The sequence below is a fragment of the Hippopotamus amphibius genome, chromosome X, assembly GCF_030028045.1.
Source record: "Hippopotamus amphibius kiboko isolate mHipAmp2 chromosome X, mHipAmp2.hap2, whole genome shotgun sequence".
Lineage (NCBI taxonomy): Eukaryota > Metazoa > Chordata > Mammalia > Artiodactyla > Hippopotamidae > Hippopotamus > Hippopotamus amphibius.
The window spans coordinates 14,727,308-14,871,486 of NC_080203.1; the positions used below are offsets into that span (position 1 = coordinate 14,727,308).

Sequence of the window (144,179 nt, forward strand, 5' to 3'; positions counted from 1 at the left end):
TTGTGAAATAATAGCCAAAATCAAGCTAATTAACATATTGTATAGTTACTTCTTTCTCCCTCCCTCCCTCCCTTCCTTCTTTTCTTCCATCCTTCTATCCTTTCTCCCTTCCATATTTATTCATCTTGCATAACTGAAACTTTGAACTCGTGACCAACATCTCCCCATTCCTCACACATGCACGAACACATACACACTCTTGGCAACTCTCATTTTACTCTCTGCTTCCATCAATTTGACTAATTTAGATTCCACATATAAGTGAGACCATGCAATATTTGTTTTTATGTATCTGGCTTCTTTCACTTAGCATAATATCCTCCAGGTTCATCCATGTTGTTGTAAATGGTAGGTTTTCCTTCTTTTTTTAGGCTACATGATATTATATGGTATATGCATTCCACATTTTCTTTTCTTTTCTTTTTTTTAAATTGGGGTATAGTTGTTTTACAATGTTGTGTTTCTACTGTACAGCAAGGTGAAGTAGAGTTCCCTGTGCTATACAGCAGGTTCTCATTCATTATCTATTTTATACATATTAGTGTATGTATGTCAATCCCAATCTCCCAGTTCATCCCACCACCCCCCCATACCCCCTTGGTATCCATACCTTTGTTCTCTACGTCTGTGTCTCTATTTCTGCCTTGCAGATAGGTTCATCTGTACCATTTTTCTAGATTCCACATATATGCGTTAATATACAATATTTGTTTTTCTCTTTCTGACTTACTTCACTCTGTAGGACATTCTCTAGGTCCATCCACTGCCGAGACCAGCTCGGCGACTCGAGGTGAGTGACGGGTGCCGCAAGCTTGAAGAAGACACAGACACAGACTGAAGAGAAAAGTGGGACCGGGGGGCTCAAGACCTCTCGGATCAAGAGCCCTGCTGACTCATCCCAGGTTGCTTTTATTGAGTTTGTGGGCTAACATTCTCAGGTTACACTCATAAACAATCAAAGGCCTCACATGACTGAGGCAATTATCTTTGTTTACTTCCTGGGTCTGAGTTGAGCAGGTGTGGATTTGAGCTGGGGGTGGAGAGCAAAACAGCCCTGGGGGTAGGAGACCTCTCTCAGATATTGGGGGTCTGTGCCCCACCCGTGTTGGCCCCTCTGCGACTGTGCCTGTCTTAGGTTGTTCCTCCCTTGAGGAATCTTACCCGTCTCTGGCTAACCAGCCATCCTCCAGGGCCAAACACGGTGATATAAGGAAGGTTCTATGCACCACCCCTGTTGGCCCCTCTGCAGCTGTGCCTGTCTTAGGTTGTTCCTCCTCTGAGGAATCTTACCCATCTTTGGCTAACCAGCCATCCCTCAGGACCAAACAGGGTGATATTAGTCTCCACACCCCGCACCCTCAGTTCCTCCACTGCTCAAGCAGGACATTCTGAATGCCATCGCTCGGCCCACATACTTCAACATTTTCAAGGTTTCAGAAAGGTTCCCGAATGTCTTCCCACAATCCACGTCTCTACAAATGACCCAATTTTGTTCCGTTTTATGGCTAAGTAATATTCCATTGTGTATGTGTACCACATCTTTTTTATCCATTCCTCTGTTGATGGACATTTAGGTTGCTTCCATGACTTGGCTATTGTAAATAGTGCTGCTATGAATATTGGGGTGCATGTGTCTTTTTGGATTATGGTTTTCTCCAGATATATGCCCAGGAGTGGAATTGCTGGATCATATGGTAATTCTATTTGTACTTTTTTAAAGAACCTCCATACTGTTCTCCATAGTGGCTGTATCAATTTACATTCCCACCAACAGTGCAGGAGGTTCCCTTTTCTCCACACCCTCTCCAGCATTTATTGTAGGTTTTTTTGATGATGGCCATTCTGACCAGTGTGAGGTGGTACCTCACTGTAATTTTGATTTGCATTTCTCTAATAATTAGTGATGTTGAGCATCTTTTCACGTGCGTCTTGGCCATCTGTATGTCTTCTTTGGAGAAATGTCTATTTAGGTCTTCCGCTCATTTTTTGATTGGGTTGTTTGGTTTTTTAAAATATTAAATTGTATGAGCTGTTTGTATATTTTGGAAATTAATCCCTTGTTGGTTGCATCATTTGTAAATGTTTTCTCCCAGACTGCAGGTTGTATTTTTGTCTTATTTATGGTTTCCTTTGCTGTGCAAAAGCTTTTAAGTTTCATTAGGTCCCATTTGTTTATTTTTGTTTTTATTTCCATTACTCTAGAAGGTGGGTCAAGAAAGATCTTGCTGTGATTTATGTCAAAGAGTGTTCTTCCTATGTTTTCCTCTAAGAGTTTTATCATGTCTGGTCTTACATTTAGGTCTTTAATCCATTTTGAGTTTATTTTTGTGTATGGTGTTAGAGAGTGTTCTAGTTTCATTCGTTTACATGTAGCTGTCCAGTTTTCCCAGCACCACTTATTGAAGAGGCTGTCTTTTTTCCATTGTATATTCTTGCCTCTGTCATAGATTAGTTGACCATAGGTGCCTGGGTTTATCTCTGGGTTTTCTATCCTGTTCCATTGATCTATATTTCTGTTTTTGTGCCAGTACCATGCATGCCATATTTTTATTCTCCATTCATCTGTGAGTGAATAGTTCGGTTGTTTCCATATCTTGGCTGTTGTGGATAATGCTACAATGAACAAGAAATTCAGATATCTCTTTGATATATAGATTTTATTTTCATTTATTTTTTATTGAAATATAGTTGTTTTAGAGATAAAGAGTTTAATTCCTTTGGTTATTTACCCAAAGTGGGATTACTGGATCATGTGGTGCTTTTATTTTTAATTTCTTGAGGAACCTCCATTCTAGTTTCATAAAGGTATACCAGTTTACATTCTCACAGGCAGTGTGCAAGGGTTTCCTTTTCTCCACATCCTCACCAACACTTGTTGTCTTTTGTCTTAATAGCCACTGTAACACGTGTGAGGTGATTTGTCATTGTGGTTTTGATTTGCATTTCCCTGAGGATTAGTGATGTTGAACACCTTTTCATGTACCTGTTGGCCATTTCAGTGTCTTCTTTTGAAAAATGTCTGTTCAAGGTCCCTTGCCCATTTTTTAATGAGGTTATTTGTCTTTTTGCTCTTGAGTTTTATGAGTTACTTACATATTTTGGATACTAGTGCATTTTTTGCTTGATAATGGTTTTCAAACATTTTCTCTCAATATGTAGGTTGTCTCTTCACTCCGTTGAATGTTTCCTTTGCTGTGGTAAAGCTTCTTAGTTTGATGTAATCCTACTTTTCTATTCATACTTTTGTTGCCTGAACTTTGAGGTGATAGCCAAAAAAGTCATTGCCTAGTTCAATGTGAGGAAGCTTTTCCCTTATGTTTTCTTCTTGTAGTTTTACAGTTTCAGGTCTTATGTTTAAGTCGTTAATTATTTATGAATTGACTTTTGTATATGCTGTGAGATATGGGTGCAGTTTTACTCTTCTGAAGGTGAATTTTCAGTTTTCCCAAAATCATTTATTGAAGAGACTCTTTTCCCACTGTGTGTTCTTGACACCTTTGTTGAAGATCAGTTGAGTGTAAATGTATGGATTTATTTCTGGGCTCTCTATTCTGTTCCATTGGTCTATATGTCTCTTTACTATGCCAGTATCATACTATTTTGATTACTTTTGCTTTGTAATATATTTTGAAATCAGGAATTGTGATGCCTCCAGCTTTGTTCTTCTTACTCAAGGTTGCCTTGGATATTTGGAGTCTTTTGCAGTTTCATATGAATCTTAGAATATTTTTTCTCTGAAAAGTGCCATTGGAATTTTCTGATAGGATTTGTACTGAATTCATAGATCTCTTTGGGTAGTATGGACAGAGGCTGTCTTTCCATTTATCTGTGCCTCCTTTAATTTTCTTCATTGATGTTTTATAATTTTGTGTACAAGTCTTTCAACTCTTTAAGTTTATATCTAAGTACTTTATTCTTTTTGTTGCTGTTGTGAATGAGAGTGTGTTCTTAAATTTCTTTTTGAATAGTTCATCGTTTGTATGTAAAAATGCCACTTTTTTTTGTATGTTGATTTTGTATCCTATAACTTTTTTACTGAATTCATTTTAGTTCTAGTAGATTTTTTGTTGAGTGTTTAGGGTTTTCTTCAAACAGAGATAATTTTACTTCTCTGTTATCTCCAGACAGAGATAATTTTACTTCTCTTTTCCTATTTGGATGCCTTTATCTTATCTTTGTCTGATTGCTCTGGCTAGGACTTCCAGTACTATTTTCAGTAGAACTGATAAGTGTGGGCACCCTTGCCTTTTACTGGATCTTAGAGGGAAATCTTTCACATTTTCTCAATTGATTATGATGTTAGCTGTGGGCTTTTCATATATGGCCTTCACTGTGTTGAGGTGTAAAATAGCCAGGTCTTGAAAACAAAGGTCAAAGTTAGTAAACTTATATATATGAATTCAAGTATTACTATAAAGTTTCAGTAATTAAGACAGCATGGTACTAGCATACAGATAGAAAAATAGATCGGAGGACTTCCCTGGTGGTCCAGTGGGTAAGACACCATGCTCCCACATGCAGGGAGCCCAGGTTTGATCCCTGGTTGGGGAACTAGATCCCACGTGCATGCCACAATAAGAGTCCATGTGCCACAACTAAAGATCCCGTGTGCTGAACTAAGACCTGGTGCAACCAAAATAAATTTTAAAAAAAATAGATCAATGCAACAGATTAGGGATCTTAGAATTAAACTTAAATGTCTAAATTCAATTGATTTTTGACAGTCTCCCAAAGTAGTTAACTTGCAAAAATGAAGTCTTTTCAATGAACGGTACTGGAACAACTGAATAGCCATATTAAAAAAATACTCTTAACCCCTAACTCATACCATACACAAAATATAATTCAAGATGGCTCATAGATACAAATATAATGCTTACATTGCAAAGCTTCTAGAAGGAAACATAAGTGAATATCTTTGCAATCGGGGGTCACCTCTGTTTTTTGTGGACCGGACGCAGAAAGAGATAAATATGTAAGCAGATATCTTGGTCAACTAGACTTATTGAGAATAAAGGACTTCTGTTTATCAAAAGATACCATTAAGAAAGTGAATAGGCAAGCCAAATGCTTGGAGAAAATAGTCACAAACCATATTAAGCATAATAAAAGGTGGAAAGGACTATGTTTTCCCCCAAATCCGTTATTCTCTATGATAGCTCCCCAGTTTTTCTGTTTTTCTATTTATTGTAATATCTAATTATCCATTTGCTTCTTTGTTTGGTGTCTCACCCACAAAAATGTAATCCCTCTGAGAGAAGGGTCTTCTACCAGTTTCTATCTCAGTGTACATAGTAGGTGCTCAAGAAATAGTTGACTAAATAAATAAAATAAATAAGTAGTATTTATCCTTTGATCTGGGAGGGGCTGGAACTCTATGCTTATTCACTGGATGAGGGTTAGCATCATCCAAAGAGCCAACTTGGCTGTGTGGGGGAGACTCTAAATGTTCACAGCTCAGGCCGGATCTGTTTTGGTATTTCCAGTTGTTGGCAACTTGAGATATCTTTATTCCATGCCTCTGCCTTAGAAAGTAAAATTTGATGTTTATTAGTCATCAGGAAACTGAACCAATCTTTTAGGCTTGCATGTTCCTTCAACTATGCTTAGCTAGCAACTTAGTTGGAATGGTCCTAAATTTCATGGTAAATCTTTTGGATTGGAGTATGGCAAAGCCCAGCACTTTATCATGGGTTTAAAGTTGCTTTCACATATTGATGAGGATATCAAAGTATTTCAAGCTCCAGATGGGAGCACTTAAGTGAACTACACATCATCTTGGGGCAGGAAGCATTGACTTTGGTGCTCATTACAGGTAGGACTTATCAACCTCATTGTATATCCTAAAATGCTAGCAAAGATGGTGAACATTGAGAACAGTTTGGCTATTGATTGTTTATATACCAGCCAGTGTAAAAATTTGCTTTCAAATTCTCAAAGTCTATTTCTGTTTATTTGCACACAACTAAAGAGAGCAGGGTTTTGAACTCAAATTGGCACCTAAATAAATGCCCCCGGTAAATGCTTGCATTTGGCCAGCATTTCTAACCACCATCTGGGAGGGGCAAAGTGGGTAATTTGCAAAGCTGTGTTTACTCTGAATAAATTTGAGAAATTCTATTTTAGTCCATTATATACTTAATAATAAAACATTGGATGAGACAAACTGAAGATTACCGTTAGAGACAGTTGTTTCAGATTAGCCAGCCTCAACCATGGTTTCAACAGTCAACGTTAGAAAGGATAATAAATAGCATGCTGTGGGATGTTGAGAGAAAGCCACTAGTTGCCTTTGAGGAGAAGATTCGTCTGGGCTCTTAAGTGACTGCTCAACAGCCCAGTTACCCATCACTGGAGAGCTCCCTAACTCACATTTCATCACAACTATACATTTTTTGAGCACTTTCTATATGTCAGGTACTAGGCTAGCTACTCAATTGTTACATTTCCCAAACCGTTTTAAATACATTTCCTCATGGAGTGCCATAGCTGCCCATCAAGGCAAGCACCATTAGCCCTTATTTAACAGATGAGGAAATGGAGGTCCACAGGGGATCCAATGATGCCACATTGCCAGTGGGTGGAAGAGTTGGATTCTAATTCCTCTTTGTGTCACTTGTTTTTTTTTTCTTCCCAATATGGATACAAAAACATTAACTAAAAGATGTGACAGGGTGGGATGAAGATAGTTAGAGACTAAGGCAACAAGAGGGGTGCGAGGGACATGCAGGCTGGCTCTTCTGAGGGCCAAGGCTCAGACAGGTACATTTTAGGAACCATTATTGAAGGTATGGACTTTCTCTGAGAATTGCCTCAGAACCTGCTGATTTCTCAGGGAGCCATACACGGTGATCCCAAGTTCTCCTTCCACCCACTCCTAAGGCAAAAGGAATAAAAGCAAAAATAAACAAATGGGACCGATTAAACTTAAAATCTTTTGCACAGCGAAGGAAACCATCGACAAAATGAAAATACAGTCTGCTGAATGGGAGAAACTACTTGCAAATGATATGACCAATAAGTGGTTAATATCCAAAATATATAAACAGTAACTTGTCTTTTTATCTTTTAATATAGTATTTCACATAGCAATAGTTATTTTTATTTTTATGAGGTCAAAAATATCAATTTTTTCCTTTTGTGGACCAGAATTTTTGGTGTCGAGTTTAAAAATTCTTCACTTAGCTCTAGGTCCTAATGACTTTCTTCTATTTTCTCTTTAAGTTTCTATAGTACTATGTTTTACATTTCCGAGCGTCTGGCTCCCAGCCTGGGGAGGAGAGGCTTCACGGATGAAAGGACGGCCAGCCTGTGCTTCTCCGAGTGGACTCTGTCTGTCCTCTGCTGGGCTTCAGGGCATCTGGGTTGTCTATGACTCTGGATTCTCTGGCTGGAGGAAGGGAGCCTGGTGAAGGCAGGTCCCATCCTCAGGAGCTCAGTTGACGCTTGTCCTGAAGAGTCAGTGGAGATGGTTTAGGACGCAAGTCCCTCCCCAGTACGTGTCCAGGAACCAAATGGTGAGAGCTTGGCCCCGGGCTCAGGAGATTCCTGACTAAGCGCAGAGGCTGGCTGCTTCTGAGGGTCCTGCCTGATTCCATGCCGCCCAAGGACTTGGCTGAAGGCTGTGCCTCTCTGGCTTCAGACGGGACAATAGCCCAACACATACATATCAGAGACTGACTGGAGTTCTAATATGTGGGCCAGGATTCTGACTCTGGAAATGGTTCTGGAGCTCAGGATTCACTGAAGCCTGTCCCTAGAGCACCGATAAAGAACCAGAGGTACAGATCTGGGAACCAGGCGCCCAGTGGTGTTATCAGCAGGGGGCTTTGATGTGAAGGGAGGCGATACTCTCTGGCAAAAAGGGCTGAGGCTTGAGGAGCCAGACAGTCCTGGGTAAATAAAGCTCAGTTCTGCCACCATTTAGCTGTTTGACCTTGGGGAGAGTACCTAACCTCTCTGATCCTCAGTCTCCTCATATGTAAAATGAGGATAATACATAATGACATCTATTTCAAGGGACTATTGTGAGGATAAGGGCATGCAGAGCCCTTAAGCCACGGCCTGAGACATAGTAAGTATTCAACAAATGGTGGGCTGTGATATTATTGTTGTGACAGATTAAACTATTCTTTCCGGAAGTCCTTCCTAGTTCTAGTTCTACTCTTCTAGAGTTTCGATCTTGCTCTCTGGCTCTGGATGGAGTACCACCTTCTGGGTTTACTTCTGTCAGAGCACTGCCATGATCACCAGTTACCTTGCCTGTACCCTCCACGTGCATGAGCTCCGTGAGGACAAGAACTGAATCTCAGTCACCATGTGTCTGGAGCCTGGCATGTAGTTAGCGCCTGACGAATGTTTCATTATTTAAATTGAAATATCAATCGATAGATGACCATGAGTCCCTTAGGGCCACCTGACAGTCCCATTCCCAGCACCTACTTGCTGACACCTGCTCCTCCCTCTCAGACAGCCCTGGAAGCCCTAGTTAGGGATGTATGCTTCAGACAAGAGAATGTGAGATGTACTCCAATTCATTCAGTCAGTACATATTCATTAAGCATCATTGAGAAAAAGCAGTCTTGTGTGTGCATGCAGTCTTTTGACCCTCACAATTTGGCCACATAAGAATGGGTCTTGGGCGTGGAGCCCTTCCTTACCACAGATACAGTCCTCACACCTTGTGTGGGGAGCTTTCCCCGTTTCAGATGAAACACGTGCTCCTTTGCTCTGCTTAGCGTGTGAGTCATATGGTGCCTGTCAATTCCACTGCTCTGTCTGTTCCCGGTGGGGCAGGGACAGGGTCCTTCACCTGCAGCAGGAGAGTGGTGGGTGTACACCGTCTCCCTGTGGGCCAGGGCCTGCTGGCCAGGAGGGACTGGCGCCCATCATCGAAGTTCATCTTGCTCTGTCTCTTCTCCATGGAAATGAAGTGTTGCTCTATCCAGTGCCTGGGCGAGTCATATCTTGGCAACCTCACACCGTGGTTGATCTCCTGGGACTGTGGTTCCTGGTGGCAGGCATCGTTATGCAGTTTGCTGTCCTCCATACAGTGGGACGCCTGCCCTGGTGGTGGTAACAGGTGTCACTTGCTGGCCAGTTCAACAAACCCCTCGTGCTTTCCAGGCCTCCTGTAAGTGAGGTTCTGGGGAGGTGGAAGAGTAATGAAAACCTAGTCTCTTTACGCCAAGAGGCTCATGATTTATTAGGGATACAAGGGCACAAAAATTATAGTTATCATTTGCTAAATACCTGCTATACGCAAAGGCTTCATCCGAACCAAAGCTCCTTCTCATTCCATTAAGCATAGACTGACTTTTGTGTTGGTTTTGTTGGGACAGTCCTGGCTGATTCTTGTTCTTCCAGTGAAATGATTAATGGCACCCTTTTCACTCTCAAAAGTGTCTTGATTTGAACAATAAATTATATGGTCAGCCTCACTAAGCCACACGGGCCCTCACATATGCTGACTTAGAAGTCTCACCAGAGTACCGTGGGACTCCTGAATAAGGAGCAATTAGATCTCCCTTGGGTGGGATGCGGGAAGAGGGTCATGGAGAGGGTGGAATTTGAGGAAGGCTAAATAGAATTTTTGATAGCAGAGGTGACGATTTTTGATATATTTCTCCTTTTCCTTGGTTATGCGTTTATCTCTGTACTTGAATGCTCAAAGCCAGGATCATCGCGTTCTGGCACAAAACACAGGGATCTCCATCTAAGCACAGAAAAGCATATGAGGAAAAAATAGGACATAACATTTATCGGTCACTTATTAGGCACCAGACACTGTGCTGAGTCAGTCACGTGCAGCATCTCACTGAATCCTTACAAACCCACGAGGTGGTGCTTGTGAACACGCATGCCCTTTCTAAGGAGAGGAAGTGAAAGCTACGAGGGGTTAAATGACTTGTTCAGGATCACACAGTTAGGAAGTTGTGGAATCAAAACTCAGACAGAGGTCTTTCTGACTCCAGAGCTCGCATTATTATTTTTTTAAATTGAGATATAATTGACATGTAACACTGTCTAAGTTTACGGTGTACAGTGTGTTGATCTGATACGTGTATGTATTGCAATATGATTACCACCATAGAATGAGCTAACACCTCTATCAGGTCACATTATCATCATTTCTTTTCTGTGGTGAGAACAATTATGATCTAGTCTCTTAGCAGCTTTGAACTATATAATGTAGTGTTGTCGACCACGATCACAGTGCTGTGCATTAAATCTCCAGAACTTCGTCAGCTTCTAACTGCAAGTTTGTACCCTTTGACCAACATCTCCCCAATTCCCCTACCCTCCAGCCCCTGGTAACTACTATTCTACCCTCTGTTTCTATGATTTTGGCTTTTTTAAGATTCCACATATAAATCATACCATATGACACTGCTGAGTTTATGGCAGAATTATTTGCAATAGCCAAGTTATGGAAACAACCTAAGTGTCCATGAGCAGATGAATGGATAAAGAAGATGCAGTGTGTTTGTGTGTGTGTGTGTGTGTGTGTGTGTGTGTGTCGCCATCTATCTATCTATCTATCTATCTATCTATCTATCTATCTACCATATTTTCAGATATTACTTAGCCATGAGACAGTATGAAATCCTGCCATTTGGGACAGTAGGGATGGACCTTGAGGGCATAGTGCCAAATGAGATAAGGCAGACAGAGCTCACATTTTTAAAACCTTTACTATCCTGCTTCCAGATATTTCCATAATCTGAAATCAGGATTCCACTGTTGCCCATGCGGCTGTCAGTTTCAGTGGATCGTGAGGACAGTGCTAGGGACCACCACGTATTGAGCATCTATGGTGTGCCAAGCACCACGCATAATTTATTTTGAATCCTTATAACCACCCTGCTAAATAGATACTTGTCATTTATGGATGAGGAATACTTCTCGTCCTTCACGATGGAGAAGTATGCTAAGCATAAGAATGCTTTTGGGTAGCACAAAGGCCGGATTTCATCAGACACCTCCTGAGCTGGTAAGAAAGGCAAAATCTCCTGTTCCTTTTAATCAGTGGACCTCTGAGAAAGAACACAGAATGTTACCTCTTTGCTTCCTCAGAGTCACTAGCCTTGTCACTCTGGGCAACTGCATTCCTCTCTAGGAGCTGGTTTCTTCATCTGTACGGTGGCGATAACTCCTACATCACAATCTTGCCAGCAAGATTAAATGAGAAGGTGCGTGCAGACTAGCTAGCCCAGTATCTACCTGTTCATTACCCTTCCCTTTCCAATAATTATTGAGCTTGCCTTTCTGTGGACAGTTGACGGGTATCTGTTTCACCTTTACAGTAGTCATGGCTGAAATTTAGCTCAACTATTTTTCACATTAGGATTCTGTGATTTTTCTACATTAGAATTTGGGTACATTGGGGGAATTAAGCTGGAACAATTTTGTATCTGACTCTTACCCACCCATAAAAAATCCAAGCATTTTGTTCTCTGGGTGTTTACATGGAAATACTAACCTCCCAAAGAATGTACATGACAGAGGATTCCAAAACTTGACCTTGTTTCTTAATATATTTGTAATAATACATGCACTTGGGGGAAAAAGCAAAAGGTTATACACTGAAGGATAAATTGTCCTTTCCCACCATCCCAATCCCCTAGTCACCCTTCTTAGAAGTAACCGCTGCACTTATTTTGTGTGTCTTTCAAGGGAGATACTGTTCATGTACAGGCATATCTGTATATTTTTATCTCCCTGCTTTTTTTCACAAACATGATAGCATATTCTACACACTGTTTGAACCTTGTTTTTGTTGTTTAACAATGTATCTTGGCAATCTTTCCATTTCAGTATGAATAGATCTTCCTCATTATTTTTAATGGCTGTGTGGTATTTAAACATATGGATATCCTATAATTTATGTAAACAGTCCCGAAGTTGTTTACAGTCTTTCACTATTACAAATAATTTTAAAGGCGTCATGTTCATGCACACATCATTGCGCACATGCATGTAGACTCATAAGATAAATGGCTGTTACTGGAATCACTGGATCAAAGTGTATGTACATTTATAATGTTGATAAATATCACCAAATTGTCCTTCAAAGAGGGTGTCCCAGTTTAATTACCATTAACAATGAACGAGGGTGTTTTCTTCACATCCTGGAATACAGTATAGCTTATCCTTTTCAGTTCTAGTTGGAAGATGATCATTTGTTTTAGTTTAACTTTGTATCTCTGTTGCTGTGAGTGAATTGATCATCTTTTTATATATTTGAGTCATTTCTTTTTCTATATACATGTTCCTTCCCCATTTTCTTATGGATTATTAAATTTACTGGTATAGAAAACCTCTTTAAAGTTTTAGATTCTTTACCAGATATGTTAAAAGTATTTTTCTGCCACTTATCTTTTGATTTTATTCATAGTTTCCATGGTATTTTGATACGTGGAATGTTTTAGATTTTAATGTCTTTGTCTCTTGTTTAATGGTTCTTGGTGCGTCATACTTACAAAACCTTTCTGAGAATGTAATAAATTTTCCTTGTTTTCTTTTGTTACTTTGGTGGTATCATTTTTTAAGAAAACATTTAACATTTTTATCCATCTGGTATTTATTTTAGTATAAGAAATGGGGCAGGTATCCAACCTAATTCTTTTTCCAAATGCATAGCCAGTTGGCCCAATACCATTTATTGAGTAATTCATTTCCCCTGTTGATGTTAAATGCCTCCTTAATAATAAAACAGATTTTTAAAAGGTATATTTTGGGCAGTTTCTGGATTCTCTCTTCTGTTCCATTGATTTGTCCATTCATTTAATGGCATCAAGCTGTGTTAATTACACAAGTTTTATGATATCTTAATAGGTATTATTTCTAGCGTCCTCGCACAACTATTATTTTTCAGAATTTTCCTTGGGTTTCTTACAAGTCATGGTTCCATTTGAACTTTAAGAATAAGTTGGGCTGCTTCAAAATAGAATCCTATTTGTATGTTATTTGGATTGGTGAAATTTATAAATATTCTTGAGAGAATTGTTTTAGTAAGAATCATTTCTGTTGCTACTTTAAATGGGTTATTTTCTTTGATTCTGTTTTCTAACTGGTTATTTGTTATACATAGGAAAGTTAATGTTCTTTTTATTAAAGAATCTCCACTGCAGCTATAAAAATTGTGATGGGGAAGTGTGTGTATTGAGTCTACATGATGAACACCCTGGTTCCAGTTTTGAAATATAGACAAATATAAAGACTCCTAGGAAATATATTAACAAGGTATGAGCCAAAACATAAACCTTGATTGTCTCTGAATGGATGATGCTTCTGAACGTCCCAGGGATTGAACCTGCGCCCTCGGCAGTGAAAGCATGGAGTCCTAACCACTGGACTGCCAGGGAATTTCCCTTTCTTGTCTTCTTTGTGTTGTTCAGTGTTTCCCGTATTTCTTACAGTAAGCATACATTACTAGTATATCAAGAAGAAAAACTATTTTAAAAAGAAAGTTGACAGTATACTTAAGAGATATGACCTTGGAGTATACTTGTGATGCTCATGTAGGGAGGAAGGGAACAACATGATTAACTAACTGCATAGTCAGGGTAGATTAACTGCTGTAATAAACAACCCCAAAGACTCAGTGGCTGGAAACAGTAAAAGTTTCTCTTTCTTAAAATCTAATGCAGGTCCACAGAAACTGGGGCAGGGAGAGGTGAGCTGCTGCATATAGCAGGTTTTAGGGTTACTTCCTCTCACATTCCATTGACCTGCACTCAGTCACATGACCATATCTAGCTGCAGGGGTGACTGGGCAATGTCACCCAGGTGTGTGCCCACGAAGAAGAGAGCATGGAGTCTGGTGAGCACTCTCAGACTCTAGTGAGTCTGGTGAGCATTTACAGTTGCACTAGTGTCTTTGCATCATTTCCCATGGCAATTATTTGGATTTGGGAGTGTTCTTCCCAGAAAGCTTTCTTGAAGTTGTTGAAAGTACCCAGATTGCCCCTCAATAACCAAACAAGCAGAGGTTTGCCTCCCTCCCATGCAGATCTCTTGGTATCTTATTATCTCTGTTCAACCTTCTTGTGCATTGAGATCTCCAATCTGAAGTTGAATCCTCAGACTCTGATTCCCCACCTTACATCTGCTCTCGCTTGGTATTGTCAGTCATTTCACTCATCTACTAACATCATCTACTTGGGCACTGCTTTCTCTATGTACAGTGCTTTGGTGAACTGTCTACATTTCTTTTCTGTGTCTGAACTCCATCCATCTCCTGCTTCCTGACCTGGCACTGGGTTGTGAGGTTGGCATCACTAAAGGACTCTGTATCATCTTACCTAGGGCTGATTACTTCCTGGAGAAGGAGGGAATCATTTTCCCTGCCCTGGTTTCTGGAGAATGATTGATGAACTTACAGTTCAGTGCATGCAGCTCCTTGCCCAGTGTGCTTTGGTACCCTGAGTTTGTGTAAGGAAGCTGATGGATGTATGTGTTATAGCCTGACATGGCTTATCTGGAAAGGATTACTGTTGGACACCTGGCACCATCACCTTCCCACAGAATATCAAAACATTCAGTGTGGTCATAAAGGACAACCCTCAATAAGTATCCCAGGAAGCCGGGGTCCAATTTTGCTAGCTCTGTGCTTGTCCTCTTTGTGTCTTTCTCATAGGGCCTTTGGAGTATAATTCGTTTTTCACCCAGGACAAGTTTTCTAAATTGTGTTTTATTTTTATTTATTTATTTATTTATTTATTTATTTATTTATTTTTTAATTTATTGGCTGTGTTGTACTTCGTTGCTGAGCACAGGCTTTCTGTAGTTGCAGAGAGTGGGGGCTACTCTTCATTGCAGTGTGTGGGCTTCTTATTTTGGTAGCTTCTCTAGTGGAGCATGGGCTCTAGGCACACGGGCTTCAGTAGTTGCAGCGTATGGACTCAGTAGTTGTGGCTCACAGGCTCTAGAGCACAGGCTCAGTAGTTGTGGTGCATGAGCTTAGTTGCTCCACGGCATGTGGAATCTTCCCAGACCAGGGCTCGAACCTGTGTCCCCTATATTGGCAGGCAGATTCTTAACCACTGCGCCACCAGGGAAGCCCCTGTATTGTGTTTTAAATGAGGCCTTTATTTAAGTAGTTTCTGTGTTCTGTTCATGTTTTGCTATCCAACAAGCTGCTAGGCAAACAAAATGCCTGGGGCCTATGACCGACCTTAGGTATTGATTGAAGTCCACAGCTATTTTTAAAATAACATTTTCTTTCTGATTTTAAAAGTAATACATAACAATGACTTATGCTTTTGATTACATTCTAAGAGCTCAGGACTGGGCTCAGTGTTTTGCATGCATTGACTAATCTTCCCAAGAACTTTCTGTGGTAAATATTATGATTTCCATTTAACTGAGAAGGTAACTGAGGTCCAAAGAAATCCAGTGTCTTATTCAGGTTCACAGAACTGGGAAGTTGTAATGCTAGAATTAAAACCTGGGTCTTAAAAACAAAAAAACAAAAAAAAACCCTGGGTCTTCTGACACTGCAACCTTCCCACTTTACTGCCACCAAATCCTGCCTCTATACTTACCTATTATGGCAAATTTAAAGAAGATAAAATGTAATGAAGAAAACAACAATAAGAATAAAAATTATCCATAATACCTTAACGTAGAGATACCTATTATATTTGGTACATTTTCTCCAAGTCTTTACCCTGGATGGGTAGATAGATAAACTATTTTAATGAACAGGTTGTATTCATGGTTTTGTACTCTGCTTTTAACATTTAACCTCTTATTGTGAGCATATCTTCAAGTCATTAAATTTTGTTGAAAGCATTTTCATTGTTGCTTACCATACAAATCTACCATAATTCATTTAACCGATCTTTTATTACTGGACATTTTTCTGCTTTCAGTTTTTGCTATTACAAAACCAATTATAAATAGTTCTACCATGAATCAGTTTGACTATATTGTGACTGATTATTTTCTTGTTACAAATTCCTAGTAGAATTACCATTTTAAATATGTGCATTTGTTTAAGGTCCTTGACATACATTGTCAATATAACGGATTATTGATGGTATCTCTATCACTCAGCCATAATTGACTTTAATATACTTCATAATTGATTCTAACCATTTCTAGAGGCATCTTTCTTATATGGCAATTGCATACAAGATAGATTTAGATAATTTCTAAGTGCCATGTCTTCTTCCTTATCTGAAGAGCTTTGTTTGGGGGATAAAGGAAGGATTGGGCTTCAACTCTACCAGCTCAGAAAGGGTTTGATGACCTCAGGAGACCAGAGGTGGGATTGGATGCTACCTCCAACAGTACGTGGCCACCACAAGGGAGGACCTGCAGAGCAGAGGCTGAGGGAATTCTGTCTACTATAAGGATTGTACATGGATACAGCATTTGCAGCTAGAATCCATTGGTGAGATTGGCATTCTTGAGTAAGGAAGAGAGGTAAAAATAACTTTGAGTACTTACAGTCTCTTCCAGCTTAGAGACTAAATTTAAAGTACTACACATTTGAAGCTGTCATGAGTTTCCCTATGTAATGCCCTTGCAGCAGCCCTATATGGCACACAGGTTAACCACTATCATCCTTACCTTGCAGAAGATAAAAACAGTAACAGTGGAAATTTAGCAAGCAAAGACTATGGGGCAGGCATTGTGCTAATATTTTGTATTATCATTCTCCTTAATGCTCAAAAGAACTCTATGAAATAGGTACTGTCTTTCATGGATAAGGACATTGACTCAATAATTTGAAATAATTTATTTAAAGTCACAAATTTAGCAAGTGGCAGAACTGAGATTCAAACCCACTTAGTCTGTCTCCAGAAAAATCTGAGAGGTTAAGTGCCTTGTTTAAAGTCTCCCAGAGTATCACCTCACACTTAACAGAATGGCCATCATCAAAAAGTCTACAGTTAATAAATGCTAGAGAGGGTGTGGAGAAAAGGAAACCCTCCTACACTGTTGGCAGGAATGTAAATTGGTGCAGCCGCTATGGAGAACAGTATGGAGGTTCCTTAAAAAACTAAAAATAGAGATGCCATATGATCCAGCAATCCCACTCCTGGGCACATATCCAGACAAAACGAATTAGAAAAGATAAATGTGCCCCTATGTTCATAATAGCACTATTTACAGTAGCCAAGACATGGAAACAACCTAAACGTCCATCAGCGGACAAATGGGTAAAGAAGATGTGATACACACACACACACACACACATATACATACAATGGAACACTACACAGCAATAAAAAAGAATAAAATAATGGCATTTGCAGCAACATGGATGCAACTAGAGATTATCATACTAAGTGAAGTAAGTCAAGCAGAGGAAGACAAATATCACATGCTATTGCTTATATGTAGAATCTAAAAAAATATTACACTGTACACCTAAAACTAACACAAATTGTAAATCAACTATACTCCAATAAAAATGTTTTTTAAATAGTACAAATGAATTTATTTACGAAACAGAAACAGACTCACAGACATAGAAAAGGAACTTATGGTTACCAAAGGGGAAAGGGGAGGGGGAGAGATAAATTAGGAGTGTGGGATTAACAGATACACATCACTATAAATAAAATAAACAATAAGGATTTACTGTATAGCACAGGGAACTATATTCAGTATCTTGTGGTAACCTGTAACGGAAAAGAATCTGAAGATGTACACCTGAAACTAATAAAATATTGTAAATCAACTAGGACTACCTTGGTGGCACAGAGGTTGAGAATCTGCCTGCCAAGGCAGGGGACAGGGGGTTCAATCCCTGGTCCGGGAAGATCCCACATGCCTCGGAGCAACTAAGCCCGTGTGCAACAATTAGTGAGCCTGTGCTCTAGAGCCCGTGAGCCACAACTACTGAAGCCCGTGTGCTCTAGGGCCCTCGTGCCACAACTGCTGAGCTCATGTGCTGCAACTACTGAAGCCTGTACACCTAGAGCCCGTGCTCTGCAACAAGAGAAGCCACCGCACTGAGAAGCCCATGAACCGCAGTGAAGAGCAGCCCCCACTCGCCACAACTAGAGAAAAGCCCACGCACAGCAACAAATACCCAACACAGCCAAATTAAATAAATAAATAAAGTAAATCAACTGTAGTTAAATTTTTTTAAAAGGGAGAACTCTTAAAAAAATAAAGTTCTGGGGAAAAAAAAGTCTACCAGAGACTAAGTAGTGGAGCTGGAGCCCACATCCGGGCCTCAGTGTTCAGTGATCTTTCCTCTACACCAAGGCTCCACTGTAGCCATTTTGATGCCGTTGGCAATGTCAGTCCTCATTTGAAATGCCCAACACTGTGAAGAGTCTCTCAAGCACAGACCAAGTTTGCTCACAAACACATAGTGATAAATAATTGGGTTTTTTTTCCTGACACTGGTATATGCCCCTTGCGTGTGTTTGTACCGGTGAGGACCTGACAGTTCCCATAGGTGCCATTTTACCAATGAGTCGGTAGAGGAACTGAGAGGTAAAATAATGTAGTGAAGGGCACATAGCTGGTAATGTAAGTAGAAATCACAATACCCATCTCCCAGAATTGTTGAGAGTGTTTTATGCATGTTGGAAAGTGCCTATCACAAGGTAGGCATTCAGTAGATAATAGTAAATATTAATAATGCTGTTGATAATTATCCTGTTAGTATGCTAGGGTAACGAGTCCTGCTTCATTAATCCTCGTGTCCTCAACTAAGGACCACTGTGGTCATTCATTGTCTTACTGTACCAAACACTGCCTGTGAGATTTGCAAATATTGGTTCCGTTTTGTATGAAGACATGCCTCCTTGGGAAGTTGCTGATTAACTAGAAGAAGCTGGCTAGCCCCAAGACCCTCAGGTTGGTACCATAGGTACGGAGGCTTCTAAGCAGAAGCATTATTTTCAGTGTGTCAACCTTTCACATATCTTTGATAAGCAGGGACACTTCTACTTTTACACACTATACTTGGATACAAGTCTGCTTCAACGTGATAGGAAGCAACACGCTACCCTCTGCCTGCTATTTTAAGCATTAAATAGCAAAATCTTGTGGCAGTCGAGGAAACTTACCTCTGCAGAATGTGCTGACACAGTAGAATGGAATTAAATAGGACCTCATACCTAGTGTATTTCACCACCAGTGTGTTTTATGCATCCTTGCCTGGCGGTTTGAATGGGCAACTTTCCTTCCAGATGAAGAGACCCTCTAGTAATAGAACTATAATTTTCCAAGGAGAATTACTGGGCCCCTGTTTTGAAGGAAGAGGTCATTTTGTCAGGGAGAAATTATTAGTTTCCTGGTGTGGTATTCCCTTTACCACTAAAATACTTGGTGTGGCGATTCCAGCAGGATTTTTCCTATGAACAGTGAATGCAAAGAGTGAGACTCTCTAGTTTTCCGTTATCAAAGCCATGCATTCTAGTAAGGCTAGACCCAGACACGGCTCTCTGTTGGAGTTCTCCCTATAGTTGTACTGGGGAACACATCACTGCTGTGTGCGTTAGTCTTCTCGCCGGGAAATGGGAGAGCAGAGCAAGCCATGCCCCTCCAAGAGGCCTAGCGAAGAAAGTAGGTTTGTGTCATTAGTCCCAGACCACTGAGTGCAGTGTATTGCCACTCCAGGGCCAGCCATCACCGTGAGAGCAGGAAGAGTATGGCAGATATGAAAAAACCATTCCCACTACCAAAATAAAATATAAAATAGAATAATTAATGGAAGATTTAATTTTTGCTGAGCATCAGTTATGTGAAAGAATCAAGCACCCCAGTTGTGCTGGAATATTATAGTGGATGCTTTACTAACAGTATCACCAAACCTGAAAACAATCATGTGGGCTAGATACTATTATTATCATACCCATTTTTAAGATAAGGAAACTGAGTCTCAGAGGAATAATTTTCCAAGGACAGACAGTAAGAAATAAAGCAGAGATGGAATCTAAGTTGTTTAATTCCAGAGCCTGTGCTCTTAACCACTAAGCCCAGTTACCAAAAAACAGGTGCATTACTGTGAACACCAGATCAATACAGAAATTTTACAATGTATTCATTAGAATACCTGTGTCTAGTTCTGTGTGGAGCACTTCATTAAAAAAAAAACCTCACAGCAGCCTTAAAAGTTAAGTACTATTATCATCTCCACCATATAGATAGGAAACTGAGGCATGCCATAACTTCCCCAAGGTCATCTACCTGTATGGTACAGAACTGAGACTCAAACTCCAGTTTTTCTGATTTTAAAACACCAGGCTACAAAGTGACTATAAAGAGGAATCAAACAAGGCTCTTCCTCGTTATGAATGTGTTTTCTACTAAGTGGGAAATGACCCTGGACGTGAATCACTGTAACGCGAAGTCCAATGTAGTAAGTTCCATATGGGTAATGCAAAAGCAGAAGGAGAAAAGAGGGTAGGGAAGGAGAAAGGAGGAAAGAAGAGAGAGGAAGGAGCAGGGGAAGGAGAAGTAATCCTGGGGAAGAGGGAGTTAGTTACCATTTCTGTTCCTGAAGGGCTCCATGGAAGAGGAGGCAGGCAGTGCCTCCTTGAGGGATGCATGAGACGTGAATAGACAGCACCTCCTGTTCTTTAGCGCCTGCTATGTGTATGCCAGGCCTTGCACTAGGGACTTTCATCCAGGAAGACAGGGTCTCACAAGAACAATGTCATGATTCCCAGTTTGTAGATGAGGAAACAGAGGCTAGCAAGAGATGATGTAGCCAGATGTGGGTGAATGGCATCAACAAGCGCCTGGCCCAGGGACCACAAAGAGACGTGGTTTTTACGGAGAATGCACAGTAATGTTGGAGAGGTCTGCTCTCCAACATTACAGAAATTCTGGGACTCTGTCGAATTGGCAGCAGAGAGTTAGTCAAATTTCCTGAGAAGGCAGAAAGGAAATAATGAGAGCTGTGTTTGAGGAAGATTCTCAGGCATTGGTCTGCAAGGATGAATTGAGTGGCAGAAATTAGAGTGAGTAAAGACACAATTTCTGTACTCCAAGCGTAGGGCAATAGGCACAGGCACCAAAGGCCTGAGCCTGAAGCTGAGCACTGTCGTTGATTAGCTGTGTGATCTTAGGCAAGGCATTCTCTCTCTCCTGACCCTCAGCTGTCTCAGCTGTAGATGAAGCTGATAATAGAATGTACGTGTCTCACAGGGATGCTGCAAGGAGTAAACAAGACAAAATATGTGAAATGCTCTGCCCAGTGCCTGACCCGTAGTAATCATGCCGTAAATGGGAACCCCTACTTTTTTTTTTTTTTTTTTTTAAAAAAAATTGAGACCAGCTTGGAGGCTGTTGTAATCCATGCATGAGGTGATAAGGGCCCAGCCTGAGATGGTGGCAAGAGAGATTCAGAAGGGGGAAAGTAATGCAGTTAAGTGTAAGGCAGTGACTAGGTTGTTGAGGGAAAAATAAAAAAATCTTTCCTTAGGCAGAATATTCTGTTGTCAAATGCAAAACAGAGGCGAAAATGAAAATTTTGTATCATGTGCAGTGTAGTATTTGCCAGGCTTTTGTTAGACTGCAAGACATTGACTCCAATTTTGTAATATCTCTATCTATCATTCTTTAAGCATTCAGCATGTTGATTTCATATCTCCCAAAGCCTTTCCATTTTGTAACTATTGAAATGAAAGGTTTTGAGATAAAGCAAGGGATCTGAGCATATATGAAAATGAGTCCTAAAATGGAAGATTGAGTTTCATATTTACAACCTTTTATTCTGTGTTTCCAAAAGACTTGCAGTTTCATCATTTCCATTATGTTTCCTGAACTGGCATGCATGTTATAGATATTAAGTCTAATATTTAATTAAAGGAAGGTTGTCTGTTCGTGTAATTGCTGTCTAGGGTAATTAGTCATTTGTCTTAGGTAGCTAGAACTGAATGTTTCCGCCACAAACCCAGGTCAGTTATTTGATACATAAATCAGGCCCTGGAGAGAATGAACTTAGGAATTCAAAATGTGGAACCTGCCTTTGATTTTAATATTCAGCCCACAATAAAAAATCCTAGAATGCCAACCTCCAACCCTTTCTCAAAATGAGTTTATTAGTTGATCATTAAACATATAGCACATGCCACATAATTAATTTTATAGTAAAGTTGGTTAGAGTCTGAGTAAATGGACAATTACCCTCTCCTCTGCAAGCAGGTCCATTATCATAATTGCTAATGAAACAAAATTCACATGCAGACATAAGACAAAAATAACCCCCCTCTCTCTTATGTATTTGACACAGAAGCAAAAAGCTCAAACTGTATTATCTAGTAGGGCTAATTCCTTCATTTTATTCTTTTCCTTTATCCTACAGTGGTAATCAAATTTTCTTATGAAGCTATCCTCATCTTGTTTGCATTCAATTCTCCAGCTTCCCTTATTTGAAATCTAAAGCTTGTGTTTAACACCAGAATATATTACTAGCTAGATTTTGAATACCTAGATAAAATAGAGAGTATATAAATTTCATTTGGAAGTTTGAAAAACATAGTTAATCTAATAGATCATTTATAATGTGTCTATACAGTCATAGGTGAAATACCTGTGAATGAAAAATAAGAGAGATGACACATACTTTGAGGTGGCACGTACTTTGGTAAGTCTTCTGCTGTCGACAGTAGTATTGATGGATAATATACAGAAAAGATAAGCAAAAAGACACAGCTGGTCTTGGATAGAAGACAAGCATCTCCATGGATCAGATAGAGAAAAGCAAAGCACAAGTGTGAGCAGGGCTGAATGTTGCTGGGCTCCTGCTCTAGTAATAGGTGATGATGGCCAAGTGGTTAGGTCCTTGGTGAGGCAGCTAACGTGCTCCACATATAAAGGGGGGGTCAGGACTAGCTCAGTGTTTGAAAGCAAGAACTGGGAGTCGGGGATAGAACACTTCACCTTGTCTTATGAAAGGAAGTTGTGAAATGTTACCTGAGACCACATCCCTTTCAAGATATAGGCCTTAGGAAATAGGAGAACACAGGTACAACTCGTGACCTGGGTATGAGCCAAGAGGCCCATTTGTTCAGTGAAAGGATGTGCGAAGTCCCCAATATGACCACTGGGCGAAAACTCCATACTGGCTCTGTAAGACGTGGTTCTGAAATAGGGATGCGTAGGGCTGGGTAGAGACGACTGTAAAACTGCTAGGTGGGAAGGGATGAGAATAGATGCAGAGACAGGATAAAAAGGCCCTAGACATGCTGCTTTTAAGAAGGCACTTGCACAATGCTGAGAGTAAGCGCCTCCTTAGATTTTGGGCCCCTGCTGCCTTACTCTCCTCACTAGGCCCTGCTATGAATTCACAAGTCCATGCAAATATCAATATAAATAAATGAACTTGTGAAGGCTCTTCCTTACAGATGTTAAAAAATGTAGGCGGAATCATAGAAAATCACCATTTGGCAATAATCATTAATATATGCTAAAACTAGTGAGTTACATTTTGATGAGAAATGGCATATTTACATATTTCAAAGAATTTCCTTTGTAAGACACTTATTAATAACAAAGAAGAAAATAGTAACTTTACAGTGGAGGAAACTGGAGACACCACTAACCAAGTGATCAAAATTTGTATCACCAGTAATGGGACATAGATATCATGTGTCTCCTGATAGGTAGCACTGAGAAGGACACATCATTTGTGTGACATCTCTGCAAAAATTATAGAAATAAGCTAAATTTAATCATGAGGAGAAATGAAACAAACCCAAATTGATAGTCATTCTCCAAATTAAATGGCCTGTACTCTTCAAAATTGTCAAGATCATGAAAGACAAAGAAATGCAGAGGAACTGTCTTAGATTAAAGGATACCAAAGAAACGTGACAACTAAATGCAATACATAATCCTAAATTGGATCCTTTTGCTATAAAGGACACTAGTGAGACAGCTGGTGATTTATAAATAAGATCTACAGATTATAATACTTTATCAATAAGAATTTCCTGATATTTGATTATTGTATTATAATTGTATAAAAGAATGACCTTGTTTTTAGAAAGTACGCTCTAAAATAATGAGGGAAAAAGACTTTACGGCAGCAATTTTCTTTCAAACAAAGCAGTTTAGAAAAATATACAATACATACAATTACGTGTGTGTGTATATATATATGATAACATTTGTGGAATTTGAGTTGTGGTACATAAGAATTCTTTTATTATTTTTACAGCTTTTCTGTCAGCCTTAAATTATTTAAAAATAAAAAATCTAGTGTTATTTTGCTGAAGCGATAATTAAAGGTAATTTTACAATCTTAACTACATTTAATTTAAAAATTAAGGCAAATTGAAAATAAATGAATTAAATGTTCAACTCAAGAAACCAGAAAAAAGAAAAATAAAGTATTTTTTAGGAAGAAGGAAATTGTAAAGTGCAGAAATTAATGAGTTCGGTAGAAAACAAATCAGAGAAAGGATCAACAAAATTTAAAAATTGGTTCTTTGGGGAAGAAAGGAATGAATACAGTGAGAAAATAACAACAATGGTCAAGAAAAGACAAATAATTTTAGGGACAAAAAAGGGAATATGATAGTCGTACTGGTAAATTAGAGATTTCAGTTATCATAAGACAAAACTATAATCAACTTTATGCCCATAAACTTGAAAGCTTAAAAGAAATGAATATTTACCTAGAAAATACATCAAAAAGTGACTCAAGAAGAAAACAGATACCTCCATAAACCAATAAACATAAGTGGAAGTGAGTTAATATTCAAAAATATTCTACCTTAAAAAATACTAGGCTCAGGCAGTTTTACAGGAAAAAACCTATCAAATCTTCCAGGATCAGATAACCCCTCTTTTGCAAACTGTTGCAGAGAATAGAAAAATACGGGAGAAATATCTATGAGATTTTGGAAGAACTAAGCAGAGTATCTTGCTCTACCTGATATCAAAACTTGCTATAAAGCCACGTGGGAATTTCTTGGAGGTCCAGTGGTTAGGACTTGGCGACTTCACTGCCAAGGCCCAGGTTCAATCCCTGGTAAGGGAACTAAGATCCCATAAGCCATGCGGCATGGCCAAAAACAAAGCAAAACAAAAAACAAAACAAAACTTCCTATAAAGCTACAGTAATTAAGACACTGTGCTTGATGCAGGGAGGGGCAAAAACACTGGAGCAGAATAGAGAGCCCAGAAATATACTCATTTGAGCATGGACCCTGGATATATATCAGGTGTGGGATATCAAATCAGCAGGGAGATGGAAGCATCATTTAGTATATGCTTCTCGTAGAATTGGGGATAATTTGGGGGAAAATAAAGTTAAACCTCTATTACACATAATGTAAAACCAAACCCAGGAGAAAATCTTCATGTGATCATAGGATGGGGAAAGTTTTCTTAAAACGAGACAAAACAAAACAAAACAGCACAAATCATACAGGGAACAACTGATAAATTTGATTCTGTAATAAAAAAAAAATCTGCACAGAGACACCGTTTAGTATCTTGAAAACATAATGTTGAGTGAAAAAACCAAGTTGCCTCATGATACGGTATGACTTCATTTGTTAAATGTTGAAAAATACACACACTGATATATACATTGTTTATGGATGTATATGTATGATGTAAAATTATTAAAAATGTGCATGGGAACTTTAATACTGTATTCCTAACTAACAAGAAGAAGAGAAAAATGGGGAATGGATTGGGAAGTGTACAATGAGGTTCTCAACGCTATCTGAAATGGGTTTTTTCCCTTAAAAATAAATGAGGTCTGAAACAAATATGGGCTAAAATTAAGATGTGATAACACAGAATGTGGCTGAATGGGTATTTTTTAATATCATGTATTCACATCTATATGCTTGAAATACCAATACCCTGTATGCAAGCAGTGTGCTTTGGTGGAGAAGCATCAGCCTAGATCATGGTTGAAATCCAAGCTACTACTTGTTAGCTGTGTGACCCCTGCTAGATTACTTAATTTCTTGGAACATCAGTTTCTTGGTTTGTAAATTGGGAATAGTTGTAGTACTTAAAGCATTGTTGTGAGAATTATATGAACTGATGCACATGAAGTGTTTTGCACAGTGCCTGATACATAATAAATACTCAACACTCTGGCCTTTGTGATCACTTTCAACAAATCTGCCAAATTTTTATTTTTGGTGGTCTTTTTTTTTAGTGAGGTGTAATTGACATGTAACATTATATTAGTTATAGATGTACAACATAATGATTTGATATGTGTATATATCAGAAGTGATCATCACATGGTCTAGTTAGCATGTCACCATACATAGTTACAAAAAATTTTTTTCTTGTGATGAGAAATTTTAAGATCTACTTTGTTATTAGCAGCTTTCAAATATGCAATACAGTATTATTATATAGTCACCCTACTGTACATTACATCCCCATGACTTATTTGATAAATAGAAATTTGTATCTTTTGACCCTCATTCAGCCATTTCACCCATGCCCCACCTCTCGCAACCACCAATCTGTTCTCTGGATCTATGAGCTTCTTTTTTTTTTTTTTTTTTTTTAAGAGCCCACATATAAGTGAGATCATATGGTATTTGTCTTTGACATTTCACTTAGCAGAATACCCTCAAGGTCTATGTATTTTGTCACAAATGGCAAGATTTCCTTTTTTTTCTTTTTTTGGCCATATCATGTGGCTTGTGTGGTTTTAGTTCCCCGACCAGGGATTGAACCCAGGCCCTCGGCAGTGAGAGCTCAGAATCCTAACCACTGGACAACCAGGGAATTCCCAAGATTTCATTTTTTTAAATGGCTGAATAATATTCCATTATATATATTCCAATATTTTATATATATATATATATCAATACACACACACACACACAAACACAAACACACACACCACGTTTTTCTTTATCCATTCATCCATTGGTGAACATGTAGGTTGTTTCCATGTCTTGACTATTGTAAATAGTGCTGCAGTGAACATGGGGGTGCATATAGCTTTTCAATGTAGTGGGGTTTTTTTTGTTGTTTTTTGTTTTGTTTGTTAGGTTTTTTGGGGGATAAATACCCAGGAGTAGAATTGCTGGATCATATGATTAGTTCTGCTTTTAGTGTTTTGAGGAACCTCCGTTCTGTTTTCCACCGTGGCTGCACTAATTTACATTCCTGTGAACAGTGCACCAGGGTTCCCTTTCCTTCACATCCTCATCAACACTTGTTTATTTCCTGTCCTTTTGATAATAGCCATTATGACAGGTGTGAGATGGTATCTCATTGTGGTTTTAATTTGCATTTCCCTGATGATTATTATGTTGAGCATCTTTACATTTGTCTATTAGCCATTTGTATGTATTTTTTGGAAAAAATGTCTATTCAGGTCCTCTGCCCATTTTTTAATTGGGTTGGTTGTTTGGATGTTGAGTTGTATGAGTTCTTTGTATATTTTGGATATTAACCCCTTGTCAGCTTTATGATTTGCAAATATTTCCTTTCAATCAGTAGCTTGCCTTTTCATTTTATTGATGTTTCCCTTTGCTGTACAGAAGGTTTTAGTTTCATGTGGTGGTCTCATTTATTTATCTTTATTTTATTGCCTTGGCTTTTGGTGTCAAATAAAAAAAAATCATTGCTACGACCTGTGTCAAGAGGCTTACTGCCTGTGTTTTCTTCTAGGAGTTTCATGGTTTCAGGTCTCACATTCAAGTCTTTATTTTCAGTTAATTTTTGTGTATGGTGTAAGATAGTGGTCCAGGTTCATTCTTTTGCATGTGACTGTGCAGTTTTCCCAGCACCATTTATTGAAGAGTCTGTCCTTTCCCCATTGTACATTCTTGCCTCCTTTGTCACAGATTAATCTACCATATAAGCATGGATTTATTTTTAGGCTCTCTATTCTGTTCCATGGATCTCTGTGTCTGTTTTTATGCCAGTACCATACTGTTTTGATTACTGTAGCTTTGCAAAATACTTTGAAATTAGGTAGCTTGATGCCTCCAGCTTTGTTCTTCTTTCTTAAGATTGCTTTGGCTATTTGGGGTCTTTTGTGGTTCCATACAAACTTTAGGATTGTTTTTTCTATTTCTGTGAAAAATGCCATCAGAATTTTAACAGGGATTGCCTTGCATCTGTATTGTGGGTTGTATGGACATTTTTTAAAATTAATTTTTATTGGAGTATAGTTGCTTTACAATGTTGTCTTAGTTTCTGCTGTACAGCAAAGTGAATCAGCTATACATATACATATATCCCCTCTGTTTTGGATTTCCTTCTCATTTAGGTCACCACAGAGCATCAAGTAGTGTTCCCTGTGCTATACAGTAGGTTCTCATTACTTACCTACTTTGTACATAGTATCAATAGTGTATATATGTCAATCTGAATCTCCCAATTCCTCCCATCCCCCCTTCCCCTTTGGTATCCATACATTTGTTCTCTACATCCATTGGCTTGTATGGACATTCTGACAGTATTAATTTTATCAATCCATGAGAACAGAATATCTTTACATTTATTTGTGTCTTCAGTTTCTTTCATTACTGTCTTATAGTTTTCAGTGTATGGGTCTTTCACTTCCTTGGTTAAATTTATTCCTAGGTATTTTATTCTTTTTGATGCAATTATAAATGGGATTGTTTTCTTAATTTCTCTTTCTGCTAATTTGTTATCAGTGTATAGATACACAACAGGTTTTGTATATAGATTTTTGTATCCTGCAAGTTTACTAAATTTGTTTATGCTAACAGGTTTTTTGTGTGGAGTCTTTAGGGTTTTCTTCATATATAATTGTCATCTACAAATAGTGATTGTTTTGGGCAGTCTTTTTTTTTTGGTAATTTTTCATTTTGAAATAATTTCACACTTACAGAAACAGTTACAAAGAACTCCCATTTACCCTTCACCTATATTTTACTATAATCATTCTATTATTTGGATCAAAAACACCTTTTTTTTTAAAGCTCTTTATTGGAATATAATTGCTTTACACTCTTGTACCAGCTTATGAGGTACACCAAAGTCAATCAGCTGTATTTATACACATATCCCCATATCCCCTCATCCCCTCCCTCCCGCGACTCCCCCCGCCCGCGCCCCCCCCCCCCCCCGGCCCTCTAAGGCATCACCCATCATAGAGTTGATCTCCCTTTGTTATACAGCAACTTCCCACTGGCTATCTGTTTTACACTTGGTAGTATATATATGTCTATGCTACTCTCTCACTTCATCCCAGCTTCCCCTTCACCCCCCGCCCCCCCAACTCGGTGTCCTCCAGTCCATTCTCTGCATCTGCATCCTTATTCTTGTCTTGTCACTGGGTTCATCAGTACCATTTTTTTTTTTCAAAAAAAACCTTCTTGATGAATGGGAAACCAAACCGTCATAAAGCCTATGCTGTGGTAAAACTGGACTATTTGGAAGGCAGTAAATAACCGTGGTTAAGAATGTAGGCATTATTTGTTACAATATGGATGGACCTTGAGGGTATTATGCTAAGTAAAATAAGTCAGAGAAAGACAAATACCATATGATTTTATTCAGATATGGAATGTAAATCCAACAAACAAAATTAATCAACAAACTAAGCCAAACAAAACCAAGCACATTAGCGTAGGTACCCAGCTAACACAATCGGCTATATGGAACTGTACTATAATAGGATTATAATATTTTTCACACAAATAATATATAAAAAACAAACACACACAAAAAATAAAGAAAACCTTTTTAATCTTACAGTACAGTACCTTGAAAAGTACAGTAGTCCAGTGCAACAGCTGGCCTATAGGAGATGGCATTGAGTGAACAGGCAAGAAATAAAGATACTGTACTACTGTACTCTATACAGTACTATAAAGTATTCAAAAGCACAACCACTTGTAGAGGATGCACGCACGTGACAGTGTATGGCAAACATGTGAACTAACTTATGTGATTGGACATGTGAACGCATGTTCACATCTTTGAAAGTTCTCAACTTGAAGGTTCGTATGTAGGGGACTTACTGTAGTGGCAACCAGAGGGGCAGGGGTAGTGAGGGGTGGGCAAAATTAATTAAAGGAATTCATTGTATGGTGACGGATAGAAACGAAATTTTTGGTGGTGAGCATACTATAGTGTACACAGAAATAGAAATACAGTGTTGTACACATGAAACATGTAATGTTATAAACCAACGTTATCTTAATTTTTTTTTAAAAAAGAGTGCAGGCATCATATTTCGACAGTCCTTAATGGAATCTCAGCTTTCCCACTGACCAACTTGTAACACTAAGTCACCCAACTTCTCTGAGTCTGTGAGAGAAAAAGTCAGCACAGTGTGCCGACACTGACCACTGATCCACCCTCTGAATCAGTAAGAGCCCCAACATTTCTGAGTTGGGATTATCTCTATAGCAGTTCCTGAGATGCTTAGAGAGGCCTACCTTCCCTAAGGGGCAGAGAGATCTGGAGTATGGCATTTTTTTCTGTGAACCAGAGTCACATGAATGAGACCCAGTTTCAGATGCCTGAGACCAAACTTCAAATTTCCTAGATTCTTCTTTCAGAATGTGTGTACACGCATGTGCACACATGATGTGCCACACATGTGCTTTTGATCTGTTTGATTTTTTCCAACTCATCAAACCCAGCTTCCTTTGCCACTTTATTCTCTGTCTTGTTCTCTGCTGAGGCTTTTAGACATAGGTGTTCTTTTCCTCCTGGGGAGGAAGAGGCCCAGTGGCATTCCCCTTGGTGAGATTCTGACTAGAGCAGCAGTAAGCAGGCCTGGCAGAAGAGATCACCCACTCAGGGTGACTTTAGGTGAGATGTAAGAAAGTTTTGGTGCCACAGAACATTGAATCCCAAAAGTGGATCTGAGAAACTTTGCCATTCTTTGACAATGTTTTGTTTTGTTTGGCTGCATGGCTTGAAGGATCTTAGTTCCCCGACCAGGGATCAAACCCGTGCCCCCTGCAGTGGAAGCATGGAGTCCTAACCACTGGACCACCAGGGAATTCCCAACAATGTTTCTTATATCTGTATCTAAATGATAAAAAAATAGACGAGGTAGTGAGTTTTTCATAAAGCCAAAAGGATTCAGCATAATGACCTGTTCTCTATTTTGAAATAATGTCCTTTCAACTTTTTTTGGCGATAAAATGTCTTTTCTTTTTTGAAGTTATTGTGGTAGCTTTTTAAAATGCCTTGAAAGTCATTTACAAAGTCAGACTTTGTAAATCCTATGTATGTCTCCAAAATGTTCATGGGAAGTGTTATTGGTCCATGAAATTGAAAAATCTGGGAACCATTGATTCGGACTGCCAAAGATGAAAAACATTCTTTGATATTAAGCTCCCTATTCCAATTTTACAGGTAAGTCAACTGAGGGACTTATAGTCATAGCAAGTTGGTAGCAGAACCAGGACTAGAATCGCATTACCTGATATCCAGCGTACTGAGCCTTCCTCTCCCCTGCCCTCTTGCTCCAAATGGGAAGAGGCATTGAAGAAAACCTCTGTCGACCTCACTGTGTAACAAGTTTTTACCATGCACTGTTTATTTCCTGTTTCATTTTGAATTCAGGAACGGAAAGAACAGCCAAAATCCCAATGGGAAACGATGACGACTAAGTTCCCTGCCTCATAATCGTTAACCCTGTTGGAGTGGAGGCGGGCAATAAAGTGGTCACAAAGTTTTTGCTGACTTGCTCGCTGTTGAGTCAGAAGAAGTGCCTACTCAGAGCATTAATTTCTGATTAGCTGTTAATCCAGCCAGGTTAGAAAATAAGATGGAGAACAATAAGCCTTCCCGTATCCTTTTCAGATCATTAACTAACAATGGCTTGAAGAAGTGGGTAAGTGCTGTTACAGAGGGCAAACTGGAGGTGTCTGCTCTCCCTAAAGCAAGAAGCAATCAGCTTCTGGCCTGGGAAAGCTGATGGGAGGGTGGGGGGCTGGAACCAGTTCAAAATTAGAGCACTTGGGTAGCTCACACGTAGAATTCTAACTGCAGTGCCAGGATTAGAGGGACCCTAGAAAGAGTCATAGAGAGGCACTGCCCTGGGAAAATGTCTCTATGCATCTAGGTTAAAGGGGGCCTGGCTTTAACTAGAAAGGCCTCCAAATATCATAACGTTTTATACTAGTGTATTCATGTTTTTTTATAAATTTATTTATTTTATTGGCTGTGTTGGGTCTTTTTGGCTGTGCGCGGGCTTTCTTTTAGTTGCGGTGAGTGGGGGCTACTCTTTGTTGTGGTGTACGGGCTCCTCATTGCCATGGCTTCTTGTGTTGCGGAGCACGGGCTCTAGGCACGTGGGCTTCAGTAGTTGCAGCACATGGGCTCAGTAGTTGTGGCTCACAGGCTCTAAAGCGCAGGCTCAATTGTTGTGGCACATGGGCTTAGTTGCTCCGCGGCATGTGGGATCTTCCTGGAGCAGGGATCGAACCTGTGTCCCCTGCATTGGCAGGTGGATTCTTAACCACTATGCCACCTAGGAAGCTCCTGGTGTATTCATTTATTATAGTTGCTGTAACAAATCACCACAAACTTAGTGGTTTAAAACAACCCAACCTTATTATCTTACAATTCTGGATGTCGAAAGTAAAATGAATCTCACTGGGTTAAAATCCAGGTGTCAGCAGGCTTCTGGAGGCTCTAGGGGAGTATCCATTCTTGCCTGTTCCAGCTTCTAGAGGCTGCCCACATTCCTTGTCCTGTGGTGGCATCACAAACTTCTGCTTCCATTGTCACATTGCCTTCTTTCTTTCTCACTCTGACCCTCCTGCTTCCTTCTTTTGGGGACCCTGTGATTACACTGGTCCTACCAGGATAATCCAGGGTTATTTGCTCATCTCAAGATCCTTAATTTAAAGCACATCTGCCAATCCCTTTGGTCCTAGAGGTAACATTTACAGCTTCCAGGGATTGAGATGTAGACATCGTGGTGGCGGGGGGCGGGTGATTTATTTAGCTTACCACAACTAATAAAATCATTTTTTCAAGTGAAATTGTGCGAGGAACCCCAGTACATAAATTACATCAAAGCAGAGCAGCTATAGTTAAAATCTTACCCATTTAGCCTCTACTACTTCCTAACTGTGACAGTCCCAGAAGCACGCAAGGGGAACCTTGTGGCTCTAGGACCAGTTTAAACACAACTGATTTATACCTGAAGGGAGGACACCATTTGGAAACACTTCAGCCACCACATCCTTGTTGTTCATTATATTCTTCGGTGAAACCAGATGCCTCTTAATGCTTGTCAGTGAGCTCCGTGGGACAAGAGACCTTGCTCATTTAGCTCAGCATCACCAGAATCTGAGGTGCTCAATGTTTGTTGAGTGAATGAGTGAATAATCAATTAATGGTGAATGAAAAATACTTAGGCAGCATCCGTTTCTTGTTTCCCTGCTCACAGTTATTCATGAGTCAGACCTGTACATCAGCATTATTGGAAAAAGATCAAAATGGAACGGTGCCACCTTGCTGTCCCAAAGCACTTGTGCACGCGGATACACACTGAATTTAAGTGCTTGTCATGAGTCTTAACAGAATGCATTGTTTCACATCTTGATCATGGACAGCTTAGTTATACATCATGGAAGTAAACAGTGGTAGTCTAATATCTTTCTCTTCCTGTCTCCCAGAACCTCATTCCTGAGGGCAAGAGTAGAAATGGAAAAAAGAATCTTAGAGATAAAGGTGCTTTGGTGCCTTAAAGGCTGTCTAGGGCAGACAAATTTACAGATGAGGAAACTTAGGCCTAAAGAAGACAAGGGATTTATCCAATGTCATTTTATTTATAAACACATTTTATAAGATCTAAACTAGAACCCAGGCCTTCTCCTGAATGCAGGGTTCCTTCCATTGTTCCACAGTTGTGCGAAGCTGATCAGTTCTATCTAGAAGTTAGCCATAGAGAGGATAAAACCTGAAGTTTCAAGGATGGTACAATTCTCTCTTATCTCTTTAAACCTAAGTGTGGCAAACTGGTGGATCCAAGACAAATCTAACCCACAGACTTGCTTAATTTGTCCCCTAGGTTTTTTTAAATTGAATTGGTATGTCTAAATAGAACAGGCACACTCCAGCTCCCCAGTGTCCCCAGCACTCCTGTTGTCTTACATTTAGCCCATTTCACTCATTTGTGTTACGTATGTTAGCACTGCAGACATTTGAGTTTCTTTTTCAATCTGCAAATTTGGATTTACATATTTATTTATTTATTGACATTTGAATTTTTAGCCCTGGACATAAACAATCAAGTTGTACAAGAACTGTTAATGTTTGGGTCAGAACTTCTATTCCTAAGTGTCTTTAACACCATAAGTGGCGTAAAAGTTTGACAGACCACGTGTCTTGAAGACTTGAAGACGGATGGTTTAGAAAATCATCATCACCATTAACCTGTATCTCAGTCAGTACGTGAGAAGGGAGGGATGATAAAGCCGACCGTGTCTCCTTCACTTCCTCCAAACCAATCATCCGTAACTTCTCAGCTGGCTCTCTCTCCACCCACCCCTTTGGAATCTTTAGGTCTGACTCTTATTGAGATTAGCTTTAGCTGACATGTGATTGTGACTTTGGCAGTCTAACCTGATAGCACGTGAAAGAGATGATTGTAAAACCCATTATCACGTGAACTCTTGAGCATGAGATAAATGTTCCTAGTGGGGGCAGAGCAGAGCTCCAGTACCAGAGAGGAGCTGGAATGGTAATTAGAAACTGTCGTTGAGCACATACAATGAGATTTGGCTTGGAGGTTATATTTGAGTTGGCATAGAGAGCCAAGGTGTCCCCTCAGATACACCAGAGAGCAGGTGCCAGTTAGCAGGTCTGAGACTTAACCTTACCCATGGTGGAGAATGGGCTTCTGGTATCCTACTTTGCGTAGATTTTATAGGCTTTTCATATGTAAAGCTGGGCAGAGCTCTGGCAAACAGGGGATGACAGTTATCACCCTTCTGGGTGCATCATTGGCACCCAGTCAAAGCATGCTGATTGAAAAGACTTATTGGAGGTAATGCCAATCTACCCAGTAGAAATAGAATTGGTTCCAAGTTGTGGTTCTGGACTTGCACACCTAAAAACATTGAAACAACCTCAAAACTTTCAGCACGGTGCACCACATAGAATATTTTTGGAAACGCTTCGGTTTTATTTGGAAAATTGTATCTGCTGTTTGGTCAGGTTTAAAATTTCCTGGGCTTTGAAGTAATGCTGAATCCTAAACAGTGAACCTTCAAAAGTTTGACTCTGCCACAGGGCATTGATGTGATCTATAAAATAAGAAGAGAAGAGAACAGTATTTGAAAAAGAAGAAAAATGCAAAGTTTTGACATTGTAATAGGTAGGATTCCTTCTGTATTTCAGCAACAGTCCTGTCCCTTAGGAACACAACTCCGAGCAAAGATATCTTAGGAAAAGGCATGAGCAGGAAAGCAGGTCGGAACATCTTCCTGGCTCTGCCACTTATGTCTTCTGGCTGCTCCATGGAGACAGCATGCTGCACAAGTGATGGTGAGAAAAATGCACTTCACACCAGAAATGTCCCCTGGGAGACTTAGACATATAAGCTCCGTGAAGATAAGAAGTCTGTTTATGACACTCACTATTCTATCCCTGTGCCTAGCACACAGTTGGTGCTTTTGGCGGGGGGCGGAGTGGGGGTGGGGGAGCAATTTCCATTTAGTTTGAGAAATATACAAAACAGTAAGTATGGACTTTAAAATATCACTTCATTGCTGATGGAGGCCAGCCTGGAAGACCGAGTTTAATGAACAAAGTGAAATGTGTCTGTTAAATGAATTGTAAAAATTAGACAGACTTACCCACTTCCATATAAGCAGTACAGAACCAGGGCAGGCTGCCCACCCGGAGGAGCAGAGAACACCTACTCCCAGGAGTACAATTGCTCCCAAGAGAAAGGAGGACTGCACTCAGTTGAGCTTGTCCCGTAATCTACCCAAATTTACCCATCAAATATGTTCATCACTTGTGGTGCTCATGACATACTTTATGAAGGCATACATGAATGATACCTGTGGAAGGTGGAATGTGAACTTGAACTGCAAAAGGTCAGAAACACCACCTGTGATAATTAGTGTAGCCCAAAGACTGATCTTCATGTTTGCCTGAAGAGCCCTGAGGTAGCCAGAATGGGGTCTTGGCGTAAAGAGTGCTTTGGAGCCCACAGTAAGCTTCTGTAGCTCTCGACTTCAGATCCTCTCACATGCAAATAAGGGGAGATAAAGGCTGCCTTGACTTCTGGAGAGGTGTCATAGGAAAACATCTTTCACTCTGAGATAAGGTGAATTCAACTGGGGGTCAGGGCAAAGGGTTACTGATACAGCTTGAATAACAGGGATCAGCTAATATTTTCTCCTGTACTAAACTGGATAAGGAAGAAGAGATTCATTAAGCCAAAGCAAGTTTCATGCTTTGTTTTGCTTTGGTTTGCTCTGTAGGACACCTGTTAATGTCACTCTCTATTTAGCCATGTTTCTCATTGAACTAATCCAAGGCAACAAAAAGAAGTGCCTAGGGGCCTCACGCTATCAGAAGGAGACCCTCAGAAGAGGGCTACCTTGTTCCTAAAGACCTCTATGATTAGGAGCCACAGGCGTGAAAGAAAAAACATGTGAATCTTCTCCCTTTTTTGAAAGGACTGAGTTCAGTCATTGAAAGTGATTGGGAAAGATTGTGATCATGGGTCCACACTTTTGAGGTAGTAAGACCAGCAGGCTCTGCGCTGACACTACTTTTCCTTTCAGGTCAGTTGTGTGCAGAGAACTCACACTATCACCATGTGCCCTGGTATATGACCCAAAGTGCCAGGCTTAACTGTGGCAAAGCAGAGGTGACAATCTTACCATCCAGTAATGGTCATCACTAACATTTAATTGAATTCTGTTTTTGCTCACAGACTTTGTTGAGACCGCCCTTGTTAACTCTGAATGAAATCTGAGAATCAAATCCTTCCTGGGTCTAGGATTTGCATCAAAAGCCTAATGACCTGTCTAGTTTTCTTTCTGTCACAAGCATCCGTATTCTCTTGACCCTGCTGAACCTTTAGAAAGAAGTAAAGGGACAGCCTTAGTTTCGATCTTTGTAAGTGGTCATTAATTCCACATTTATTGAGGGCGTACTCTGTGTCAGGCTCCATACTCTTTAAGCCCTTTACATACACTATCTCATTTAACACTTAAAACAGCCCTGCAAGGTTGATGGTATCCTCCCAATTTCCCAGATGAAGAATCATCTCGTTGAAGAGACGTAATCACTTGTTCAAGTTCCATGGAGAATAGATGGCGGAGGTGGGATTCACACCCAGATCTGCTGAGCTGCCACACCCCACAGGCTCGTTCTATACTAATATGCTCATCTGCTTCCTGCTGCCTTTCTAGCTCATCTCCACATCAGGAGGAACCAGTCCTGGTTTATCTGATGTTTACTTTGTTTCTTCCCCCAGTTGAAATAGAAGGGGAAGCTGCCCCATTACAATAGGATGGGCCCATTAATGGTAAAGGTTGCTCACTGATTTCCGTTTTGGGGAAGAACAGAACGGTCCTCTTTTTATGTTATCTGCTTCTTTCTCTGGAAACTAGCAAATGTGAAGAAATGGAACATCATTACACTACATTTCTTTTAATAAATTTATTTATTTATTTATTTTTATTGGCTGCGTTCAGTCTTCGTTGCTGCGCTGGCTTTTTCTAGTTGCGGCAAGCAGGGGCTACTCTTCGTTGCCGTGCGCATGCTTCTCATTGCGGTGGCTTCTCTTGTTGCAGAGCACGGGCTCTAGGCACGCAGGCTTCAGTAATTGTAGCACGTGGGCTAAGTAGTTGTGGCACACAGGCTTAATTGTTCCGTGGCATGTGAGATCTTCCCCGCCTAGGGATCGAACCTATGTCCTCTGCACTGGCAGGTGAATTCTTAACCACTGCACCACCAGGGAAGCCCCCATTATACTAGCTTTTAAAGCTTCCTTCCATAACTGCTGAAAGTAACAAACAGCCTTGTTTGTCAGAGCTTCCAGACACAAACTGAGGCTTTGGAGCTAAAGTCTTATCATCAGCAAAGTTTTTAAATGGAGACTTCAGGCCGTTTCATCCAGGCCTCAGATCCACAGGGATGTCCACAGATAGGCCTTCAGGTCAAGTCCAATAGCTCTGGGAGTCCTGACCACCCACCTCGCACATCCCAATTTCAGAGGTCAGAAGGCAGGGGAATGGCAGAGCGGGAGTGTTGTGATTCCTCGATATCTGAGTCGAAATGTCCCCAAAGATTGTTTTCTAAGGACACTCTTCCACACATGTGCATCCAGAAAACAGGAGAGTAGGGCTTCTGGGGAAAATGAGCTTAGAATTACTCAGTGGACTCCAGGGTCCTGGCGGAGTCAGCCAGCACATTCCTGAGCGTGGGCTTCATCCCAGCTGACCCGAGATAAATCATCTGTTACCCATTAGAGAGTTCCTGTAACTCTGGTACAAATTGATGTTTTTATTTTTGTAAACAGAAATCTTGTACAAATGCTCTCTCATTAAAGAAGCCTTGTGGTGAATCCTTTGGTAAACGGAAGAGACCTTAAGAGACCTTTTGTAATGCAAGTAAGGTCCCTGGAATCTATCCACATTGTTTCTGAGTTTTGTGTTTAGGATTTTCTTGATGAGGGTATATTAGTAATGCCCCAAATCACAAATATAGTGTTTATTTATAAGCTACTCGTGTTAGAACAGAGCCCACCTAAAAATTCATATCCCATTGTTTCTCTTTATTGTTCATGAGTGTTGCCAAATATTGACTATATTTTAGAGCCACTTCACCTTGTCAGATCAAGCTTCGGAGATTTTGCCGTAGATTTTCAAAACTAACAAGGACAAAAATCAAGAGGATCATGAAATAAAAGAGAAGGCAGACATCAAGTATCAGGATAATGACACTGAGATTTTTGGTTTTGCTTTTGTTTTTGTTTTTTCTTTGAAAAAGGAAGTAAGCGGTCTGCATTCCACATAGTGGCAGAAAGACTTCTCTTCCAGTTCTCAAACTGGAGTTAGGGCACTGAAATCTTTTAAAAAAGAAATCATTTGAAACCTGAAAGTTTTGCCTGTTTTGTTTTTTTTAAACTTCTAATCTCTGATGGGTGTTGAGTCCTCTTTATTTCTCAGTCGGCTCACTTGCCAACTGATTTATTATGTGATTCCTTCCAATAGCTGAGACAGAAACCAGAGGCTGGAGCAGCCAGCTGAGATTGAGCGCGAAGGCCTCTGAAAAAGAGAGGACCAATTTTGAAGTGAGGTTGGAAGGACAGTAAGTTTGGGCTATAGCATTGGTCACTCTAGCTGCGTAGAGATCTGTTTCATTGATTCTCAGCGACAGCAGAGTAAGAGGGACTTGATAAAAGCAAGAGATGTATCTTTTCCTGAGGAGACAGTACAAGTGGGCTGGTGATCCCTGTAGGGGTGGCCTCTTTCTTAAAGGAGAGGGCTTTCCACAAGTAACAAGGACACAAACCAGCAAACCTCAGGGGAACCAGGGAGACCAGCCTGTGAGAAGCAAGACTTCCAGAAGTAAATCCTTATCTGAGTTCAGAGACTGGGCCCCAGAAAAGGGAATGGAAACCAAGTAGATTGTTGTGAGGGCATGGTGTCAAATTATAATTGGTCTTTAAAGTTATTCATGAATTGAGCTAAAGAGTTGTTGGGAAGAAGTGCCCTGCTGAGAGGATATATTCCCCAAGTTCTGAAGTACGGCCTGGAGCCCAGAACATTGGGCACAGTTCCCTGAAGGAGCCTCTAGACTCCTCACGTTTGGTCTTATCTTCGTTACCTGTAACTATATGGTATTTTTGAGATGCCATACTGGGTAGGTAATATTCAGTTACGTTCCTAATAAATTCAAAAACAACTAGAGAGTAAGAGGGAACCATTTTGTCCAGATGTTAAGTAGTCACTAATGACATCTTTGAAACGAAACTTGATGAGAATCCTCAAAGGAGATGTTAATAGATGAATTTGTATAATATGAAATAAATCCACCCTCACTTATGCTCTGCTTTCCTGTATAAGAAAATAACAACTAATTTGGAAACAAATTAAATTGTGATCCTGCATTTGGATTACTTAATTATGAGTTTCTATGGTTTGAAGTAAATGCTCATTTCTCAGTGACATCTGCATCATCAACTTTCCTATCTAAGATGAACCTGAAAACTTGTGTCTGCCTGTATAGTAATCCAGCTTTATGCTTTTATTTTTGTGTGTCCATACATGGGTGATGGAGGTGATTGGGAGGTACCTAAAAAGTAGGGTATCTGGAGTACTAAAGAATAAGATGGGCTGCCTGGAGTCTAATCACATTTTGCTTTGGATAATTTGCTCATTCGTTTATTTATATGATTCTATGATTATAATGGCGTCAGAAGCACATTTGATAGTCTAGGATTGAAAACTGCTATCATTGCTGAGCCCTTCAAAAGTAATTGTAGGAGTAAATTGTAGCTAATGCCTAACTATTAGCCTTCAGTAAAAGGCAAACAACATGAAACCAGCATGAGGACCAAATTAGTGATAAGTGGTAGTTAGAAAAATGATTCCTGGAACAGCAAGCAGTTGGGAGTTGCCCAGAGACCTGAAGGACCGGATGAACTGTACTCAGGGGGGTCCTGCTCAGCCACTGGTGTTCTCAACACGTGGGTGGGCCTGGGAAAGGGGCAAAGGGACATGTGAAGAATTTGAGGTTGGATTCTGCAACTTGACAGTAGTCGCGTAAAGAATACCTCTGAGCTAAAGGGGGGAACAGGGCTGATTCTTCATCGTCCCAAATTACCTTTAGGTTGCTAAATCTAATGGGCATTTTCCCATCCTCATCTTCCTGGACATCTGTCCCACAGCTACTGTTGGTCACTCCATCCTTGAAGCCCTCGCCCTCCTAGCTACCATCGCGCCTGGCTCTTCTCAGCCTCCTGGGTCTGCCCTCTCCTTGACATTGACCTGCTGGAGCTGATCAGAGTTCTGTCTTCCGTCCTCCTCTGTGCTCACGTTCCACACCCCCCAGATGAACTCATCCACTCCTGAGCTTCAATTCCTGCCTCTCTACTGAGCTGATGGAATTCAGATTTCTCTCTCCTGTCCTCTGAGCTCCCGATGTATATTTGCAGCTGTGCACTGCCCTGCCTCCCAGGCATCTCGGTTCAATTCGTCTCAAAAGGAACTCCCCATCCTTCTAGCTGACTCCACACTGGCTCTTCCTCCCGGGTTTCCCATCCCCGTGAACCGCTCCCAGCATCCACCCAGGGCACAAGCCTGAGAAGGGGGTCACTCCTGACCCCTCCCACTCCCTCCCACTCCACGTCCAATTCATCAGCAAGGCTTTTCAGTTAGAACTCTGACAGGGAATTCCCTGCAGGTCCAGTGGTTAGGACTCCAAGCTTCCACTGCAGGGGGCACAGGTTCGTTCCCTGGTCAGGGAACTAAGATCCCACATGCCATGCGGTGAGGACAAAAAAAACCAAACCAAACAAAAACAAAAAAACACGAGGAAAAAAAAAAAAGAACTCTGATCAACCCGCCGTGCTCATTCCCTCTTCCTGCTCTCCACCTCCAAGTTCCAATCACCTCTTCCTGGACAATAGTATCCAAACAGGTCTCTATGCCCCCGCTCTGGTCTGCCTTCCCACAATCCATTCTCCCCACGGCAGCCAGATCTTTCAAAAACCTAAGTCAGGTCATGTCATCCTCTGGCTTCAAATGCATCGACAGCTCCCCCCATTGGCCCTAAAAGCAAGTCTCCTTATTGTGGACCAAAGGCCTTGCGTGATGGGGGCGCACTGACCTCACCACCTCCTCCTGTACTACTCTTCCTTTTGCTGATTACTCCCAGACTCACTAGCAATCTCTCAACTCCTTCAACTTGTCACAGGGCTTTCCTTTCTTGGGCCCTTCCTTAAAGTTTCCTCTGCATCTAATTGTTTCTCCCACCCACCACCCTGCCTCCTACTGCCTCTGCCTAGAAAACTGCATCCTTTAGAGCTCAGACCAAACATTACTGCCTCTGTGATCCTCCAAGTCAGGTCAAGCCTCCATTATCTGCTCTCTTAGCAACCTGTTTCTTTTCTTTCCATCACCTACACACCAGGCAAGTAATTAAAAGAGGAAGTATATAGTTGCAGTGAAGCGGTCCCCTTCACTAGATTGTAAGCACCTTATAAGGCCAGGGATGGTGTCTGCCTTTAAATCACCAGTATCTCTCGAACACTGAGCATACGTCTTTGGGCACACTATTGAACTCAATCCAGAGTGGTTACATAAATATGAGTAGCTCGAATCACCTTTTATTGTTATTTCTTGCCCAATTGAGTATTGTTTGTGATCACTGAAGGCCGAGCTACCATCCAGCTTGTGTACCACTGTAGTCTCCGCGCCTGCTCAGTGCCCCGCAAGGGAGCGAGTCTGGTGCAGGGGTGGGCACTGCCTCACTTCAGGGGCGCCTGGAGCCTGCTGCCCAATGCCAGCCTGTGGCAGGCACGGCTCAGTGTTCTCAGCAGGAGAAGCCATAGCTGGTGAGGAAGACCCCCTGGGAGGGGACTCCTGGAGCTCCTTCCTCTGGGGTTCACTTATCCCAGAGGGGCTTCCAGAGCGGGAACACTGAAACCTGGCCTCCGTGTTCCGGAGCCCCACAGAATAGACCCCTCACCCGTTAGGAGGGAGGGCCCAACCGTCACGGGGCCGGGGTGGCAGAGGAGGTGACTGTGACGGGGGCAAAGTGCCAGAGAATTTGTACTGAATGCTTCACAGGTGCAGGCACCCTGCTGAGGGTTTTACAGGCATTCTGTCCTTCCATCCTTGAAAAACTCTGTGAAATAGGTGCTCCGTTATAGGTGAGGAAACTGAGGCAGAAAGCGATTAGATGATTTTGTCAGGGTCCTATAGCCAGTCAGGTGGCGGAGTCATCTTGAAGTCTAGTGTAGACACACTTGCTCTCCGGATGTAAAATAAAATAGCCTCGCACTCATGGGACCTCAGTAGCCCCACGTGAACAGTGAAGAGGTTGGACAAGATTGCCATCGAGGGCCTTTCTTAGCGTTTCCATCTGGCAGTGACAGCTTGTTTTCCAGGGAGAAGTGACTGAGGTCCCTTTTGGAGCCCAGCTGTCGCCTCCTGGGTCTCATTGTTCTGTGTGGTCAGCTGGGATCCCCGCCTCAGTGCCGTCAGTGAACCTTGGCTCCACTCCCACTGCCGCGGCTCCACCCTCAGGGCTCAGCCTCATCTGCACAGGAGCTGACTGAGGTCCCGTCTTCCCTTGGCAGGGCACCTTTCCTGCTGCCGTCTCCAGTCTCTCAGTCGGGGTTGCAGGGAGGCCGTCGAGGCGCAGGGGAGCCAGCTCTCTGACGATGGGATGCCCAGCTTCACGTTTTACACAGTCTCCTGATACGAATTGCTACCCTGCATTGGGTGCGTCCTCCATGCCGGGTTCTGTGCTGAATGCTGTCCTCGTGTCACCACATGGGATCCTTGCCATCACACTGTCAGGTAGATGCAATCCTTTATACATGAGCAAACTGAACCTCAGAGAAATGACATCTCAGAGCTCACATCTAGAAAGTGGCAGCAGTAGAGTTCCAAGGCCGGTCATTTTCTGCCTACACTGCTTTCCTGTCACATCCGCTCCATGTGGGCTTTGGCGAGGGACCTGGCCTCCCTGTGCCTCCATTTCCTCATGTGTGAAATGAAGGTGATCAGAGCGCCCATCTCATAGGGTTGCTAAGAGGCTCAAAACACAATGCGTAGCGCAGAGGAAGTACTCCCTATGTTGTAACAATTCTAGTTGTTGTGGTTGTGGTTGTAGTTGCTGTTGTTACTGTATCCTTACCCCTCTAAGCTGTCCCCATCGAGCCCTTCCAGCCATCCCTCTTCCCTACACAGCCAAGGGGCCAGGGTGTAAGAGCAGAGCCTCTTTGTGGCCGGGGGACATGGTGGCGTTTCATCTCTTCGTAGTCACCTTCCCTTTCCCATTCCCTCTGCCCTGGGAGAGTCGGGTCTGAGTCACGGCTCTGCCCAGGTGAGGAGAATAATGAGGTGATCCACATAGTAGGCGACTGAGCCGCTCATGCCTAATGCAAAAGAGAAATTCCTGAGGCTAGCCAGCCAGTGCCTTTCAATAAAACTGAAATCCACTGAAAGGAGAGCTCTTCACAATTGTTTAAATCATTGCCTCCTGCACCTGCGGAAGGGAATACGTGGCATTCCCAGGTTGAAATCTAATATGCGGGCTCCTAATCTCTTAGAACTGATTACTTTAATGAATTTTAAAGGTAGAGCTTTAATTAAAACAGGTCTCTGTGGACAGAAAGCATGCTATTTTGTGAGCTCGGTAAATATTGCCTTTTAAACTAATAAGTTCAGTTACCAGAAATACTGCTGCATATAAACAGTTGGTTTTTTTCTTCCTGTGCTGTGGAAACATAACTAGATATTGAAGAGAGGCTGGCTGCATTTCAAAGCCTGGCATTTGGCTTTCCAAATAATAGCGACTTAAATGTGCAGGACATCTTTCTCTTCTGGAGCACAAAGAACTTTCCAGGCATGATCTCATCCTGTGTTCAGACATTTCCCTCTGAGGCTGGACTGAGAAAGACAGCGTTCATCATGGCAGCATTGCCAGGCCTTTCTGACTCCCCTCAAGACCTCCACTGCACTCCCACCCCACCCACTACATCACTGAGAAGACAGAGGCCAGCCAAACGGACGCCACAGTTTCTTTTCCCTTTCTCCTCATCCGGCCGGTACCACTCTCCTTTTGTTCAGAAGAATAATAAATAATATGAGTCCTCGTGCCGACGTTTATGTTCCAGGAACTGGGCTAAGTGTGGACATATGATTTCATTTAACCCTCAGAACAGCCCTGTGAGGGAGGTCCTAATATTATCTGCAGAGTTTCCTCCGCTGCACTCAGAATCACAGCCAAAAGCCGTCATGATGGCCTGCAAGTCTCCCTGCAGGTCCCTCTTTGCTCTCTGATCTCATTCCCTCCTCTCTCCCCTTTGTCTGGTTGGCTACCTCAGGGTCAAGGACAGGCTAGAGCAGCAGGCCCCACATTTAGAAATTAGCCTGCCAATATTTTGAAAAAGAGACCCTCTCTTGGGCGTCTTCTCTATGCCAAATTTCATGCCAGTCAATTTTATATCAACGACTTACCCTTCCCAGTAGATCTGTGGGAAAGGTGTCATTATTATACTCACCTCAGTGATGAGAAAACCAAGACTTAACAGAGGCTGAGGTCTTTTCTCAAACTTGGTAAATGGCAGGGCCTGGGCTTCAAACCAGACTGTCTACCTCCAGAGGCTGCTCTGTTTCCATTCAACCCACTGCCTCCCAAAGGCTAGAAACATGTCCGTAGACATACACGGAGTTCTGCATCCTCTCCCACTGCACATCTCCCATTGGTCCCATTTGTTGTAACTTCCCCTAATAGCAGCATGATTTATATAGGCTGAGAGGCAGTGTGCATAGCTAGTATCACCTATCATTCACCTCTAATTATGTGACGGCCATCGAGTGCTTTATTGTCAGAAAGCAGGTCCTTTCTGTCAGTAGAGGGTCTGTCTTCATTCAAGTAACCTCTAATTTGTGGGCTGACCATTCCCTTTGGGTTCTTTGGAGGAGGTATTAGTCATGCTGTGGTCAGTTTCGGGATCCCCATTTGTTTTCCTTCTGTCTTTTCTTATCTCCAGATTTATTGCAATGACTTAAGGATTCGCATTCCTGAGTGAAAATCAAAGAATGGAGGACTTGACCTTGGAGGATGTTGCAGAGACCCCTAGCACTCTCCAGCATTCATGTTCTACTCTTCTTAGGCATATAGCTCAGCTATAGTTCCCAGGCTCCCCTGCGGTAAGGTATGGCCATGTGACTATTGCATATAAAATACGAGTGTAAATGATGTGAACTTTGACCAGACTTAGCCCAGAACCACTCCATGTAATCCTCAATCCGTTTCCTATATATCAATCAGATTGATGGAGAGAACTCTGAGGATTAGAGGAGCCTGGACCCAGGCTGACAGTGAGAGAGCTGCCCAACCAGGAATACTTGCACTGGATTATGACACGAGTGGCAAAGAACCCTTTTTCTGTTTCGCTACTAAAGTTTGAGTTACAGAGGCTAGCTTTACTTATCTGAACTAATATAGAAGAAAACAGTAATTTCCAGATATCCAAAATCTAGATGGAAAGGAAGGAGGTATAACAAGCCAAGAAAAGCAGAATCGCTGATTAGGAGGACTCTGATAAATGGTGAATGAATTACCTCCTTTCTCCAGTGTCATATATCCTTTTATTTCTCTCTTCTCCCTCCTGAAATGGAATCAACACAACTTTGAACAAGACCATTTCCTCCCCACATAGAGCTGATTAAAGACAGTAGACACCAATGGGCGAATGGCTTCTATGTGTGTGATACACACACACCTCAACACCTCTCCAATGGGTGGAAATATGCAGGAGGTATTTCTGAGGAGGAGTCTAATGTGTGGAGGTCACCACTGACCAGAGAGGGGTCTTCCTTTCCCACCACCAGTCCTCATGGGTCTCTCTGGAGATCAGCTTGTCCTCCCAGTCCTTTCAGCAGTGACTCTGACCCATGACAGTCCACACCAGCAGAATCATCCCGCTGGGGGAAGGGAGCTATGCACATTCAGTACCAGAAACCCTAACGGAGACAGGCTGTGGGCAGGAAGGCAAAGAGTCTTCTATATTTTTAACAGGTGACACAGAGCTTTTATCACTGTGGAGACCTTACTCTTAGATTTGGAGGAGGTTTTTAATAGATTGTATGGATGGAGACATGGAGGCCTCAGGGTGGGTTGGACATGACCTGTTCCTCATCTCATAGCTAGTCAGTGCCAGCGTGAGAACTAGATTAAGGCCGACTGCTCCAGATTCTTTCCAGACAAACTTGAGTTGAATCATTTTATAAAAATGAGAAGTCATTTTAATGTAATAAATCTTTTACAATATGGTAGGCTTGGAGGTGGATCTTCCCCCAACTCAGGGTAAGTTATGGAAATATAACTTAGTGAGTAATCTCTTTGTGTGTATATTTATTTGAAAATATCAGAATGTTGTAAATGAAGTGTTTTTTTCTGAAATATGAACTTGGAGATTTGCCTGAAATCATGCAGTTTTTGCCTCTGCTGTGTTATGTAAAATAATTGTTTCTTAGTGAGTGACTAATAGCTGTATATCTGTTTATCACTGTTCAGTCATTAAACATTTACAGAGCACTTATTGGGGAGCCGGGCTAGGTGTTGCTTGGAGGGGTGTGCAGATGTGTGGGTCAAAGACATGTCTTTCTCTGGAGCACAGGCCCTTACATTCTCGGCCCCCTTCCCTACATCCCCCACAGGAGCCTTCCAGAAAGTCAGAGCAAAGTTCTGCCTTTCCCCTGTCAGCACTGCTTCATCCAGGATCCATCTTTGCAGCTTCAGGGATTCGCTCCCATAGGCTTCCTTGCTTCTTAGCCTCTCCTGCTTTATTTTTTAAAATGATTTTAATTCAAAATAAATTTTTTATTTATTATTATTTTTCTTTTTTGGCTGCACTGCATGGCTTGCAGGATCTCAGTTCCACGACCAGGGATTGAACTCAGGTCCCGACAGTGAAAGCGCCGAGTCCTAACCACTGGACCACCAGGGAATGCCCTAGCCTCTTCTGCTTTAAGTGGTCTGTCTTGCTTTTTAGAAAGCATTGAACTGTTTAATTATTCAAAAATTACATATTCTTTGTAGAAGATATACAAAATATAGACAAGAAAATTGAGGAAAAAAATGTATTAACTCCACCAACCATAGGAAACCACTTGACATTTAGTGAACATGCTTTTCAGTCTTTTTTTCCTATGCGTATAGAGATACATATATTTTAAATTTATACACATGGAATTATATTTCAGACACTATTTTACAACCTGCCTTTGGACTAATGGGGAAAAATTTTCCATGACCACAAATACTTATTTCATTTTTATTTTTAGTGGCTACATAACATTTTACTGTAAAGAGGAACTATCGTGTACTTAATCACATGTTGTTGAATATTCAATTATTTCCAGTTTTTCACTGTAATGAATAGTGTTTCTGTATTCATCCTGATTTATATGCATATTGGTATGCTCATCTTATTATTTCCAAAGAATAAATTCCTAGAAACTGAATTTCTACATCAAGGAGTATATACTTTTTCAAGGTTCTTAATCCCTGTTTAGCCTTTGAATCTATGGCCATACCACCCTCAACGTGCCCGATTCCGTCTGTTTAGCTTCTGATCCAGCTTCTTCCAAAAATATTACCTCCCAGATTGCTCCATTTTGGCTGCAGAAATCTCAGACCAAGTGTTGCCCCACCAACCAAGACCTCAGGTCACACAGCCAGCTAGCTATTGTCAGGGCTGAGGCTAAAAGCTGCATTTCCTGACCCAATTGACTTATAAACATTTGGGTTGCCACTAAGGGTTAACAAAGGCTGCCGCCAGCCCACTCTTTCTCACCAACAGGGATCTGGCTGCTGCCTGGAAGGAGGAGAACCTGGTCTGCTATGGGGCTCCGACTTATCTTGGCATTTCTATTCATGTCCAAATGGAAATCACATTACTTAAAATACAAACATGATTTAATGATTTTTAAAATGCGTAGCTGTCTCCATTCTAATTGTCCATTAAGGTGAGGAGAATGCCTTTGGAATGATATGAAAAAATGATATGCAGAAAAATGTGAAGCTGAGAGGGTATAGATAAAAGAGAGGCAGCCTGGTCTAGTAGAGAAGAACAAGAGACCATGGTTCTAACTCTCACTCTGCCACTCTCAGTGTGTCCTTGAGAAGTCCTTTTGCAGAGGAGGTAGGCTTCCTGCCAGTTTTAATGATCTAGGATTAAAAATCAACAGGTTGACGTTTACCCCTTTTTCCAGGCTATGAGGTATATAGAGAAGGGGGTGTTTGAGAAGTCTAATAACAGACCCTCAGCTCAGGGCTTGAAGGGAAGCAATAGGATATCACCATTATGATAAAGCTTGAATCAGCTGGCCATGAATTTGATGTGCCTTAAAGCCTCCTGAATACTACTAATTTAATGTCTCTTATGGAATCTAAGATGCCACTCTGGTAAGATGCCCTCATATACCACTAAGACATTTTTTTTTTAATGCTTACCATTAAACTACATATGCAAAACAGTCCTGTTTTATGCATCAATTATAACCTACATTCTAATCTCAGATCTTAAGATTATCTGGTCTTCACAGCCACAGCCCCCTCTACATTGTGCAGAGGAAGAGAGCCCAGAGAAGTAACGTGAGTAGCCCAAAGTCACAGAGACAGTATGGGACTAGAACCAAAAAGCAACAGGAACAGAGAAGCACTTGCAGAATGGAGGAGTAAGGACATCCAAAACTACATTCCTCCGTGAAAGCAGGGAAAACACTGGCAAATTTGTCAAACTCAACTTTTTCACAACTTTTTCTAGGAATTAAACAAAGGCTTCAAAAACCCATGGAGCATTTTATTCAAGAAAAATAACTGGACCTTGATAAGAATAGAGGACTTTGTCATATTTTAACTTTCCCTATTTACATCCTCCTCTCCTCAACTCAATGGCAGCCTTGAAAACCAGTAGCCTAGCAGATACTAGAAGGAGAGCAACAGAGCATCACACTATGTGAGGCAAAAACTAATAGAACTGCCAAGAGAAATACATAAATCTACTATCATAGTTGAAAACATTAACATCCCTCTTTCAGAAAAGGATAGATCCAACAGGCAGAATATCAGTAAGCACAGAGTTGAACTGAACAGTACCCATCAGTCAACGTGATATAAGTGATATCTATAGACTACTTCATCTAACAGCAGCCGAATACACCTTATTCTCAAGCTAACATGGAACAGTCACCAAGATAGACTGCAGTTTGGGCCATAAAACAAAAGAAATTTAAAAGACTAAATCATACAATGTCTGCTCTCAGACAACAATGGAAAATGATAATGAAGGAGGACTATGAACAAGTCTTTGTCCACAGGTTTGATAACCTAGATGAAATAGACCAATTCCTTGAAAGACAGAATTTGCCAAAACTCACACAAGAAGAAATAGACAATCTAAATAGGCCTATATCTATTAAAGAAATCTAATCAATAATATCCTTCCGAAACAGAAAACATTGGGCCCAGATTGGATTCACTGGTGAATTCTACCAACCACTTAAAGAAGAAATTGTAGTAATTCTTTACAATCTCAGAGGCTAGAAGCAGAGGGAATACATCCGAACTCATTCTGAGGCCAGCATTATCCTAATGTCAAAACCAGACAAAGACATTACAAGAAACCTACAGACTAATATCGCTCATGAATATAGATGCAAACATCCCCAGCAAAATATTAGCAAATTGAATCCAACACTGTATAAAAAAGATTATATACCATGACTAGTGGGATTTATCCCAGGTATGCAAGGCTGATTCAACATTTGAAAATCAATGTAATCCATCATATCAGCAGACAAGAAAGAAAATCACATGATAATGTTAATAGATGCAGAAAAAGCATTTGACAAAATCCAACACCGATTCATGATAAAAACTCTTAGTAAGCTGGAGTGGAACTTCTTCAACTTGATAACAAACATTTACAAAAATCCTACAGCTCACATTATACTTTATGATGAGAAACTTGAAGTTTCCTATTAAGATCAGGCTAAAGGCAAGAATGTCTCCTCTCACCACTTCTTCTCAACATGGTCCTGGTAGTTCTAGCTAATGCAATAAGACAAGAAAAGGAAGTAAAAAGTGTACAGACTGGGAAGGAAGAAATAAAGCTTTTTTGAAGATGATATGATTATGTAAAAAATCTGAAAGAATCAACAACAGCAACAAAAAAAAAAACTTCTGGAACTAATAAGTGATTATAAATGCAAGGTTGCATTTATATAACCTTGGATAAAAGTTAATAATACAAAGGATTATTAATAATAGTACAAGTTAATAATACAAAGGATACAAAGTTAATAATCAGAAGTCAATCACTTTCCTATATGCCAGCAATGAACAAGTGGAATTTGAAATTAAAAACACAATACCATTTACATTAGGACCCCCAAAACTGAAATGCTTAGTTATAAATCTAACAAAGTATGTGTATGATCTATATGATGAAAACTGCAAAACTCTGATGAACTAGGTCAAAGAAGACCCAAATAAATGGAGAGGTATTCCAGTTCATGAATAGGAAGACTCAGTATGGTCAAGATGTCAGTTCATCCATCTTAACCAATAAAGGCAATGCAATCCCAATAAAAATGTCAACAAGTTGTTTTATGGATTCTGACAAACTGATTCTAAAGTTTATATGGAGAGGCAAAAGACTCAGAATAGCCAACACATTATTGAAGGGGAATAATAAATTTGGAGGACTGACACTACCTGAGTTCAAGACTTACTATAAAGGTACAGTAATCAAGGCAGTGTGATATTGGTGAAAGAAAAGACAAACAGATCAGTGGTAGAGAATAGAGAACTCAGAAATAAACCCACATAATATAGTCAATTGATCTTTGACAAAGGAGCAAAGATACTCTCTTCAACAAATGGTGCTGGAACAACTAGACAGCCACATAAAAAAATGAATCTAGGCACAGACCTTATACTCTTCATAAAAATTAACTCCAAGTAGAGCACAGATCTAAATGTAAAATGCAGAACTGTAAAACTCCTAGAGGATAAAATAGGAGATCTATATGACCTTGAGTATTGTGATGACTTTTCAGATAAAACACCAAAGTCACAATATATGAAAGAAATAATGGATAAGCTGGATTACATGAAAATTTAAAACTTCCATTCTGCAAAAGACAATGTCAAGAGAATGAGAAGACAAGCCACAGACTAGGAGAAAATATTTTCAAGAGACACACCTGATAAAGGCATGGAATGCAAAATATACAAAGAAATCTTAAAACTCAACAACTGGAAAAGAAACAACCTGATTAAAAAATGGGCCAAAAACTTTAACAAATACCTCACCAAAGAAAATATACAGATTTTTAATAAGCATGTGAAAAGAGACTTCACATCTTATATGATCAGGGAAATGCAAATTGAAACGAGATACTGTGAGACACTTATTAGAATGCTCAAAACTTGGAATACTGACAACACCAAATGCTGGCCAGGAACAACAGGAACTCCTATTCATTGCCAGTAAGAAGGCAAAATAGTATAGCCACTTTGGAAAACAGTTTGGTTGTTTCTTACAAAAGTAAACATTTTCTTAATGTACAATCCAAGATTTGCAGTCTTTGATATTTTACCCAAAGGAGAGGAAAACTCATGTCCACACAAAAACTTGTCCACTGATGTTTTTATAGCAGATTTATTCATAATTGCCAAAACTTGGAAGCAATCAAAATGTTCTTCGGTTAGTGAATGGTTAAATAAACTCTGCTATATCTATTTAATGGAATATTATACAGTAGTAAAAACAAGTGAGTTATCAGACCATGAAAAGACATAGTGAAAACTTTTTTTTTTTTGGCAAAAGCTCCTTTTTTTCAAAGTTAGAAGACTCGGTCAACAGAAGGAAGAGGATCCTATGGAAGGAGGAAGAGGAAGAGCCTCGGGACGTCAACCCAGTCGCAGCCCGTGGCCGGGCCGGGGCCGGGAGGGCTGCTCCTGGAGATACCGGCACGTAGTGTTCACCGGCCCCGGGAGGAGGAGGCGTCCTTGGAACCACCGGGGAGGCTTCCTCCCTGCACCTGGAGAGGGCCACCTGGCGCACCGGCTCGGCCTTCAACCCGACAGCAAGACCAGTGGAGACATCTTAACCTACAAGTCCCGCCTTACACCCCCCACCCCCCACGTGCACTGCTGCCACGGAAACGCACCCCAGAAGCCGCTCTGGTACCTACGGTGCAGACATATATATATATATATATATAACAGAGAGACAACTGTACAGCACGGAGTCCCAGCACAGTGAGGCCGACATGGGGGCCGCGTCTGCCTGACGTGGAGGACGAGCGGGGCCCGTCCCGGTGCGTGGGAGCCTCTGAGGTCCTGGGGCGCGGTGGGTGTGTTCTGAACCGTTTGGGAGGCCGGAGGCAGTGCCCCAGCCGCTCAGAGGGGCCTGGGCAGTGAAGGTGTGCCACACGCCCCACCGTGGAGCGAGGCCCCCACCGCAGGGCACGTCTCTTCCCCTCCGGGAGTGAGGCCTGGCGCGGCCTCCGACACGAGCCGCCTTCCAAGGGGAGCCCAGGTGACGGCCCCGGGGTGTCGGGGAGCAGCAGCGCCGGCCTGCCCCCCCTCGGCCCCCGGGCTCCCAAGGAGGACAGTGTAGCTGGCTGTGCGGGCCGAGGACAGGGCGGTCACTAAGGCAGTGCTGCGGGCGGGCGAGTGGAGAAAGGAGGGAAGGTGGGGCCCAGATGCGGCCTCCCAGGACCCCGGGGACGCAGCCCGGCACCCGGCCCACGGTCATGTGGCCACCGCCTCCAGGTAGCTCTGCAGCTTGCGCACGGTGCTCTCGTCCAGGGAGAGGAGATCGAAGTCGAAGGTGGTGTTGGTGACGTTGAAGTGGCCGGTCTCCTCAATCAGGTCCACGATCTGCTGCAGCACCTTGGGGTCCCGCAGGGCCGTCAGCTTCCGGTGTAGCTCTACCAGCTCGTCCCTGTAGGCCTTGTCGTAGGCGCTCCTCTTGAGGATCTTCTCGGGCTTGCTGCAGGGCTCTGGGCTTGACGCCTTGCTGTTGGGCAGGGGCGGCTCCCGGCTGGGCAGGCAGGAGTTGGCACTGTTGTCGCTCTCACTGTCACTGAAGCTCAACCTGGAGTCCCTCCCTGCGTTCGTCTCGCCAGCGGCCTCCTCTCCTGATGAAGAGTCGGCCTCATCAGACTCCTCGGACTGCAGGTCCTCCACCATGGAGCGCAGGGGGCCTTGACTGTGGTTCTGAGATGGCTCAAAGTCCGAATCTGAGCTGGAGTCGGAGCTGGAGCTGGAGTTGGATGGGCTCGACTGGGCGGACTCGGTCTTGAAGGAGGCCTCGGTCTTGAAGGAGGCCTCGGTCTTGAAGGAGGCCTCGTCCTCCGAGTTGGACTCCTCTACCTCCGGGGGCTTTTTGATCTCTCTGGGCTCGCTCTCGGCCTTGACCTTCTCCCCTTCGGTGCTGCCCTTGTCCTTGGCCGGCTTTTTGTCTGAGAAGTAGGAAGACGAGGTGCGGGGTGAGGTGCTGGGGGCGCTCCTGGACCCCTTGGAGCTGCTTTTCTTCTGCTTTTTGGCACTGGGCTTGGGTGAGTCGGTGGCAGCCGGCCGCTTGCTGGAAGACTTGGACGGGGGCGGCGGGGACCCGCCCTTGGGGGACATGCTCTCCAGTTTGGTCTCCTTCAGGGCCATCTTAGGCTCCTTGAATGCGGCCTTGGGCGGCGGGGCCTCTTCCTCCTTGGGTGGCCGGCCCTCGCCCAGCTTCCGTGCGGCGTTCTCGGTGCTCCCGGCCTGCTCACGCTCCGGCTCCTTGGAGGCGGCCCTGCTCTCCGAGTCCTCGCGCGGCCGCTCCCGGTGTTCCTTGGTCATCTTGTGGGCTTTGCAGGTCTTGCTGCTCTCCCTTCTGGCGTCCTGATTCAGACTCAGCTAGAGAAAATCTTCCAAAAAGCGAAAGAGTAAGGCAGCAGGTGCGTTTTAAATGGAGCTGTTCCTTTAAACTACTAGGAAGTGTCAGCACTTCCGGGGTGGCTGCCGGCTAAGACTTCCTGTGGGACGGTTTGGTGTTCCTGGGGTCAGAGAAGGCAGAGAGTGGAATTGTGGGTAACATGGCGTAGTCGGGACTGGGCCTGGACACCGTTTCTGCTCCTTCGGGCATTACCATCACCCCGCCGGCCATCAGGAGCTTGTACCGGAACTCCACGGTGGGGTTGTTGAAGGTGAGCTTCTCACAGCGCAGGTGGTTGACGGGCGGGTTGCCCTCCAGGTTCAGGAATAGGTCATAGGTGAAGCAAACCTTCCTCGGCTCCTCCTTGTTCTGGAAGTACACCTCGATGGGCATGATGAAGCCAGCATAGCCCGACTCCTCCACCTTGTAGGGGGGCTCCTTGCACACACGCTTGGGCTTGGGGAAGCTGTCGTGCAGCCGGAAGACCAGCTTCTCGACGAAGTGCTGGATCTCACACTGCTCGGGGCCGCGGACAAACACCATCCAGTCGTGCGTGAAGCCCTCGGTGGTGGGCTTCTTGCGCAGTTGGGCGCGATGTCCCAGCTCTAACTTGACTTGGACAGTGCACTGATTGTCCATGGCTGGCGCCCCGCCCCCCGGGCCCCGCGTCGCTCGCCGCTCGCCGCTCGCCGCTCGCCGCCAGCGCCGCCACGCCGCCCTCATTGTCTGTCAGGCTCCCAGCCGCCCGCCCGCCCGCCAGCCCCGCGCCCATAGTGAAAACTTAAATGCATATTACTACGTGAAGGAAGCCACTCAGAAAAAGGCAAAACTATGGAGACAGTAAAAAATCAGTGCTTGCCAGGGATTGCGTGGGGATGGATAAATAGGTGGAGTACAGAAGATTTTTAGGATAGTGAAAATACTCTGTATGACACTGTAATGATGGGTAAAAGTCATTATGCAATTGTCCAAGCCCGTAGAATATATAATACCAAGAGTGAACCCTAAAATAAATTGTGGACTTTAGGTGATTATGATGTATGAATGGAGGTTCATTAATTGTAACAAATGTACCACTCTGGTGGGGAGTGTTGATGATGAGGGAATCTGTGCATGTGTGGGCCAGGGGATATATGAGAAGTTCCCTCGATTTTTCTGAAATTTTATTAAAAACTTTTAGTAAAAATGATCCAGCTATATTCTGTCTACAAGAGATTGACTTTAATTAAACAATCATTACGAGAGACAAAGAACGACACTATTTATTGATAAAAGGGGTAGTGCATCAAGAAGATCCAACAGTTATAAATATATACATAGCTAATAATAGAGCCCCAAAATATATGAACCAAAAATTGAGAGAACTGACTAGAAAGTTCTACATAATATTGGGAGATTTAGATACCTCACTTTCAAAAATGAATAGAATAGCAAGAAGATCGATAAATAAATAGTGGATTTGAACAATATTTTACACCAACTAGACCTCATAGACACTGTATCCAGCAGCAACAGACTGTACACTTTTCTGAAGTGCACTTGGAACATTACCTAGGAGATACAGGCCATAAATTAGGCCATAAAACGAGTCTCGATACATTTACAAATATTGAAATCCTATAAAGTAATTTCTGCAACTTAAAAGAAATAAAACTAGAAATCAATAAAATAGTAAATCTGAGAAATTCACAAATATGTGGAAATTAAACAACACACTCTTAAACAACCAATAGATCAAAAAGAAATCACAAGGGAAATTATAAAATATTTTGAGGTGAATGAAAGTGAAAAGATGTTATACCAAAACTTAATGGATGCAGTGAAAGCAGTGCTCAGAGGGAAATTTATGGCTATAAACACCTACATTAAAAAAGAATAAAGATCTCAAATCAATAACCTATCTTTGTACCATAAAGAAAAAAAAAGAGCAAACTAAACCCTACAGTAGCAGAAGAAAGAATTGAATTTAGAGTGGAAAATTTTTTAACTGCACAATATAAAAACAATATAATCAACAAAACCAAAAGTTGGTTCTTCAGAAAGGTCAAACAAATTGGCAAACCTCTAGCTAGACTGGCCAAGAAACACAAAAAGAAGACTCAAGTTACTAAAATCAGAAATGACGCTGAGGACATTACTACAGATTTACAGAAATAAAAAGTATTATAATAAGACAATACTGTGAATAATTGCATGCCAGAAGATTAGATATCCTAGACGAAATGGATAAAGTCCTAGAAACAAACTACCAAACCTGACTCAAGAAGAAATAGAAAACCTAAGTAGACCCATAACAAATTGAGATTGAATCAGTAATCAAAAACCTCCCGGCAAAGAAAAGCCTAGGACCAGGTGGCTTCACTGATGAATTCTACCAAACATTTAGAGAAGCACCAATACCAGTTCTCAAACTCTTCCAAAATACATCAGTGGAGGGGATACTCCCTAATTTATTCTTTGAAACCAGCATTCCCTTATCATAGCAAAGAGAACTATAGATCAATATCCATTATGAATATAGATGCAAAAATCATCAACAAATTACTAGCAACCAAATCCAGCAGTATATTAAGAGGACTATAAACCATAAGCAATTGAGATTTGTTTGAGGAGTACAAGGAGTTCAACATTAAGAAAAAAAACAATCAATGTATATTAGTCTGCTAAGACTGCCATAACAGAATACCACAGACTGGGTGGCTTAAATAACAGGAATTTATTTTCTCACAGATATGCAGGCTGTAAGTTCAAGATCAAGGTGCTGGTTGGTTTCTGGTGAGACCTCTCCCTTGGCTTCCTTCCTTCTTGCTGTGTCCTCACATGGCCTTTCCTCTGTGCTCATGCACTCCTAGTGTCTTCCTCTTCTTGTAAGTACACCAGTCCTATTGGATTAATACCCTACCCGTATTACTTTCTTTAATCTAATTACCTCCTTAAAGGCCCTATCTTCAAATACAGTCACATTGGGGGTTTGAGCTTCAACATATGCCTTTTGTGGTGGGACACAATTCAGTCTATAACATAGTGTAATAAACCATACTAACAGAATGAGGGGAAAAACCCACATTATTATCTCAACTGAGGCAGAAAAAGCATTTGATAAGATTCAACTCCCCTATTCATGATAAAAACATTCAACACATTAGAAATAGATGGGAAGAGAGGAATCAAGATGGCAGAGGAGGAGGATGTGCGCTCACTCCCTCTTGCAGGGGCACTGGAATTACAACTAACTGCTGAACGATCATTGACAGAAAAACACTGGGACTCACCAAAAAAAACACCTCACCTCCAGAGACAAAGGAGAAGCCGCAATGAGACGGTAGGAGGGGCACAATCGCATTAAAATCAAATCCCATAAATGCTGGGTGGGTGACTCACAAGCTGGAGAACAGTTATACTGCAGAAGACCACCCACTAAAGTGAGGGTTCTGAGCCCCACGTCAGGCTTCCTAACCTGGGGGTCCAGCAATGGGAGGAGGAATCCCCAGAGAATCAGACTTTGAAAGCCAGCAGGATTTAATTGCAGGACCTCCACAGGACTGGGGGAAACAGCCCACTCTTGGAGGGCACACAAAAAAGTGTGCTCACCAGGACCCAGGGGAAGGAGCAGTAACCCCATAGGAGACTGAACCAGACCTACCTGCTGGTGTTGGAGGGTTGCCTGTGGTGGTGGGGGGCAGCTGTGGCTCACCGAGGAGACAGAGGCACTGGTGGCAGGGGTTCTGGGAAGTGCTCATTGGCGTGAGGACTCCCAGAGTCTGCCATTGGCCCCACCAAAGAGCCTGTAAGCTCCAGTGCTGGGTAGCCTCAGGCCAAACATCCAACAAGGTGGGAACAAAGCCCCACCCATTGGTAGAGAAGCAAATTAAAGTTTTACTGAGCTCCACCCACCCAGCCCAACCCACCATCAGTCCGGCCCATCAGGAAGCACCCACGAGCCTCCTGGATAGCTTCCTCCACAAGAGGGCAGACAGCAGAATCAAGCAGTAACAGCAGTATTTCATCTTGTGGAACTGAAAACCACAGCCACAGAAAGACAGAGAAAATGAAAAGGCAGAAGACTTTGTACCAGATGAAGGGACAAGATAAAATGCCAGAAAAACAACTACATGAAGAGGAGATAGGCACCCTTCCAGAAAGAGAATTCAGAATAGTGATGGTGAAGATGATCCAGGACTTTGAAAAAGGACTGGATGCAAAGATCGAAAAGTTGCAAGAAAAGTTTACCAAAGACCTAGAAGAATTAAAGAACAAACAAACAGATATGCAACACAATAACTGAAATGAAAAATACACTAGAAGGAACCAACAGCAGATTAACTGAGGCAGAAAAACAGATACGTGAGCTGGAAGACAGAATGGTGACAATCACTGATGCAGAAAAGAATAAAGAAAAAAGAATGAAAAGAATTGAAGACAGCCTAAGAGACCTCTGGGACAATGCTAAATGCACCAACATTCGCATTATAGGGGTCCCAGAAGGAGAAGAGGGAGAGAAAGGACCCGAGAAAATACTGGAAGAGATTATAGTTGAAAACTTCCCTAACATGGGAAAGGAAATAGCCACCCAAGTCCAGGAAGTGCAGAGAGTCCCAGGCAGGATAAACCCAAGGAGAAACACACCAAGACACATACTAGTCAAATTGACAAAAATAAAAGGCAGAGAAAAGTTATTAAAAGCAACCAGGGAAAAATGACAACATACAAGGGAACTCCCATCAGGTTAACAGCTGATTTCTCAGCAGAAACTCTGCAAGCCAGAAGGGAGTGGCATGATATATTTCAAGTGATGAAAGGGAAGAACCTACAACCAAGAATACTCTACCCAGCAAGGATCTCATTGAGATTTGATGGAGAAATCAACAGACAAAGGATTAATCTCCAAAATATATAAACAGTTCATCCAGCTCAATATCCAAAAAACAAGCAACCCAATCAAAAAATGGCAGAAGACCCAAATAGGCATTTCTCCAAAGAAGACCTACGGGTGGCCAAGAGGCACATGAAAAGCTACTTAACATCACTAATTATTAGAGAAATGCAAATCAAAACAACAATGAGGTATCACCTCACCCCCGGTTAGAATGGGCATCATCAGAAAATCTACAAACAGTAAATGCTGGAGAGGGTGTGGAGAAAAGGGAACCCTCTTGCACTGCTGGTGGGAATGTAAATTGATACAGCCACTATGGAGAACAGTATGGAGGTTCCTTGCAAAACTAAAGATAGAACTACCATATGACCCAGCAACCCCACTGCTGGGCATATACCCAGAGAACACCATCATTCAAAAAGACACATGCACTCCAATGTTCATGGCAGCCCTATTTACAATAGCCAGGACATGGAAGCAACCTAAATGTCCATCAGCAGATGAATGGATAAAAAGACGTGGTACTTATATACAATGGAATATTACTCAGCTGTAAAAAGCAATGAAACTGGGACATTTGTAGAGACATGGATGGACCTAGAGACTGTCATACAGAGTGAAGTGAGTCAGAAAGAGAAAAACAAATATTGTATATTAACACATATATGTGGACTATAGGAAAATGGTACAAATCAACCAGTTTGCAAGGCAGAAATAGAGACCCAGATGTAGAGAATAAACATATGGACACCAAGTGGGGAAAGCGGGGAGGGTTGGGGGGGAATGAATTGGGAGATTGGGATACCAAATTGTACACTCTAAATATATGCAGTTTATTGTCTGTTAACTGTGTCTCAATAAAAGTTCTTTAAAAAGAAAAAGAAAAAAAATAAATAAAAAGAAAAAAAAAGAAATAGATGGGAACTTCCTCAACGTAATATAGGGTATTTATGAAAAACTCACAGTGAGCATCGTATTTAATGGTGAGAGACTAAAAACTCTCTCCATAAGATCAGGAATAGGACAAGCAAACTTGCTTTGCCCAGTTCTATTCAACATTTTATAGGAAGTTCTAGCCAGAGCAATTAGGCGAGAAAAATAAGTAAAAGATGTCCAAATTGAAATGAAATAAAACTATCTCTATTCTCAGATGACATGATTTTACATAGAAATTCCTAAAGCATCCATAAAACCTTTTAGTGCTAATAAACAAGTTCAGGAAATATTCAGGATATACGCTCAACGTAAAGAGATCAGTTGTAGTTCTACATGCTAGCAATGAATGGTCCGTGAAGAAATTTAAACAATTTCATTCCCAATAGCAAGAAATTTAACCAAGGCAGTGCAAGCCTTGTACACTGAAAACTATAAACTTTGCTGAAAGAAATTAAAGAAGAATTAAATAAATGGAAAGATACCCAGTGTACATGAACTTGAAGATTTAATATTATTATTATGGTAATACTCCCTAAATTGATCTAAAGATTCAATTCAATTCCTATCAATATCACTATAGTCCCTTTTTTGCATAAATGGAAAAGTCGATCCTAAAATTCATATGAAATTTCAAGGGACTGTGAATAACCAAAACAATTTTTAAAAAGCAAAACAAATTTGGAAGGGTGTCTTCATCCATTCAGGATGCTATAACAAAATATCATATAGACTGAGTGGCTTATAAACATCAGAAATTTATTTCTCACAGTTTTGAAGGCTGGGAAGTCCAAGAACACGGTACAACAGATTTGGCATTGGGTGAGGACTGCTTTCTGGTTCACAGATGGCTATCTTCTCATTGTGTCCTCAGATAGCAAAAGGGGCAAGGGAGCTCTTTGGGTTTCTTTTATATGGACACTAATCCCATTTGTGAGGCCTCTGCTCTCATGAGCTGTTCACCTCCTAAAGACCTCACGTCTGAATACCATCATGCTAGAGGTTAGAATTTCATCATGTGAATTTTGGAAGGACACAAACATTCAGTCCATAGCAAGGAGTCACACTTCCCCATTTCAAAATTTTTCAGCTATAGTAATTTTTTAAAGTGTGGTAAAGGCCTAAGGATAGATACATAGATTAATGGAATAGAAATGAGAGTCCAGAAATAAACCTGTGTATCTTAGGTCAATTGATTTTGACCAGGATGCCAAAATCATTCAATGGGAAAAGGACGGTCTTTTATTTTATTTTATTTTATTTTATTAAGGTCTTTATTGGAATATAATTGCTTTACACTCTTGTACCAGCTTTTGAGATACACCAAAGTAAATCAGCTGTATTTATACATATATCCCCATATCCCCTCCCTCCCACGACTCCCTCCCACCCTCCCTGTCCTGGCCCTCTAAGGCATCACCCAGCATCGAGTTGATCTCCCTTTGTTATACAGCAACTTCCCACTAGCTATCGATTTTACAGTTGGTAGTGTATATATGTCTATGCTACTCTCTCACTTCGTCCTAGCTTCCCCTTCGCCTCCTCCCAACCCCGTGTCCTCAAGTCCATTCTCTACATTTGCATCTTTATTCTTGCCCTGTCACTGGGTTCAGCAGTACCATTTTTTTTAGATTCCGTATATATGAGTTAGCATACGGTATTTGACTTTCTCTTTCTGGCTTACTTCACTCTGTATGACAGTCTCTAGGTCCATCCACGTCTCAACAAATGACCCAATTTCGTCCCTGTTTATGGCTGAATAATATTCCATTGTATATATGTACTACATCTTCTTTATCTATTCGTCTGTTGATGGGCATTTAGGTTGCGTCCATGTCCTGGCTATTGTAAATAGTGCTGCAGTGAACATTATGGTACATGTTTCTTTTTGGATTATGGTTTTCTCTGGGTATATGCCCAGTAGTGGGATTGCTGGGTCATATGGTAGTTCCAGTTTTAGTTTTTTAAGGAATCTCCAAACTGTTTTCCATAGTGGCTGTACCAGCTTACATTCCCACCAACAGTGCAGGAGGGTTCCAAAAGGACAGTCTTTTAACAAGTGGTCCCAGGGAAACTGAATATGTATATGTAAAAGAATGAAGTTGGACCCTTACCTTATATCATATGCAAAGATTAGCACAAGGAAATCAAATACCTAAATATAAGGGCTAAAATTACAAGACTCGTAGAATGAAGCATAGAGGAAGGCTTCATAAAAAAGCATTTGGCAGTGATTTCTTAAATATGACACCAAAAGCACAGGCAACAAAAGAAAAAATAGATAAATTGGATGTCATCAAAATTAAAAACTTTTGTACATCAAAGAAACACTAGGAACCGAGTAAAAAGGCAACCCACAATATGGAAGAAAATATTTGCAAATCTTATATTTAATAAGGGATTAATATCAAAATATATAAAAAACGCATACAACTCGATAACAACAGCAAAAGAACTCAAAAATTGGCAAAGGACTTGAATATACGTTTCTCCAAAGAAAATACAAAAATGGGCAACAAACATATAGAGGTGTTCATTGTCACTTTTATGAGGGAAATGCAAATCAAAACCATAATGAGATACCACTTCATACCCATTAGGTTCATTACCCAATAGGTTATTTATTATCAAAATAATAGAAAATAACAAGTGTTGGTGAGGAGGTGGAGAACTTGGAACCCACGTGCAACTCCTGGTGGTAGTGTAAACTGGCGCAGCCTCTATGAAAGGCAGTATGGTGGTTTTTCAAAGAATTAAAAATACAGTTACCATATGACACAGCAATTGCACTTCTGGGTTTATGCCCCCAAAAACCTGAAAGCAGGACACTAACGGACTGGTACATCCATGTTCATAGCAGTATTTTTTACAACAGCCAAAAGATGGATTTAATCCAAGTATTGATCGCAGGATAAAGGGATAAACAAATGTGGTCTATCCATTCAATGGAATGTTATTCAGACTTAAAAAGGAAGGAAATTCTGACACATGCTACAACATGAATGAACCCTGAAGACATTATGCTACGTGAAATGTCACTTCCAAAAAGAAATACTGTATGATTCCTCTTATATAAGGTACTTAGAGTAGGCCAATTCACAGAGACAGAAATGAAATTATGATTATCAGACGTTGGGGGGGAGCGGGAAATGGGGAGTTATTGTTTAATGAGTACAGAGTTTCAGTTCAGGATGATGAAAACGTTCTGGAGATGGATAGTGGTGATGATTGCACAACAATGTGAATGTACTGAATTGTACTGAATTGTACACTTAAAAATAGTTAAAATGGTAAACTCTGTGATGTATATTTTACCACAATAAAAAAAGAGAATAGCATTGTTCTTAAGAAATACACGTTGAAGTATTTAAGGGTTGAGTGGCAAAATGTCTCCAACACAATGGTTCAGGAAAAGAAATTATGTCCACGTTTGTGTGTACACAAATACGTATTATACATACACATGCGCGCACGTGTGTGTGTGTGTGTGTGTGTGTGTGTGTGTGTGTGTGTAGAGAGAGAGTGAATGAAAATGAAAATGAAAATGAACGATAAAGTAACACAAATGGGACAAATGTAAGCAGTTGGTGAATCCAGGTAGGGGTATACAGAAGTTCCTTGTACTATTCTTGCAAATCTTTCGTAAGTTAGAAATCGTGTAAAAATAAAAAGAAACAACTTAATTAGAAAAAATAAATAAGAATCTGTATAAAGTGCTTAGTTAGCATGGTGCTCATCCAAGCTCTACCTTATTCCCCCTTCTCTTAGTTGCCTTTTCAGTGCCTGGAAAGAAAAAAAAAAAGAAGAGAAAAATTTTCCCCCAAATTAGCTAGACTTTCTTCTTACTCCATGGCTGTTGCCCTGGCTGCCCCCAGGGTTGCTAGTCTGAGGGTTTCTGAATCTTCAGGGCAGGTGGTTTGATGGGCAGGCTGACAATATGGCTAACAGGCAAGCCATCCCAGGATATACTCGACCCTGTCAGCGTCATCGCTCACTTGGGAAAGCAGCTTTCTGGAATCGAATCAGGAGTGCTAGGGATGGGATTTGGCTACTCTTTCAGACATTCCCTTTTAACTGCTACCCTGAGCCATGGCAGTTAGAGAATCTCTTCCTCCGAGAAGGTCTGCCAGAATGATCATAATTAAGGCACTGAAGTTGACAGCTATACTTCCTTTACACTGAGCAGCTGAGGGAAAGGGTAGGATACAGGAGAAACATAAAGCCTGGTTCTTGCCTTCAAGGAGTTTACAATCGAGTTGGAGAGACCCAGCCTAACAAGGGCTGTACTGTGTTGGAAATGAAGCAGAAGTAGATTTGCCTGGCCAGACCAGAGGACACTGAGTACTTCTTTTTTTTTTTTTTTTTTTTTGATATAATCTTTTTGTAAAATTTATTTACTTTTTGGCGGGCTGCTCCTGGAGATGGCGGCGCGTAGTGTTCACCGGCCCCGGGAGGAGGAGGCGTCCTTGGAACCACCGGGGAGGCTTCCTCCCTGCACCTGGAGAGGGCCACCAGGCGCACCGGCTCGGCCTTCAACCCGACAACAAGACCAGTGGAGACATCTTAACCTACAAGTCCCGCCTTACACCCCCCCACCCCCCACGTGCACTGCTGCCACGGAAACGCACCCCAGAAGCCGCTCTGGTACCTACAGTGCAGACATATATATATATATATATAACAGAGAGACAACTGTACAGCACGGAGTCCCAGCACAGTGAGGCCGACATGAGGGCCGCGTCTGCCTGACGTGGAGGACGAGCGGGGCCCGTCCCGGTGCGTGGGAGCCTCTGAGGTCCTGGGGCGCGGTGGGTGTGTTCTGAACCGTTTGGGAGGCCGGAGGCAGTGCCCCAGCCGCTCAGAGGGGCCTGGGCAGTGAAGGTGTGCCACACGCCCCACCGTGGAGCGAGGCCCCCACCGCAGGGCACGTCTCTTCCCCTCCGGGAGTGAGGCCTGGCGCGGCCTCCGACACGAGCCGCCTTCCAAGGGGAGCCCAGGTGACGGCCCCGGGGTGTCGGGGAGCAGCAGCGCCGGCCTGCCCCCCCTCGGCCCCCGGGCTCCCAAGGAGGACAGTGTAGCTGGCTGTGCGGGCCGAGGACAGGGCGGTCACTAAGGCAGTGCTGCGGGCGGGCGAGTGGAGAAAGGAGGGAAGGTGGGGCCCAGATGCGGCCTCCCAGGACCCCGGGGACGCAGCCCGGCACCCGGCCCACGGTCATGTGGCCACCGCCTCCAGGTAGCTCTGCAGCTTGCGCACGGTGCTCTCGTCCAGGGAGAGGAGATCGAAGTCGAAGGTGGTGTTGGTGACGTTGAAGTGGCCGGTCTCCTCAATCAGGTCCACGATCTGCTGCAGCACCTTGGGGTCCCGCAGGGCCGTCAGCTTCCGGTGTAGCTCTACCAGCTCGTCCCTGTAGGCCTTGTCGTAGGCGCTCCTCTTGAGGATCTTCTCGGGCTTGCTGCAGGGCTCTGGGCTTGACGCCTTGCTGTTGGGCAGGGGCGGCTCCCGGCTGGGCAGGCAGGAGTTGGCACTGTTGTCGCTCTCACTGTCACTGAAGCTCAACCTGGAGTCCCTCCCTGCGTTCGTCTCGCCAGCGGCCTCCTCTCCTGATGAAGAGTCGGCCTCATCAGACTCCTCGGACTGCAGGTCCTCCACCATGGAGCGCAGGGGGCCTTGACTGTGGTTCTGAGATGGCTCAAAGTCCGAATCTGAGCTGGAGTCGGAGCTGGAGCTGGAGTTGGATGGGCTCGACTGGGCGGACTCGGTCTTGAAGGAGGCCTCGGTCTTGAAGGAGGCCTCGTCCTCCGAGTTGGACTCCTCTGCCTCCGGGGGCTTTTTGATCTCTCTGGGCTCGCTCTCGGCCTTGACCTTCTCCCCTTCGGTGCTGCCCTTGTCCTTGGCCGGCTTTTTGTCTGAGAAGTAGGAAGACGAGGTGCGGGGTGAGGTGCTGGGGGCGCTCCTGGACCCCTTGGAGCTGCTTTTCTTCTGCTTTTTGGCACTGGGCTTGGGTGAGTCGGTGGCAGCCGGCCGCTTGCTGGAAGACTTGGACGGGGGCGGCGGGGACCCGCCCTTGGGGGACATGCTCTCCAGTTTGGTCTCCTTCAGGGCCATCTTAGGCTCCTTGAATGCGGCCTTGGGCGGTGGGGCCTCTTCCTCCTTGGGTGGCCGGCCCTCGCCCAGCTTCCGTGCGGCGTTCTCGGTGCTCCCGGCCTGCTCACGCTCCGGCTCCTTGGAGGCGGCCCTGCTCTCCGAGTCCTCGCGCGGCCGCTCCCGGTGTTCCTTGGTCATCTTGTGGGCTTTGCAGGTCTTGCTGCTCTCCCTTCTGGCGTCCTGATTCAGACTCAGCTAGAGAAAATCTTCCAAAAAGCGAAAGAGTAAGGCAGCAGGTGCGTTTTAAATGGAGCTGTTCCTTTAAACTACTAGGAAGTGTCAGCACTTCCGGGGTGGCTGCCGGCTAAGACTTCCTGTGGGACGGTTTGGTGTTCCTGGGGTCAGAGAAGGCAGAGAGTGGAATTGTGGGTAACATGGCGTAGTCGGGACTGGGCCTGGACACCGTTTCTGCTCCTTCGGGCATTACCATCACCCCGCCGGCCATCAGGAGCTTGTACCGGAACTCCACGGTGGGGTTGTTGAAGGTGAGCTTCTCACAGCGCAGGTGGTTGACGGGCGGGTTGCCCTCCAGGTTCAGGAATAGGTCATAGGTGAAGCAAACCTTCCTCGGCTCCTCCTTGTTCTGGAAGTACACCTCGATGGGCATGATGAAGCCAGCATAGCCCGACTCCTCCACCTTGTAGGGGGGCTCCTTGCACACACGCTTGGGCTTGGGGAAGCTGTCGTGCAGCCGGAAGACCAGCTTCTCGACGAAGTGCTGGATCTCACACTGCTCGGGGCCGCGGACAAACACCATCCAGTCGTGCGTGAAGCCCTCGGTGGTGGGCTTCTTGCGCAGTTGGGCGCGATGTCCCAGCTCTAACTTGACTTGGACAGTGCACTGATTGTCCATGGCTGGCGCCCCGCCCCCGGGCCCCGCGTCGCTCGCCGCTCGCCGCTCGCCGCCAGCGCCGCCACGCCGCCCTCATTGTCTGTCAGGCTCCCAGCCGCCCGCCCGCCCGCCAGCCCCGCGCCCATAGTGAAAACTTAAATGCATATTACTACGTGAAGGAAGCCACTCAGAAAAAGGCAAAACTATGGAGACAGTAAAAAATCAGTGCTTGCCAGGGATTGCGTGGGGATGGATAAATAGGTGGAGTACAGAAGATTTTTAGGATAGTGAAAATACTCTGTATGACACTGTAATGATGGGTAAAAGTCATTATGCAATTGTCCAAGCCCGTAGAATATATAATACCAAGAGTGAACCCTAAAATAAATTGTGGACTTTAGGTGATTATGATGTATGAATGGAGGTTCATTAATTGTAACAAATGTACCACTCTGGTGGGGAGTGTTGATGATGAGGGAATCTGTGCATGTGTGGGCCAGGGGATATATGAGAAGTTCCGTCGATTTTTCTGAAATTTTATTAAAAACTTTTAGTAAAAATGATCCAGCTATATTCTGTCTACAAGAGATTGACTTTAATTAAACAGTCATTACGAGAGACAAAGAACGACACTATTTATTGATAAAAGGGGTAGTGCATCAAGAAGATCCAACAGTTATAAATATATACATAGCTAATAATAGAGCCCCAAAATATATGAACCAAAAATTGAGAGAACTGACTAGAAAGTTCTACATAGTATTGGGAGATTTAGATACCTCACTTTCAAAAATGAATAGAATAGCAAGAAGATCGATAAATAAATAGTGGATTTGAACAATATTTTACACCAACTAGACCTCATAGACACTGTATCCAGCAGCAACAGACTGTACACTTTTCTGAAGTGCACTTGGAACATTACCTAGGAGATACAGGCCATAAATTAGGCCATAAAACGAGTCTCGATACATTTACAAATATTGAAATCCTATAAAGTAATTTCTGCAACTTAAAAGAAATAAAACTAGAAATCAATAAAATAGTAAATCTGAGAAATTCACAAATATGTGGAAATTAAACAACACACTCTTAAACAACCAATAGATCAAAAAGAAATCACAAGGGAAATTATAAAATATTTTGAGGTGAATGAAAGTGAAAAGATGTTATACCAAAACTTAATGGATGCAGTGAAAGCAGTGCTCAGAGGGAAATTTATGGCTATAAACACCTACATTAAAAAAGAATAAAGATCTCAAATCAATAACCTATCTTTGTACCATAAAGAAAAAAAAGAGCAAACTAAACCCTACAGTAGCAGAAGAAAGAATTGAATTTAGAGTGGAAAATTTTTTAACTGCACAATATAAAAACAATATAATCAACAAAACCAAAAGTTGGTTCTTCAGAAAGGTCAAACAAATTGGCAAACCTCTAGCTAGACTGGCCAAGAAACACAAAAAGAAGACTCAAGTTACTAAAATCAGAAATGACGCTGAGGACATTACTACAGATTTACAGAAATAAAAAGTATTATAATAAGACAATACTGTGAATAATTGCATGCCAGAAGATTAGATATCCTAGACGAAATGGATAAAGTCCTAGAAACAAACTACCAAACCTGACTCAAGAAGAAATAGAAAACCTAAGTAGACCCATAACAAATTGAGATTGAATCAGTAATCAAAAACCTCCCGGCAAAGAAAAGCCTAGGACCAGGTGGCTTCACTGATGAATTCTACCAAACATTTAGAGAAGCACCAATACCAGTTCTCAAACTCTTCCAAAATACATCAGTGGAGGGGATACTCCCTAATTTATTCTTTGAAACCAGCATTCCCTTATCATAGCAAAGAGAACTATAGATCAATATCCATTATGAATATAGATGTGAAAATCATCAACAAATTACTAGCAACCAAATCCAGCAGTATATTAAGAGGACTATAAACCATAAGCAATTGAGATTTGTTTGAGGAGTACAAGGAGTTCAACATTAAGAAAAAAAACAATCAATGTATATTAGTCTGCTAAGACTGCCGTAACAGAATACCACAGACTGGGTGGCTTAAATAACAGGAATTTATTTTCTCACAGATATGCAGGCTGTAAGTTCAAGATCAAGGTGCTGGTTGGTTTCTGGTGAGACCTCTCCCTTGGCTTCCTTCCTTCTTGCTGTGTCCTCACATGGCCTTTCCTCTGTGCTCATGCACTCCTAGTGTCTTCCTCTTCTTGTAAGTACACCAGTCCTATTGGATTAATACCCTACCCGTATTACTTTCTTTAATCTAATTACCTCCTTAAAGGCCCTATCTTCAAATACAGTCACATTGGGGGTTTGAGCTTCAACATATGCCTTTTGTGGTGGGACACAATTCAGTCTATAACATAGTGTAATAAACCATACTAACAGAATGAGGGGAAAAACCCACATTATTATCTCAACTGAGGCAGAAAAAGCATTTGATAAGATTCAACTCCCCTATTCATGATAAAAACATTCAACACATTAGAAATAGATGGGAAGAGAGGAATCAAGATGGCAGAGGAGGAGGATGTGCGCTCACTCCCTCTTGCAGGGGCACTGGAATTACAACTAACTGCTGAACGATCATTGACAGAAAAACACTGGGACTCACCAAAAAAAACACCTCACCTCCAGAGACAAAGGAGAAGCCGCAATGAGACGGTAGGAGGGGCACAATCGCATTAAAATCAAATCCCATAAATGCTGGGTGGGTGACTCACAAGCTGGAGAACAGTTATACTGCAGAAGACCACCCACTAAAGTGAGGGTTCTGAGCCCCACGTCAGGCTTCCTAACCTGGGGGTCCAGCAATGGGAGGAGGAATCCCCAGAGAATCAGACTTTGAAAGCCAGCAGGATTTAATTGCAGGACCTCCACAGGACTGGGGGAAACAGCCCACTCTTGGAGGGCACACAAAAAAGTGTGCTCACCAGGACCCAGGGGAAGGAGCAGTAACCCCATAGGAGACTGAACCAGACCTACCTGCTGGTGTTGGAGGGTTGCCTGTGGTGGTGGGGGGCAGCTGTGGCTCACCGAGGAGACAGAGGCACTGGTGGCAGGGGTTCTGGGAAGTGCTCATTGGCGTGAGGACTCCCAGAGTCTGCCATTGGCCCCACCAAAGAGCCTGTAAGCTCCAGTGCTGGGTAGCCTCAGGCCAAACATCCAACAAGGTGGGAACAAAGCCCCACCCATTGGTAGAGAAGCAAATTAAAGTTTTACTGAGCTCCACCCACCCAGCCCAACCCACCATCAGTCCGGCCCATCAGGAAGCACCCACGAGCCTCCTGGATAGCTTCCTCCACAAGAGGGCAGACAGCAGAATCAAGCAGTAACAGCAGTATTTCATCTTGTGGAACTGAAAACCACAGCCACAGAAAGACAGAGAAAATGAAAAGGCAGAAGACTTTGTACCAGATGAAGGGACAAGATAAAATGCCAGAAAAACAACTACATGAAGAGGAGATAGGCACCCTTCCAGAAAGAGAATTCAGAATAGTGATGGTGAAGATGATCCAGGACTTTGAAAAAGGACTGGATGCAAAGATCGAAAAGTTGCAAGAAAAGTTTACCAAAGACCTAGAAGAATTAAAGAACAAACAAACAGATATGCAACACAATAACTGAAATGAAAAATACACTAGAAGGAACCAACAGCAGATTAACTGAGGCAGAAAAACAGATACGTGAGCTGGAAGACAGAATGGTGACAATCACTGATGCAGAAAAGAATAAAGAAAAAAGAATGAAAAGAATTGAAGACAGCCTAAGAGACCTCTGGGACAATGCTAAATGCACCAACATTCGCATTATACGGGTCCCAGAAGGAGAAGAGGGAGAGAAAGGACCCGAGAAAATACTGGAAGAGATTATAGTTGAAAACTTCCCTAACATGGGAAAGGAAATAGCCACCCAAGTCCAGGAAGTGCAGAGAGTCCCAGGCAGGATAAACCCAAGGAGAAACACACCAAGACACATACTAGTCAAATTGACAAAAATAAAAGGCAGAGAAAAGTTATTAAAAGCAACCAGGGAAAAATGACAACATACAAGGGAACTCCCATCAGGTTAACAGCTGATTTCTCAGCAGAAACTCTGCAAGCCAGAAGGGAGTGGCATGATATATTTCAAGTGATGAAAGGGAAGAACCTACAACCAAGAATACTCTACCCAGCAAGGATCTCATTGAGATTTGATGGAGAAATCAACAGACAAAGGATTAATCTCCAAAATATATAAACAGTTCATCCAGCTCAATATCCAAAAAACAAGCAACCCAATCAAAAAATGGCAGAAGACCTAAATAGGCATTTCTCCAAAGAAGACCTACGGGTGGCCAAGAGGCACATGAAAAGCTACTTAACATCACTAATTATTAGAGAAATGCAAATCAAAACAACAATGAGGTATCACCTCACCCCCGGTTAGAATGGGCATCATCAGAAAATCTACAAACAGTAAATGCTGGAGAGGGTGTGGAGAAAAGGGAACCCTCTTGCACTGCTGGTGGGAATGTAAATTGATACAGCCACTATGGAGAACAGTATGGAGGTTCCTTGCAAAACTAAAGATAGAACTACCATATGACCCAGCAACCCCACTGCTGGGCATATACCCAGAGAACACCATCATTCAAAAAGACACATGCACTCCAATGTTCATGGCAGCCCTATTTACAATAGCCAGGACATGGAAGCAACCTAAATGTCCATCAGCAGATGAATGGATAAAAAGACGTGGTACTTATATACAATGGAATATTACTCAGCTGTAAAAAGCAATGAAACTGGGACATTTGTAGAGACATGGATGGACCTAGAGACTGTCATACAGAGTGAAGTGAGTCAGAAAGAGAAAAACAAATATTGTATATTAACACATATATGTGGACTATAGGAAAATGGTACAAATCAACCAGTTTGCAAGGCAGAAATAGAGACCCAGATGTAGAGAATAAACATATGGACACCAAGTGGGGAAAGCGGGGAGGGTTGGGGGGGAATGAATTGGGAGATTGGGATACCAAATTGTACACTCTAAATATATGCAGTTTATTGTCTGTTAACTGTGTCTCAATAAAAGTTCTTTAAAAAGAAAAAGAAAAAAAATAAATAAAAAGAAAAAAAAAGAAATAGATGGGAACTTCCTCAACGTAATATAGGGTATTTATGAAAAACTCACAGTGAGCATCGTATTTAATGGTGAGAGACTAAAAACTCTCTCCATAAGATCAGGAATAGGACAAGCAAACTTGCTTTGCCCAGTTCTATTCAACATTTTATAGGAAGTTCTAGCCAGAGCAATTAGGCGAGAAAAATAAGTAAAAGATGTCCAAATTGAAATGAAATAAAACTATCTCTATTCTCAGATGACATGATTTTACATAGAAATTCCTAAAGCATCCATAAAACCTTTTAGTGCTAATAAACAAGTTCAGGAAATATTCAGGATATACGCTCAACGTAAAGAGATCAGTTGTAGTTCTACATGCTAGCAATGAATGGTCCGTGAAGAAATTTAAACAATTTCATTCCCAATAGCAAGAAATTTAACCAAGGCAGTGCAAGCCTTGTACACTGAAAACTATAAACTTTGCTGAAAGAAATTAAAGAAGAATTAAATAAATGGAAAGATACCCAGTGTACATGAACTTGAAGATTTAATATTATTATTATGGTAATACTCCCTAAATTGATCTAAAGATTCAATTCAATTCCTATCAATATCACTATAGTCCCTTTTTTGCATAAATGGAAAAGTCGATCCTAAAATTCATATGAAATTTCAAGGGACTGTGAATAACCAAAACAATTTTTAAAAAGCAAAACAAATTTGGAAGGGTGTCTTCATCCATTCAGGATGCTATAACAAAATATCATATAGACTGAGTGGCTTATAAACATCAGAAATTTATTTCTCACAGTTTTGAAGGCTGGGAAGTCCAAGAACACGGTACAACAGATTTGGCATTGGGTGAGGACTGCTTTCTGGTTCACAGATGGCTATCTTCTCATTGTGTCCTCAGATAGCAAAAGGGGCAAGGGAGCTCTTTGGGTTTCTTTTATATGGACACTAATCCCATTTGTGAGGCCTCTGCTCTCATGAGCTGTTCACCTCCTAAAGACCTCACGTCTGAATACCATCATGCTAGAGGTTAGAATTTCATCATGTGAATTTTGGAAGGACACAAACATTCAGTCCATAGCAAGGAGTCACACTTCCCCATTTCAAAATTTTTCAGCTATAGTAATTTTTTAAAGTGTGGTAAAGGCCTAAGGATAGATACATAGATTAATGGAATAGAAATGAGAGTCCAGAAATAAACCTGTGTATCTTAGGTCAATTGATTTTGACCAGGATGCCAAAATCATTCAATGGGAAAAGGACGGTCTTTTATTTTATTTTATTTTATTTTATTAAGGTCTTTATTGGAATATAATTGCTTTACACTCTTGTACCAGCTTTTGAGATACACCAAAGTAAATCAGCTGTATTTATACATATATCCCCATATCCCCTCCCTCCCACGACTCCCTCCCACCCTCCCTGTCCTGGCCCTCTAAGGCATCACCCAGCATCGAGTTGATCTCCCTTTGTTATACAGCAACTTCCCACTAGCTATCGATTTTACAGTTGGTAGTGTATATATGTCTATGCTACTCTCTCACTTCGTCCTAGCTTCCCCTTCGCCTCCTCCCAACCCCGTGTCCTCAAGTCCATTCTCTACATTTGCATCTTTATTCTTGCCCTGTCACTGGGTTCAGCAGTACCATTTTTTTTAGATTCCGTATATATGAGTTAGCATACGGTATTTGACTTTCTCTTTCTGGCTTACTTCACTCTGTATGACAGTCTCTAGGTCCATCCACGTCTCAACAAATGACCCAATTTCGTCCCTGTTTATGGCTGAATAATATTCCATTGTATATATGTACTACATCTTCTTTATCTATTCGTCTGTTGATGGGCATTTAGGTTGCGTCCATGTCCTGGCTATTGTAAATAGTGCTGCAGTGAACATTATGGTACATGTTTCTTTTTGGATTATGGTTTTCTCTGGGTATATGCCCAGTAGTGGGATTGCTGGGTCATATGGTAGTTCCAGTTTTAGTTTTTTAAGGAATCTCCAAACTGTTTTCCATAGTGGCTGTACCAGCTTACATTCCCACCAACAGTGCAGGAGGGTTCCAAAAGGACAGTCTTTTAACAAGTGGTCCCAGGGAAACTGAATATGTATATGTAAAAGAATGAAGTTGGACCCTTACCTTATATCATATGCAAAGATTAGCACAAGGAAATCAAATACCTAAATATAAGGGCTAAAATTACAAGACTCGTAGAATGAAGCATAGAGGAAGGCTTCATAAAAAAGCATTTGGCAGTGATTTCTTAAATATGACACCAAAAGCACAGGCAACAAAAGAAAAAATAGATAAATTGGATGTCATCAAAATTAAAAACTTTTGTACATCAAAGAAACACTAGGAACCGAGTAAAAAGGCAACCCACAATATGGAAGAAAATATTTGCAAATCTTATATTTAATAAGGGATTAATATCAAAATATATAAAAAACGCATACAACTCGATAACAACAGCAAAAGAACTCAAAAATTGGCAAAGGACTTGAATATACGTTTCTCCAAAGAAAATACAAAAATGGGCAACAAACATATAGAGGTGTTCATTGTCACTTTTATGAGGGAAATGCAAATCAAAACCATAATGAGATACCACTTCATACCCATTAGGTTCATTACCCAATAGGTTATTTATTATCAAAATAATAGAAAATAACAAGTGTTGGTGAGGAGGTGGAGAACTTGGAACCCACGTGCAACTCCTGGTGGTAGTGTAAACTGGCGCAGCCTCTATGAAAGGCAGTATGGTGGTTTTTCAAAGAATTAAAAATACAGTTACCATATGACACAGCAATTGCACTTCTGGGTTTATGCCCCCAAAAACCTGAAAGCAGGACACTAACGGACTGGTACATCCATGTTCATAGCAGTATTTTTTACAACAGCCAAAAGATGGATTTAATCCAAGTATTGATCGCAGGATAAAGGGATAAACAAATGTGGTCTATCCATTCAATGGAATGTTATTCAGACTTAAAAAGGAAGGAAATTCTGACACATGCTACAACATGAATGAACCCTGAAGACATTATGCTACGTGAAATGTCACTTCCAAAAAGAAATACTGTATGATTCCTCTTATATAAGGTACTTAGAGTAGGCCAATTCACAGAGACAGAAATGAAATTATGATTATCAGACGTTGGGGGGGAGCGGGAAATGGGGAGTTATTGTTTAATGAGTACAGAGTTTCAGTTCAGGATGATGAAAACGTTCTGGAGATGGATAGTGGTGATGATTGCACAACAATGTGAATGTACTGAATTGTACTGAATTGTACACTTAAAAATAGTTAAAATGGTAAACTCTGTGATGTATATTTTACCACAATAAAAAAAGAGAATAGCATTGTTCTTAAGAAATACACGTTGAAGTATTTAAGGGTTGAGTGGCAAAATGTCTCCAACACAATGGTTCAGGAAAAGAAATTATGTCCACGTTTGTGTGTACACAAATACGTATTATACATACACATGCGCGCACGTGTGTGTGTGTGTGTGTGTGTGTGTGTGTGTGTGTGTGTAGAGAGAGAGTGAATGAAAATGAAAATGAAAATGAACGATAAAGTAACACAAATGGGACAAATGTAAGCAGTTGGTGAATCCAGGTAGGGGTATACAGAAGTTCCTTGTACTATTCTTGCAAATCTTTCGTAAGTTAGAAATCGTGTAAAAATAAAAAGAAACAACTTAATTAGAAAAAATAAATAAGAATCTGTATAAAGTGCTTAGTTAGCATGGTGCTCATCCAAGCTCTACCTTATTCCCCCTTCTCTTAGTTGCCTTTTCAGTGCCTGGAAAGAAAAAAAAAAAGAAGAGAAAAATTTTCCCCCAAATTAGCTAGACTTTCTTCTTACTCCATGGCTGTTGCCCTGGCTGCCCCCAGGGTTGCTAGTCTGAGGGTTTCTGAATCTTCAGGGCAGGTGGTTTGATGGGCAGGCTGACAATATGGCTAACAGGCAAGCCATCCCAGGATATACTCGACCCTGTCAGCGTCATCGCTCACTTGGGAAAGCAGCTTTCTGGAATCGAATCAGGAGTGCTAGGGATGGGATTTGGCTACTCTTTCAGACATTCCCTTTTAACTGCTACCCTGAGCCATGGCAGTTAGAGAATCTCTTCCTCCGAGAAGGTCTGCCAGAATGATCATAATTAAGGCACTGAAGTTGACAGCTATACTTCCTTTACACTGAGCAGCTGAGGGAAAGGGTAGGATACAGGAGAAACATAAAGCCTGGTTCTTGCCTTCAAGGAGTTTACAATCGAGTTGGAGAGACCCAGCCTAACAAGGGCTGTACTGTGTTGGAAATGAAGCAGAAGTAGATTTGCCTGGCCAGACCAGAGGACACTGAGTACTTCTTTTTTTTTTTTTTTTTTTTTGATATAATCTTTTTGTAAAATTTATTTACTTTTTGGCGGGCTGCTCCTGGAGATGGCGGCGCGTAGTGTTCACCGGCCCCGGGAGGAGGAGGCGTCCTTGGAACCACCGGGGAGGCTTCCTCCCTGCACCTGGAGAGGGCCACCAGGCGCACCGGCTCGGCCTTCAACCCGACAACAAGACCAGTGGAGACATCTTAACCTACAAGTCCCGCCTTACACCCCCCCACCCCCCACGTGCACTGCTGCCACGGAAACGCACCCCAGAAGCCGCTCTGGTACCTACAGTGCAGACATATATATATATATATAACAGAGAGACAACTGTACAGCACGGAGTCCCAGCACAGTGAGGCCGACATGAGGGCCGCGTCTGCCTGACGTGGAGGACGAGCGGGGCCCGTCCCGGTGCGTGGGAGCCTCTGAGGTCCTGGGGCGCGGTGGGTGTGTTCTGAACCGTTTGGGAGGCCGGAGGCAGTGCCCCAGCCGCTCAGAGGGGCCTGGGCAGTGAAGGTGTGCCACACGCCCCACCGTGGAGCGAGGCCCCCACCGCAGGGCACGTCTCTTCCCCTCCGGGAGTGAGGCCTGGCGCGGCCTCCGACACGAGCCGCCTTCCAAGGGGAGCCCAGGTGACGGCCCCGGGGTGTCGGGGAGCAGCAGCGCCGGCCTGCCCCCCCTCGGCCCCCGGGCTCCCAAGGAGGACAGTGTAGCTGGCTGTGCGGGCCGAGGACAGGGCGGTCACTAAGGCAGTGCTGCGGGCGGGCGAGTGGAGAAAGGAGGGAAGGTGGGGCCCAGATGCGGCCTCCCAGGACCCCGGGGACGCAGCCCGGCACCCGGCCCACGGTCATGTGGCCACCGCCTCCAGGTAGCTCTGCAGCTTGCGCACGGTGCTCTCGTCCAGGGAGAGGAGATCGAAGTCGAAGGTGGTGTTGGTGACGTTGAAGTGGCCGGTCTCCTCAATCAGGTCCACGATCTGCTGCAGCACCTTGGGGTCCCGCAGGGCCGTCAGCTTCCGGTGTAGCTCTACCAGCTCGTCCCTGTAGGCCTTGTCGTAGGCGCTCCTCTTGAGGATCTTCTCGGGCTTGCTGCAGGGCTCTGGGCTTGACGCCTTGCTGTTGGGCAGGGGCGGCTCCCGGCTGGGCAGGCAGGAGTTGGCACTGTTGTCGCTCTCACTGTCACTGAAGCTCAACCTGGAGTCCCTCCCTGCGTTCGTCTCGCCAGCGGCCTCCTCTCCTGATGAAGAGTCGGCCTCATCAGACTCCTCGGACTGCAGGTCCTCCACCATGGAGCGCAGGGGGCCTTGACTGTGGTTCTGAGATGGCTCAAAGTCCGAATCTGAGCTGGAGTCGGAGCTGGAGCTGGAGTTGGATGGGCTCGACTGGGCGGACTCGGTCTTGAAGGAGGCCTCGGTCTTGAAGGAGGCCTCGTCCTCCGAGTTGGACTCCTCTGCCTCCGGGGGCTTTTTGATCTCTCTGGGCTCGCTCTCGGCCTTGACCTTCTCCCCTTCGGTGCTGCCCTTGTCCTTGGCCGGCTTTTTGTCTGAGAAGTAGGAAGACGAGGTGCGGGGTGAGGTGCTGGGGGCGCTCCTGGACCCCTTGGAGCTGCTTTTCTTCTGCTTTTTGGCACTGGGCTTGGGTGAGTCGGTGGCAGCCGGCCGCTTGCTGGAAGACTTGGACGGGGGCGGCGGGGACCCGCCCTTGGGGGACATGCTCTCCAGTTTGGTCTCCTTCAGGGCCATCTTAGGCTCCTTGAATGCGGCCTTGGGCGGCGGGGCCTCTTCCTCCTTGGGTGGCCGGCCCTCGCCCAGCTTCCGTGCGGCGTTCTCGGTGCTCCCGGCCTGCTCACGCTCCGGCTCCTTGGAGGCGGCCCTGCTCTCCGAGTCCTCGCGCGGCCGCTCCCGGTGTTCCTTGGTCATCTTGTGGGCTTTGCAGGTCTTGCTGCTCTCCCTTCTGGCGTCCTGATTCAGACTCAGCTAGAGAAAATCTTCCAAAAAGCGAAAGAGTAAGGCAGCAGGTGCGTTTTAAATGGAGCTGTTCCTTTAAACTACTAGGAAGTGTCAGCACTTCCGGGGTGGCTGCCGGCTAAGACTTCCTGTGGGACGGTTTGGTGTTCCTGGGGTCAGAGAAGGCAGAGAGTGGAATTGTGGGTAACATGGCGTAGTCGGGACTGGGCCTGGACACCGTTTCTGCTCCTTCGGGCATTACCATCACCCCGCCGGCCATCAGGAGCTTGTACCGGAACTCCACGGTGGGGTTGTTGAAGGTGAGCTTCTCACAGCGCAGGTGGTTGACGGGCGGGTTGCCCTCCAGGTTCAGGAATAGGTCATAGGTGAAGCAAACCTTCCTCGGCTCCTCCTTGTTCTGGAAGTACACCTCGATGGGCATGATGAAGCCAGCATAGCCCGACTCCTCCACCTTGTAGGGGGGCTCCTTGCACACACGCTTGGGCTTGGGGAAGCTGTCGTGCAGCCGGAAGACCAGCTTCTCGACGAAGTGCTGGATCTCACACTGCTCGGGGCCGCGGACAAACACCATCCAGTCGTGCGTGAAGCCCTCGGTGGTGGGCTTCTTGCGCAGTTGGGCGCGATGTCCCAGCTCTAACTTGACTTGGACAGTGCACTGATTGTCCATGGCTGGCGCCCCGCCCCCGGGCCCCGCGTCGCTCGCCGCTCGCCGCTCGCCGCCAGCGCCGCCACGCCGCCCTCATTGTCTGTCAGGCTCCCAGCCGCCCGCCCGCCCGCCAGCCCCGCGCCCATAGTGAAAACTTAAATGCATATTACTACGTGAAGGAAGCCACTCAGAAAAAGGCAAAACTATGGAGACAGTAAAAAATCAGTGCTTGCCAGGGATTGCGTGGGGATGGATAAATAGGTGGAGTACAGAAGATTTTTAGGATAGTGAAAATACTCTGTATGACACTGTAATGATGGGTAAAAGTCATTATGCAATTGTCCAAGCCCGTAGAATATATAATACCAAGAGTGAACCCTAAAATAAATTGTGGACTTTAGGTGATTATGATGTATGAATGGAGGTTCATTAATTGTAACAAATGTACCACTCTGGTGGGGAGTGTTGATGATGAGGGAATCTGTGCATGTGTGGGCCAGGGGATATATGAGAAGTTCCGTCGATTTTTCTGAAATTTTATTAAAAACTTTTAGTAAAAATGATCCAGCTATATTCTGTCTACAAGAGATTGACTTTAATTAAACAGTCATTACGAGAGACAAAGAACGACACTATTTATTGATAAAAGGGGTAGTGCATCAAGAAGATCCAACAGTTATAAATATATACATAGCTAATAATAGAGCCCCAAAATATATGAACCAAAAATTGAGAGAACTGACTAGAAAGTTCTACATAGTATTGGGAGATTTAGATACCTCACTTTCAAAAATGAATAGAATAGCAAGAAGATCGATAAATAAATAGTGGATTTGAACAATATTTTACACCAACTAGACCTCATAGACACTGTATCCAGCAGCAACAGACTGTACACTTTTCTGAAGTGCACTTGGAACATTACCTAGGAGATACAGGCCATAAATTAGGCCATAAAACGAGTCTCGATACATTTACAAATATTGAAATCCTATAAAGTAATTTCTGCAACTTAAAAGAAATAAAACTAGAAATCAATAAAATAGTAAATCTGAGAAATTCACAAATATGTGGAAATTAAACAACACACTCTTAAACAACCAATAGATCAAAAAGAAATCACAAGGGAAATTATAAAATATTTTGAGGTGAATGAAAGTGAAAAGATGTTATACCAAAACTTAATGGATGCAGTGAAAGCAGTGCTCAGAGGGAAATTTATGGCTATAAACACCTACATTAAAAAAGAATAAAGATCTCAAATCAATAACCTATCTTTGTACCATAAAGAAAAAAAAGAGCAAACTAAACCCTACAGTAGCAGAAGAAAGAATTGAATTTAGAGTGGAAAATTTTTTAACTGCACAATATAAAAACAATATAATCAACAAAACCAAAAGTTGGTTCTTCAGAAAGGTCAAACAAATTGGCAAACCTCTAGCTAGACTGGCCAAGAAACACAAAAAGAAGACTCAAGTTACTAAAATCAGAAATGACGCTGAGGACATTACTACAGATTTACAGAAATAAAAAGTATTATAATAAGACAATACTGTGAATAATTGCATGCCAGAAGATTAGATATCCTAGACGAAATGGATAAAGTCCTAGAAACAAACTACCAAACCTGACTCAAGAAGAAATAGAAAACCTAAGTAGACCCATAACAAATTGAGATTGAATCAGTAATCAAAAACCTCCCGGCAAAGAAAAGCCTAGGACCAGGTGGCTTCACTGATGAATTCTACCAAACATTTAGAGAAGCACCAATACCAGTTCTCAAACTCTTCCAAAATACATCAGTGGAGGGGATACTCCCTAATTTATTCTTTGAAACCAGCATTCCCTTATCATAGCAAAGAGAACTATAGATCAATATCCATTATGAATATAGATGTAAAAATCATCAACAAATTACTAGCAACCAAATCCAGCAGTATATTAAGAGGACTATAAACCATAAGCAATTGAGATTTGTTTGAGGAGTACAAGGAGTTCAACATTAAGAAAAAAAACAATCAATGTATATTAGTCTGCTAAGACTGCCGTAACAGAATACCACAGACTGGGTGGCTTAAATAACAGGAATTTATTTTCTCACAGATATGCAGGCTGTAAGTTCAAGATCAAGGTGCTGGTTGGTTTCTGGTGAGACCTCTCCCTTGGCTTCCTTCCTTCTTGCTGTGTCCTCACATGGCCTTTCCTCTGTGCTCATGCACTCCTAGTGTCTTCCTCTTCTTGTAAGTACACCAGTCCTATTGGATTAATACCCTACCCGTATTACTTTCTTTAATCTAATTACCTCCTTAAAGGCCCTATCTTCAAATACAGTCACATTGGGGGTTTGAGCTTCAACATATGCCTTTTGTGGTGGGACACAATTCAGTCTATAACATAGTGTAATAAACCATACTAACAGAATGAGGGGAAAAACCCACATTATTATCTCAACTGAGGCAGAAAAAGCATTTGATAAGATTCAACTCCCCTATTCATGATAAAAACATTCAACACATTAGAAATAGATGGGAAGAGAGGAATCAAGATGGCAGAGGAGGAGGATGTGCGCTCACTCCCTCTTGCAGGGGCACTGGAATTACAACTAACTGCTGAACGATCATTGACAGAAAAACACTGGGACTCACCAAAAAAAACACCTCACCTCCAGAGACAAAGGAGAAGCCGCAATGAGACGGTAGGAGGGGCACAATCGCATTAAAATCAAATCCCATAAATGCTGGGTGGGTGACTCACAAGCTGGAGAACAGTTATACTGCAGAAGACCACCCACTAAAGTGAGGGTTCTGAGCCCCACGTCAGGCTTCCTAACCTGGGGGTCCAGCAATGGGAGGAGGAATCCCCAGAGAATCAGACTTTGAAAGCCAGCAGGATTTAATTGCAGGACCTCCACAGGACTGGGGGAAACAGCCCACTCTTGGAGGGCACACAAAAAAGTGTGCTCACCAGGACCCAGGGGAAGGAGCAGTAACCCCATAGGAGACTGAACCAGACCTACCTGCTGGTGTTGGAGGGTTGCCTGTGGTGGTGGGGGGCAGCTGTGGCTCACCGAGGAGACAGAGGCACTGGTGGCAGGGGTTCTGGGAAGTGCTCATTGGCGTGAGGACTCCCAGAGTCTGCCATTGGCCCCACCAAAGAGCCTGTAAGCTCCAGTGCTGGGTAGCCTCAGGCCAAACATCCAACAAGGTGGGAACAAAGCCCCACCCATTGGTAGAGAAGCAAATTAAAGTTTTACTGAGCTCCACCCACCCAGCCCAACCCACCATCAGTCCGGCCCATCAGGAAGCACCCACGAGCCTCCTGGATAGCTTCCTCCACAAGAGGGCAGACAGCAGAATCAAGCAGTAACAGCAGTATTTCATCTTGTGGAACTGAAAACCACAGCCACAGAAAGACAGAGAAAATGAAAAGGCAGAAGACTTTGTACCAGATGAAGGGACAAGATAAAATGCCAGAAAAACAACTACATGAAGAGGAGATAGGCACCCTTCCAGAAAGAGAATTCAGAATAGTGATGGTGAAGATGATCCAGGACTTTGAAAAAGGACTGGATGCAAAGATCGAAAAGTTGCAAGAAAAGTTTACCAAAGACCTAGAAGAATTAAAGAACAAACAAACAGATATGCAACACAATAACTGAAATGAAAAATACACTAGAAGGAACCAACAGCAGATTAACTGAGGCAGAAAAACAGATACGTGAGCTGGAAGACAGAATGGTGACAATCACTGATGCAGAAAAGAATAAAGAAAAAAGAATGAAAAGAATTGAAGACAGCCTAAGAGACCTCTGGGACAATGCTAAATGCACCAACATTCGCATTATAGGGGTCCCAGAAGGAGAAGAGGGAGAGAAAGGACCCGAGAAAATACTGGAAGAGATTATAGTTGAAAACTTCCCTAACATGGGAAAGGAAATAGCCACCCAAGTCCAGGAAGTGCAGAGAGTCCCAGGCAGGATAAACCCAAGGAGAAACACACCAAGACACATACTAGTCAAATTGACAAAAATAAAAGGCAGAGAAAAGTTATTAAAAGCAACCAGGGAAAAATGACAACATACAAGGGAACTCCCATCAGGTTAACAGCTGATTTCTCAGCAGAAACTCTGCAAGCCAGAAGGGAGTGGCATGATATATTTCAAGTGATGAAAGGGAAGAACCTACAACCAAGAATACTCTACCCAGCAAGGATCTCATTGAGATTTGATGGAGAAATCAACAGACAAAGGATTAATCTCCAAAATATATAAACAGTTCATCCAGCTCAATATCCAAAAAACAAGCAACCCAATCAAAAAATGGCAGAAGACCTAAATAGGCATTTCTCCAAAGAAGACCTACGGGTGGCCAAGAGGCACATGAAAAGCTACTTAACATCACTAATTATTAGAGAAATGCAAATCAAAACAACAATGAGGTATCACCTCACCCCCGGTTAGAATGGGCATCATCAGAAAATCTACAAACAGTAAATGCTGGAGAGGGTGTGGAGAAAAGGGAACCCTCTTGCACTGCTGGTGGGAATGTAAATTGATACAGCCACTATGGAGAACAGTATGGAGGTTCCTTGCAAAACTAAAGATAGAACTACCATATGACCCAGCAACCCCACTGCTGGGCATATACCCAGAGAACACCATCATTCAAAAAGACACATGCACTCCAATGTTCATTGCAGCCCTATTTACAATAGCCAGGACATGGAAGCAACCTAAATGTCCAACAGCAGATGAATGGATAAAAAGACGTGGTACTTATATACAATGGAATATTACTCAGCTGTAAAAAGCAATGAAACTGGGACATTTGTAGAGACATGGATGGACCTAGAGACTGTCATACAGAGTGAAGTGAGTCAGAAAGAGAAAAACAAATATTGTATATTAACACATATATGTGGACTATAGGAAAATGGTACAAATCAACCAGTTTGCAAGGCAGAAATAGAGACCCAGATGTAGAGAATAAACATATGGACACCAAGTGGGGAAAGCGGGGAGGGTTGGGGGGGAATGAATTGGGAGATTGGGATACCAAATTGTACACTCTAAATATATGCAGTTTATTGTCTGTTAACTGTGTCTCAATAAAAGTTCTTTAAAAAGAAAAAGAAAAAAAATAAATAAAAAGAAAAAAAAAGAAATAGATGGGAACTTCCTCAACGTAATATAGGGTATTTATGAAAAACTCACAGTGAGCATCGTATTTAATGGTGAGAGACTAAAAACTCTCTCCATAAGATCAGGAATAGGACAAGCAAACTTGCTTTGCCCAGTTCTATTCAACATTTTATAGGAAGTTCTAGCCAGAGCAATTAGGCGAGAAAAATAAGTAAAAGATGTCCAAATTGAAATGAAATAAAACTATCTCTATTCTCAGATGACATGATTTTACATAGAAATTCCTAAAGCATCCATAAAAACTTTTAGTGCTAATAAACAAGTTCAGAAAATATTCAGGATATACGCTCAACGTAAAGAGATCAGTTGTAGTTCTACATGCTAGCAATGAATGGTCCATGAAGAAATTTAAACAATTTCATTCCCAATGGCAAGAAATTTAACCAAGGCAGTGCAAGCCTTGTACACTGAAAACTATAAACTTTGCTGAAAGAAATTAAAGAAGAATTAAATAAATGGAAAGATACCCAGTGTACATGAACTTGAAGATTTAATATTATTATTATGGTAATACTCCCTAAATTGATCTAAAGATTCAATTCAATTCCTATCAATATCACTATAGTCCCTTTTTTGCATAAATGGAAAAGTCGATCCTAAAATTCATATGAAATTTCAAGGGACTGTGAATAACCAAAACAATTTTTAAAAAGCAAAACAAATTTGGAAGGGTGTCTTCATCCATTCAGGATGCTATAACAAAATATCATATAGACTGAGTGGCTTATAAACATCAGAAATTTATTTCTCACAGTTTTGAAGGCTGGGAAGTCCAAGAACACGGTACAACAGATTTGGCATTGGGTGAGGACTGCTTTCTGGTTCACAGATGGCTATCTTCTCATTGTGTCCTCAGATAGCAAAAGGGGCAAGGGAGCTCTTTGGGTTTCTTTTATATGGACACTAATCCCATTTGTGAGGCCTCTGCTCTCATGAGCTGTTCACCTCCTAAAGACCTCACGTCTGAATACCATCATGCTAGAGGTTAGAATTTCATCATGTGAATTTTGGAAGGACACAAACATTCAGTCCATAGCAAGGAGTCACACTTCCCCATTTCAAAATTTTTCAGCTATAGTAATTTTTTAAAGTGTGGTAAAGGCCTAAGGATAGATACATAGATTAATGGAATAGAAATGAGAGTCCAGAAATAAACCTGTGTATCTTAGGTCAATTGATTTTGACCAGGATGCCAAAATCATTCAATGGGAAAAGGACGGTCTTTTATTTTATTTTATTTTATTTTATTAAGGTCTTTATTGGAATATAATTGCTTTACACTCTTGTACCAGCTTTTGAGATACACCAAAGTAAATCAGCTGTATTTATACATATATCCCCATATCCCCTCCCTCCCACGACTCCCTCCCACCCTCCCTGTCCTGGCCCTCTAAGGCATCACCCAGCATCGAGTTGATCTCCCTTTGTTATACAGCAACTTCCCACTAGCTATCGATTTTACAGTTGGTAGTGTATATATGTCTATGCTACTCTCTCACTTCGTCCTAGCTTCCCCTTCGCCTCCTCCCAACCCCGTGTCCTCAAGTCCATTCTCTACATTTGCATCTTTATTCTTGCCCTGTCACTGGGTTCAGCAGTACCATTTTTTTTAGATTCCGTATATATGAGTTAGCATACGGTATTTGACTTTCTCTTTCTGGCTTACTTCACTCTGTATGACAGTCTCTAGGTCCATCCACGTCTCAACAAATGACCCAATTTCGTCCCTGTTTATGGCTGAATAATATTCCATTGTATATATGTACTACATCTTCTTTATCTATTCGTCTGTTGATGGGCATTTAGGTTGCGTCCATGTCCTGGCTATTGTAAATAGTGCTGCAGTGAACATTATGGTACATGTTTCTTTTTGGATTATGGTTTTCTCTGGGTATATGCCCAGTAGTGGGATTGCTGGGTCATATGGTAGTTCCAGTTTTAGTTTTTTAAGGAATCTCCAAACTGTTTTCCATAGTGGCTGTACCAGCTTACATTCCCACCAACAGTGCAGGAGGGTTCCAAAAGGACAGTCTTTTAACAAGTGGTCCCAGGGAAACTGAATATGTATATGTAAAAGAATGAAGTTGGACCCTTACCTTATATCATATGCAAAGATTAGCACAAGGAAATCAAATACCTAAATATAAGGGCTAAAATTACAAGACTCGTAGAATGAAGCATAGAGGAAGGCTTCATAAAAAAGCATTTGGCAGTGATTTCTTAAATATGACACCAAAAGCACAGGCAACAAAAGAAAAAATAGATAAATTGGATGTCATCAAAATTAAAAACTTTTGTACATCAAAGAAACACTAGGAACCGAGTAAAAAGGCAACCCACAATATGGAAGAAAATATTTGCAAATCTTATATTTAATAAGGGATTAATATCAAAATATATAAAAAACGCATACAACTCGATAACAACAGCAAAAGAACTCAAAAATTGGCAAAGGACTTGAATATACGTTTCTCCAAAGAAAATATAAAAATGGGCAACAAGCATATAGAGGTGTTCATTGTCACTTTTATGAGGGAAATGCAAATCAAAACCATAATGAGATACCACTTCATACCCATTAGGTTCATTACCCAATAGGTTATTTATTATCAAAATAATAGAAAATAACAAGTGTTGGTGAGGAGGTGGAGAACTTGGAACCCACGTGCAACTCCTGGTGGTAGTGTAAACTGGCGCAGCCTCTATGAAAGGCAGTATGGTGGTTTTTCAAAGAATTAAAAATACAGTTACCATATGACACAGCAATTGCACTTCTGGGTTTATGCCCCCAAAAACCTGAAAGCAGGACACTAACGGACTGGTACATCCATGTTCATAGCAGTATTTTTTACAACAGCCAAAAGATGGATTTAATCCAAGTATTGATCGCAGGATAAAGGGATAAACAAATGTGGTCTATCCATTCAATGGAATGTTATTCAGACTTAAAAAGGAAGGAAATTCTGACACATGCTACAACATGAATGAACCCTGAAGACATTATGCTACGTGAAATGTCACTTCCAAAAAGAAATACTGTATGATTCCTCTTATATAAGGTACTTAGAGTAGGCCAATTCACAGAGACAGAAATGAAATTATGATTATCAGACGTTGGGGGGGAGCGGGAAATGGGGAGTTATTGTTTAATGAGTACAGAGTTTCAGTTCAGGATGATGAAAACGTTCTGGAGATGGATAGTGGTGATGATTGCACAACAATGTGAATGTACTGAATTGTACTGAATTGTACACTTAAAAATAGTTAAAATGGTAAACTCTGTGATGTATATTTTACCACAATAAAAAAAGAGAATAGCATTGTTCTTAAGAAATACACGTTGAAGTATTTAAGGGTTGAGTGGCAAAATGTCTCCAACACAATGGTTCAGGAAAAGAAATTATGTCCACGTTTGTGTGTACACAAATACGTATTATACATACACATGCGCGCACGTGTGTGTGTGTGTGTGTGTGTGTGTGTGTGTGTGTGTGTAGAGAGAGAGTGAATGAAAATGAAAATGAAAATGAACGATAAAGTAACACAAATGGGACAAATGTAAGCAGTTGGTGAATCCAGGTAGGGGTATACAGAAGTTCCTTGTACTATTCTTGCAAATCTTTCGTAAGTTAGAAATCGTGTAAAAATAAAAAGAAACAACTTAATTAGAAAAAATAAATAAGAATCTGTATAAAGTGCTTAGTTAGCATGGTGCTCATCCAAGCTCTACCTTATTCCCCCTTCTCTTAGTTGCCTTTTCAGTGCCTGGAAAGAAAAAAAAAAAGAAGAGAAAAATTTTCCCCCAAATTAGCTAGACTTTCTTCTTACTCCATGGCTGTTGCCCTGGCTGCCCCCAGGGTTGCTAGTCTGAGGGTTTCTGAATCTTCAGGGCAGGTGGTTTGATGGGCAGGCTGACAATATGGCTAACAGGCAAGCCATCCCAGGATATACTCGACCCTGTCAGCATCATCGCTCACTTGGGAAAGCAGCTTTCTGGAATCGAATCAGGCGTGCTAGGGATGGGATTTGGCTACTCTTTCAGACATTCCCTTTTAACTGCTACCCTGAGCCATGGCAGTTAGAGAATCTCTTCCTCCGAGAAGGTCTGCCAGAATGATCATAATTAAGGCACTGAAGTTGACAGCTATACTTCCTTTACACTGAGCAGCTGAGGGAAAGGGTAGGATACAGGAGAAACATAAAGCCTGGTTCTTGCCTTCAAGGAGTTTACAATCGAGTTGGAGAGACCCAGCCTAACAAGGGCTGTACTGTGTTGGAAATGAAGCAGAAGTAGATTTGCCTGGCCAGACCAGAGGACACTGAGTACTTCTTTTTTTTTTTTTTTTTTTTTGATATAATCTTTTTGTAAAATTTATTTACTTTTTGGCGGGCTGCTCCTGGAGATGGCGGCGCGTAGTGTTCACCGGCCCCGGGAGGAGGAGGCGTCCTTGGAACCACCGGGGAGGCTTCCTCCCTGCACCTGGAGAGGGCCACCAGGCGCACCGGCTCGGCCTTCAACCCGACAACAAGACCAGTGGAGACATCTTAACCTACAAGTCCCGCCTTACACCCCCCCACCCCCCACGTGCACTGCTGCCACGGAAACGCACCCCAGAAGCCGCTCTGGTACCTACAGTGCAGACATATATATATATATATAACAGAGAGACAACTGTACAGCACGGAGTCCCAGCACAGTGAGGCCGACATGAGGGCCGCGTCTGCCTGACGTGGAGGACGAGCGGGGCCCGTCCCGGTGCGTGGGAGCCTCTGAGGTCCTGGGGCGCGGTGGGTGTGTTCTGAACCGTTTGGGAGGCCGGAGGCAGTGCCCCAGCCGCTCAGAGGGGCCTGGGCAGTGAAGGTGTGCCACACGCCCCACCGTGGAGCGAGGCCCCCACCGCAGGGCACGTCTCTTCCCCTCCGGGAGTGAGGCCTGGCGCGGCCTCCGACACGAGCCACCTTCCAAGGGGAGCCCAGGTGACGGCCCCGGGGTGTCGGGGAGCAGCAGCGCCGGCCTGCCCCCCCTCGGCCCCCGGGCTCCCAAGGAGGACAGTGTAGCTGGCTGTGCGGGCCGAGGACAGGGCGGTCACTAAGGCAGTGCTGCGGGCGGGCGAGTGGAGAAAGGAGGGAAGGTGGGGCCCAGATGCGGCCTCCCAGGACCCCGGGGACGCAGCCCGGCACCCGGCCCACGGTCATGTGGCCACCGCCTCCAGGTAGCTCTGCAGCTTGCGCACGGTGCTCTCGTCCAGGGAGAGGAGATCGAAGTCGAAGGTGGTGTTGGTGACGTTGAAGTGGCCGGTCTCCTCAATCAGGTCCACGATCTGCTGCAGCACCTTGGGGTCCCGCAGGGCCGTCAGCTTCCGGTGTAGCTCTACCAGCTCGTCCCTGTAGGCCTTGTCGTAGGCGCTCCTCTTGAGGATCTTCTCGGGCTTGCTGCAGGGCTCTGGGCTTGACGCCTTGCTGTTGGGCAGGGGCGGCTCCCGGCTGGGCAGGCAGGAGTTGGCACTGTTGTCGCTCTCACTGTCACTGAAGCTCAACCTGGAGTCCCTCCCTGCGTTCGTCTCGCCAGCGGCCTCCTCTCCTGATGAAGAGTCGGCCTCATCAGACTCCTCGGACTGCAGGTCCTCCACCATGGAGCGCAGGGGGCCTTGACTGTGGTTCTGAGATGGCTCAAAGTCCGAATCTGAGCTGGAGTCGGAGCTGGAGCTGGAGTTGGATGGGCTCGACTGGGCGGACTCGGTCTTGAAGGAGGCCTCGGTCTTGAAGGAGGCCTCGTCCTCCGAGTTGGACTCCTCTGCCTCCGGGGGCTTTTTGATCTCTCTGGGCTCGCTCTCGGCCTTGACCTTCTCCCCTTCGGTGCTGCCCTTGTCCTTGGCCGGCTTTTTGTCTGAGAAGTAGGAAGACGAGGTGCGGGGTGAGGTGCTGGGGGCGCTCCTGGACCCCTTGGAGCTGCTTTTCTTCTGCTTTTTGGCACTGGGCTTGGGTGAGTCGGTGGCAGCCGGCCGCTTGCTGGAAGACTTGGACGGGGGCGGCGGGGACCCGCCCTTGGGGGACATGCTCTCCAGTTTGGTCTCCTTCAGGGCCATCTTAGGCTCCTTGAATGCGGCCTTGGGCGGCGGGGCCTCTTCCTCCTTGGGTGGCCGGCCCTCGCCCAGCTTCCATGCGGCGTTCTCGGTGCTCCCGGCCTGCTCACGCTCCGGCTCCTTGGAGGCGGCCCTGCTCTCCGAGTCCTCGCGCGGCCGCTCCCGGTGTTCCTTGGTCATCTTGTGGGCTTTGCAGGTCTTGCTGCTCTCCCTTCTGGCGTCCTGATTCAGACTCAGCTAGAGAAAATCTTCCAAAAAGCGAAAGAGTAAGGCAGCAGGTGCGTTTTAAATGGAGCTGTTCCTTTAAACTACTAGGAAGTGTCAGCACTTCCGGGGTGGCTGCCGGCTAAGACTTCCTGTGGGACGGTTTGGTGTTCCTGGGGTCAGAGAAGGCAGAGAGTGGAATTGTGGGTAACATGGCGTAGTCGGGACTGGGCCTGGACACCGTTTCTGCTCCTTCGGGCATTACCATCACCCCGCCGGCCATCAGGAGCTTGTACCGGAACTCCACGGTGGGGTTGTTGAAGGTGAGCTTCTCACAGCGCAGGTGGTTGACGGGCGGGTTGCCCTCCAGGTTCAGGAATAGGTCATAGGTGAAGCAAACCTTCCTCGGCTCCTCCTTGTTCTGGAAGTACACCTCGATGGGCATGATGAAGCCAGCATAGCCCGACTCCTCCACCTTGTAGGGGGGCTCCTTGCACACACGCTTGGGCTTGGGGAAGCTGTCGTGCAGCCGGAAGACCAGCTTCTCGACGAAGTGCTGGATCTCACACTGCTCGGGGCCGCGGACAAACACCATCCAGTCGTGCGTGAAGCCCTCGGTGGTGGGCTTCTTGCGCAGTTGGGCGCGATGTCCCAGCTCTAACTTGACTTGGACAGTGCACTGATTGTCCATGGCTGGCGCCCCGCCCCCGGGCCCCGCGTCGCTCGCCGCTCGCCGCTCGCCGCCAGCGCCGCCACGCCGCCCTCATTGTCTGTCAGGCTCCCAGCCGCCCGCCCGCCCGCCAGCCCCGCGCCCATAGTGAAAACTTAAATGCATATTACTACGTGAAGGAAGCCACTCAGAAAAAGGCAAAACTATGGAGACAGTAAAAAATCAGTGCTTGCCAGGGATTGCGTGGGGATGGATAAATAGGTGGAGTACAGAAGATTTTTAGGATAGTGAAAATACTCTGTATGACACTGTAATGATGGGTAAAAGTCATTATGCAATTGTCCAAGCCCGTAGAATATATAATACCAAGAGTGAACCCTAAAATAAATTGTGGACTTTAGGTGATTATGATGTATGAATGGAGGTTCATTAATTGTAACAAATGTACCACTCTGGTGGGGAGTGTTGATGATGAGGGAATCTGTGCATGTGTGGGCCAGGGGATATATGAGAAGTTCCGTCGATTTTTCTGAAATTTTATTAAAAACTTTTAGTAAAAATGATCCAGCTATATTCTGTCTACAAGAGATTGACTTTAATTAAACAGTCATTACGAGAGACAAAGAACGACACTATTTATTGATAAAAGGGGTAGTGCATCAAGAAGATCCAACAGTTATAAATATATACATAGCTAATAATAGAGCCCCAAAATATATGAACCAAAAATTGAGAGAACTGACTAGAAAGTTCTACATAGTATTGGGAGATTTAGATACCTCACTTTCAAAAATGAATAGAATAGCAAGAAGATCGATAAATAAATAGTGGATTTGAACAATATTTTACACCAACTAGACCTCATAGACACTGTATCCAGCAGCAACAGACTGTACACTTTTCTGAAGTGCACTTGGAACATTACCTAGGAGATACAGGCCATAAATTAGGCCATAAAACGAGTCTCGATACATTTACAAATATTGAAATCCTATAAAGTAATTTCTGCAACTTAAAAGAAATAAAACTAGAAATCAATAAAATAGTAAATCTGAGAAATTCACAAATATGTGGAAATTAAACAACACACTCTTAAACAACCAATAGATCAAAAAGAAATCACAAGGGAAATTATAAAATATTTTGAGGTGAATGAAAGTGAAAAGATGTTATACCAAAACTTAATGGATGCAGTGAAAGCAGTGCTCAGAGGGAAATTTATGGCTATAAACACCTACATTAAAAAAGAATAAAGATCTCAAATCAATAACCTATCTTTGTACCATAAAGAAAAAAAAGAGCAAACTAAACCCTACAGTAGCAGAAGAAAGAATTGAATTTAGAGTGGAAAATTTTTTAACTGCACAATATAAAAACAATATAATCAACAAAACCAAAAGTTGGTTCTTCAGAAAGGTCAAACAAATTGGCAAACCTCTAGCTAGACTGGCCAAGAAACACAAAAAGAAGACTCAAGTTACTAAAATCAGAAATGACGCTGAGGACATTACTACAGATTTACAGAAATAAAAAGTATTATAATAAGACAATACTGTGAATAATTGCATGCCAGAAGATTAGATATCCTAGACGAAATGGATAAAGTCCTAGAAACAAACTACCAAACCTGACTCAAGAAGAAATAGAAAACCTAAGTAGACCCATAACAAATTGAGATTGAATCAGTAATCAAAAACCTCCCGGCAAAGAAAAGCCTAGGACCAGGTGGCTTCACTGATGAATTCTACCAAACATTTAGAGAAGCACCAATACCAGTTCTCAAACTCTTCCAAAATACATCAGTGGAGGGGATACTCCCTAATTTATTCTTTGAAACCAGCATTCCCTTATCATAGCAAAGAGAACTATAGATCAATATCCATTATGAATATAGATGTGAAAATCATCAACAAATTACTAGCAACCAAATCCAGCAGTATATTAAGAGGACTATAAACCATAAGCAATTGAGATTTGTTTGAGGAGTACAAGGAGTTCAACATTAAGAAAAAAAACAATCAATGTATATTAGTCTGCTAAGACTGCCGTAACAGAATACCACAGACTGGGTGGCTTAAATAACAGGAATTTATTTTCTCACAGATATGCAGGCTGTAAGTTCAAGATCAAGGTGCTGGTTGGTTTCTGGTGAGACCTCTCCCTTGGCTTCCTTCCTTCTTGCTGTGTCCTCACATGGCCTTTCCTCTGTGCTCATGCACTCCTAGTGTCTTCCTCTTCTTGTAAGTACACCAGTCCTATTGGATTAATACCCTACCCGTATTACTTTCTTTAATCTAATTACCTCCTTAAAGGCCCTATCTTCAAATACAGTCACATTGGGGGTTTGAGCTTCAACATATGCCTTTTGTGGTGGGACACAATTCAGTCTATAACATAGTGTAATAAACCATACTAACAGAATGAGGGGAAAAACCCACATTATTATCTCAACTGAGGCAGAAAAAGCATTTGATAAGATTCAACTCCCCTATTCATGATAAAAACATTCAACACATTAGAAATAGATGGGAAGAGAGGAATCAAGATGGCAGAGGAGGAGGATGTGCGCTCACTCCCTCTTGCAGGGGCACTGGAATTACAACTAACTGCTGAACGATCATTGACAGAAAAACACTGGGACTCACCAAAAAAAACACCTCACCTCCAGAGACAAAGGAGAAGCCGCAATGAGACGGTAGGAGGGGCACAATCGCATTAAAATCAAATCCCATAAATGCTGGGTGGGTGACTCACAAGCTGGAGAACAGTTATACTGCAGAAGACCACCCACTAAAGTGAGGGTTCTGAGCCCCACGTCAGGCTTCCTAACCTGGGGGTCCAGCAATGGGAGGAGGAATCCCCAGAGAATCAGACTTTGAAAGCCAGCAGGATTTAATTGCAGGACCTCCACAGGACTGGGGGAAACAGCCCACTCTTGGAGGGCACACAAAAAAGTGTGCTCACCAGGACCCAGGGGAAGGAGCAGTAACCCCATAGGAGACTGAACCAGACCTACCTGCTGGTGTTGGAGGGTTGCCTGTGGTGGTGGGGGGCAGCTGTGGCTCACCGAGGAGACAGAGGCACTGGTGGCAGGGGTTCTGGGAAGTGCTCATTGGCGTGAGGACTCCCAGAGTCTGCCATTGGCCCCACCAAAGAGCCTGTAAGCTCCAGTGCTGGGTAGCCTCAGGCCAAACATCCAACAAGGTGGGAACAAAGCCCCACCCATTGGTAGAGAAGCAAATTAAAGTTTTACTGAGCTCCACCCACCCAGCCCAACCCACCATCAGTCCGGCCCATCAGGAAGCACCCACGAGCCTCCTGGATAGCTTCCTCCACAAGAGGGCAGACAGCAGAATCAAGCAGTAACAGCAGTATTTCATCTTGTGGAACTGAAAACCACAGCCACAGAAAGACAGAGAAAATGAAAAGGCAGAAGACTTTGTACCAGATGAAGGGACAAGATAAAATGCCAGAAAAACAACTACATGAAGAGGAGATAGGCACCCTTCCAGAAAGAGAATTCAGAATAGTGATGGTGAAGATGATCCAGGACTTTGAAAAAGGACTGGATGCAAAGATCGAAAAGTTGCAAGAAAAGTTTACCAAAGACCTAGAAGAATTAAAGAACAAACAAACAGATATGCAACACAATAACTGAAATGAAAAATACACTAGAAGGAACCAACAGCAGATTAACTGAGGCAGAAAAACAGATACGTGAGCTGGAAGACAGAATGGTGACAATCACTGATGCAGAAAAGAATAAAGAAAAAAGAATGAAAAGAATTGAAGACAGCCTAAGAGACCTCTGGGACAATGCTAAATGCACCAACATTCGCATTATAGGGGTCCCAGAAGGAGAAGAGGGAGAGAAAGGACCCGAGAAAATACTGGAAGAGATTATAGTTGAAAACTTCCCTAACATGGGAAAGGAAATAGCCACCCAAGTCCAGGAAGTGCAGAGAGTCCCAGGCAGGATAAACCCAAGGAGAAACACACCAAGACACATACTAGTCAAATTGACAAAAATAAAAGGCAGAGAAAAGTTATTAAAAGCAACCAGGGAAAAATGACAACATACAAGGGAACTCCCATCAGGTTAACAGCTGATTTCTCAGCAGAAACTCTGCAAGCCAGAAGGGAGTGGCATGATATATTTCAAGTGATGAAAGGGAAGAACCTACAACCAAGAATACTCTACCCAGCAAGGATCTCATTGAGATTTGATGGAGAAATCAACAGACAAAGGATTAATCTCCAAAATATATAAACAGTTCATCCAGCTCAATATCCAAAAAACAAGCAACCCAATCAAAAAATGGCAGAAGACCTAAATAGGCATTTCTCCAAAGAAGACCTACGGGTGGCCAAGAGGCACATGAAAAGCTACTTAACATCACTAATTATTAGAGAAATGCAAATCAAAACAACAATGAGGTATCACCTCACCCCCGGTTAGAATGGGCATCATCAGAAAATCTACAAACAGTAAATGCTGGAGAGGGTGTGGAGAAAAGGGAACCCTCTTGCACTGCTGGTGGGAATGTAAATTGATACAGCCACTATGGAGAACAGTATGGAGGTTCCTTGCAAAACTAAAGATAGAACTACCATATGACCCAGCAACCCCACTGCTGGGCATATACCCAGAGAACACCATCATTCAAAAAGACACATGCACTCCAATGTTCATTGCAGCCCTATTTACAATAGCCAGGACATGGAAGCAACCTAAATGTCCAACAGCAGATGAATGGATAAAAAGACGTGGTACTTATATACAATGGAATATTACTCAGCTGTAAAAAGCAATGAAACTGGGACATTTGTAGAGACATGGATGGACCTAGAGACTGTCATACAGAGTGAAGTGAGTCAGAAAGAGAAAAACAAATATTGTATATTAACACATATATGTGGACTATAGGAAAATGGTACAAATCAACCAGTTTGCAAGGCAGAAATAGAGACCCAGATGTAGAGAATAAACATATGGACACCAAGTGGGGAAAGCGGGGAGGGTTGGGGGGGAATGAATTGGGAGATTGGGATACCAAATTGTACACTCTAAATATATGCAGTTTATTGTCTGTTAACTGTGTCTCAATAAAAGTTCTTTAAAAAGAAAAAGAAAAAAAATAAATAAAAAGAAAAAAAAAGAAATAGATGGGAACTTCCTCAACGTAATATAGGGTATTTATGAAAAACTCACAGTGAGCATCGTATTTAATGGTGAGAGACTAAAAACTCTCTCCATAAGATCAGGAATAGGACAAGCAAACTTGCTTTGCCCAGTTCTATTCAACATTTTATAGGAAGTTCTAGCCAGAGCAATTAGGCGAGAAAAATAAGTAAAAGATGTCCAAATTGAAATGAAATAAAACTATCTCTATTCTCAGATGACATGATTTTACATAGAAATTCCTAAAGCATCCATAAAAACTTTTAGTGCTAATAAACAAGTTCAGAAAATATTCAGGATATACGCTCAACGTAAAGAGATCAGTTGTAGTTCTACATGCTAGCAATGAATGGTCCATGAAGAAATTTAAACAATTTCATTCCCAATGGCAAGAAATTTAACCAAGGCAGTGCAAGCCTTGTACACTGAAAACTATAAACTTTGCTGAAAGAAATTAAAGAAGAATTAAATAAATGGAAAGATACCCAGTGTACATGAACTTGAAGATTTAATATTATTATTATGGTAATACTCCCTAAATTGATCTAAAGATTCAATTCAATTCCTATCAATATCACTATAGTCCCTTTTTTGCATAAATGGAAAAGTCGATCCTAAAATTCATATGAAATTTCAAGGGACTGTGAATAACCAAAACAATTTTTAAAAAGCAAAACAAATTTGGAAGGGTGTCTTCATCCATTCAGGATGCTATAACAAAATATCATATAGACTGAGTGGCTTATAAACATCAGAAATTTATTTCTCACAGTTTTGAAGGCTGGGAAGTCCAAGAACACGGTACAACAGATTTGGCATTGGGTGAGGACTGCTTTCTGGTTCACAGATGGCTATCTTCTCATTGTGTCCTCAGATAGCAAAAGGGGCAAGGGAGCTCTTTGGGTTTCTTTTATATGGACACTAATCCCATTTGTGAGGCCTCTGCTCTCATGAGCTGTTCACCTCCTAAAGACCTCACGTCTGAATACCATCATGCTAGAGGTTAGAATTTCATCATGTGAATTTTGGAAGGACACAAACATTCAGTCCATAGCAAGGAGTCACACTTCCCCATTTCAAAATTTTTCAGCTATAGTAATTTTTTAAAGTGTGGTAAAGGCCTAAGGATAGATACATAGATTAATGGAATAGAAATGAGAGTCCAGAAATAAACCTGTGTATCTTAGGTCAATTGATTTTGACCAGGATGCCAAAATCATTCAATGGGAAAAGGACGGTCTTTTATTTTATTTTATTTTATTTTATTAAGGTCTTTATTGGAATATAATTGCTTTACACTCTTGTACCAGCTTTTGAGATACACCAAAGTAAATCAGCTGTATTTATACATATATCCCCATATCCCCTCCCTCCCACGACTCCCTCCCACCCTCCCTGTCCTGGCCCTCTAAGGCATCACCCAGCATCGAGTTGATCTCCCTTTGTTATACAGCAACTTCCCACTAGCTATCGATTTTACAGTTGGTAGTGTATATATGTCTATGCTACTCTCTCACTTCGTCCTAGCTTCCCCTTCGCCTCCTCCCAACCCCGTGTCCTCAAGTCCATTCTCTACATTTGCATCTTTATTCTTGCCCTGTCACTGGGTTCAGCAGTACCATTTTTTTTAGATTCCGTATATATGAGTTAGCATACGGTATTTGACTTTCTCTTTCTGGCTTACTTCACTCTGTATGACAGTCTCTAGGTCCATCCACGTCTCAACAAATGACCCAATTTCGTCCCTGTTTATGGCTGAATAATATTCCATTGTATATATGTACTACATCTTCTTTATCTATTCGTCTGTTGATGGGCATTTAGGTTGCGTCCATGTCCTGGCTATTGTAAATAGTGCTGCAGTGAACATTATGGTACATGTTTCTTTTTGGATTATGGTTTTCTCTGGGTATATGCCCAGTAGTGGGATTGCTGGGTCATATGGTAGTTCCAGTTTTAGTTTTTTAAGGAATCTCCAAACTGTTTTCCATAGTGGCTGTACCAGCTTACATTCCCACCAACAGTGCAGGAGGGTTCCAAAAGGACAGTCTTTTAACAAGTGGTCCCAGGGAAACTGAATATGTATATGTAAAAGAATGAAGTTGGACCCTTACCTTATATCATATGCAAAGATTAGCACAAGGAAATCAAATACCTAAATATAAGGGCTAAAATTACAAGACTCGTAGAATGAAGCATAGAGGAAGGCTTCATAAAAAAGCATTTGGCAGTGATTTCTTAAATATGACACCAAAAGCACAGGCAACAAAAGAAAAAATAGATAAATTGGATGTCATCAAAATTAAAAACTTTTGTACATCAAAGAAACACTAGGAACCGAGTAAAAAGGCAACCCACAATATGGAAGAAAATATTTGCAAATCTTATATTTAATAAGGGATTAATATCAAAATATATAAAAAACGCATACAACTCGATAACAACAGCAAAAGAACTCAAAAATTGGCAAAGGACTTGAATATACGTTTCTCCAAAGAAAATATAAAAATGGGCAACAAGCATATAGAGGTGTTCATTGTCACTTTTATGAGGGAAATGCAAATCAAAACCATAATGAGATACCACTTCATACCCATTAGGTTCATTACCCAATAGGTTATTTATTATCAAAATAATAGAAAATAACAAGTGTTGGTGAGGAGGTGGAGAACTTGGAACCCACGTGCAACTCCTGGTGGTAGTGTAAACTGGCGCAGCCTCTATGAAAGGCAGTATGGTGGTTTTTCAAAGAATTAAAAATACAGTTACCATATGACACAGCAATTGCACTTCTGGGTTTATGCCCCCAAAAACCTGAAAGCAGGACACTAACGGACTGGTACATCCATGTTCATAGCAGTATTTTTTACAACAGCCAAAAGATGGATTTAATCCAAGTATTGATCGCAGGATAAAGGGATAAACAAATGTGGTCTATCCATTCAATGGAATGTTATTCAGACTTAAAAAGGAAGGAAATTCTGACACATGCTACAACATGAATGAACCCTGAAGACATTATGCTACGTGAAATGTCACTTCCAAAAAGAAATACTGTATGATTCCTCTTATATAAGGTACTTAGAGTAGGCCAATTCACAGAGACAGAAATGAAATTATGATTATCAGACGTTGGGGGGGAGCGGGAAATGGGGAGTTATTGTTTAATGAGTACAGAGTTTCAGTTCAGGATGATGAAAACGTTCTGGAGATGGATAGTGGTGATGATTGCACAACAATGTGAATGTACTGAATTGTACTGAATTGTACACTTAAAAATAGTTAAAATGGTAAACTCTGTGATGTATATTTTACCACAATAAAAAAAGAGAATAGCATTGTTCTTAAGAAATACACGTTGAAGTATTTAAGGGTTGAGTGGCAAAATGTCTCCAACACAATGGTTCAGGAAAAGAAATTATGTCCACGTTTGTGTGTACACAAATACGTATTATACATACACATGCGCGCACGTGTGTGTGTGTGTGTGTGTGTGTGTGTAGAGAGAGAGTGAATGAAAATGAAAATGAAAATGAACGATAAAGTAACACAAATGGGACAAATGTAAGCAGTTGGTGAATCCAGGTAGGGGTATACAGAAGTTCCTTGTACTATTCTTGCAAATCTTTCGTAAGTTAGAAATCGTGTAAAAATAAAAAGAAACAACTTAATTAGAAAAAATAAATAAGAATCTGTATAAAGTGCTTAGTTAGCATGGTGCTCATCCAAGCTCTACCTTATTCCCCCTTCTCTTAGTTGCCTTTTCAGTGCCTGGAAAGAAAAAAAAAAAGAAGAGAAAAATTTTCCCCCAAATTAGCTAGACTTTCTTCTTACTCCATGGCTGTTGCCCTGGCTGCCCCCAGGGTTGCTAGTCTGAGGGTTTCTGAATCTTCAGGGCAGGTGGTTTGATGGGCAGGCTGACAATATGGCTAACAGGCAAGCCATCCCAGGATATACTCGACCCTGTCAGCGTCATCGCTCACTTGGGAAAGCAGCTTTCTGGAATCGAATCAGGAGTGCTAGGGATGGGATTTGGCTACTCTTTCAGACATTCCCTTTTAACTGCTACCCTGAGCCATGGCAGTTAGAGAATCTCTTCCTCCGAGAAGGTCTGCCAGAATGATCATAATTAAGGCACTGAAGTTGACAGCTATACTTCCTTTACACTGAGCAGCTGAGGGAAAGGGTAGGATACAGGAGAAACATAAAGCCTGGTTCTTGCCTTCAAGGAGTTTACAATCGAGTTGGAGAGACCCAGCCTAACAAGGGCTGTACTGTGTTGGAAATGAAGCAGAAGTAGATTTGCCTGCCCAGACCAGAGGACACTGAGTACTTCTTTTTTTTTTTTTTTTGATATAATCTTTTTGTAAAATTTATTTACTTTTTGGCTGCATCGAGTCAGTTGCAGCACATGGGATCTTCGTTGAGGCATGTGGAATATTTTAGTTGCAGCAGACAGGCTCTTTTTTGTGGTGCACAGGCTTCTCTCTAGTGTGACATGTGGGCTTCAGGACATGTGGGCTCTGTCGTTGCGGCGAGTAAGCTCAGTAGTTGTGGCACAAGGGCTTAGTTGCCCTGCAGCATGTGGGATGTTAGTTCTCCTACCAGGGATCAAACCTGTGTCCCCTGCGTTGCAAGGCAGATTCTTTACCACTGGGCCACCAGGGAAGTCCCAAGAACTTCTAAAAGAGATCAAAGCTTTCTTGAAAGCCCTAGAGAGAGTTCTGCCTGCTACCAGACTGTGCGTTTCAAGGTGGGGACAAGAGAATAGGTCGAAATGTAAATTAGCACTTCTCAGTCTATGATGTGCATTGGAAACGCCTGGGCATCCTGTTAAAATTCAGATTCTGGTGCAGTAGCTCTGGGGTGGGGCTTGAGATTCTGCATTTTTAACACGCTCCCAGGTAACACTGATGTTGCTGATCTCTGCAGAACATACTTTGAGAAGCAAAGCGATAAAGAGATGATTGTTCACCTTGGTTGTCAATTAAAGCATTCATTCAGTAGTTTTTGAAGAAAAAACTGTCATAGAAAGTCATAGAGGTATGATTTGTTGGGAATAGGGCCTTGAATAAAGTTGGATGTGTAAGTGTGTAAAATAACAAATACTGAGTATTTGCTATGAGCCAATCACAATGCTAAAGCATCGTTTTGATTATCCCTTTTCAGGCCTTATAACAATCCCATGAGGAAGGCACTCGTCTTTTAGACTGGGTGGCTTATAAACAATGGAAATTTGTTTCTCACAGTTCCAGAGTCTGGGAAATTCAAGATCAAGTTGCTGGCAGATTCAGTGTCTGGTGAGGGTGTACTTTCTGGTTCATAAATGGCCGGCTTCTTGCTGTGTCCTCACATGGTGGAAGGAACTAGGGAGCTCTCTGGGGTCTCTTTTGTAAGGGCACTGGTCCCAGTCAAGAAGGCTCCACCCTTATGACCTAATCACCTGCCAAAGACCCCACCTCCTAATACCATCACGCCGGGGGTTCGGTTTCAACATATGAATTTTAGGGGGACACAAATATTCAGTCTATGGCAGCACTATTACAGCTGAGGGACTGAGCACAGAGGGGTGAAGTGATTTATCTATGTTTATATATCTAGAACTCATGGCAGAGCCAGGAATTGTACCCAGACAGTAGGACACTGAAGCTCTTTAACCAAGGCAGTGTCCCAAACTCGCATATCAGTGTCTACCCAGAACTCATACACTCCCCAGTGGCAAAATATCATTCATGTGCTTATCTGTTTATTCATCTCTACCTCCAATACCTAAAATCGTGTGAAAATGTCTTTCAGAAAATGATAAAATGAGAGGAACATGTTTTGAAAAAATGCTTTCTCCGTGCTAGGTTTCACCAGGACCTATTACATAAAAGCATCTCATTTAATTTAATTCTCACAACAATCTTTTCAGATAGTTATTATAACTCCCAGTTTACATGCAATGACACTAATCCTTGCATAGATTAAGGAACATGTTCAAAATCACTAAGCCAGCACATGGTAGAAGCAGGATTGGAACTCAGGTCACCAGGTCGGTCAGTCTGTACTTCTTCTCAACTAACAGGGCTGCTTTTGCAATGATCTTCACACAGCCTTAGTATCATACTACTCAATGAACACTTTTTGGCTTTGGCTGCATAGTCAAGCTTAGTGTTTACCGTTTATGCTACCTCTTTCAGGCTAGGTAGTTTCAGAGTCATTCTTCACCCTATCCCAACCCCATTCCCTAGGTCAAATATCCTGGTTATCAAACTTGGTGGCTATCTTTCTGTTCTCAAGGATCCTGCTACACAATGCATTTTCAGAGTGTGTGGATGTGGCGATGGTGAGTGGTGATGGAGTGGTGGTAAAGGCTGGTTAAACATACAAGTCCATCAGCCATTTGGAGCTTTCAAATTTGACAAGCCTCCACATTCTCTACACACTTTTTCAGTGGATTTTAATGGTTATTTTAAAAAGTACATCTTGAACTTCACAGTGAATTGTAAGTCAAAGCAACTAAATGCCACAATGGAATCAGATGTGTTAGACAATGGGTGGGCTTGTACTCAGATTTGAGCAAACTGTTCTCATTAGGTGCTTTTAACCATTGTCAAATTGAAATGAGTTATGTTAAATGAGATATTTTAAATTCATAGAAAAGTATGAAGAGTACTAGAAGAGACACACCAATATACCAACATTCAATATTAATAAATGTTAACATTTTCCTTTGGGTTCTTTCATTTTTTAAAAAAAATTATGTTATAGAAACTTCCAGTTTTGAGATGGTAGAATAAAATTTTTGAGTTGGGGTGGATATATTTCTGGGAACACATAGGTACTCTGTATCTATTTCCATATCCTCTCCTTATGTGTTTTCTCCTGAGATTGATCAGCCTGAGAAAAGATGTCAGAAGGGCTTAATAGACTTGTCCACTGATAGATCATTAAACATAATTTTTGATGAAATATGACTAAGTGATTTGGCCACATGATTCAGAAGGGGTTCAGGGAATTGAGCGACTTTTCCATACCAAACTCCTTTTAATACTTGTTTATGCGAACAAAGTTTCTTAACCTTCACACATACAAAAATGTAAAAGAGGGATAGAATTGATGCTGAATACTGTCTCATTTTGTCAAGAAGTAGTATTAATTCAGTAGAGATGCATAAGTTAATTGAGAACCTATCCTCATCCAATGCATTCAGAATTGAATTTGCAATAAAATTTTATTTTTAGCTTTAATAATTTTATCAAAATATTAAATATATTTATGTTATTTTAAACAATTGTGTAATAGTGATAATTGTAATTATAATGTAATCCAGAAAAAAGACATATAGAGCCTTGTGTTAATAGAAATTTTTTTAATTAATTTCAATTTATGTATATATTTTGATGTGACTTAATTATAGACGTTCGAGTATAAAAATGTGTTATGATAAAAATATTGGGAGGGATGGAATAGATGTATGAGGTCAAGGAAAAACAGGAACTGTGTATATTTAAAGTAAATAATGCAATTTTAAAAGGTATTGTTTTTTTACATTCCTTTTCTGATATTTCATTGTTAGTGTGAAGAAATGCAACCAATTTCTGTATGTTAATCTTGTATCCTGCTACCTTGCTGAATTTTTTAATTAGTTCTAGTAGTTTCTGTGTGGAGTCTTTATTTTTTTCTACATATACTATGTCACCTGCATATAATGATGAATGGCCATCATTAAAAACTCTACACCATTAAAACTCTACAAATAACAAATGCTGGAGAGGATGTGGAGAAAAAGGAACCCTCCTATACTGTTGGTGGGAATGTGAGTTGGTACAGCCTCTATGAAAAACAAATGGAGGTTCCTCAGAAAACTAAAAAATAGAATTACCATACAATCCGGCAGTCCCACTCCTGGGACTATATCCAGACAAAACTCTAATTCAAAAAGATACATGCACCTCTATGTTCATAGCAGCATTATTCACAATAACCAAGACATAGAAACAACCTAAATGTCCATGGACAGATGAATGGATAAAGAAGATGTGGTACATATACACAATGAAATACAACTCAGCCATAAAAAAGAATGAAATAATGCCATTTGTAACAACATGGATGCAACTAGAGATTATCATACTAAGTGAAGTAAGTCAGAAAGAGAAAGACAGATACCGTATGATATCACTTATATGTAGAATCTAAAATATGACACAAATGAACATATCTACGAAACAGAAACAGACCCATGGACCATAGAGAACAGACTTGTGGTTGCCAAGGGGGAGGGGGTGGGGCGAGGGATGGAGTGGGAGGTTGGGGTTAGCAGATGTAAACTATTATACATAGAATGGATAAACAACAAGGTCCTACTATATAGCACAGAAATCTATACTCAATATCCTATGATAAACCATAATGGAAAAGAATCTTAGAAAAAGAATGTGTGTATATATATATATATATATATATATATATGAATATATATAAATAATGTATAAATATATAAATATATACATATTTCTGAATCACTTTGCTGTACAGCAGAAATTAACACAGCATTGTAAATCAACTATACTTCAATTTTAAAAAAAAAGAGTAAAAAAAGAATCATACTAGGGAATTCCCTGGTGGTCCAGTGGTTAGGACTTGATGCTTTCACTGCTGAGGGCTCGGGTTCAATCCCTGGTCGAGGAACTAAGATGATCCCATAAGCCCCATGGCACAGCCAAAAAAAAAAAAGAAGAATCGTACTAGTTCATAGCTAAAACATAAAAGAAAATAAAGTAGATAATGATGAGTAGTAAATAATGATTTAACAGTTTTTATTTTATTCACAATCTGTGGAAAATTGTATTCCTTGTGCCTACTTACACATATGACAAAAAAGAGTCAACTTTAAAATGTGCAAAGAAATACCTGAAGACCACTTAAGTAAAGACTTTACTGCCTCCTTCTTTCAGAAATCATCTCAAATTAACAGTAGGAAAAGAAATCAATATATAGTCTGTAACCTAAAACCAAAATGTATGCATAAGGGGTGCCACTAAGAATAACACCAGGAATAAGATAAGGATGCCCACTCTCACCACTTATATTCTACATAGTACTGGGATCCTAGCCAGAGCAATTAGGCAAGAAAACGATATGAAAGGTATCCCAATTAGAAAAGAAGTTAAATAGTCTCTGTTTGCAGCTGGCATGATTTTATATGTAGAAAGATTCACAAAGAAGCTGTTAGAACTAATAAGGGTATTCAGTAAATCTGCAAAATACAGATTCAATATAAAAAGTCAGTTGCATTTCTGTACACTAACAATGAATTATTTGAAAAGGAAATAACTTACAATAGCATCAAAAAGAATAAAATACTTAGGAATAACCTTCACCAAGGAGGTGAAAGACTAGTACACTGCAAACTATAAAACATTGATGAGGGAAATTTAAAAAGACACAAATAAATGGAAAGACATCCATGTTCATGAATTGGAGGACTTATTATTGTTAAAATGTCTATAGTACTCAAAGCAATATGTTATTGCCATCAAAATCCCAGTGGCATTTTTTACAGAAAGAGGAAAACAATCACAAAATTCACATGGAACCACAGAAAATGCCAAGTAACAAACTAATCTTGAGAAAGAACAAAGCTGGAGACATTATACCTTCCTGGCTTCAAAACATATTACAAAGTTACAGTAATTAACACAGTTTAGTACTAGCATAAAGACAGACATATAGACCAATGGAACACAATAGGGAGCCCTGAATTAACCCCATAAGGGCACGGTCAAGTGATCTTCAAGAATACACAATAGATAAAAGATAGTCTTTTCAACAAATGGGGAAGTTAGGAAAACTGTATATCTGCATTTCGTGCAAAAGACTGAAGTTGTACCCTTACTCCATACACAAACATCACCTAAAAATGGATTAAAGACTTAAACGTGTGACCAGAAAATACAAAACTTCTAGAAGAAAACTTTGGGGGAAAGCCTCTTGACATTGGTCTTGGAATGATTTATTGGATATGACATTAATAGCACAGGCAACAAAAGCAAAAATTGACAAGTGGAAGTGCATCAAAAAAAAAGCAAATAACCTGATTAAAAAATGGGCAAAGGACATTTTTCCAAAGAAGAAACACAGATGGCCAATATGTGTATATAAAAAGATTCTCAACATCACTAATCATCAGAGAAATGCAAATCAAAACTACAATGAGATATCACCTCACACCTGTTAGAATGGCTATTTTCAAAAAGACGGAAGACTTGTGGAGCTTACAGTGAGTGTTTTGGTGTGGAGGGAAGACAGATGTTTAAAAAAAAGACAAAAGTTTAAAAAGTTGGTGAGGATGTGGAGTAATGTGTTGGTGGGAATGAATGATCCAGTAATCCCACTTCTGGGTACATATCAAAAAGAAATGAAATCTGGATCTTGAAGAGATATATGCACTCCTGTATTCATTGCAACATTATTTACAATAGCCAAGATGGAAAAAACAAAAATGTCTATTGACATGGGAATGGATAAAGAAAATGTGGTATTACACACAATTGAATATTATTCAGCCTTTAAAAAGGAAAAGAAATCTATCTCATGCAAAACTGTGGACCAACCTTCAGGATATTATTCTAAGTGAAATAAAGAGTCATGAAAGGACAAATACTGCATGATTCCACTTATATAAGGTATCTAGTCAAACTCATGAAAGTAGATGGTAGAATGGTGGTTGCCAAGGGCTGAGAGCAGGAGAAGTGGGGAGTTGCTAATTGCTAATTAGTTCAATGGCTAAAAGTTTTAGTTTTGTATGATGAGCAAGTTCTAGAGAGTTGCTCTTTAACACTGTGCCTAGAGTTAACAGTTTTGTGCACTTAGAAAATTTGTTAAGAAGGTAGATCTCATGCTGTGTTCTTACCAAACAACAAACAAACAAAACAGATGGTAAGAGGAAACTTTTCGAGGTGATATATGTTTATTACCTCAGTTGTAATGATGGTTTCACAAGTATATGCTTATGCTCAAACTCATCAAATTGTATACATTAAATATATGCAGTGTTTTGAATTTTATTTATACCTCAGTAAAGCTGTTTAAAAATATAATAAATAGGGGCTTCCCTGGTGGTGGAGTGGTTAAGAATCTGCCTGCCAGTGCAGGGGACACGGGTTCGAGCCTTGGTCCAGGAAGATCCCACATGCCACGAAGCAACTAAGCCCATGCGCCACAACTACTGAACCTGTGTTCTAGAGCCCTCGAGCCACAACTACTGAAGCCGATGTGCCACAACTACTGAAGCCTATGCACATAGAGCCCGTGCTCCACAACAAGAGAAGACACCGCAATGAGAAGCCTGTGCACCGCAATGAAGAGTAGCCCCTGCTCTCTGTAACTAGAGAAAGCCCGCGTACAATAACGAAGACCCAACACAGCCAAAGATAAATACGTAATAAAATAAATCTTTAAAAAATATATATACAATAAATGAATGAATACTCTTTTATTTTTTCCTTTAAGGTTTCCTTTGCAAAATAGTCTGGAAAATTCCTTGGCCTAGTGGTTAGATTTTTTTTTGCTTCTGTTCAGTTTCTCTAGTACTTTGTCTGATATTCTTCTTGATCAGTTTAAGCACATTTTAAAAGGAAATTATTCATTTTGTCTACATTTTCAAATTTATTGGCATATACACTGTTCACAGTATTATTTTATCTTTAAATTTCTACAAAATCTGTAGTAATGTCCTCCAATATTTATTTGTCTGTGTAGAGAACCAACTTCTGATGTTGTTGGTCATTTCGATTGTTTTTATTACTATTTCATTTTGACTTTTATTGTTATCTGTCCCTTCTTTCTTTTTTTTTTTTTAATTTATTTTTATTGACTGTGTTGGGTCTTCATTGCTGCATGCGGGCTTTCTCTCTAGTTGCGGCAATTGGGGGTTACTCTTTGTTGTGGTGCACGGGCTTCTCATCGTGATGGCTTCTCTTGTTGCAGAGCACAGGCTCTAGGCATGCGGGCTTCAGTGGTTGTGGCACACGGGTTCTAGAGCGCAGGCTCAGTAGTTGTGGCCCACGGGCTTAGTTGCTCCACAGCATGTGGGATCTTCTCCAACCAGGGCTCAAACCCGTGTCCCCTGCATTGGCAGGTGGATTCTTAACCACTGTGCCACCAGGGAAGTTCCTGTCCCTTTCTGCTTTAGTAGTTGTTACTCTGTTGTTATGTTTCTTGCCTCTTGATGTGAACTTTTACCTCATTAATTTCCATTTTTTTCTGTTTTCCAAATATGTACTTAAAACTATAAAGTTTCTGCTAAATATTCCCCTTAAACTGAATCCCACAAATTTTGGTATGTATTCCTTTCAGAGTTGTTTATCACAAATACTATATCCATTGCGATCTCTTCTTTAATCCATACTTCATTTATAAGCTCCTTAAAGTCTAATTTTTGCTATAATTATGGACTTCTAATTGTATTAAATGTGGTTAAAGAAAGAAGTCTATATGGCATTGTATTCTTGGAACTTCTTGAATTGTCCTTTGTGGTGAATTACATGTATTTGTTTTCTCATTACTTACTCATTGGAGTAATCAAGGATTCCTTATTCCTTTTCTCCCCCGTCTTGGTTTGATACACATTTTATTTCTATTCTTTGGTGGTTATCCTTAAGGTTTTACTCTTTATACTTAATACGGATTAAATTTAATCAATATTTCTCTCCTCCTAAATGAGCTCACATGTTCCATCTCCTATGTTACTGTTTAGATTTTTAGTTTCACCATATATTTACCATTTTTATTAGCATACGTGCTTGCTTCAAGCACTACCATTTTTATTAGTAATTTATTGGAGTTGATATTTATTGGAGAGGCAATACAACAAACAGATTATGGGCACAGATTCTGTAGCCAGACTCTGCCAATTACTAGCTGTGAGACAGTGAACAAGTCACTTGTCTCTGAGTCTCAGTTTTTTCATTTATAAAATAGGATTATATCAGTACCTACCTTAAAAGATTGTTGTAAAGTGCTAAATATAGTATCTGGCTCATGGCAAGTGCTATATAAGTGTTATACAGTAGTAGTGGATATAATATTATTTAGGTATATCAAATTGTTTTGCACTTTATATGTTTACAACACTTTTTGTATCTAAAACTTTTCTTCTAGTTTTATTTCCTTCTTGTGATAATGTGTCATTTAGTAGTTGTGTTAGTGATGGTCTGTGAGTAATAAACTTAAGATTTATATGTCTATAAAAGTATTTTATGCTCCTCTAGGATGAGAGCTTAGCTGTGTATAGCTTATTAGATTGTTATTTTCCTTCAGCACTATGAATATATTATTTTTTCTGACATCTCTTATTGGTGATTCGATATCTACAGCCACTGTGGCATTCTTTGCTTTTTCCTTCCACTTTTACTGAGATATATTTGACATATACTGTGGCATTCTTTCCTTTGCAATTAATCTGTCTTTTCTCTCTGGCTGCTAATTGTTCTGCAATTTCACTACAGTGTGTCTCGCTGTGATTTGTTGTAACTTAATCTGCTAGGGATTCAGTATGCTGCTACTGGAATCCGGAGACACTAGCTTTTCTCAATTCTAAAATTTTGGGCAAGTATTGTCTTGAAGATTGCTTCTACCTTGTAAGTTTCTAGAACTCCTGATGGCCATGTGTTGTCTATTCTCATTCTATCCTTCATGTCTCTTCACCTCACTTTGATATTTTCTTTTTATCTCTTTGTGCTGCATTTTCAGTGATGTCTGCAGCTTTATCTTCCAGTTCAACTCTTTTCAGTGATCTCTAATATATTGTTTAATGTGTTGACTTTTAAACATTTCAATGGTTACATTTTTCAAATTTGGAAGTTTTTATTTGGATCATCTGTAAATTCACCTATTCTTACTATATTTTTTCCTTTTCCTTTTTTAAAAAACAATTTCAAAGAGATTTTAAACTAAGCACATTATAAATGCTGAATTTATTTCTAATTCTGAGGGGGTCCAAAATCTCACTCATGGTGTTTTGTTTCCTCGTAATTCTTAAATATGAACTAGTCTTCAGAGAAAGTTATTTTCAGTAGGTATCCCAGACCCTTTGGTTGCAAATGCAATTCTGTAGGTCAATTTGGTCGCTTTTTTCAGATCCCTATAGAATTTTCTTGCTTCAGACTTATTTTTATATTTATTTCTTGGCTTCAATTTCCTGTACCATGCAGGTATTGTGAATTTGAGTCTTACTTCTATAGATAATCCAGATTTGGGGACCCATTCTTGCAATTGACTCTTTTTTTTACCCATACTGAAGAGAATATGACAAGCTACTTTGCTGCTTCCCTTGGCTGGTAGGCAGAGTTTTGCAATTCTCTGTTTCACATAAAAGACATGTTTATTGCGGTGGGGGGAGGGAGCAGGTAGCTTTATTCAGGGAGCTCAATTCTAGCTTTCTACGTGGGCCTGAGTCCTTATTTGCTATCCTTGAATAGATGTTAAAATACAGACTCTAAGACCTGTCCTTGTGATCCCCAAGAGCTGTTCTATGTAAACATCTGCTTGCCATTCTAACTTTTGAGTTGGTTTTCGGCACAAAGGTATTTCCTCTTCCTATTTTTAATCTTGATCATGCATTTTTAAATGATTTTGTCATATTTTATCTAGCATCTATTTTGTCTTTGAAGGAGAAGGTTGTTTTTGTTTTTACTATTATCTCACTACACCATATTGACAAGGAGTACCTTTGGCTTGATATGTGTTAGGTACCAACGAGTTGGTAAGGGCTCTTAATGGTGCAGTTGATCACAGATCAAAGCTGCAATGATGAAAGTCCTGTTAACATGCTTTTTGCTTTACAGTACTTAGTCCTACTTATTTGAAGCTATACTCTAGGTGTATAATTTGCTTCAAAGAAATTTCCCCAAACATAAATATAGACTAATTCCATTGCATTCTTCCATAGAGGACAATTCAAATGCAGTATAAATGGTACAAGGTTCAGAATGAAGTAAAGATTATTTGGGTGGTTTTTTTGTTTTTGTTTTTGGCTTTTGAGTTGTATTTACTCTTTATATACTTTGTATATTAACCCCTTATCAGATATAATTTGCAAATACTTTTCTGCATTTCACTTTGTTGATGGTTTCTTTTGCTGTACAGAAAATATCATATATGATATAGTCCTACTTGTTTATTTTTTATTTTGTTGCTTGTGCTTTAGGTGTGATTTCCAAAAAACCACTACTATGTCCCATGCCAGACAGCTTTTTTCTGTTTTATTCTAGGTGTTTCATGGTTTCAGTTCTCATAGTTAAGTCTTTCATCCATTTCGAGTTAATTTTTGTGAATACTGTAAGATAGAGATCAACTTTCATTCTTTTACATGTAAACATCCAGTTTCCCCAGGCTCATTTATTGAAAGGAACCTCTTTTTTTCCATTGAAAATGCTTTGGCTGTCAAACTCAGAGGCTATATCTTACAAGGGTATTTGAGGCTGTCCAGAGGAGACTGTTGCTTGGAGCTTTGCTAAAGACTTGAGTGTTTGTGTCCCCCTAAAATTCTCATGTTGAAATTAAATCTCCAATGTGACAATGTTTGGAAGCATGGACTTTAGAAGGTGATTAAGTCATGAGGGTGGAGCACTCATAAATGGGATTAGTGCCCTTATAAGTGGTTGGTGAGATCAGAGTTCTCCCCTTCCACCATGTGAGGACACATGGAGATAATGGTCTTCTATGAATTGAGAAGTGAGTGTTCGCCAGACACTGATCTATCAGTGCCTTGATCTTGGACTTCCCACACTCCATAACTGTGAGAGTTAAATGCTTGTTGTTAAGCCACCCAGTCTATGGTATTTTTGTTATAACAGACCTAATGGACTTAGACAAGTTCCTCAATCATCTTTATACAAAGATTTCCTCATGAGTGTAGATTTTGATGCTTGCCTTTTTCTCTTTAGATGTGAACTTTGCCATCCTTATACAGAGGAAGGCCAAGAACCAAATTTATCTTATCTTTGGCTTGGATAGAAGCACATTCCCAATGCTTCTCAGTAAGGTTTGCGAGTGTATCAGATCATATATGCCATATACTCTTATAACCACTAGAAAAACTCAAAATAATACACAAATCATGCAGATACCTGTGCCTTAGGTCACACAGTGCCATCTTTACTGGTATCCCCCTTTCAGCCTTGTATCTGTGTTGTCATGCGAGGTGCTATGCAGGAAAGAATGCACTCCTGCTCTTTGTTCAACTTATGACTTAGACTATATAAATCCACCCAGAAATCATTGTTTTTTTAGAGCAGCAAGACAGCTTTATAGTATAACAGGAGATCGCAACGCTTACTTTAAAGATGAGGATCTTCACTGAAACTAAGAAAGGAGAATTGAACTGCTGTCACAAGCAGCACAGAACCATGCAAAGAATGTGAAATGGAGAATTAGACAGCTTCATGACCTGGGACTAGATATTTATGATCATCTGTTCTAGTAGCAATAATAACAGCTAAGCAGTCTCGATCACTTATGGGCCAGACATTGTGCTAAGACCTTAATATGTAGTAACTCATTTAATCCTCACAGTAACTGTATGATGTAAGCCTTTTGCTTAAAGTGTTCCCCACTTTAGATATGAGGACACTGAAGCTTTGAATGTTTAGGTGATCTGCCCCAGATCACGTAGCTAGTGAATAGTAGCACCATGATTAAAACCCTGGCAATCTGATTCTCAGTCTGAACTTTTACCACTGTGTTATGAAATGAAATGGAGATGCTAATACTTGTCTGGTAGAATTACATTAAACCAGATAATGCTGTGAGGTAGCAATTAGCACAGGTATATGGAATTCAGTACTCAGTAGGTAAATGTTGGTATATTTTGCCAGTCACATAGCTGCCATTAGATTCATTAGGGCCCCTTAATGCACTGTTCATTCCATCTGTATCCTGAACCGACTTCACTCCAAGCCACCAGTTCATCAAATAATAATAGGTAATATTTATTGAGTCCTTACAACATTCCAGGCACTATTCTAAGCGCTTTATATGTAGTGACTTGATGTTCAAATCATCCCTCTAAGGAAGGTACTGCATTACCCCTATTTTACAAAGAAGGAAATGGAGGCCAAGAGAGATTAAGTTGCTCAAGTTGTCTGGCTGGTGAGCCAGGATTTGGAACCCAAGCAGTCTCACTCCAGAGCCTGTTCTCCTAAATGCCGTGCTATATGCTGCAGATGTGTCATAATTAACTCAGTTACCAGTGTTTTTCACTCAATTCTATAATCATATGCTAGAGCCCTGGGCCAGTTTTCTCTTTCAAATCCAGTGACTGACCAGTGTGTATTGATTTCCATAATCCTTTAATAGAGAGGGTAGAATAGGTGACTTTTAGAAAAAATATCAGGCGAAAGACTTTGTTGACAATTCAGGATCTGATTTCTGCTCAGGAACATTTTAACATAATAATTTCAAGATGTAAATTAGTGATTTCTTTCCCAATGCAGACAGTACAAGTAAAACAGAAATTATGTTTCTCAGCAGTATCTGAATTAAATATATACATGATGTGAATACTTAAATGATATTTTAGAATGCAAATAGAAATATGATCATTTAAACTATTGTTTGATTAAAAGTAATCTTGGAATTAATGATGTTTTATATTGTCATACCAACTGCACTAAGGGTAAAGTAAAGGAAATTCAAAAAGGCAGAGGCAGAATTGTATATGAATGTTAAAATATCAGTGTATCTCAAAGTATTTTGGGGAAATAGGAAATGTAATTGACATTCTAGAATGTTGAAAATCTGAAGGTCAAATTGAACCAACCAAATCTCACTATACTCACGTGACAAGATTGGGACCAAATTTATTTAGAGAGCTACTCAGATGAAGGTGGAAAAGATGAAGAGAAATTTAGAAAGATGATACATGTATGTTATTCTGTAATATTCCTTTTCAACCAGACAAGAGAGCTGATAGAGACCAAATTTAATGTATAAAAGTATTATTTATTTTTTATGATGCTAGCTATACATATTCATGTATAAAAATGAGGAAAAGCAGATAAGCAAATAAATGAAAAAGTTTAGAACACTCATAATCCTATCATTCAGAGGAAGTTATGTAAATTTGGTTGTTTAGCTATTGCAGCTCATTATCATGCACTATGTATAAGATAGTTTTAAACAACATTTCACTGCATATATTATTTTTTAACTTTTAAAAACAAGATCTTTAAAATACATTTGATAAATAATAATCTACAATGTCTTTTTTTAGTAATTGAATAGCATTCCTTTGTTTGGAACAACCATATATAATTTATCCAGACCTCTATTATTGGCATGTATCTAGTTTGAGGTTCATATCTACTAAAAACAATACTACAAGGAAGATTTATTTTCAGGATACAGATCTTGTATGTATTTTGGTGGCATTGTAAAAGGTAATGCATCTTTTAAGGTTACAATTACAATTGTTCATTGCCAACATATAGAAATAGATTTTTGTAAATGGACCCTCTATCTTATGACTTTGATAAACTCACTAATTAGTTCTAGAAGCTTTGTAGTAGATTGTTTGAAATATTTTACAGATTCAATCATGTCTTCTATGAATGAAGATTTATTCTTCCTTTCAAATCTCTTCTGATTTGAGAGTAAGTATCCTCTTACTTCTGTTATATTTGTAGCTAGGACTTCCAGTACAATGTTGAATAAAAAAGGTGAATGGACATTCCTGTCTTATTCCAGATCATAGGGAAAAAAACAAACTCTTTCATCATTTGAGTATGATAGAGCAATTTTTTTTTAAAGAAGGTCTACTGGCTGAGGTTTTTTATAGACACTCTTTATCAATTTTAGGAATTTGTCTTCTATTCTTGTTTCCTGAGGGTTTTTAATATGAATGAGTGCTGAATCTTGTCAAATATTTTTGCTGCATGGAGTGAGATAATTTAAAAAGTTTAAAAAATTCATCTGTTGTTATAGTGAATTGCCTTATTGGTCTTTGGATTTTTTAACTGAAGTGTAGTTGATTTACAATGTTGTGTTAACTCCTGCTGTACAGCAAAGTGATTCAGTTATACATATATATATTCTTTTTATATGTATATATTCTTTTCCATTATGGTTTATCATAGGATATTGAATATAGTTCCCTGTGCTATACAGTAGGACCTTGTTGTTTATCCATTCTGTATATAATAGTTTGAATCTGCTAACCCCAACCTCCCACTCCATCCTTTCCCCAACTTCCTCCTCCTTGGCAACCACAAGTCTGTTCCCTATGTCCATGGGTCTGTTTCTGTTTCATAGATAGGCTCATTTGTGTCATATTTAGATTACATATATAAGTGATACCATATGGTATCTGTCTTTCTCTTTCTGACTTACTTCACTTAGTATGATAATCTCTAGTTGCATCCATGTTGCTGCAAGTGGCATTATTTCACTCTTTTTTATGGCTGAGTAGTATTCCATTGTACATATGTACCACATCTTCTGTACCCATTGGTCTTTGAATTTTGAACCAAACTTATGTTCTTGGATTAAATTCTACTTTGGTATGACATATTATTCTTTTATATATTGTTAAATTAAATGTGCTAATGTCTTGTTAAGGATTTTTACATCTATATTGAAGGGGGATATTGTTTTGTAGTTTTCTTTTCTTGAAACGTCTTTGGTTTGGTATCAGGGTAAAGCTGGCCTTATAAACTGAGTTAATTATTCCTGCCCCTTGAGTCAATAGTTTTCATTGGGGAGATTTTTAACCTGGGGCTGGGGTTTTGTTTGTGGTAATGTTTTTACTACAAATTTTATTTCTTTAATAGCCATAAGGACATTCAGGTGATCTATTTCTTCTTGACTAACTTTAGTGGTTTGTGATTTTCAAAGAATATTTAAGTTACTAAATTTCATCTAACTTACTAAATTTATTGGCCCAAAGTTCATATTATAGCCTTAATATCTGTTAAATATCTTTAGAAGCTGTAGTTATAATACTAGTGTATTTTCTGATGTTGAAAATTTGTGTCTTTTCTTTTTTGAACAGGCTTGCTAGAGATTTATCAGTTTTATTGATCTTTTCAAAGAAACAATTTAGTTTTATTGATTTTTGTATTGTTTATTTTCTGTTTCATTTATTTCTGTTCTTATCTTTATTATTTTCTTCATTTTGCTTGTCATGTGTTTAATTTCCTCTACTCTTTCTAGTTTTTTGAAGTAGAATTTAGATGATTGGAGACTCTTCCTCTTTTCTTATTCATTTAGTACTATAAATTTCCCTCTCAGCACCACTTTAGCTGTACCCAACACATTCTGACTATTTATGTTTTATTTTTATTCAACTCAATTTTTAAAATTCTACCTGTAACTTCTCTATTGTTCATAAGTTATTTAGAAGTGTATTTTTTAATTAATTAATTTATTTATTTGCTATGTTGGGTCTTCGTTGCTGCGAGTGGGCTTTCTCTAGTTGTGGCAAGTTGGGGCTACTCTTCATTGTGGTGCGTGGGCTCCTCATTGCAGTGGCTTCTCTTGTTGTGGAGCAGGGGCTCTAGGCATGCGGGCTTCAGTAGTTGCAGCACACAGGCTCAATAGTTGTGGCACGTGGGCTTAGTTGCTCTGTGGCATGTGGGATCTTCCTGAAGCAGGGATCAAACCAGTGTCCCCTGCATTGGCAGGCAGATTCTTAACCACTGTGCCACCTAGAAAGCCCCTAGAAGTGTATTTCTTAATTTCCAAATATTTGGGGATATTCTAGATATCTTTCTGTTGTTCGTTTCTAGTTTAATTCTTTTGTAACAAGAGAACATACTTTGTATAATTTCAATTCTTTAAATATTTTTGGAGGACTTCCACTTCTGAAAATATGAAGTAGACATACTTTATCCTCTTTCTTCTGCTAAATACATATAAAAGCCCCAGAAATTATATATAAAAGAAATGTAAGAAGACTCTGAAATGTGGAGAAGAATGCAAACTATGTATGGACCTCAGGACCTGAAGTACAACATGGTACTGAGTTCTCTGGGTTTTCTTTTCCCTCTCATGTCCCAGACTTGGAGCTGAAGAAGTCAGTAACAGAGAAACCGTAATGAGTGTATACCAAGAAAAAAAAGCCCCAATAAAAGCATCCTGTCTCTAGCCAAAGGACTAGGAAAGGGGCAGCCTAGCAAGACAGAAATTTTTAGACAGTACTGCTCTGTTCCAGGCAAACACCACAGAAAAAACTATGACCCCCACCCTGACTCGTACCAACAAAGACAGAATGGCTAGCCTAGATTTCCATCCTTGCAGATTGTTACAAGGTGACCCAAAACTCACATGAAGATGATGTCAGAGAAGACTAAGTAGGGAGCAATGTTCACCCCTGATGGCTGGTAACGAGCCCTACACTTCATGGTTTCAGTCAAGGTTATTTGGGGAGCAGTAACAGAGAACTCCTACCCCTTCAAGGCAGGAAGTTATCAATGGAGGCCTAATGGGGAGTCAGAAATCCTACTCACCACTCAACAGTAATGGGGTGCCTCTTCTTGATTGTCAACAGAGGTCAAGTGGGAAAGCCGGATTTCTAACCACACTTATCAGCAATGAAGATGTGTTATCCTCCCTCTACCAGAGTGGTGTCAGAGAAAGCCAGATAAGGTTTAAATAAATTAGATCCAAAGAATTATAACACAATATGAAATTCTCCAAATTTCAATAGAAAATTACATATACAAAAAATCAGGACGATCTCAAACTGAATGAAAAAGATAATCAAGAGACGCCAACTCCAGGGTTCCCTGGTGGTCCAGTGGTTGAGACTCTGTGCTTCCAATGCAGGGGACGCAGTTTCAGTTCCTGGTTGGGATCCTGCATGCTGAGTGGTGCAGCCAAAAAATAAAAAATTAAAATTAAAATTAAAAAAGAAGCGCCAATTCCAAGATGATGTAGCTGTGAGAATTATCTGACAAAGATTTAAAGGTGGCTGTAATAAAAATATTTCAAGGAGCAATTACACTTGAAAAGAGTGAAAAAAATTAAAACTCTCAGCAAAGAAATAGAAAGTCTCAACAAAGGTGTAGAAGATGTAAAGAAGAACAAAACATAAACTTTATAACTGTGAATCACAACTGAAATAGAAAGCTTACTGGATGGGTTCACCAACAAAAGGAGGAGACAGAGGAAAGACTCAGTGAACTGTAAGATAGACTAATAGATGTTACTCAATCTGTACAACTAAAAAGAAAATATAGTACAAAAATGAGTAGAGCCTCAGAAACCTGTGAAACTATAACAAAATATTTATCATTAATGTAATAAGAGTCCTGGAGGAGAGAAAAAAAAGAGAACAGAGCTGAAAAAGTACTTAAAGAATAATGGTTGAAAACTCCCCAAATTTGGCAAAGACATATACAGATTTAAGAAACTGAACAAACTACAAAAGCATAAACCCAAAGAAAATCAATGCCAAGACACATTACAATTAAACTTCTGCAAAACAAAGGCAATGAAAAAACCTTCAAAGCAGTAAGAGAAAAATGACACTTTGTTTACAGGGAGAAAACAATTGGAATGAGGGATTTCTCATCAGAATCTTTGGAGTTAGAAGGAACTGGCACAATGTTTCTCAAGTGCCGAAACAAAAGAACTGTCAACTCAGAATCCTCTACCCAATGAAAATATCCTTCAGGAATAAAAGCAAAACCAAAATATTCTCAGAGAAAAGAAAATGAAGAATTTTTCACCAGCAGACCTACCCTAAAAGAAAGGCTGAAGAAAGTTCTTTCAACTGAAAGGAAATGATTTTAAAAAAAGAAAAGAAAACTTGGAACATCAGAAAGGAAAAAAGTAAAAATATGAGTAAATAAAATAGGCTTTTTTCTCTTCTTGAGTTTTCCAAATTATGTTTGGCAGCTGGAGCAAAAATTAGAACACTGTCTGATGTGTTTCTAATTGTGTGTAAGGAACTGTTTAAGACAATTTTATCATAAATGGGGAAAGTAAAGGGATGTCAGTGGAGGTACAGTTTCTACACGTCACTCAAACTGGTTTCATAATGACACCAGTAGACTGTAATAAGTAAGATATATATAATGATATATCTAGAGAGAATACTAAAAAGTGCTTATACAAACAGATACAGTCAAAAACACGATAGATAAATCAAAATGGAATTCCCACAGGAATGCAAGAAAAAGAAAACAGAGAAAAGAAAAATATAGAGGATAAGCAGAAAACAAAAAATAAAATGGCCAACTTAGGTGCTAACGTAGCAATAATTACATTAAATGTAAATGATTTAAATCCACTGGTTAAAAACACAGATTTTCAACGTGGGTTAAAAAATGTGACCCAATTATATAGTGTCTGTAAGAACCTCACTTTATAATGATAGAGGTAGATTGAAAGTAAAAGGAAGAAAAAAAGAAATCAGGTGTAGCTATATTAATATCAGATAAAGTAGACTTCAGAGCAAAGAAAATTGCCAGAGAATGATAGAAACCTTGTATAATGACAAAAAGATCAATCCACCAAAAAGACACAGGAATCCAAAATGTAAAGGCATGAAAAAAACAGAGCTGTAAAAATATGTGAAGCAAAAAAAAAAAAAAAAGGAGAAATAGTCAAATCCATAGATATATTTGATGACTTCAACACCCCTCTATCAACAATTGATGGAACAACTAGACAGAAAATAAGCAGGAGTATAGAAGAAATCAAGAATATCATCAGCTAACAGGATTTAATTGACATTTATAGAACACTCCACCCCAAAAGAGTATAATACATATTATTTTCAAAGGCCCACAAAACATTTATCAAGATAGGCCATATCTTGGGCCATAAAACAAACCTCAACAAATTTGAAAGAACTGAAATAATGCAGACTGTGTTCTCCAGTCACAATGGAATCAAATTAGAGATAAATAACAGAAAGATAACAGAAAAACCTCCCAACATTTGAAAACTAAACAACACACTTCTGAGTAACCCATAGTTCAAAAAGGCCGTCTCAAGGAAATTTTAAAAAGTACACTTTGCTGTATACCTGAAACTAGCACAACGCTGTAAATCAACTGTACTGTAATAATTTTTTTTAAAATAAAGGAATTAAATGTGAAAATAATGTATTTTATGTTTACCTTAATTTTTACTATTTTTCCACTCAATTTATGTGCATATATCCAACTTTCCATCTAATATCATACTCCTCTACCTTTAAGATATTTTAATATTTATTTTAAAGTCTCTGTTTAAAAATACCAACAAATGGGTTACCTCTGAGTCTGGTTCTGTTGACTATGTCATCACTTGACACTGTTTTTTTTTTTTTAACTTGCTTATTTGTGTTTCTTATAATTTTTTATTGAATCCTGGGCATCATGGTTAGAAGAACATTAGAAACAGAGGTAAATGGTATTTAGCCTGGCAATGAGTACACCTCTTCTTCTGTTAGGCCACTGGGGCCTGAGTCAATCTAGTCAGGAGTGTAGCAAGGTTTGGGTTGTTTTGTTGTTGCTATCTTTACCTAAATGTGCTACAGGCTTCAAATTTCTCCAGATCTTGGCTGCTGTTACCTTGTTCTTAAAATGGAACTGGGGTGCTCATGGGTTTTTCTCAGTGTTTCTATTACCCACCCTTAGGGGAATTACTAGTTCTTACACACCCGCCCTACAGAGGCTGACTACCTCTCCACTCTTGCTAAACTGCTACTGCTTGTTACTCCAATGCTAGGCTCATGGTAGGGGATGGAAACGTTTTCTATTGTCCTGGTCCAGCCCTCTTCTTAGGCAAGCCCTGCTATACTTGGGCCTCAAGGGTAGGATTTTCTCAATGTTCTTGCCCTTCTTCCCTATGACACCCAAATTCTGCCTTGTTTTCATGGTTGATCTAGTATGAAACTTCCCTTTCCCTCTCCCAGATGATGTGGATCTTTGCTTGGGATCCTTGAAGGTTCCTGAGCCCAAGATGGATTCCTGTCCTTCCTTCAGGGTCAGAAGGTTTTTGCATCTACCTGCCCTCCTGAGGCAATACATTTCTGCTTGGAACTTGCGAGCAGAAGGATTTGCCGCCATTCCCCCAGTCACTTAAAGCTTTTGCTGTATATAAAAAAAAAATGTTCAGTGGAATAGGTGGGATTGTGTACTGGTCCCCCAGCATCAGCAATCACCTCCTGCATGCCTCTGTCACTGAGGGGAGTTCTTTCCATCTCCTGCCTTACTTTCTTCAATTCGCCCCCCACCCCACCTCCTGCATTGGGTCTAAGTTGCAGAGCGCGGGCTCTTCCTTGCGCACATGGGCTTCTCTCTAGTTGTGGTGTGCGGGTTTTCTTTTCTCTAGTTGCGGTGCGCAGGCTCCAGGGTGCGTGGGCTCTGTAGTTGTGGCGTGCGGGCTCTGTAGTTTGCAGCCTGCAGGCTCTCTAGTTGCTCAGTAGTTGTGGTGAGTGGGCTTAGTTGCCCCACAGCATGTGGGATCTTTAGTTCCCTGACCAGGGATCAAACCTGCGTCCCCTGCATTGGAAGGCGGATTCTTTACCACCGGACCACCAGGGAAGTCGCCCCTTCAGTCTTTCCACTGAACACCCAGTGAACGTTTGTGGAAGTGTGAGATCTGTTTATGTCTGTGGTCCTTAGCTATTCCAAACTGATGTGTTAACCCATACTTGGCCTTTAAGATTTCATTAAAATGTTAGCTGATACCATTTGTGTGGCAGACTCCTTTTTCCCTCTGCTCTGCCAAAGATGAAATAGATCGTGTGTCTCATCTCTTCTCAGAAGGTTTGGTGACTCTGGAACTCATTTTTACTTACTTTCCCTGTGACTTAAAATTTTTTTGGAGCTCAAGAAATGTTATGTTTTTATAAATTACCCAGTTTTTTTCTCATTGTTGGGGAGGAAGTGACGTTCTTGCGTACCTTTCTACATTCTAAGTGGAAATTCAGTCTCTGTGCCTATATCTTTTTAAAAAATATTTATTTATGTATTTATTTATGTGGTGTGCAGGCTTCTCATTGCAGTGGCTTCTCTTGGTGCAGAGCATGGGCTCTAGGTGTGTGGGCTTCAATAGTTGCAGCATGCAGGTTCAATAGCTGTGGCTTGAGGGCTCTAGAGCACAGGCTCAGTAGTTGTGGCATACGGGCTTAGTTGTTCCACAGCATGTAGGATCTTCCCAGACCAGGGCTCAAACCCATGTCCCCTGCACTGGCAGGCGGATTCTTAACCACTGCACCACCAGGGAAGTCCCTGTGCATATATCTTTAATTATTTCTTACTATAAATTCCTAGAAGTGCAGTTGAAACAAAGAATATGAATAAACACATTTTAAGACTTCTTTGTACATATGGCTAAATTGTTGTTGGGAGAATTTTGAACATGTGCTTCCTTCAGCTATTGCTATAGTAGTTCACCATTATATTTCCCATATCACAAAAAAAGTTATCCATTTACTAAGGTAGGTATGTATTTGATTTAAAAGTTTCGTCTGTTGAACTAAGAAAAGATGTCTTCAAGAAAAACAGTTTTATAGTTCTAAACTAATGGGAAGGACCACATGCTAGGATTGTCATCATTAAAACATTTGATAATGAGATTCTTTGGGGGCTTCAGTAATCAAGCCTCCTGAGTATGTGTAAAGATCAGCTTACATCAACTTCTCCCTTATGGGAAAAAGTGCTTCCTTGAAATGCCAACATAACTGAGATGAGCTAATGCCAAAAACATTACTGGAAAGATAGGGAGAAATAATAGAGATAACTAATTGATAGCAAGGGAAAAAGAAAGCTCAATTGGTCCCTAGATGTTATAAACGGTTTGGGCAGAGCCCCAAATCTACTAAGTTTCAAGCCATTTCCTCTTACTGCTGTAGATTCTTGAAGCTGAAATCATGTCCAAAAACACATTAGTAACCCGGCCTCTGGCCCTGGATCCCTGTGTGATCAGTCCTCCCCTGGTGGATGGTCTGGATGATGCAGGCTCTTTTTGCCCAGACCAGATACAAGCTAAGCAACTTGCTCCTTTTCCTCTTTTCCTTTGGGGCCACACTGGTTCTTTCTTTGCCATCTGAGGACAGAGGCATTCTCTGATCAGGAGATATCCTGGGGCCAGTAGAGAAATATACCTCCATCCCACCCCACCTTGCCGACAGCAAGGGCAGTATGGAATGGTTAGGAAGAGACTGCCTGACATACTCTCCTGGCTCCTGTTACTTTGGGATGGGGCTCTGATGTAGGCTAGTGGACTTGAGGAAGCTGCGTGGTCAGAGAGAGGATGGATGATATAGAACCATCTGTAGGGTCCATGGGAATAAAGAGTAAAGGAGGATTTGGACGTTTCAGTGGTGGATGCAGCAATATCTAATCAGTCTGGGCAAACCAGGTTGATTAGTGACCCTACTGTGTTTCCTCTTGCTCTTCTCTCTACAGCGCTGACTCTTTCATCACCCTTCGTGTTATCCTTGTAATTCAGCTTAGGGGGAAGAAGTGGGGTGTCTTTGCCAAAGGACTGCAAAGAACAGACAGGATGAGTTACATGGCCAGTAGATGCCAATTTTGGGCTAAAACTGATCAAAGACAAGCAGCAGATCACAGATATCTGGACCCTATGAAATCACCCCCTGCCCACCTGACATGAGGAAGGAAATCAGAAAGGGGAGAGAAAGTATCCTGGATTGCTTAAGTATTTACTTGAAAGAGGCATTAAAAAAAAAAAGACCCAAAATCCAGAAATGATAGCATTTACTTTGAATTGGTAAGGTTAAGTTTTTTGTCTTTAGTAGAAAAAGGAGGCCTGAGAGGTAAGTTAAGCTTTAGAAAAATGAAGTTTCATATTTAAACATGTCATTGTTTCTGAAATTCATATCTATAACACATAACTGAGAGTTTTCATGTCTCTCAACACACACTGCAATCCATTCAACTGCTGACCAAAGATTTTTCTACTGTTTCTGGGCGAGTTGCAGACCATGGTATTACCTTGGGATTTTAAAACATCAGGATTCTAAACATGAGTGGTTTGAATTTAGTTTTATATCTTCTCTGCAGCCCAAGAAGGAGATAACCACCCCCCAAAAAGGACCCCAATTCTGCTCTTTCCCTTTGCTGATGAATTTGTGTGGGAAAAACCCAAGCCTAGGATTCCTGAAACATACAAGTATGATCAGGGCTTGTCAATTATCTTTAGAGGATGTGTGGACATTGCACTCCCATAGGTGACCGCAGGTCAGCAGACACAGGGTGAGGGCTTTTCCCTTGTCTGTCCAACCATCCTCATCTACAAATATCATGGCTTCCTTATATGATGAACCAGAACCTAGAGGAAGGCGGCCTCAGGCTCACTTTATAGGCCCACTATACCAAGCAAGGTAGGGAGCAGAGGAAAAAAAAAGCCTCCACACCGAGCCACAAGAGAATCCATGGGAAGGAAAAGGAAACCGTGTGGGATCTTCTCTCTCTTCTGGGAACACAACTTCCTATTCAGTTGCATGTCCTCTGCCCACATCAGAGTTCCTCTTCGTCTCCTCACCCTTCCCCCTTTTCTCCTCTCCCCTTCTCTTCCATTCTTTGCCCCTTCCTTTGGGAGATCTAGAAAGCTGGAGGAACTGTAGGTTGTACTGTGTGTCTCTAAAAGTGCCCACAATTGCAATAAGAATGGTTAAGTTTCTGTTAGCAGTGATGCTGTTCCCGAACTGTGTGTGTACCATGAACTTTCCAGAGACTCTGGTGCGTTTGGGGAGGGGCAGGGAATTATGTAGTGCCCGAACGTGAAACGTGAGGAGGCCTGAAGAAAGAGGCTGGGTGCTTGGGTGACCGACCATCCCTGTGTGCCTGTGACTGTCTGGATTTTTGCACTGAAATTCCTGCATCCTGAGCAACCCCTCAGTCTGGGCAAAGCAGGACGATGGATTGGTCACCCTGCTGTGTTCCCTCTCACCCTTCTATTTCCAGAACTATCTCTTTCCTCACCCTTCATGTTGTCCTTATAATTCAGCTTAGGGGCAAGAAGTGGGATGTCCTCTCCAAAGGACTGCATCCTAACACTCCAGCCCAGTGGTCTTAGCCTTTCTCTGCTGCCGTCCATGAGAGATGACCTTCAGAGGCTCACCGTGCGCTCTGGACAGCTACACTGGGCTCGGGCCCAGTGCAACCTGGGCTGGGTGTCCTTGGGGATCAGCTTTTCCAAGACACCAGAAAGTGCCAGGTTCTCTCTTTGAACCCCCACCCCTTCATCTGCAGCCTCCGGTGAGCATGGAGCCAGCTGGAGCCTGGGCTATCCTCAGGGGGAATGCCCAGCCTGGCCCGCCACGTTCCCCTCCAGTTCCCTCAACACAGCTTTCCAGAGCCTTCCCAACACCTCCAGGGCCAGTAACCCCCTGGGGAGCAGGTGATGACTTTGGGGGGGCACCCATTCTTACCTCCCCCAACACTCCTCCAAGGGCAGCCTCCCCAACCCCCTGCAGGGTCACCCATGGGGAAAGATGGCCTTCTTTTGCACTTCCCTGGGGCCGGAAGGGTGGAGTAGGGTCCTCTGGGTCCCCTCACAACTCCCTGTATATCTGTATAAATAAATGGAATTTTAATGGAGAGAGAGGGGTTGGGGAGAGGGAGATGGGATGGTCTCTGAGTCTACATACAATTCCTGGTAGATTTGCTGTAATTGCATCTTTCTTCTTCTTTGTTTTTTTTTTTTTTTTTTTTTGGTCGCCGCATGCAGCTTGTGGGGTTGTAGTTCCCCCACCAGGCATTGAACCCAGGCCCTTAGTGGTGAGAGCGTGGAGTCCTAACCACTGGACCACCAGGAAATTCCTGCATCTTTCATAATATACAAGCATGCAAGTAAAAGACAGGCTTTTTAAATAGAGAAAACAATGAGTCTTCCCAAGGTTGCTTGTAGACAAAGCAATTAGTTCTAAAGTCTTTGTGACACCTCACACTTGTCCTTGGCACGCTTGTGTGCCATGCCACCATAGAGGAGAACTGTTTTTCTAGCTCCTTCCACCCATGGTGGATGTAGTCCAGGGGGCAGCACGGGCATTGCCTGGGAACTTACAAGAAATACGGAATCTTGGGCTTCACCTCACACCTGCTGACTCAGCATCTGCCTTTTTCCAAAGACTCCAGGTGATCGGGGCGCGTGGAGAAGTTTGAGAAGTGCTCTGAAGTGGTGGTTTGCTAAATGCGGTACCTGGACCAGCAGCAGAGCAACATCTGAGCACTTGTGAGTCATGTACATTTGCAGGCTTCGCCCCAAATTTAACATATCAGAGATTCTTGAGGTGGGGCTCAGCAGTGTGGGTTTTAACAAGCCCCCCAGGGGATTCTGATGTGTGCTAAAGGTTGAGAACAGTGCTCTAGAGGATGGTCAGAAATACAGGATGTCCATGCTCCCCTCCCACTAGATGCAGCTCGTGGCAGGGCTTGTTAATCAAGCGTGATGCTTGTTCTCACTGAGCCTGGCAATGGCCTCAGAGTCTTTCTCCAAACAGTGTCCTAGTCCGTCACTGGCAATTGAATGGAGGTGACCTACTTGTCACCCCAGCACAGGTGGCTACAGGACTGCCTCCACGGTAACCTGTGTGTGGGTCTTAACAAAGGGCCATGGGCTACAAGAGCCTCTGCGTGGCTTTTATGAAAATGCTGAAAGCAGCAAGGATGAGGATTAGATCCTTTCATTTTTAGTCTCATAAAGCAATCCCATAATGAATTTCATATTTTCAGTGGCAGTCTTCAAAATGCTCTCCTGCCATGCTTGTTCAGTGTACTAAATCTCTCTCCCAGCCCTCAGTCATCAGTCTCATTCCTTTGTCCCCTTCACATGCATGATGGGGCGGGAAGGCTGTGACTGTGGGCTGCTGATAGAGAAGCTCTCATTGTACCCTGTACTTCCCATTTGGAACACTCAGTGACCTTCTAATTTTTAAAAATCAGTATCTGTCTTGCCCATTCCATGAGAGCAGAAATCACATTTATCTTGTTCACTGTTTAAATTAATTTTCTAGGGCTGCCATAACAAATGATCCTAGACTGGATGGCTTAAAACAACAGAAATGTATTCTCTCATAGTTCCAGACGCTAGAAGTCTGAAATCAGTATCACTGGGCCAAAATCAAGGCATCATCAGGGCCACACTCCCTCTAGAGGCTGTAGGGAAGACTCTGTTTATTACCTCCTTTAGCTTCCGGTGGCTTCCAGAATTCCTTGGCTTGTGGCTGCATCACTCCAGTCTCTGACTCTGTCATCACATCTCTTTCTCTGACTCTGATCACCCTGCCTTCTTCTTATAAGGACCCTTGTGATTACATTGGACTCACCTGGATAATTCAGCCTAGGTCCCTCCTCTCAAGATCCTTAATTTCATCATATCTTTTGTGATATAAGTGGATATTCATAGGTTGTAGGGATTAGGCTGTGGACATATCTTTGGGGCAGTCATTCAGCCCACTACACTGCTGAATCACCATCAGTGCCTGGCCCACAGCAGGCATCAATAAAACTGTGTGATATGAGTGGATGAGAGAGAAAAGATACAAAGGTGCAGGTAGGATCACCTGGGAAGAGAATGCTGAAAGGGAAGAGAGCTTCAAGGCAGCCTGGCAGAGTGCTTAAGAGCACTGCTCCCAGGGCCAGACTGCCTGGGTTTGTATCCCAGCTCTGCCATTTGCTAGCTGTGTGACCTCAGGCAAGTTGCTTCACTTCTCTGGGCCTCCTCTGTTCCTTCAACTGTAAAGTGAGCATGACAATACCTACTTTGTAGAATTCTTGTGAGAATGCTATGAGCTAATCGTGCATGAAATTCTCAGAATAGTGCCTGGCTCGTTATCTAATATATGAGTAATTTACTATCTCTAGCACAAAGTAGAGGGCCAATCATGCAGAACGTGCTGAGTGATGTGTGTTGAATGAAATCAGAGAAGGAAGGCACAGACCTTGTCTTCCTGGTACTCTTGACTTGGTAAAGATTTCGAGAAAACTCTCAGGATAGCTATAAAATCCAGAAGAGTGTGAAAAGTGCCCTAAAAGGGGAAAATGAAGGGCCCATGAGGATTCCAAGAGGGGACCATGACATACAATTAGTGGCCTTGGGGACAGCCGGAAACCAGGAAGACTGCTTGTGGGCATGGGTTCTTTCTTTCATCTCTCTTTTCTTCATGGGGCGGCTTCAGCCTTTCCTGCTGGAGGCTGGCATCCTCCATGAGGTGAGAAACCTCACCACTGGGCTACCTCAAGCTCACATCCTGCCATTGACCCAAGAACAAAGAGGGTCCTCCTCTCCAGCTCCAATTTGAAAACTCCCAGCAGAAAGTATAGATTGGCCAGACTTCTGAGTACCGTTTGGACCTACCTCCACGGCCACAGCGGGAACGGGAGGATCACACAGTCACAGTGCAAGAAGAACAGCTTCTCAGCAGAGAGGTGGGGCCACAAGCATAGCCTGTGAGGAGACTTCTAGGACCCGGACAACGACCACAGTGCCGGTTCCACGGGAGTTGAAGGGGAAGAAAGAATCAGATAGGCTGAAGATTCAGGCTTAACATTATCATTCAACATGAAGCATTGGGAAAGCAGGGGCTGGAGCTGGTGTGTTGGGGAGCATGCCCTGGGCGGGGGGATCCCTGCTGCCCTTGACCTCCAGCGTTTCTGCTGGCATCAACTCCAGCGGCCCTGCCCCAGTGTTGTTAATAGCTGGGCCCCCCTTGAGAAGCCCTTGGTGACATGTGGCTCTGTGGAGCCTCCATATTCTACTGTCTCAGTTCCTCTTGGATGTCGGGGGTGCGTGGTTCTGTCCTGACCCTCTTCGCAGCCATTGCCAGGAGGCACACACTTGATGCTTAATTAGACACTCCAAGCATGACTACAGTGTGACCAAACTGTGTGCCTTGTGCCAACTCATCCTTCTTCCCTCGGGTTATGTAATATTTTTCTCAGAAGTGTCAGGACCAGATCAGAGCTGTGCGAGCCAGTAGCACCCCCTGGGCATTGCTGACCCTGGCCTTGGAGTTTTCAGGTTGGGCAACTGCTGTGGTACTTTGATGATGCTGACAGCAGCGTCAGTTATGATGATGAAGAAGAGGAGGAAGACTCTCAGGATGGGGATAATTACTTAATTTTCCCTAAGACCCGTGTGCTTTTCAAAGTGAGTCCCAGTCACATACGTCATCTCCCTGGGTCCTCCCTGACCGAGTGCAAAGATCTAGGTTGGTATCCCACTTCAACATGCACGGGCAAGTCATTTCCCCGCTTTGAGCCTTGGTTTCTCTTCTGTAAGACATAATAATAATCTGCTTTGCAAGTTTCCAGGGAAGACTCCATGTGAAAAAAAACACAAAGTGACTGATGTAGTACACGTTCATTAAATCTTCATTCTTCATCTTACAAATGAAGGACATCCAGGGACATTGTCTTTTAGCCATGTTCCCTTGGACAAGTTACTAAGTCTCTCTGTGTCTCAGGTTCCTCATCTATAGGGAGGGGAGGGGTTATTAATAATGTATTTAACTTGTCTGGTTGTTATGGATATTAGATGTGTTTTGATTTGTAAAGCACATAGCAGAGTGCCTTGTCCAGGCTCAGTCCTCAATAAATGAAGTTTCGGAATCCGGCAGAGATGAATTGGAATACAACTTCACTAAGTACATAGTACTAAGTACTATGACCTGGGGCTGATGACTGAAGTACTCTCAGCCTCATCTGCAAAATAAAGATGATCCCAGCATCTGCCTTCTACAGAGGATGTGAAGAGTAAGGGAGCAAATGCAGATACAGCCCCCAGCTCTGGGTCTGGCACCAATTTGTAAGTGATATATTTTTCCCCTTTACTCATAGGTAGTGACATCATGGGAAAGCCAACTTGCCAGGCTTGAAAAAGCTAGACTTTGGTCATGAAATTAAGACCTGTAGTTGATTGCATGATGGTTCCCCAAGAGAACATCCACGTCCTAGTTCCTAAAACCTGGGAATGGGATCTTATTTGGAAAAAGGGGTGAGATCATCCTGGATTATCTGGATGGGCCCTAAATGCAATGATAAGTGTTCTCCTAAGAGAAAGGAGAGAGAGATTTGACACAGAGCAGCACAGAGACAGGGATGTGAAGATGGCGGCAGAGATTGGAGTGATACACACAGGAGTCAGTGAATGCCAAGCAACCCCTAGAAGCTAGGAGAGAGGCAGTGAAGGGATTCTCGCTCAGGGCCTCCAGAAGGAATCACCCCTGCCCGCACTTTGATTTCAGATCTCTGGCCTCCAGAAGACATTTCTGTTGCTTAATGCCACCCAGTTTGTGGTACGTTGTTACAGCAGCCCTAGGAAACTAATACAGACCCTAGAAGTGAAGCTAAGAGATGAGCTGTGGTGGTGTATTTTCCTGCAGGCCTGACACAGCACCTCCTGCCCATGTCGGTCATCTCCCAGTCAGAATTGGTGATCTATATATAGCCGGGGAAGAAAGAAGCCCTAGAAGAAGATACATTAAAGTCCTTTCAGGTAGAAAAGAAGATTCCCAAAGGGAAAGAATGGCCTCCTGACCTGATAAGCAGGGATCACGTCTCTATGGATACCCTAAGGGGCTGCAAATAATCTAAGGGGTTGGCCATAAAAAGCCACTTGGGAAAATGAAGCCACACAGACTAATCTGCATGATGGAAGAGGCAAAACAAACAAACAAACAAACAAACCCCCCCACACACAATAGACTCTGTGGGAAACAAAAAAAGATCAATTTACCCTCTTGGCTACACTGTCATCTCATTGCTTTTGAAAATTAAATTCCACTTAGGAGAAGGAAAGAGAATGACAACTTATTGATTCCCAAGTCTCTGCAGGTGCTTTACACACAATTTTGCATTTGATCGTCACAACTACCCTGAGAGGAAGACAAGTACTATTGTTACTCTCATTTTACCAAGTAGAGAGCAGAGGTGCTAAGTCTCAAAGCTAGTGAGTGATGGAGCTGGATTTTAAACTCACCTGTGAAAAGCTAAACTGTGTGTGTAACTTTACATATGCCTTTATCTAGAGAGAGACAATTTTCATTAGATTTTCCAAGGGTATTATTACTCCAGAAGCTGAAGAACCCTTGCTGAGCTCTCCTACTGTTATTTTCCTGGTCTCCACTGAGGTGTCACCTCCTTAAGGAAGTCTTCCTTGACACTTCCCACTAAAAATAATAAAGCCAACAGACTTGGCAAGGTGTCCCTCCTCCATGCCTTTAGGCCACTGTTCCACAGTGGTTTCATACATATCCCTCCTCTCACCACACTGTGAGCAACCAAAGCACAGGTAAGTGTATTCTCTTCATCTCTGCATCAGTAGCCCAAACATAAGGCTTAGTGTATGGAAGGGATGCCGAAGTCCAGCTCCGGCGGGTCCAGGAGGACCCAAGGGATGAGTGGCGTCGGTGCAGGGAAGAGACGAGGAGGCCTGTGTCAGCTATGCAGGATCTCTCTTTATTGTCAGAGCTTTGTGTGTTTATATAGTAAGTATATCTCAGAAAAAATCTTTTAATTCTCCGATAGTAAGGGAAGGGTATATGAGACAAATAGCAGCACTGGTTTGGCTTGCAAACCTTGTGACTCTGAGGTAAGCATATGTAAATAACTTCTTAATCTTATACCTAAGCAAACTATAGCCCTTAGCACCCATACAGTCATGAGCATTCCTGAGTTTAAAGTATATACAAAAAGAGCCACCCCTCCCTTTTCTCCAGCATTTAGTAGCCTGAGGTGCCTGTCTTTTCCACCAAGGAGTGGTGGGAGGGGACTTGGTGGGACAGACACTAGGAGAAAGAATGTGTCAAACCCTGGTTCTTTCCTGGGGCCATAGAAACAGGGAGGGGAAGTGGGTGGTAATAACCTAAACATTCCTCTCATTCCTGGTTCCCTAAATGGTGCCCCTCTTCCTAGAAATATTTCTGAGTTTCCCCCAGGGGATGTTCTTCCAGGGGACCTTGCTTCAGAGGGAAAGAACATGCTGGGCTAATCAAGATTCCTAGTAAGCATAGTATGACAAAGAAACAAAGAACAGAATGTAAAATGGGTGGAGATGGTCTGGGGCCTTTCCTTGCGGAGCGGTCGCCTTGTGATCCTCCTGCTCCGAAATGCCCTTCCAAGGAGTTCTCGCCTTGCGGTCCTCCTTGGAGCCTGGTGACCTTGTCACAGCGTTGGCTTGTCCAGACGGCTCCCGACAGAGGAATGTGGCAAATGTCAGATGGACGGGTAGGTGGGTGGGTGGGCGGATGGATGGATAGATGGATGGATGGATGAGTGGATGAGTGGCTGGCTGGCTGGCTGGATGGGTGGGTGGATGGATGAGTGGATGATGGATGGATGGATGCATGAATGGATGGATGGATGAGTGGATGGATGGACGGATGAGTGGATAGATGGATGGATGGATGAGTGGATGGATGGATGGATGGATGATGGATGGATGGATGAGTGGATGGTAGCAGGGCCTTTCCAAGGTCAATACCCAGGCCTCTTTCATTGTTTGAAGCTTGTGATATATTAAGAAAAGAAGAAATGCCAAAATAGGATTACAACACCTGTGCTATGTTAAAAATAGTATTACTATATTAGCATTTTTAACATGCACTTAAAACATCACTGTAGCATAACTTTATTTGGATTATATGAGTTATTATCAGTAAAGGTCTTGGAGCAGAGTCTGGTACATACCAAATACTATATGTTTGCCATTGTTGTTGTTAAATGCTGTAAAAAGTTGAACTTTGAGACTCTCTGTGAATACGTGGCTTAGGTCTAGTGGCTTCCTTCCCTCACACCCCCCACTCCTCATAATCAGCCCTGGTTGGATGAGTAGTAATAGGATGACTCTTTTCTTTAAGGAGCAGTCTTCATTTCATCTTTTTGCTTCATCTCTGAAAGCCTTTATTGTAGATATATATTGAAAAGAAGTTGGTTTAACTAATAAAGTATATTATGTTTTGTGAAAATGAAAAAGGTTTAGAAGCAGCCATACAGCAATAGAAAGAGCACTGGTCTTTCAGCACTAATGTCTACTCCTGACTCTGTCCCTAAGATGTCGTGCGACCTTGAGCCAACTTCCTCCCCCTCTGGGCCTCCGTGTCCTATTTAGGAATATGTGGGAGAGAATTAGACCAAATGATCTCTCAGGCTCACTTGAGTTTTGAGAATGCCGTGAATCTGTCAGTCTTGGCAGAGTAGGAAGATCAGAGTGAGCAGACGAGTAACATCCCCAGCTTCCTGGGCAGGATAGGGTATGACTGTTTCCACTCTTCCACAAAATAAGAGGGAACAGGCCATCAGGCAACTCCCAGTGACACCAAGGGGTCCGGAGGGCCAGAGGGATGAGGTGGTTTAGCTGTGGTTTCAGGATTTCAGGCTGGTTTCAGGAAGTACCTTGGCTTTCCATGTCACCTTGAAGGACGGGGGAGTAGAACAAAAGAAGAAATGGTAATTTTTGAGAGTCTACCATGAGCCAGATAAGGATGCTAGGTATTTCCAAATACATTATTATTATCTGTATTTTGCAGATCATAAAACTAAAGCTCAAAGAAATGGAGTGACTTCAACAGGCTGATAGACAGCTTTTCAGTTTCTTGTTCCTACTCTCTTACTCCCCTTGGAATCGGAGGAGCCAGACTCTGGCTTGGTGGTCCAGGAGCCCTTTCCTGTTTGACGGCCCCAGGATCCGTGTTGTGCAGTATCAGTCATGTCAGTCTTTACAAAAGCTGAGACTTGTGAAGGAGGCTGGACTAGAGTGATTTGACAGGAGAAACAAGGATATAGACGACAAACAATATTTGCTTGGCCCACAATACAGGTGTATTGCCTCTCCCCAGCACACGAGCAGGCCGAGGGCCTCATTTTGGGACTAGCCCAGCAGAAGAGCATTGTTCTTCAATCCTGCGATTGGAGAAAATTTGTTGCTGCCCCAAGCACAGGGCAAAAGTCTCTGAAGACCATCACACTTCCGTCTCTCCACTGGCGCGCCTCCCCCACCCTCATCCAGTGCTATTTCATCTCCTGCCCGGGCTCATTCCCCTCAAGGGGTTTTGTGTGTATTGTTTTCCACAGTCTTGTCCTCCAGTGCGCTGGACTTCTGCTGTTTCTGCCCACCCAGCTTTCATTTCCCCATCTTCTGAGGACAAATTTTTCACTGATGAACCATTTGGCCCCTATTCTCAGTCCAGTTGGTTTGGGTGGGATTGACCCCCATCTACACCTCACATGCCTACGCGTGTGACCTGGGCCTGGCCTACTAATGAATTCCAAGCTCCAGGGCACAGTGCTAATCCAGTTCAGTGGGACTCAGTTCTGGAATTTTGGTTGGTATTATTAGGAAAGAGGTAGGTCTCTTTCTGCTAGACTTGTATCTCTGAGATTATCAGAGAGGGACCCACCTGATAGGGGAAGCCTGTTCGAATTGGGCTCTATCACTTTCGATGTAAGGTAGTGACTAATACATTCAGGGAAGCCCCCTCTGTCTTTCCCGCTTACCTCCCAAACCAGAAATCCATTGGCCCCTGGGTAAGGTTGCCCTGACCACATGCAGACCCCAGCCTGAGGGACCTGTACAGCTCCAGAGCTGGCCTGCTCCTCAGATCTGGGCCTGCTGCCTTTGTCTCTGCCTCTCTGGATCCTCCCACAGGGAGCTATTTTCCTCTTTTCCCTAACCTGGCCTCCCTGTCTGCAGCCCTGCCTGTCCTGTTACCATCCTCATAGGATGCTTATGACCCCAGGCTCCCGGGATGAAGGCCTGCTGCTTTCCTTGCAAATCTCATTTTCCCAGATGCCAATCTTTGTGCCTATTGAAGCAATTTCCTTGACTAAATTCTTTTTAACTATGGGTGGTATGGCTTCTGGAATGCTAGGCCCCAGCATTTACTATATTTAGCATTTTGAAATTATATATAAAACAAATGACAATAAATAAAAGCTTCCCCCCCCCCACAAACTACCTGTTTTGTAGGGTAACTTTCGTGTTTCTGGAAAACATGTCCAGATAGCCTTAGACAGGAACCTTCGATAGTGTCTGGACACTTCAGGGAATGCACTGCTGTTTCCTGTGTTTAATGAAGATGAATGAAAGCATTTTATATTTTTCACCACGTGCTTGCTGTGTTCCTTCTCTCTGCCAAACCGTGAGCTCAGTGCTAGGGTACCGAGGGGGAGAAAGAGCGAGAGATGGACAAAGACGTCACAGTCCCTGTCATCAGAGCACACATATTGTCCACATCTGTCAAATATGTCATTTCCTGCCTTTGTCACAGTGCTGTTGTGAAGAGCAGATGGGCTCATGGCTGGGGATGCACATCTAGGATCTCTCCAGGCGGGAGGTGGGTGTGGTAGTGGTCCTGTGGTCTGTCTTAGCACTTCCAGGCTGATCCAGAATCTCGTCGTCTTTTCCTCTGCCTGTGCCATCCTACCTAGCAGTTGGACTCATGCATGCAAGGTCCCCGAAAAGAAGCTCCTAGAAAACAGAGATCACAGAGAGCACAGACCCAGCATGGTCACCTTGGAAATGTTCCCAGGGGGCAGTAATGAGTGGGGCACCATGACACCCCAGGTAGCTCAATTAGCCCGTGGATGCCCGAGTGGGAGGATGTTAGCTGAACTCAGCCCTCTGCCTGGTGAAGCCATACCACCCTTGCTGAACTGCCCAGCAAACATTGGGCACCAGATCCAAGACTAATCTCATCAGCTTCACTTTCTCCTAAAGATGCTCCCCCCACCCTCATCCCCACCCCTGCCATCTGCCTGCTCTGGACACAAACTTAGGAGACATCCCTGACTCCTCCCACTCCTTCACTCCCACTTCCACATAGGCATCTTATTGTGTTGATTCCGTTTCCTAAATTCTTATAAAACCTGTTCGTTTCTCTCCCCTCCCCCCATTCCGGAAGAGGCCACCATTGTCTCTCACTTAGTCCTCTCTAATACAGTAGTCGGCCAGTTGGTCCTCTGCTTCTCCTCCTATCTCCACCATTACATTTCCCACCATGTTGCCAGTAGGAGATTTTAAAAACACAAATGAGTGCATGTCAGCCCCTTGGTTTATTGGCTTCCCGTTGCTTTTAGGAAAAAGTCCCCACTCCTTACCATGGTCCATGAGGCCCTGTGTGTAATCTGTTTCCCCTCCTCCTCTCTCACCTCATCTGGGGTCATACTCCCCCTAGCTCTGTAGGCTCCAACCCCATTGACCTTCTTTCAAGGTCTTTCCCATTCCAGAGCCTTCCTTTTACTTGAGAAGCTTCCCTCCCAATCCCCTGCTTCCACCACCACTTGTTCTGGACCAGGGACGCCATGCTGGGGCCTTATGTTCCTTGATCTTGGCTGCTGTAGCTCAGGAGAGGTTGGGCTCATCAGAAATGGCTGTCAGTAGAGGTTTCCAAGTGATTCTGACTCTGGGAGTTCCTTGAGAGCAGGTACCCTGACTTTTCTTTTTAAAGATGATTTTTATTCATCTGTTAAAGAAATTTTCAAGCACACACAAAACTGAAAAGTCCAGTGAACTACCCTGTACTCATTACCCAGCCACAACAATCATCAACTCAAGGACATTCTTGTTTCATCTGTATCCCTGCCTCATTCCTCCTATCAATCATGTATTGTTTGAAGCTAGTCTCAAATATATCATTTCATCTATAAATGCTTCAGTGTGTCTCTAAATGGTAAGGTAATTTTATTAATGTAATTCTATCACATTAAAAAAATTAACAAGTTCTTAACTCTGAAACATCCAGTCTGTGTTAAAATTCCCCCTATTGTTTCACAAATGTGTTCTTATGGTTGGTGTATTTGATCTGGGGTCCAAACAACATCGGTCGGTACATTGCATTTGGTTGATGTGTCTCTCAAATCTCTTTTAATCATAAGTTCCCACTTCCTTTCTTGTTTCCTGGAAATGTATTTGTTGAAGAAACGGGAGAACAGAAACTTGCTCCTCTCTGATTCCCTGGTGTCTAGTGTAGTAGCTAGGAAAGAATCAGAACTCAATCAGTGTCAGGTGAATGAATGAATGAATGAAGGAGTGAAGGACCAGACTTCCTCAGCCTGGTGCCGGGCTTGGGTGGGCTTTCCAATGTCTCGGCTGCCTTCGCTTGCTGTCCATCCTTGGAGTAGTCCCCTCTTCAATGATCCCTCAGTCTCCTGGTCTGCAAAGTGGAGCTGCTAATACCTGCCTTCTGCTCCAGTTCCTGGGGAGGTTGTGACAAAGGCTGGGATTTTAAAAATAAAGCCTAAAACAGCTTTGAGCAATTGGTGCTATAAATACCAGAGGAAGAATTCTATTATTAAATGTCCTTTGTTCATAGAAGCTTCAGGAAGAGTGGTAAGGTTGAGAAGTAGAACCCCTTGACTTTGTCCTTCCCGCCCTGCTTCTGTGAGTGTGGCCACTAGAGCAGGCAGGGCTCGGGCCACGTCCTAGGGTGGGGAGCCCCAGGGCTCCCTTTGGACAAGTCAGCCCTGCTCTGGCTGGGGCAGGCCTGCAATATCCTATTCCATCCCGGCAAAAATAGAATAGCCAGGAGAATGCGAGGACTGAGACAACTGTTCCTGTTTTGAAAAGTGTCGGAAGGATGTAGCTACAGGTGGGGGTAAATGTCGGCCCCCGAGAGTGAAGTCCAGCCAGAAAGGGGCTGGGCCCCCACGGTGCCAAACTTAGATTTGGGCTGGACTCCTGACAGCACCTGTGGCCCCAGGGTCTGGTCAGGTCACTGGTGACAATGGAGAGCTTCTTGCCTGGAAATTCTGCACGTGTTTAAGAGTCAATTAGTTTTCATTTCAAACAAAGAGATCAGAGAAGCCCTGATGAGTGGCCAAGAAATACTACAGAGAAGTGAACAGCCAGTGAGGTCAACTTTCACCTTTCCCTGCTTGGGAGAGAATTCCCTTCTGAAGCCAGCAGCCAGGCGGTATTGCTCTGGCCCATGCCAGTGACCAGGAAACAAAAGGGGGGCTTACCTTCTGGGGCACTTTTTACTCAGCCTGCATGAGGCTGTATTCGGTACTTACACCCCTACTTTTATTGGCACTTGTGGAGGCCAGTACCTCTGGTCTATAATACACTGAGTCTGCGTGTAGGGTGTGGGAATTACAAAAATGACAACAGAACATAGGAGTCTGCAAAATGAGCAAATCACTAGGAATTTTAAAAGTAAATTTAAAAGTAATGAGGGCCTAAAAGTACCCATATGTGAAGTGGGAAGTTTTCAGTTTCAGCCTTTTCTGAGCTTTCTGTGTGCCCAAAAGCCCAGCTTATTTTGGAAGTGGAAGAAGTATGATTTTTTTTCCCTCATCAGCTCAGAAGTGGTTGAACTGATTTAGCTCGAACTATAAAAAGATGATCACCAAATGCGGCCCAGTACGAGATTTCTGTGTGGAATAGAGTGGAAGCAACTAGAGGGGTAAGAGTGTGAAAATCTAGTGCCTGGAAATCATATTCTTCCAGCTGATTTTTCAGATGCCCCTTCGAGGGTCTTGAGGCTGGGGTTCTGAGTCTAATAGGCAACTAATTCTAATTCAAAATGAAACCCTCTTTTCTAATAAGAGTTTACTAGATACTTTTGGGAATCTGAAATTAGTTTTCTAAATATCTTATTTTATATAAAGCCACCAGCACAGCCAGGCTTTTCATATGTGTTTAACTAACGGATTTAACCATGCATTGATCAATTAAAGAGGGGTGAGATCTACACTGGTTAAGAACACAAACTTCAAAGACAGCTAGACCTTGGTTTATACCCTGGTACTTCCCCTTACTTGCTGCTTGACCTTGATACTGAGCCTCGCTGCTGCTTCTAGAGAATTGGATACATTTACCTCAGAAGGTTGTGATATAGATTAGATAAAATGATGAACATGAAATAGAATAGTGCCTGACACAAAATGAACACCCCCGAGATAGTGGTTATAGTAGTATTAGTGGTAACATTGGTAAAATTGGGGCTGCCCAAGGGCTTATTGTCATGCTCTTTTCTACCAAATCATGTAGCTCAATGTTTTTCAAACAAATTTGATGATGACCAGCAGTAAGAAATACATTTTATGAAGTGATTGAGTACATATATCCATAGAAGAAATGAAAGTTTCGCAGAACAGTGTTCCCCTTACTGTGTGCAATTCATTCTATTCTATTCTATTCTATTCTACTCTATTTTATTTCTTTTCATTCTTTTTTTTTCATAAATTTATTTATTTATTTATTGGCTGTGTTGGGTCTTCGTTGCTGCACACGAGCTTTGTCTAGCTGTGGCAAGAGGGGGCTACTCTTCGTTGTGTTGCGCAGACTCCTCATTGCGGTGGCTTCTCTTGTTGCGGAGCTCAGGCTCCAGGCGCACAGTAGTTGCAGCACACGGGCTCAATAGTCGTGGCTCACGGGCTCTAAAGTACAGTCTCAATAGTTGTGGCGCACGGGCTTAGTTGCTCTGCAGCACGTGGGATCTTCCTGGAGCAGGGATGGAACCTGTGTCCCCTGCATTGGCAGGCGGATTTTCAACCACTGCGCCACCTAGGAAGTCCCTCTTCATTCTTAAAGGCTGATTACAGCCCGCTAAATAGCTTTCACTACTGTATAACGGGTCATGGCCCACAGTTTGTAAAACACTCAACTAGATGAACCCGGGTAAGGCAGTCAGCACTCTCAGGATCCCAGAGAGCTGTCTTCTTCTGAATTAACACCTCTGGCCAAGATTTGGAACTAAAATAAATGTTCACTGTGAATTATCTTCCACGTTAAAACTACCTCCGAGAACGATGAATGACAGCTGCAAAGTGACTAGACACCAGTCCTCATACTTTCACCCCTGGCCTGGCTCCTGGATGATGACATTCTTTTCTAGACCCTTCTAGCAAGTCCAGCCCAAGATCCAGGTTTGGCCTGCAGGACCTGGCATACACTTGGTAGTATGAGTGCTTGTGTGTGCATGTGTGTTTGTTGTCTGTGTGTGCGCGCATGTGAGAGGGAGAGAGACAGAGAGAGAGAGGGGGAGAGAGTTTGTAGGAATTGAGGAACACGGGAAGAACTGCCAACTTCTCAATTTTTCCCTCCGATGTCATCTACCTCTCAGGTTTCTGCCAGGTTCGAGGGGAATGCCCACCCGCCTGGGTGGTAACACTTTGCTTTCCAAAGGCTCCTCTTCCGGAGATGCCTGAGACAGTGAGGAGGAGCCAGAGCCAGTCACCGGCTTTAGCTCCGCCTGCCTGGTTTGTTTCCTTCGCCTTGACAGAGCCTTGGTCCAGTAAGATGATCTGACCACAGCTGGTCTCCTACACTTAGAACAAGTTGGAAAGCAAGAGAACTTGGGGAAGGAATTTGGTTTCACTAAAAATAGCTGCAGTATAGACCCTGTGACTTACCACTCCTCAGAACAGTCTGATGTGCGCCACATGGGGTCCACTAACCCCTGCCATCACTCTGGACTATTTGCTTGTCCTGCCTGAAGCCCTTGAAACCACGAGGGGCTTGGGGAGCTGGGAGTGCTTTGGCTCAGATGCAGACTCTTGCAAATCTCAGACACGCATGGTGATGATATGACCAAGAAGCTTCCTCCCCCCAGGAGCGCGTGACCACTGACACTAATAACAACAGGTCCCTTTAAGAGTTTGGTCCATGGTGGGATCTTGCTTGTTCCTTACTGCCGGGCCCATTGCATCTCCACTTCTAAGGTAGGTGAAACCAAACTCCTTGGGGGAAATGCTACTGGCATTGTGATCCTCTTGGGTAACCCCGGCCCAGGTTTCCTCAGCCTGGGGCAGGGAGGCAAATGTCAGAGCAGGACGTAGCTTAGGAATAAAAGTCTGATTCCATGCTCCCAATACACCGATCAAGCTACAGTAATGTTTGGCAATTATTTCCTTTCCTTGCACCCTCCTGCCCAAAAGCCAAGATATTAGCCAGCAGGGAAGCCCCTGAAGTGTTAAATTTGACCCTCTCTTAACTTCTCTACTTGGAGTTGCCTTTTTTTTTAGGTGCCTTGTCCTTCCTGTCCTGTTACTAATGCTGAGAATTTGAACTTGGCTCAGGGCACTGGCTATCTGTGTTTGCCTTTTCTGCTGTACAGTGACAGAGAGTGACCCAGTGCTGCTTAGAGCAGGGATTCCTGTAGTTCGGGCAGGCCCTGTGACAGAGGGAATCCACCCCAGGTGCACAGAAGAGCTGCTGGGGTTCCCTTTCCTCCCTGAAATACCTCTGTCTGGGCTCATCTCTGACTTCCAGCCCGTTTATAGCAATGGGCCTTGGGGAAGGAGTTGGAATTGAAGGGGAGCTAGAAAGTTCTGGGGGTGCGGTTAGGAGCCCCCTGAGAGAAAAAGAAGCTGCCTTGGCTGTTGGAAGGTTAAATGCTAACAATTTCTTGCTTCAGGTTAACTTCTGAGCATTCGCTATGCAAAGTATTATGCCAACTTTCCAGCTTGCCAAACCAAGGTGTTTTCATGAAAACGGAGAGACGCTTTAGTAACAGATATGCTTACTTTAAGTGAAAACTACGCTCTTAAAATATTACATGACAGAAGGAAACAAGTCTTTAGACTCAGAATCCTCTGTGTGCCTTTCGTAGGAGAATGGATTACTCACTGATACTTTTTTTTTCCTTTCACCATCTTTGGGGTAGATGAATGTCTAAATACCATAAACTTAAAATCTTAAACCTAGGGAATTCCCTGGCCGTCCAGTGGTTAGGACTCCGTGCTCTCACTGCCAAAGACCCGGGTTCAATTCCTGGTCAGGGAACTAGGATCCCACAAGCTGCGTGGTGCAGCCAAAGGAAAAAAAAAATCTTAAACCTAGAGGAAACATCTTGGAAGTCATCCTGTCTAATCTTTATAGGAGCATGAGTTGGGCTGTACCTAGATTATTGCCTCGGCTTCCCCTGTGACCTCAAAATGGATACATGGTGGATATTTCCATTTTGAAGCCATGGTTCTATTGACATCATATCCTACTAGCGCTTTCTCCTTTCCGATAATACTTTAAGGTTCATTCATGTTGCTGCAAAGCTAGATGAAGCTAGAATGTTTTGAATTATTTTCCCCATGTTGCATTTGTGCAACCATGTGACATCATTAATACCAGGCGCTGGTCTTACCACCCAAACGTGTTGTCACATTTTATTGAAAGTTGTCAGGGGTTTTGCATTCAAACTGGGTATTCGTTTTATTGAAACACTCTAGAGGGGGCGATTTGCTGGATGTGGCCCCTAAATTACACACTTATCTAGTACTTTGAACAAATGACTCTGCTAAGAAAATCTCCGTGAACAAACAACTTTTCAGGAATGCATTTGTCAGTAAAGTGATGCTTCCCATACTCCATTTCATGAACCAATGCCAGGCTGGCTGCCGAGGAATCACCTAGTTTCTGGGCTGCATCCCTGGAAATTCAGATTCAAAAGGTCTGGGAGTGGAGCCCCAGCACCTGGACTTTTAGCAAGCCACCCTGATAATTCTGATGCATGGTCAGATTTGGGAGGCATCGTGGAAGCCAGGGTCCTCCTGTTTTTGTTTGTTTGTTTGCTTGTTCCACATGTCTTAATGATTCTTTGTTGCCTTCAGGAAAAAGTTCATACTTCATGTGGCATTCCCCAGGCCCTCCATGTTCTGGCCCTGACCCACCTTTCCAATCTCATTCCTCATCTGTCCTCTCCACCACCACCGCCCCCAGTCAAGTTGAATCAGTCACTCTTCCATTTTGCTTCCATGCCCGGGCACTTTGCTAATGCCGTTGACTGCTGTGTCCTTCCTTACCTTTCTGCACACCAGTATCTGCCCCATTTCTCGTGGTCTAGACTTCAGTGTGCATAAGAAGGACTCCGAGGGCTTCTTTAAAATACCAACTCCTGAGACTCACTTCTGGAGATTCTGATTCAGCAGGTCTGGAGTTCTCAGGTGCCTCACAGGGTCTGATGCTGCCACGCTTTCAGAAACACTACATCTAGCTCAAATGTCATCTCTTTATAAAACCATTTCTCCAAGCTTCTCCATGCTTCTCCACTCCAACTCCCAAAGCATTTTTTTTATAGATCATAATTTAATACTTCACTCTTTACCTTTTATTTGAATTATTCCTGTACATCATCATTTCTCTCACTCAGCAAACATTCACTGAGTGCCTAATATAAAAGGTACATCTTTCCTCAAGAACCCACGCTTCTTGGAAGGAGGGATCGCTTTCCATTTATCTGTGCAAACACTTTGGGCCTGAGTGTGCAGTGTCAGTGGAATTGTAAAGTTTAAATCACTCTGCAGTAGATGAAGCGAGGATAGAAACTGTCCCAAGATAAAGCTTTATTTTCCCTAAGAAATGTGGATGTGAGGCAAATCCTTTCTGTCTCTGTGCCCCAAATCTGAGATTTATGCACCAGAAAGGGATCTGAGAA

General features: G+C 42.0%; 4 protein-coding genes across 4 annotated transcripts; all 4 read right to left on the minus strand.

The window, feature by feature from the left end:
* Positions 1 to 53,409: 53,409 nt before the first annotated feature.
* LOC130842103 (protein ENL-like) lies at positions 53,410 to 55,213 on the minus strand. The gene is made up of 3 exons (XM_057718758.1): positions 54,672 to 55,213; positions 54,007 to 54,550; positions 53,410 to 53,970 (listed from the first exon to the last, which is right to left on the minus strand). Exons 1-3 carry the CDS (start codon positions 55,211 to 55,213, stop codon positions 53,410 to 53,412), a joined length of 1,647 nt encoding a protein of 548 aa, XP_057574741.1.
* Positions 55,214 to 65,595: 10,382 nt separating this feature from the next.
* On the minus strand, positions 65,596 to 67,381 carry LOC130842153 (protein ENL-like). Its single transcript, XM_057718822.1, has 2 exons — positions 66,840 to 67,381; positions 65,596 to 66,718 (listed from the first exon to the last, which is right to left on the minus strand). Exons 1-2 carry the CDS (start codon positions 67,379 to 67,381, stop codon positions 65,596 to 65,598), a joined length of 1,665 nt encoding a protein of 554 aa, XP_057574805.1.
* Positions 67,382 to 77,752: 10,371 nt separating this feature from the next.
* LOC130842151 (protein ENL-like) lies at positions 77,753 to 79,538 on the minus strand. Its single transcript, XM_057718820.1, has 2 exons — positions 78,997 to 79,538; positions 77,753 to 78,875 (listed from the first exon to the last, which is right to left on the minus strand). The coding sequence occupies exons 1-2, from the start codon at positions 79,536 to 79,538 to the stop codon at positions 77,753 to 77,755; spliced, it is 1,665 nt and encodes a 554-aa protein (XP_057574803.1).
* A 10,371-nt stretch (positions 79,539 to 89,909) lies between these two features.
* LOC130842158 (protein ENL-like) lies at positions 89,910 to 91,695 on the minus strand. Its single transcript, XM_057718825.1, has 2 exons — positions 91,154 to 91,695; positions 89,910 to 91,032 (listed from the first exon to the last, which is right to left on the minus strand). The coding sequence occupies exons 1-2, from the start codon at positions 91,693 to 91,695 to the stop codon at positions 89,910 to 89,912; spliced, it is 1,665 nt and encodes a 554-aa protein (XP_057574808.1).
* Between the last annotated feature and the right edge of the window lie 52,484 nt (positions 91,696 to 144,179).

Coding starts and splice junctions, on each gene's coding strand:
- LOC130842158 (XM_057718825.1), bottom strand. CDS start 91,695: ATGGACAATCAGTGCACTGTCCAAGTCAAGTTAGAGCTGGGACATCGC. Junction 91,033..91,153: donor ACCAAACCGTCCCACAGGAA/GTCTTAGCCGGC, acceptor TCTCTAGCTGAG/TCTGAATCAGGACGCCAGAA.
- LOC130842103 (XM_057718758.1), bottom strand. CDS start 55,213: ATGGACAATCAGTGCACTGTCCAAGTCAAGTTAGAGCTGGGACATCGC. Junction 54,551..54,671: donor ACCAAACCGTCCCACAGGAA/GTCTTAGCCGGC, acceptor TCTCTAGCTGAG/TCTGAATCAGGACGCCAGAA. Junction 53,971..54,006: donor AGTCCAACTCGGAGGACGAG/GCCTCCTTCAAG, acceptor TTCAAGACCGAG/GCCTCCTTCAAGACCGAGTC.
- LOC130842151 (XM_057718820.1), bottom strand. CDS start 79,538: ATGGACAATCAGTGCACTGTCCAAGTCAAGTTAGAGCTGGGACATCGC. Junction 78,876..78,996: donor ACCAAACCGTCCCACAGGAA/GTCTTAGCCGGC, acceptor TCTCTAGCTGAG/TCTGAATCAGGACGCCAGAA.
- LOC130842153 (XM_057718822.1), bottom strand. CDS start 67,381: ATGGACAATCAGTGCACTGTCCAAGTCAAGTTAGAGCTGGGACATCGC. Junction 66,719..66,839: donor ACCAAACCGTCCCACAGGAA/GTCTTAGCCGGC, acceptor TCTCTAGCTGAG/TCTGAATCAGGACGCCAGAA.